Here is a 144,179-nt window from a genome sequence, read left to right on the forward strand (position 1 = left end):
CCCGTCACCACCTGAGATTCTACCAACAACGGTGGTATTGTCAGCAAATTTGTAGATGATATTTGAGCTATGCCTAGCCACACAGTCATGGGCATACAGAGAGTCGAGCAGTGGACTGAGCATACACCCCGGAGGTGCACCAGTATAGATTGTAAACAAGATGTTATCACCAATCCACACAGATTGTGGTTTTCTGGTGAGGAAGTCAATATTGGCAAATGGTGATATTTGCCGATAATATCACCATTTCTGAATGATTCATGGGTGGTGATGATTCAGCATACAGGAGTGAGTTACAAAATCTGGTTGAGAGATGCCATTATAACACCCTCATTTTTAGTATCAACAAAATCAAGGAACCAATTGTTGACTTAGTAAGAGAATTTGAGAGACTACATGCCAGTTCTCATTGGTGTATCGTAGATGGGGAAAGTAAGTAGTTCCAAATTCCAGGTCATTATCATCTTGGATGACCTGTCCTGGGCCCAGCACACATGATGTTGCGTAAATGTCTAAGGCACATACATATAGCTAGGTCGCCTAAGACTTTTGCACAGAACTCTATCTACTAAATGTTTACTAATATTAACAAAAACTTAAGACTCACAGATATTGCTGTTTCAAGGGCAAATTAAGAGAGGATGGAGATGGCTGTCTTTCCATCATGTGCTTCAAAATGAAATCCAAATTAACACATGCAGAAAATGATATAAAAAAGCAGCTCACAGTACTGATTCAAAGATTCAAAGTGCATTTATTACCAAATTATGTATACAGACTACAGCTCTGAGATTCAGCCTCCCACAGGCAGTACTGCGCAAAAGTCTTAGGCACCCTAGCTATATCCATGTGCCTTAGGTTTTTGCCCACTAATGGAGATGCAATAATGAAGAAAGCGTGCCAATGCCTCTATTTCCTTTCAAGCTTAAGGAGATCTGGTACATCACCAAATACACCAACAATCTTCTATAGACACACTGTTGAAATTATCCTGGCTGGTTGCATCATGATTTTGTATGACATTTCAAATGCACAGGAATGTAAAAGGCCACAGAGAGTAGTGGGCACAGCCCAGTTCATCACTGGCACAGTGCTCCCCACCAAAGATGCCATCTACAGGAGATGCTGCTTCAACAAGGCAGCGAGAATCATCAAGGCTGCCCAGCATTTGGGTCATGGATTCTTCTCACACCTATGGTCAGGCAGGAGATGCAGAAGCATGAAAGCTCACACCACCAAGTTGAGGAACAGTTACTCCCCTACAATGATCAGGCTGTTGAACCAAATTGCATCAGTCCTAATCCTACCTCAGCAAAGGAATGTTATTGAGCACCTCTTGCACTACTCTGGATTTGTGTCTGATTATGTTTTTTTTTGCACTAATGACTTGTCGAGTAGATGGAGCTCGTCAGCCTGGGAAGGCAGTCCATCTAAGAGAGGGAAAACTCTGATTTCAAACCTCCGCTGCCTTGCGGCCATACCCACTCATGGGAAAGGCTTCGGGAGTAAACCCTGAGGACAAATCCGGAGCTGGAGTCCCTAAGGCAGTCCCACGTTGCCTTCAACCACATTCTGGCAACTCCTGCGACGACACTGATGCCAAGCTGTATCGGCCCTTGCCCTTCCCTTGGACAACATCAGTGGTATGGAGAGGGGAGACTTGCTGCATGGGCAACTGCCGGACTCCCATACAATCCTGCCCAGGATTTTTGCCCTGGAAACCATTCCAGGCAAAAATCCATGGTCTCATGAGACCAACGGATGCCACCAATGACTTGTCTGGCATTGTATACTTCTGTTCTCTTCTCATATCATTTATGACTAAATTATGCATTACATGTTTAATTTATGTATACTTTATATTGTGTGTGTTGTCTGAATCTACAAGCCTGTGATGCTGCAACAAGCAAGATTTTCATTGTATCTGCACCTCACCATACTTGTGCGCTTGACAATAAAGTTGACCAGACTACCATCCTGTTATCCCGTCAGGCACCTCCTACCCCAATAGGATAGTCTTTAGGTCTGCCATTTTGGCCCCATAAATTACCTCCTAAACAACAGATCTGGGGGGAGCAAGCCATTTTTAATCCTAAGTAACTACACTCTTTTTTGTTTTATCTTGTTCTACCTCAATGCACTGTTGTAATGAATGATCTGCATTTATGGGTTGCAAGACAAGTTTTCCACTCTAGTAGTTAGTAGTTACTGCAGTTACGCCACTGGCATTTGCAGCAATGAAGGTCCTCCATCTCTGTCTGTCCTTGGCCATCTTATTCTATTACATTCCAAGTGTGGTTCAGGGGCCTCATTTCTGCCTCTATGCTGCGGCGCCAAGTTGTCTTTGGTCTCCTGCACTTTTTCCCCTCCCTCGGGGGTCCAATGAAGCTCTGTCTTGATGGTAGAGTCGACCTCTCTTTTCATCGTGTGTCCAATCCATCACCAAAGTTTCTTCATGATGATTGTGCCCATGTCCTCTTGGTGGCTCTGAAAGAGTAGGGCATGGCTGGAGATCTTCTGAAGGCACATGGTGTGGAATGGCAACTGCTTGGCAAAGTTGTTCTCTGTCATTCTGACCCGTACTATAGTGTGAACAGACAGACAGACAGACATGCTGTATTGATCCTGAGGGTAATGGGGTTTCGTTACAGTCACACCAACCAAGAATGGTGTAGAAATATAGCAATATAAAACCATAAATAATTAAATAATAATAGGTAAATTATGCCAAGTGGAAATAAGTCCAGGAGCAGCCTATTGGCTCAGGGTGTCTGACACTCCGAGGGAGGAGTTGTAAAGTTTGATGGCCACAGGCAGGGATGACTTCCTATGACGCTCAGTCTATGACACAGCTCTACTAAAGATTCACCTGTGTGGACACTGTTTTTGGTTGATCCCCGTATGTTACTCACTGATCTGAAGACGTTTCTAGATTTGCTGCATCTGCACTGGATGCTGTCCTTGGTCCCACCATCCTGCCGAGTGATTGCTGCCCAAGTAGGCGAATCTGCCACTGCTGGCCAAGTCGATGCCATGTGTTTGATGGGAGGAGGAGACTCGACCTTGAGGGTTATGGTCTCAGTCTTTCTCTGGCTGACCATGAGTCCAACCTGTCCACCAAAAGTACCCAGGTGCTAAAATTTCTCTTCCACGTGCTGCTCTGTATGTGATAGTAATGGAAGGTCATCCTCAAAGTCAGGGTCTTCTAAAGTGGAGAATAGAGTCCAACTATTGCCTCTCAGCTTATCTTTCACGGTTTGCTTCATGACCCAGTCAATAACCAGGTTAATTAATACTGCAGACATCACACGGCCTTGCCTGACTCCTGTCTCCAAATTTGAGGAAGGACATTCTTGCTATTGAGGGAGCGCAGCGTAGGTTCACAAAGTTAATTCCCGGGATGGCAGGACTGTCATATGTTGAAAGATTGGAGCGACTGGGCTTGTCTACACTGGAACTTAGAAGGATGAGAGGGGATCTGATTGAAACATATAAGATTTTTAAGGGGTTGGACACGCTAGAGGCAGGAACCATGTTCCTGATGTTGGGGGAGTCCAGAACCAGAGGCCACAGTTTAAGAATAAGAGGTAGGCCATTTAGAACAGAGTTGAGGAAAAACTTTTTCACCCAGAGAGTGGTGGATATGTGGAATGCTCTGCCTCAGAAGGCAGTGGAGGCCAATTCGCTGGATGCTTTCAAGAGAGAGTTAGATAGAGCTCTTATAGATAATGGGGTCAAGGGATATGGGGAGAGGGCAGGAACGGGGTACTGATTGTGGATGATCAGCCATGATCACAGTGAATGGTGGTGCTGGCTCGAAGAGCCAAATGGTCTACTCCTGCACCTATTGTCTATTGACTTCAAAGCTCAAATTGGGATCCTCAAATATGCAGGTGAAGTTATCATAAAAACTCTGGATGAGCTGGACAACTTTGGAAGGAATCCTGTATGATCTGAGAGAACTTGCCAGAGGCTCTCCGGGTGGATGCTATCAAAAGCCTTTTCCAGGTGCACAAAATTTATACACATTTGTCTCTGCCACTCTGTGCACTGTCTTGAATGTGATTCTGGAATTGTTGGAGCTAGTGATTTGCCCTTTGGAGATCGATAGGGTGTTTCAGCCCTCTGCAGTCTCTGAGAGGGGTCCTGGGAGGCAGAGGCAGTGTGGGTGAATCTCATGGCGAGCCGACGTGGGACTCCATTTTGCCAATTAAAGCCACGAGGAATCTTGAAACATGGAGGCGAGTGTGAAAGGTGAGGACTAGCTGCCCACCTTTTGACCGCTGGTGGGATCGCTCTGCTACCAAAAGGGAAAGTTCTGCTGCGGGCTCAGAGAATCTTACCCAGGTTTTCTGCATTTTGGATATGGACTTGGACTACAAATTTTTTTTCATCTTATAATTTTTATTTATATTTGTGTTTTTCGCCTGAGTTTTCTTGGTTTCTTTTGTGTTTCGCCTGAGTTTTCTTGGTTTCTTTTGTGTGTGCAGGGGAGGAAGATTATTTGGAGGTCACTGTGCCTGTTCTGTTTATTTTTTGTTTTGTTTTATCTGGGGAGGAGGGATCTGGGGGTTGATGATTGTGCTACTGTTCTTTTCTTTCTTCGTTTCGTGGCTGTCTGTAGAAGAAGACTTTCAGAGTTGTACGATTTGATAACAAATGAACCTTTGAACCTTTGTCTTATTATGCTATGCAGCATGATCTGGTCGACACAGCCACCACTTCTATCAAAGGAGCCACAAAACAAAGAAACCCAATAGAACCCACTTAAAAAAAAAGATAACCAATGAACACCCAATGTGCAGGGAAAAGAAACAAGTTGTGCAAACAATAAAAGTAAGAAATAATGTTCAGAACTGAATTTCATGAAAGTGACTCCACAGTGATGAAGTCAGTCATTACTGCAGATGACTCAGGAGCCCATTAGTTATATTGGCCGCAGCCTCAGTTCAGGACATAGATGAGTAAACCTTGCAGAGTAGCAAGCTGATCTGGCCCTGACACCCTTTCCTTTTCAATCTGGCCCTGCACTTAAATCGTCCAAACCTTGGGTCGTTCCTTGTTCTCGGAGTCAGGCTCTGTCACTTTGATATGCTCTCAGGTCCAGGCCCTGCCATCTCAACTCGACCTGTAACTGATCTTCCCATATCAGCCCAGTGCTTAAATCAATTTAATTTTGGATCTTTCCTCGCTGGGCCTGGGCCCTGCTGCCTTGCCTCTTCTCACCTGGCCTCAGTTTAACCGCACTGAGTCACCTCTAAGACCGCTCCAGCAATGGTCAAATACCGGCTCATTCCCCACTTTCATACCCGGGCCGAGCTGCCTGAATTCAGCCCGTTCACGCCATGCTGCAATCGTCTTGCACCTTTGAGACCTCCGTTCTCACCGCAAAAATGCCAGGTTGTATAGGCGGTTCAATAGCTCAACTCCAGAAGTGACGTTACAAGCCACTGATTGCAGGGACCATATCCAAGAAAATATGTGATTAATAAAGTAATTATTTGCTTTGTTTGCTGCCCTGAAGTCATCGCTGTGCTTCCCCATCTTAAACTATCTTTAACATTGGTACTTGTGACAATTGTAAACCAATCTATTCATTCATGAATTTAGAGATCCCTTAATTCAATACTCATGACTTTCAACAATTGAGAGAATCTTAGCATCTGGCATTGCTGTGTACTGCAGAAAATGCACTGTGGCAAACAGAAGGACACTACAACAGGTAGTTCCAACTCTCCATTGCTTCACAGGTACCCGCCTACCCTTAATCATTGATGTACAAGACATACGGAAAGGTGCCGGAAAAAAGTCGGCAATACACACCATGTTCACTAGACTCAAAAAAAAACAAGCAGTCAGGCTGATGAACACCTCCACCTGTTAACCCATCCCACCACTGCTCAGTCCTGCTAAATCCACATTGGCTGCTCCTCTCCACAGTCCCTCAGCACACTTCATCCCCTTGCACTGCCACGTTATACTTACACTTCACACCTCATACCTTCACTGACACAGTCCCTGTCCTACTGGTCCTACTGTATTTTCATAAGGCCTGCTGCTGCACAGAAGGGTTCCTCTTGCCAGGAGTCACCTTTTCACTTGATCTGACTGGTTTGTCTTGATTAGCCAGGGCATCAAAGGGTACGGGGTGAAGGCAGGGGAGTGGGAATGACTGAAAGAATTGGGTCAGCCCATGATTGAATGGGCTAAATGGCCTACTTCTGCTTCTATATCTTATAGCCTTATGGTCTTAAATGATGCATTTCACTGCATATTTCAGTGTTTTGACCTTTATTCTTTAAACAGTCCTCACACAAAAGGTAAAATTTTTACAGGAGAAAATCTATCGATGCTGGGAATCAAAAGCAAGACACAAAATGCTGGAGGAACTCAGCAGGCCAGGCAGCATCTATGAAGAAGAGTAAACAGTCAATGTTTTGGACTGAGACCTTTCACCAGGACCAGGCCTGCTGAGTTTCTCCAGCATTTTGTGTGTGCTGTAGTGAAAATCAAATATTCCCTCAAAATGATAGCAAAATATAATGGCTTCAACAAAGCACATTGATGTTTCTTGAACCTACAATAGGATCATAAGTGATTAAAGAAAAACTCACCTACATCTTGATGAACTATGTAAGTATTTCGCTATTGATTTATAAAATACATCTTGACAATTTAATTATAAGTAACAAACATGAAACATTTCAGATAAACCTAAAGTAAATGAAACCTAGTTCATTGTAAATCCAAACAAAATGTTTACCAATTCAGTTCATTGGAACCTGCTCAGTTACGTATACAGCAGATTTCAACTTTGAGACAGAATGTACAACCAATAAATAATGTATTGCTTATGTATGGTGCAATAGAGACATCATAGAGGTAATTTAAAGAGACACTTGGATTGGTGTTGCTATCCTTATTTTATTGTTTATTTTGCAAATGTAAGAGATGTATAGTTAATGCTACTTACTGTAATTCACATTTTTTTCTATCATTATATATTGTATTGTACTGCTGAAGCAAAATCAACAAATGTCATGACATATGTGTGGTCATGACATTTGTTGATTTTGCTTCAGCAGTACAATATACCTGTCTGTACACGCTCCTGACTGCTCCTGTGGCTCCTCCCACAGACCCCTGTATAAAGGTGATTGGAGGTACTGCTCCTCCCTCAGTCTCCAGGATGTTGTGTGGTCATTTCTTGCAGCAAATAAAAGCCTGTCGTTTGCCTCCCGTCTCCGAAGGTTATTGATGGTGCATCAATATGCCAGTGAGAGATTAAACCTGATTCTGAATAGATGGGTGTGGAGGATTTTGGCCAACTGGGTCAGGTAAATACCTTTACGAGACTATAGAATTGTGTGTCTGTACTGCTTAATGCTCAGATCAGCAGAGAATCGTGGCACTGCCCTTTAGCCTACGACTGCACACTACAAGGCTACCTCTGGTGCTGCCGTTTACCCTACTGCTATAAACACAAGAAGGAGTGCTACTGCCCAAACTTGGAAATGTTGATTGAACCATACAAGTTAGAATCAACTATAATGAGGATGCATGTACTGATTGTAAGCGGAGTCGTTGTTCTCCATCTCACGTAAATAAAGAGTCTACTAACAAATACCTGGGTCTGAGCCTTGTGTGGAAAAGGCAATTCCCTAACAATGTGTGACCACCAGGAAAAGCAAGGCAGGTAGGCAGACAGTGCTGAATGCCCCTTAACAACAGTCAGGTCAAGTTTATTGTCACTTAACGATATACATGTACACCACCAAATGAGACAACATTTCCCTGGACCAGGATGTACGTATAACACACAACAACTTTGGGAAGTAAGAATTAAAGCTACAAACGACTTATTCATAAATAAACAAAGTAAGGTGCATAAATTAAATATTGTGGGCTACAGAATAAATTAACCAGTGAACTTCAAATGCGATGTGGTGGGGAGTTCAGAGACCCAATGCCCTGAGGGAAGAAGCTGTTCCCCACCATTGACCATCTTTGTCTTTACGCATCCATCCTGCCTGATGGTAGAAAGCGCAATGCACGGGGCATTGAACTCATAAACACTACCTCACTACTTTTTTCTCTTTTTACACAATTTATTTAACTTTCAAAATTACTTACTGTAACATATAACAATTACGGCACGGAAACAGGCCATCTCGGCCCTTCTAGTGCATGCCAAACACTTACTCTCACCTAGTCCCACTGACCCGCACTCAACCCATAACCCTCCATTCCTTTCCTGTCCATATACCTATCCAATTTTTTTTTTTAAATGACAAAATCGAACCTGCCTCTAACACTTCTACTGGAAGCTCGTTCCACACAGCTACCTCTCTCTGAGTAAAGAAGTTCCCCCTCGTGTTACCACTAAACTTTTGCCCCTTAACTCTCAACTCATGTCTTCTTGTTTGAATCTCCCCTACTGTCAATGGAAAAAGCCTATCCATGTCAACTCTATCTATCCCTCTCATAATTTTAAATACCTCTATCAGGTCCCCTCTCAACCTTCTATGCTCCAAAGAATAAAGACCTAACTTGTTCAACCTTTCTCTGTAACTTAGGTGCTGAAACCTAGGTAACATTCTAGTAAATCTCCTCTTTACTGTCTCAACTTTGTTGACATCTTTCCTATAATTGTAATTTTATAAGTTAATATAACTGTAATTTACAGTTATTTTATTATTATGCATTGCATTGTACTGCTGTTTCATAACGAAGAAATTTCATGACCTATATTGGTGATTGTAAACCTGATTCTGAAGCCATGACAGAGGCTACAAAAGGTAGTGCATTTGGCCCCGTACATCACGAGTAAAGCCCTCTCACCCCCAACTATTGAGCACATCGACATGAAACATTACAGTAGAGAAGCAGCATCCATCATCAAAGATCCTCACCACCCAGACCAGGCTCTTTTCTTGCTGCTGCCATCAAGTAGAAGGTACAAGAACTGAGCCTCAGGTTCAAGAACAGTTACTGCCCCTCAACCATCGGGCTCTTGAACAAAAGAGGACAACTACACTCATTCTATTTCTGGTGTTCCCACAACCAATGGTCTCACTTAAAGGACTCTTTATCTTGTTATTTCATGCCCTTGTTATTTGTTGCTATTTATTTACTGTATATTTGCAATTGCAGTTTTTTGGTCATTGATCCTGTTTACAGTTACTGTTCTCTAGAATGCCTGCGGGAAAAGAATGTCAGGGTTGTATGTGGTGACGTGTATATACTTAAACAACACACACAAAATGCTGGTGGAACACAGCGGGCCAGGCAGCATCTATAAGGAGAAGCACTGTCGACATTTTGGGCCAAGGGTCTCGGCCCGAAACGTCGACAGTGCTTCTCCTTATAGATGCTGCCTGGCCTGCTGTGCTCCACCAGTATTTTGTGTGTGTTGTTTGAATTTCCAGCATTTGCAGATTTCCTCGGGTTTGCTCTGTACATACTTAAGTTTTACTCTGAACTTTGATTTGGAGCTTGAGGGGATCTGACATGTCATCAAACACTCCTGTAAATTTCTACAGATGTATACCGTGGAGAGCATTCTAACCGTCTGATATGGAGGGGCCAATGCAAAGGATTGAAAAAAGCTCCAGAAAGTTGCAAATTCAGGAGTAGCTTCTCGCCATCCACATTGAACCTCTCATGAACACAACTTCACTTTTTTTTTGTTCTCTTTTTTGAGAGCGAATTTTAGAACTTAAATTTAATTTATATATTTTGTATAAGCAATTTATAGTTTTAAAACTATAACTTTCCCTGGAAACTTTCCAAGGCGCAAATCCATGATCTACCGAGACTAACAGAGGCCTACACAGAGTTTTTAAAAATTATGTATTACAATGTCCTGCTGCTGGAAACATCAAATTTCACAACATACGCCAGTGAAAATAAATCTGATTTTGATTTAGGTCTGCCCTTGTCTTGTGACTTACTACGCTGTTATCTAAAGCTAACTTTCACGGTATTTACACCCTGTACGTATACTTATTACATTATACATTTGAACGTAAACTTTGCCATGGCCTAAATCTGCTCCCATGTTTTATAGCGTTTGCATTTTCAAAAAAGTATGCAAAACCAGACCCTGATTTTGTATTGATGGGAGACAAATATTAAAGTGACTGATCTGCTGCGATTTTTCCCCCATCTATTTTCCGTTTCAGTTGCAGATTTGAGATATCAACAGAGTTTTAGTTTGTAATTCCACCCCGGATCGCCTCTGCTGCCTTTATTACCCAAAGCCAGCGTCTCAGGAACAGCTGGAGCAAAACTGGACCGATTGCGCCTGCGTGCTGGCGTCCGCCCCCCCCCCCCCCCCCCGCATCCCGACTGTCACTCCCCGCGCATGCGTACTAGTTTCCTGGCGCTGCCTGGCCTAGACTGCGCATGCTCACTGGTGTCCCTGGCCGAGGAAGACGTGAGTAATCTGGGGCTGGAGGGCAGAAGAGGAGAGAGGAGCAAAAGGAGGGCGACGGAGAAAGGGGAAAAGGAAGGGAGAGGGGCTAAAGGGTGAGGTTGAAATTTGTTAACTTAGCAGCGGTAGGGAGGAGAGTTTTGGGATGTGTGTACCTGTGAGTGTCAACGATTTGAGAGTGCATTTTAATATAGAAACATAGAAAATAGGTGCGGGAGTGGGCCATTGCTTGGACTGTGTGTGGGCCTGTCAGAATGTAGGTGTATCTCAGTTTATGTACGTGTTCCTTTTCTGCATTGGTGATTCAGCGTTCATGGTGAGCTTGATGATGCTTGGATTCCTGTATCTTTCAGAATCAGAGTCAGGTTTGTTATCACCAGCATGTGTCGTGAAATTTGTTAACTTAGCAGCAGCGGTTCAATGCAATACATAATATAAAAGAAAAAAAAAAAATAATAATAATAATAATAAATAAAGAAGTAAATCAGTTACAGTAGGTAGGTAGATAGGCCTCCGTTAGTCTCGATAGACCATGGATTTACGCCTTGGAAAGTTTCCAGGGCGCAAGCCTGGGCAAGGTTTTTTTTTATGGAAGACCTGCAGTTGCCCAAGCTGCAAGTCTCCCCTCTCCATACCACCGATGTTGTCCAAGGGAAGGGCATTAGGACCCATACATACCAGACATTGATGCAGTCTGTCAGAATGCTCTCCACCGTACTTCTATAGAAGTTTTTGAGTGTATTTGTTGACATACCAAATCTCTTCAAACTCCTAATGAAGTATAGTCGCTGTTTTGCCTTCTTTATAACTATCGATAGTTGGGACCTCAGAGATCTTGACACCGAGGAACTTGAAACTGCTTACTCTCTCCACTTCTTATCACTCCATGAGGATTGGTATGTGTTCCTTCATCTTACTCTTCCTGAAGTCCACAATCAGTTCTTTCATCTTCCTGACGTTCAGTGTGCATGTTGTCAGTACATCAGTATCCACCTGGTAGTTTGTGGATCAGTGTCAAGTTGTTCACCTCCAAGTGTTTGCACTAGTGTCAGCGCCTGTGAAGGTCTCTGGGTCTAACAGTCTGTGTGGCTCCTTGTCAGTGAATGTCACACACAAAATGCTGGATGAACTCAGCAGGTCAGGAAGCATCAAAGGAAAGGAATAAACGGTCGACATTTCAGGCCAAGACCCATCATCAGGCCTCAATCACAATCATGTTTAATATCACTGGCATTGTAGTGAAAGTCATGTTGCAGCAGCAGTACATTCCAATGCATTATATATAGATTACAATAAGAAGTAGACACACTAACTGTGTAAAAGTTCTTAGACACCCTGGCTGTATATATGTGCCTAAGATTTTTACAAGGTACTGCATATTTAAAAAAAAAGTAAATTAAGTAATTGGTGCAAAAAGAGAGGACTCAGTCAAATTTAGATGCTGCCTGACCTGCTGAGTTCCATCAGAATTTTCTTTGTGTTACTCTGGATTTTCAGCATCTGCACAATCTCTTGTGTTTGTCACTGAATGTATCCAATTCTTTGTTATTATGCATTTACCTGTCAGGATGTATGTCTTTAAGCTGGTAAAGCAGAGTTAAAATATATTGGAAAACTAAAAGCTGGCAATACCCATAGCAGCTCTACTTAGTGGAAAGACAGGTCAGTGTTTTGGGTTAAAACCTAACACTACGGTTTTCAGGTTTTGAAGGATGTTTGTGTTAGTAAGATAAGTGGTTGCTTCCTTTTGCTTTATTGAATTTAAGTACAAGTATAGATTCACACAGCTGCAATTATAAACACCTATTTCGATTGTTTCTAGATCATGATATAGAGGTCTGCTGCCTACTAAGGAAAAAAGTCATTTCAATAGAATGAGCAATGCTGATTTGATTCCTAGTAAGTCGTGTTGACATATGAGAGATTAAACAGATTGAGCTCACATTTTCTTGAGTTTAGAAGAATGAGAGGGGATTATGTTGACATGTAGAAAGTCTTAAAGAGCTTGACAGAGTAGTTGGTGCTTTCTGTGTCCGTATTGTCTAAAACCAGGGAGCATAATCACAGAGGAAAAGTCATTCAGGATTAAGTTGAGGAAAAATGTCTTTTCCCATATGGTGCAAACACGAGGAAAACTGCAGATGCTGGAAATTCAAACAACAACACACACAAAATGCTGGTGGAACACAGCAGGCCAGGCAGGACGAAGGGGCTAGGCCCAAAACGTCAACAGAGCTTCTCCTTATAGATGCTGCCTGGTCTGCTGTGTTCCACCAGCATTTTGGGTGTGTTGTTTCCCATACGGTAGTGAGTACTTGAAATTCTCAACCAAAATAAAAGTTTTGGGACTCAGAACATTGGTGTGTTCGAGAGAGAGATGGATGAATTTAGAGATGTTGAGTGATTATGGAGTTAGTACAGGAAACTGGCATTGACATAAAGGAACTGTCTCCATCAGCACAGATGCACCACAAGGCTGTGTGCTTAGCCAGCTGCTCTACTCACTTTACACTTACGACTGTGCAGTTAAGCACAGCTCCAATGACACATTCAAGTTTGCTGACAGCACCACTGTCGTAGGCCGAATCAAAGGTGGTGACAATTCAGCATATAGGAGGGAGGTTGAAAATCTGGCTAAGTGGTGCGGTAACAACATCCTCTTAATGTCAGCAAGACCAAGGAACTAATTATTGACTTCAGGAGAAGGGAACTGGAGGTCCATGAGGATCAAGGTGAAGAGGGTCAGCAACTTTAAATTCTTCTGTGTTACTGTTTTAGAGGACCGATTCTGGGCCCAGCACATAAGTGCAACTACGAAGAAAGCACGGCATGCAATGTAATAAAGAGAATTACAGAGGGATGAGAGAGGAGCTTGCCCAGGTGGATTAGGGAATGATACTGATGAGGATGACGGCAGAGCAGACGTGGCTGAAGTTTCTGGGAGTAGTTCACAAGGCACAGGATAGATATGTCCCACAGAGGAAGAAGTTCTCAAATGGCAAGGATACGTGACCGTGGCTAACAAAGGAAGTTAAGGACTGCATAAAAGCCAAAGAAAGGGCATATGAGGTAGCAAACGTAAGTGGGAAGTTGGATGATTTGGAAGCATTTAAAGTCCAACAAAAAGCAACTAAAAAAGCTATAAGAAGGGAAAAGATGAAATATCAGTATCAGGTTTATTATCACTGGCATGTGTCATGAAATTTGTTAATTTAGCAGCAGCAGTTCAATGCAATACATAATATAGAGGAAGAAAGAAATATAGTAATAAATAAATCAATTACAGTATGCATATAATAGATTAAAAATCATGCAAAAACAAAAATAATATATATTAAAAAAGTGAGATAGTGTTCATGGGATCAATGTCCATTTAGGAATCAGATGGCAGAAGGGAAAAAGCTGTCCGTGAATTGCTGAATGTGTGCCTTTAGGCTCCTGTACCTCCTACCTGATGGTAACAGTGAGAAAAGGGCATGCCCTGGGTGCTGTCGGTCCTTAATAATGGATGCTGCCTTTCTGAGACACCACTCTTTGAAGGTGTGCTGGGGACTTAGTAGGCTATTCCCAAGATGGAGCCAACTAAATTTACAACCTTCTGCAGCTGCTTTAATTCCTGTGCAGTAGCCTCCCCACCCCCCCCATACCAAACATTGATGCAGCCTGTCAGAATGCTCTCCACAGTGTATCTATAGAAGTTTATGATTGCCTCAAAAAGGAGAGTCTATTATTGATGGCAGACAAGCCAATAATATAAAGCAGGATACCAAAAGTTTTTTTCAGTTATATAAAGAGTAAAAGGGAGGTGAGAGTTGATATTGAACTACTGAGAAATGATGCTGGTAAGGTAGTAACGTGGGACAAAGAAATGGCAGATGAACTGAATGAGTACTTTGCATCTTTCTTCCCTGTGGAAGACACTAGCAGTGTGCCAGAGGTCCATGAGTGTCAGAGAGCAGTAGTGAGTGCCATTGCAAATGAAAAAGTTCGAGGCAAACTCAAAGGTCTTAAGGTGGATGAACTACATCCCAGAGTCCCGAGAGAGGTTGCTGAAGGGATAACAGATGCATTGGTCATGATCTTTCAAGAATCACTTGATTCTGGCATTGCCCCAGAGGACTGGAAGATTGCAAATGTCATTCCACTCTAAGAAGGGGGGAAGGCAAAATAAAGGAAATTATATGTCAGTTAGCCTGATTTCATTGGTTGGGAAAGTGTTGAAGTCTATTATTAAGAATGAGGTTTCGAGGTACTTGGAGACTAATGATAAAATAAGTCAAAGGCAGCAGAGTTTCTGTAAAGGTAAATCTTGCCTGACAAATCTGTTAGGGTTCCTCGAGGAAGTAGCAAGTAGAGTGGACAAAGGAGAGGCAGTGGATGTAATTTATCTGGATTTTCAGAAGGTGTTTGATATGGTGCCACACATGAGGCTACTTAAGATAAAATCCCATGGTGTTACAGGAAAGAATCTGGCATGGATAGAGGAATGGCTGACAGGCAGTGAGTGGGAATAAAAGGGGTCTTTTCTGGTTGACTGCCGGTGACTAGTGGTGTTCTTCAGAGGTCATTATTGGGACCAATACTTTTCACATTGTTAGTGATTTGAGTAATGGAATTGATGGTTTTGTGGCAGAGTTTGCGGATGATACAAAGATAGGTTGAAGGGAGGTAGTGCTGAGGAAACAATGTGGTTGTAGCAGGACTTAGACAAATTGGAAGAATGGGCAAAAAAGTGGCAGATGGACTACAATGTTGGAAAATGTATGATGATGCATTTTGCTAAAAGGAATAATAGTGCTGACTATTATTTAAATGGGGAGAAGATTCAAACATCAGAGCTGCAGAGGGACCTAGGAGTCCTTGTTGTGCAAAACTCCCAGAAGGTGAATTTACAGGTTAGGTCTCTGGTAAAGAAAGCAAATGTAATGTTGGCATTTATTTCAAGGGGAGTAGAATATAAAAACAAGGTGATTAAGCTGAGCATTAATAAGATATTAGTCAAGTCGCACTTGGAATATTGTCAACACACACAAAATTGTTGTACTGAGAGCATCCTGAGCAGCTGCATCACTGTCTGGTTCAGAAATTGCACCATCTTGGATCACGAGACCCTGCAGCGGGCAGTGAGGTCAGCTCAAAAGATCATTGGGTCTCTCCTCGCCGTAACTGACATTTACACTACACGCTGCATCCACAAAGCAAACAGCATCATGAAGGACCTCACGCACCCCTCGTGCAAACTCTTCTCCCTCCTGCCATCTGGGAAAAGGCACCGAAGCATTCGGGCTCTCACGACCAGACTATGTAACAGTTTCTTCCCCCAAGCCATCAGACTCCTCAATACCCAGAGCCTGGACTGACACCAACTTACTGCCCTCTACTGTGCCTATTGTCTTGTTTATTATTTATTGTAATTCCTGCACTGTTTTGTGCACTTTATGCAGTCCTGGGTAGGTCCGTAGTCTAGTTTTTTTTTTGGTGTTGTTTTTACATAGTTCAGTGTAGTTTTTTGTATTGTTTCATGTAGCACCATGGTCCTGAAAAACATCTTGTTTTTACTGTGTACTGTACCAGCAGTTATGGTTGAAATGACAATAAAAAGTGACGACTTGACTTGAAAATGTTGGAAGAACTCAGCAGGCCAGGCAGCATCTATGAAAAAAAAATACAATCAACTGTAATTTTTTCCATAGATGCTGCCTGGCCTGCTGAGCTCCTCCAGTATTTTGTGTGTGTTGCTTGGATTTCCAGCATCTGCAGATTTTCTCTTGTTTGGAATATTGTCAACAGTTTTGGGCCTCATAACTCAGAAAGGGTGTGTTGTCATTGGAGAGAGTCCAGAGGAGGTTCATGAGGATCATTCTGCGAATGAAGGGGTTAACATATGAGCATTTGGGAGCTTTGGGCCTGTATTTATTGGAATTTAGAAGAATGTGAAGGGATCTCATTGAAACCTACTGAATATTGAAAGTACTAGAAAGGGTGGATGTGGAGAGGATTGTTTCCTATGGTGAGGGCTATCCAGAACTAGAGGGCACAGCCTCAGAATTGGAGGCGACCCTTTAGACCAGAGATAAGGAAGAATTTTTTTAACCAGAGAATAGTAAATCTGTGGAATGCTCTGCCAGATCGACCAGGGCACCAAAGGATATGACAAGAAGGCAGGTGTATGAGTTTAGGTGGGATCCACAGCCAGCCATGATGGAATGGTGGAGCAGACTTGATGGGCTGAATGGTCTAATTCTGCTGTTATGTTTTGTGGTCTTATGGTCTTATATGGTGATAAGTTTGTACTTTGGTAATACATTTACTTTGACTTGAATGACTTAATTCTTCATTTATTGGTGGTGGTTTGTTGTTTCACATGTCCTGAGGTACAGTGGAGGAACTTGTCTTGATTACACAGTGCATTGCAGGAGAACAGGGCAAAACCATAACAATGCAAAATCAAGTGTATTAGCTGTAGACAAAGTGCGGTGTAGGTAAACAATAAGGTGCAAGGACATAATGAAGTAGATTGTATACTAAATGACTTGTGTTCTAATGTTGTTAAAGTTAATGCAACAGACAGCTGTATGTATAGTACTAACAATTACCCTTTATTGCTTTTCAGATCCTGGTTAACAACCTGTAAGACTCTAGTTCACAAGCATGGTATTGAATGCAGTGATTTCCAAACTGGTTGGGAAGCGTGTGGTCCTTGCCAGTGCTTCACCACGCAGACGAGAAATTTTGAACAATGTTGTAAGTTGTGGTTTACTGTTACTCAACGTTCACTAGTATACCTTTTATATTCCAAAGTGGGAAAGGGGAAGATTAACCCTAGGATATTATCAAGTTGTTCGCTGAAGCATACAACAGAATACACTCGATATTCACAAGGTTTTCTCCCAGCAGTACATGTGATTAAATAAACTTGAGTCTTGAGATGTGTGGATGTGCTCAAAGGTTCCTGGGAAAAGGTGCACCATTCTCACTGGTTCTTGGGCATCCCTGACTCATGGCTACGTAGAATGTAGAGGAACATTTAGATGATGATGGGAACTTTGCGGTGATGCATACCAAGACCATGGATGAACACACATCCTCAGACTACCATCTGTCCACCACACTGCCATCTGTGGAAGAGCCTACAGCTCCCATATTGGCCTCATTATCAACTTCTGAACCTACGCAACTGGGTCATCCTTAATCCCAAGCGATTTTTGGATTTTACTTAGGGATACGGCACAGTAACACGCCCTTCTGGCCCAATGAGCTCTCGTCGTCCAGTTATACCAACGTAACCAATTAACCTACTAACACACTCGCCTTTGGAATGTGCGAGGAGACCACAGCAGCTGGAGAAAGCCCATGTACTCAAGTAGAGAAGATACAAACATTAAAGACACCGACAGAATTGAACCTGGATTGCTGACACTGTAATAGCATTAGGTTAACCACTTTACCATTGTGGTGCCCTTCTGTGGCCAGATTGCTGAAATAAAATGCAATATTGCTGTCAAGAAAGAGAGGTGTCATGCAATTAATATCATGCTGTTGATCGTACAGAGAGTTTAGATTAAATTGTTTTTTTTTCCCCCAGAACATTTGATTATGTGATTAGCATGGTGTTCTCTGTGTTCAGCTGATTATTACAAATCTGAAGTGATTTTCCTGATGCAGTATTTATATTGAAAAGTCAGTTCCTTTATTTGAGAAGTTAGTCTTTGGAACGTATTTATATTTGGCTTTTCAAACAATCTTTCACAGTGAGTGTAATCTAGGAAAGCTAATGGCATGTTGGCCTTCATAACAAGGGGAGTTGAGTATAGGAGCAAAGAGGTCCTTCTGCAGTTGGACAGGGCCCTGGTGACTCCACACCTGGAGTATTGTGTTCAGTTTTGACAGACAGACATACTTTATTGATCCCGAGGGAAACTGGGTTTCGTTATAGCCGCGCCAACCAAGAATAGTGTAGAAATATAGCAATATAAAGCCATAAATAATTAAATAATAACAAGTTAATCATCTCAAGTGGAAATAAGTCCAGGACCAGCCTATTGGCTCAGGATGTCTGACACTCCAAGGGAGGAGTTGTAAAGTTTGATGGCCACAGGCAGGAATGACTTCCTATGACACTCAGTGTTACATCTCGGTGGAATGAGTCTCTGGCTGAATGTACTCCTGTGCCTAACCAGTACATTATGGAGTGGATGGGAGACATTGTCCAAGATGGCATGCAACTTGGACAGCATCCTCTTTTCAGACACCACCATCGGAGAGTCCAGTTCCACCCCCACAACATCACTGGCCTTACGAATGAGTTTGTTGATTCTGTTGGTGTCTGCTACCCCAGCACACAACAGCAAACATGATAGAATTGGCTACCACAGCCTCGTAGAACATTCTCAGCATCATCCGGCGGATGTTAAAGGACCTCAGTCTCCTCAGGAAATAGAGACGGCTCTGACCCTTCTTGTAGACAGCCTCAGTGTTCTTTGACCAGTCCAGTTTATTGTCAGTTCATATCCCCAGGTATTTGTAAATCTCCACCATGTCCACACTGACCCCTTGGATGGAAACAGGAGTCACCGGTGCCTTAGCCCTCCTCAGGTCCACCACCAGCTCCTTAGTCTTTTTCACATTAAGCTGCAGTTGATTCTGCTGACACCATGTGACAAAGTTTCCCACCATAGCCCTGTACTCAGCCTCATCTCCCTTGCTGATGCATCCAACTATGGCAGAGTCATCAGAAAACTTCTGAAGATGGCAAGACTCTGTGCAGTAGTTGAAGTCCGAGGTGTAGATGGTGAAGAGAAAGGGAGACAGGACAGGGATTGGTCTCCAAATTTGAGGAAGGACATTCTTGGTTTTGAGGGAGTGCAGCATAGGTTCACGAAGTTAATTCCCGGGATGGCGAGACTGTCACATGTTGAAAGATTGGAGTGATTGGGCTTGTATACACTGGAATTTAGAAGGATGAGAGGGGATCTGATTGAAACATGTAAGATTATTATCGTATTGGACACGCTAGAGGCAGGAAACATGTTCCCGATGTTGGGGGAGTCCAGAACCCGAGGCCACAGTTTAAGAATAAGGAGTAGGCCATTTAGAACAGAGCTGAGGAAAAACTTTTTCACCCAGAGAGTTATGGATCTCAGAAGGCAGTGGAGGCCAATTCTCTGGATGCTTTCAAGAAAGAGTTAGAGCACTTAAAGGAAGCAGAGTCAAGGGATATGAGGAGAAGGCAGGAACGGGGTACTGATTGTGGAAGATCAGCCATAATCACATTGAATGGCGGTGCTGGCTTGAAGGGCCAAATGGCCTACTCCTGAATCTATTGTCTATTAAAGCACCCACCTAAAGTTAAAAGATTAGCTTTTTTATCAACTGTACTGTATATCGAAGCATTGAAACATACAGTGAAATGTGTCTCACTGCGTCAGTGTTTAATGCAGTCTGAGGATTGTGCTGGGTAGCCCTCAAGTGTTTTCACATTCCCAGTGCCAACATACTTTGCCCACAATTCACTAACCTAAACCGAATGTCTTTGGCACGTAGGAGGAAACCGGAGCACCTGGAGGTAACCCACACGGTTACGGGGAAAACATACAAACTCCTTGCAGATGCATCACAAATTGAACCTCGATCAGTGATTGTTGGCGTTATAAAATTCAAAGTTCAATGTAAAGTTGTTATCAAAGTCCATATATGTCATCATATATAACCCTGAGATTATTTTTCTTCTGAGTATTCACAGTAAGTACAAGAAACACAATCGAGTCAATGAAAGACAGCCCCAATAGTACAGACAACAACCAATATGCAAAAGACAACAAACTGTGCAAATACGAAACAAGAAAGTAAGAAAACCCAATACAATAATAACACTCTTCTCAGGGGTGATGGCAGAGTTTGTCATCAAAATGTCGGTTATTAATGGATACCTCTACCCGGCTGGAAGTCTGAGAGGAGTTTACTTGTCATTTATGCCGGAGGAGTATGAGATTCTTTTTCAAAATTGTAATAATACATAACTAAGCAATAAATATTGAGAAACTGTGTTTGCTGATGGCAGCACTCGGTACCTTGAGCTCCTGCTTAACCTCTGCCTTTGGTGGTTTGTAAACTGCAGTCAGGATCACAGTGGGGAATGGTTGGCACATAGTCATTAGATATTCCAGGTCGGGAGAACAAGAGCGCGATAAGACCACTATATCTGGGCACCACAAAGAGTCTATCATGAAGAACAGACCCCCTTCTTTTGCCTTCTTCAAATCAGTAATCTTGTCTATCCTATGTATTGAGAAGCCCTCAGGTCTTACTGACGTATCTGACATGTCCAGAGTGAGTCATGTTTCCGTGAAGCACAGAACGCACCAATTCCTTATTTTCCTCTGATATGCAATCTTGCCCTTAGTTTTTCAGTCTTGTTCTCCAGCAACTGTACATTGGCTAACAAGATACTGGGTCAAGGAAGTTTAAACATCATACCCCAGTGTTTTAGTCTGGTTTGGAGTGCTCCTCTCCTCCCTCTCTTTCAGCCATGGCAATGTACCATCATCTGCTTAAAGGTGCTGTCCTGCATGCTTGAAAGTTAAAATCTGCCGAATCCTTCAGAAGATTGTGAATTGGTAACTTGTTAAGATTCAGAAGTACTTACAGGTATTTAAAGGCTGCAGCTTACAATGAGAGTAGTTCAGAAGAAGATTGTTTAGAAGTTTTGTAAGCTGCCTGCAACATGTCAAGTTTCACCAGAGCTATCTTAGATCAACTGATTGTGCTAAGCACCATACTACCGTGTGCCTGATGTACAAGTTTATCAATGTTTTAGAATGCAGAGTACTTCCTATTGCTTTTAAGAAATGCCACTGTTGAACTTCAAGAAGCCCACAGTTGTGGAATAATACACATGGAAAGGTTAAGTTTTGTGTGAATATTGTCAGGTAGTAGTAAAATGTACCTTTGTGCTGGAGATGATATAATGAACAGAAGAATACAGATCCAAATCTGTTGAGAATGAGTCCTAAGAAGATAGAAAAGTTCAAGGAAGTGTAAAACTTGAGAGCAGAGAGGTTACACGAGGAAATCTGCAGAAGCTGGAAATTCAAACAACACACACAAAATGCTGGTGGAACACAGCAGGCCAGGCAGCATCTATAAGGAGAAGCACTGTCAATGGGGCATCGACAGTGTGTGTTGTTGAGCAAGGAGGTTGTAATGGTTACATTAGAATCAGAGAATTAAAGGAATGGTGTCTACTGCATAAATATTTTTTCCTTTATTGTACAGCGTACAGATGCAACCATAAGGAATGCACACCAGCATCTTTTACTGTCTTGCGTATTTAAGGATGTTTGGCTTGCCACTGAACATTCTAACAGGCTTTTTTTTTTTGAAAACTTTTTTTTATTGCGTTTTTAAGTGATTACAGAGTAAAGTATGGAAAAAAAATGTATATAACCCTTCCCCCCTCTCCCCTAACTTCCCTATATATAAAAAAAGAGAAAGAAAGAAAGAAAAAAAAGAAAGAGTGCCTGGTTGTTGGAAGATCTCCACATGCTCCATGGAGTTCATAATAACTTTAGTATATATATTTCTTTCCCCAAGTAACCAATTATTTCATCTTCAGAGCACCTATATATTTAGTCCTGTCTTTTGTAAATAAGGGCACCAAATTTTCAGAAATGTTTCATATTTATCTCTTAAATTATAAGTAATTTTTTCTAATGGAATACAGCCATAAATTTCTTTCTTCCAACAATCTATACTTAAATATGTATCCGATTTCCAAGTAACTGCAATAGCCTTTTTGGCTACTGCCAGTGCAATTTTTATGAATTCTTTCTGATATTTATTTAGTTTGAGTTTCGGTTTTATCCCTTCAATATCACCTAGTAAGAGTAATATTGGATTATGTGGAAGTTGTGTTCCTGTAATTTGTTCCAGTAAAAGTCTTAAATTTGTCCGAAAAGGTTGAATTTTAGAACAAGACCATGTAGAATGTAAAAAAGTACCAGTTTCTTGGTTACATCGGAAACACTGATCAGATAAATTTGGATTTAATTTATTTATTTTTTGTGGTGTAATATATAATTGATGTAGAAAATTATATTGCACTAATCTTAACTGAACATTTATTGTATTTGTCATACTATCAAGACAGTCTTGACCAATTTGTTTCTTCAATTTTAATATTCAAATCACTTTCCCATTTTTGTCTTGACTTATGGACTCCTTGTTTAATTGCCTGTTTTTGAATCAAATTATACATACAAGATGTAAATTTTTTAATCTTTCCTTTTTGAATTAAAATTTCTATTTCATTAGATTTTGGCAATAACATTGTTTGACCTAATTTTTCTCTTAAATAAGCCCTTAGTTGAAAGTAACAAAATAAAGTGTTATTTGATACTTTATATTTATTCTTTAATTAATCAAATGACATTAATATACCTCCTTCAAAACAATCTCCTGTATATCTAATCCCTTTTTGAAACCAATTATATAAAAGTTGATTGTCCATTGTAAAAGGAATAAGTCTATTTTGAATTAAAGATCTCTTTGCTAATAAAGATTTTTTTGTCTCATCATCAACATTTATCTTATTCCATAAGTCAATAAAATGTTTTAATATAGGAGATTCTTTCTTTTCCCATATCCATTTAGATTCCCATTTATATATAAAATCTTCTGGTACATTTTCTCCTATTTTATCTAGTTCTATTCTAATCCATGCCGGTTTATCTTTCTCGAAAAAAGATGCAATAAATCTAAGTTGATTTGCTTTATAATAATTCTTAAAATTTGGAAGTTGTAACCCTCCTAGATCAAATTTCCATGTCAATTTTTCCAACGATATTCTTGACATCTTACCTTTCCAGAGAAACTTCCTCACATATTTGTTTAACTCTTGAAAAAACTTCTGGGGTAATTGTATTGGTAATGATTGAAATAAATATTGTAGTCTAGGGAATATATTCATTTTTATAGTATTTACTCTACCTACTAATGTTATTGGTAATGCCATCCATTTATCAAGATCTTCCTGAATTTTTTTCAAAAGTGGTAATTTATTTAATTTGTATAAGTTTCTTATGTCATTATCAACTCTTATACCTAAATATTTTGCCGGCCATCTGAATTGAGTTATTAATCAACATTGACTATAGTCTCCATTGGTAAGAGGTAAAATTTCACTTTTATTCCAATTTATTTTATAATCTGATATTTTCCCATATTCTTTTAATCTATAAGATAATTTGCGTAATGAATGTAATGGATCTGTTAAATAAAGTAGAACATCATCAGCAAATAAGTTAATCTTGTATTCTTCCTGGTTAACTCTGAAACCCTTAATATCTGGGTCCATTTTAATTAATTCAGCTAATGGCTCTATTGCCAACACAAACAAAGCAGGTGATAATGGACCACCTTGCCTAGTTGATCTTGTTAACTGAAATGATGTTGAAATTTGACCATTTGTCACTACTTTAGCTTTGGGATTAGTATTTAAGGCTTTAATCCATTTTATAAATGATGTTCCTAATCAATATTTTTCCAATACCTTAAATAAAAAATCCCATTCCAATCTATCAAATGCTTTTTCTGCATCTAAAGCAACTGCCACACTCGTTTCCTCCCTCTTTTGCGCTAAATGGATTATACTAAGTAACCGGGTTACATTATCTGCCGATTGTCTATTTTTAATAAATCCTGTTTGATCCATATGCAGTAATTTTGGTAAGCATTTAGATAATCTATTAGATAAGATTTTTGCTATTATTTTATAATCAGTTCAATAAAGAAATAGGACTATATGATGCTGGTTTTAAAAGGTCTCTATCTTTTTTTGGCAACACTATTAAAATAGCTGTTGAAAAAGATTCTGGAAGTTTATGCGTTCTTTCCGCTTGATGTATTAACTCCATAAAAGGAGGAATTAATAAATCTTTAAACTTTTTATAAAATTCAGGTGGAAAACCATCTTCTTCAGGAGATTTATTACTTTGTAGTGATCCCAGAGCTTCTTCAACCTCCTTCAATGTAAAAGGCATACCTAATCCCTTCTGTTCTTCCGTATTTAATTTTGGAAGAGTTAAAAATCTTTCTATCTTGACGTCATCATTTTTTGATTCTGATTTATACAACTCAGAATAAAAATTCTTTAAAGCTTTATTAATTTCTAGAGGCTTATAAGTGATTTTATTTACTTTTGTTCGAATTGCATTTATTGTTTTAGAATTCTGATCTGTTTTTAACTGCCATGCAAGGACCTTATGTGATCTTTCACCTAGTTCATAATATCTCTGTTTAGTTCTCATAATTGCTTTTTCTGTTCGATATGTCTGGAGTGTATTATATTTTAACTTTGTATTAATAAGTTGTCTTCGTTTTTCTTCTGTCATATTTCTTTGAGATTCTTTTTCTAATTTTATAATCTCTTTTTCCAATTGATCTATTTCTATCATATATTCCTTCTTAATTTTAGAGGTATAACTTATTATCTGACCTCTCAAATATGCCTTCTTTGCTTCCCACAATATAAATTTGCCATCAACTGAATGTAAATTTGTATCTAAAAAGAACTGAATCTGCTTTTTCATAAAATCACAAAAATCTTGACGTTTTAGTAGAATTGAATTAAATCTCCATCTATAAATTGATTCCTCTTTACCTATCATTATCATTGTCATTATTAAAGGAGAGTGATCAGACAATATTCTTGCTTTATATTCCACATTTTTCACTCTATCTTGAATATTCGTTGATAATAGGAAAAAATCTATCATTAAGTATGTTTTATGTCTATTTGAATAAAATGAATAATCTCTTTCTTTTGGATTGATTCTTCTCCATATATCAATCAAATTTAAGTCTTTCATCAATGATAGTTAATTTTACTACTTTTGATTTTGTAACAGCCTTTGTTGATCTATCTAAAACTGGATCTAGACAAAAATTAAAATCTCCACCTATTAATATTTTATCATGTGCATTAGCCAAATTCAAAAAGACCTCCTGTATAAATTTTACATCATTTTCATTTGGTGCATAAATATTCATAAGAGTCCATAGTTCTGAAAACATTTGACAATGTATAATTAAATATCTTCCTGCCGAATCAATTAATACATTTTGTATTTTAATTGGTAAATTTTTATTAACCAAAATTGCAACTCCTCTTGCCTTTGAGTTAAATGAAGCTGCAATAACATTTCCAACCCAGTCTCTTTTTAATTTCTGATGCTCTATGTCCGTTAAATGAGTTTCTCGTAAGAAAGCTATATCTATTTTCATTTTTTTAATATGTGTTAAAATTCTTTTTCTTTTACTGGTCCATTGCCCATTAACATTAAAACTTAAAAGTTCAATAAATTAGTCATTGTTTTTAATTATGTTAGTCCAATCTATAATAATGCCTAATCTTTCAACTTTCGTGGTATCCTGGGAAATCTTTTTAGAAGTCTCCATGTTGCTATGTCTGTCCCCACCAATCATCCAGGCAAAAGAATAGAAGAAAAATAGAGTATAAAGAAAAAAACAAAATACCCCCCTACTAATGTTGTGAAAGAAAAAAAACACATTACCCCCCTCTATTGTATGGGTCATGGCAATCGCCATGATTACACACGTGAATCCCGTAGTAACCGATTCAAAGCTCCCCAGCCCCCCTGCAACATAAAAAGTATATATATAAGAAAAGAAAAAAAATACTATTCTCAATTAATATTTCTAAAATTTTACTTTTCTCCCTTGTATCATCCTTAAATGTCCATCAGTTCCATTCGCTATCTCTGTCTTCGTCTTTAACCATTACGTTTAGAAGTCTCTACATTTAATTAGCGAATAGATGGAAGTTTTTGTGCGAACACCTCCGCATCTCGATAATCGGAAAAAAATCTTTTTCCCTCCTCCAAAAAAATTATCAGTGTTGCTGGGTGACGCATTAAAAATTTATAACCTTTTTCCCATAAGATTTTTTAGCTGAATTAAATTCTTTCTTTCTCTTCAAAAGGTTATAACTTATATCAGGATAAAAAAGAACTGGTTTCTCTGCTATCATCAATGGACCCTTTCTTCTTTTGGCACCTTGGGCAGCCGCCCTCAGAATCTTTTCTTTATCCTGGTATCTTAAACATCTTATCAAAATTGATCGCGGATTTTGATCATCTTGAGATCTTGGCCTTAAGGCTCTGTGCAGCCTTTCAATCTCAATTGAAGTTTCTTCTCCCATTTCCAATTTTTCAGGGATCCATTTTTGAAAAAAATTTATTGGGTCTTCTCCTTCAGTATCTTCTTTAAGTCCAACAATTTTAATATTATTGCATCTACTAAAATTTTCAAACTTATCAATTTTTTCCACGTTGTTTTCTTTCTGATGTCCAGGCATTATTATCATCTTCCATTTTCTTCATTCTTTCATCCATATCTTCCACTTTAATTTCCAAATCTGTAATTTTCTTTTCCATTTTTTCCTGTTTCTTTGTCATTTTATCAAACATAGTCTCCATATTTATCATTTTTTCTTTAATTACTTTTTTGTTTACTTTTAATGCATTTAATTTTTCTAATTTATGCATTATTTGCCTCAAAGTCTTTTTTGTATTTTCAGAGGAACTTTCATCTCCATCTTCGTCTGATTTTTCCAGAGAATCTGACTCTCTCTCAGATTCACTTTCACTTTCGGTTTCAGTCGCAGCTGAGATTTGTAGTTCTGGTTGCTCTCGTTTGCGCATGCTCGTTCCTTTACGCTTGCGCAATTCTCGTTGATCTTTTCCTTTAGAAATGGCCGATGCTGCCGCAGTTTCCTTTTCTGTTTCGCCGGTGATGTATTGTACTTGAGTCCGCGGTTCTTCGGTAGAAGTAGGCCTTGATTCTGTTCCAACTTGAGCTGTCTTCGCGGTAGTAGTTTTCTTCATCCTCTGTTTATGAGGCATAGCTTAAAACAATCCGGAGTAGTTTATAAGTAACCTTAAGAAAATATTGACTAACTTTTCTTCACTTAAACATTAATTTATTGATTTTTTTACGGGAGGGCTGGGTTCCAGCGTCTCGATCCTACGTCATTACGTGACATCCCCATTCTAACAGGCTTATACAGATATACTGTTGGAAGTACATTGGATGCATCATGGTCCAGTATGGCAATTCATTCAGCATGGACCTGCTGGGTTGATGGGCCATTTCTGTGCTGTATGACCATGACAATAATAAATGCAGTGAGCATATGAGAAATTTTCTTGCTCATGAAATAAGGTAAATTTTAAACTTGCCAGCACTGAATGCACCTCTAGAAATTGGTTTACAATTATCACAAGTACCGCGATATTTGGTTTTGCATTCCATCTGTACAGATCATTGCAAACATAATTACAACAAGGTGGTATAAAGGGAAAAGCACAATAGAATACAGAATCTAATTACTGTTACAGAGGAAGTGCAGAGCAGGAAGACAAATAAGGTGCAAGGATCAAAATATGATAAATTCAGATAAACTTTTCAAAGTTCAAAGTAAAGTTTTTTTTATTATCAGAATACAATCATGACACCATATAGAACCCTGAGATTATTTTTCTTGCATACTCAGCAAATATAGAACAGTAACTATAAACAAAATCAATGAACATCAAACTGCAAATGCAATTATAAATAAATAGCATTAAATGACGAGCATGAAATAACAAGACAAAGAGTCCTTAAAGTGAGGTGCACCAGAAGTAGAATAAGTGGCCTTATCCCCTTTTCTTCAATCAGTTCCTTGGTCTTATTGACATTGAATGAGAGGTCGTTATTATTACACCACTCAGCCAAATTTTCAGTCTCCCTCCTGATTCATCACCACCTTTAATACAGCCCACAACAGTGGTGTCATCAGCAAACTTGTATGTGGTGTTGGGGCTGTACTTAGCCACAGTCATTGGTGTAAAGTGAGTAGAGCAGGGGGCTAAGTACACATCCCTGCAGAGCTCCTGTGCTGATGGAGATTATGGAGGAGATGTTTTTGCCAATCTAAACTGACTGGGGTCTGCAAGTGAGGAAATCCTGGATCCAGTTGCACAAGGGAATATTGAGGCCCAGGTCTTGGAATTTATTGATTAGTTTTGAGGGGATGATGGTATTGAATGCTGAGCTGTAGTCGATAAAGAGCATCCTGATGTATGCATCTTTGCTCTCCAGATGTTCCAAGGTTGTTTGAACAGCCAATGAGATAGCATCTGCTGTAGAACTGTCGCTTCGGTGGCAAATTGGAACGGACCCAAGTCACCACTGGACAGGAGCTGATATGCTTCAACACCCACCTTGCAAAACATTTCATCACTGTGGTTGTAAGTACCTGTGGGTGAAAGTCATTGAAGCAGGTTACCATGCTCTTCTTGGGCATCTATATGATTGAAACCTGCTTGAAGCAGCTGGGTACCACACAGTGCCAGAACGAGAGGATATCCGTGAGCACATCAGCACAGGTCTTCAGTACTCGCCCAGGTTCTCTGTCTGGACTAGATGCTTTCCTTGGATTTACTCTCCTGAAGATAGCCTGCACGTCATATTTCAGCTTTTGAAAATCTACGTAAGGTCACGGGAAATGCAAGTTAAGGGAAAGGCTAGATCAAAAGGGAAGAAACTTACAGTACTGGGCAAAAATATCATAGGCACATATACATAGCTAGGGTGCCTAAGACTTACATAGTACTGTAGTCATTTTATGTATTGCACTGTACTACTATTGAAAAAACTAATTCATGACATATGTGAGTGATGATAAACTTAATTCTGATATGGGTCTGTATTGTGGACTGAGAGTGGGAAGGGGGCAGGGAGAAGGGATTCATAGTTATGAAAAGGGAAAGGGAAAGAGGAGGGATTGGGAAGCACCAGAAAGGCATTCTGTAATGATCAATAAAGCAATTGTTTGGAATCAAATGATCTTGCCTGGTGTCTCAGGGCTGGGTATGTGCCCACCCGCCCCACTCTAGAGGGTGGTACTCCTTCTCTGCCACCTATCCCACAGCCCTGACCTGGCACTCCACCTTTGCTGTTCCCAAACTACTTTTACAAACTCACTCTTTGCTCCACAGTTGACAATTACAGTACTGTGCATAAGCCTTAGACATCCTTGCTATATATATGTGCCTAAGACTTTTGCACAGTACTGTAATTGATAATGTGGAGAGAATATCAAGGTTGCAAGAGGTCTTTGATCATGCTGGTTGCTTTACCATGACAATGAGAGGAGTGGACAGAATCTATGCAGGGAAGCCCAATTTTCATGATGTGTTGAGCTGTAACCACAACTCTCTGCAGGCTTTTGCAGTCATGGTCAGAGCAGTTGTCCTGTGAAGTAGTGATGCATCCAGAGAAGACGCTTTCTATGGTGCATTGCTAATTATTGATGAGGGTAAATTTCCCTAGCCTTCTGAGGAAGTACAACCATTGGTGAGCTTTCCTTTTTGTGGCATCACTGGTTGGACCATGGCAGATGATGTTCTCTACAAGTAACCCTGACTCCTCAATGAGGACCCACGTGTCTTCTCCCAACTTCGCTTTCCTGAAGTCTACAATCAACTCCTTGGTCTCGCTGAGGTTGAGCACGAGGTTGTTGTTGCAACACCACTCAAGCAGCTGACCATTGCCATCTGAAATTTTGCCAACATCATCAGTGAACTTACTGCTGGCATTTGTGCTACATACACCTAGCCACGTAGTCATGAGAGTAGAGCAGTGGGCTAAGCAGTCTTAATCATAAATAAACTTTTTCTTGTAGCACAACCAGTGTCATTGAAAATTTAATGCTATGGATCTGCTTTATTTGAACTAGCAAGGAGCAGGCATCTATCTGTTACTTGAAATATTTTTAGGATGTGGTACTGAACCATCAGTTTGATATCTTTGGACTGCACCATAAAATAGTGGTTATCAGAACACTATTACAGCCCAGGAAACCGGGTTCAATTCCGCCACCGTCTGTGGGGAGTTTGTACATTCTCCTGCTGACCCTGTGGGTCTTTTCTGGATTTTCCATTTTCTTTCCAAATTCCAAGTCATAAAGGTTGTGGGCATGCTGTGTTGACGCGGGACACATGGCAACACTTGCAGGCTGCCCCCAGCACATCTCCGGACTGTGTTGGTCATTGACACAACACACTTCACTGTATGTTTCAATGTACAGGTTTCCCCTGCTATCCAAAAGTAGAGCATTCCTATGAAACCTTTCATAAGCCGAAATGGCGTAAAATGAAAAAGCAATTACCATTAATTTTTATGGGAAAAATTTTTGAGTGTTCCCAGACCCAAAAAATAACCTACCAAATCATACCAAATAGCACATAAAAACTAAAATAACACTAACATACAGTAAAAGCAGGAATGATATGATAAATACATAGCTATATAAAGTAGAAATAATGTATGTACAGTGTAGTTTCACTTACCAGAATTGGGAAAATTCGGCCAAAGACGGATTTGTAGAAAAAAAATCGGCATGTACACGCATGCACACATACCTGCCTGTGCAAGGCTTCACGGTCATGGAAGGCTTTCTCGGGGTAAACACAAGTTTAAAGCGGGTGCCTTTTTTCGTAAAAGAAGAAATTCTCTTCAGATTTCTTTCGGTTAGCAAAAACAGGTACTAATGTAGGTCTTTCGTAAAAGCAAAGTGACAAAGTGAAGTTTTGAAAAGTGGGGGCACCTGTATACGTGATAAAGAAAGCTAATCTTTATGTTTTGTTTTGACACTAGATGGCAGTAGTGGGCAGTAGTAAATCTCCTTTCTCTCTATCATTACATAGAAACATAGAAAACCTACAGCACAATAAAGGCCCTTCAACCCACAAAGTTGTGCCAAACATGTCCCTACCTTAGAAATTACTAGGCCACCACTGTTGCTGGCAGCCCATTCCATGCACTTACCACTCTCTGAGTAAAAAACTTACCCCTGACATCTCCTCTGTACCTACTCCCCAGCACCTTAAACCCGTGTCCTCTTGTGGCAACCATTTCAGCCCTGGGAAAAAGCCTCTGACTATCCACACTATTACCCTTTGACATTCCACACTATTACCTTTTGAAAGTTGAAATTAGAAGTTCATTTTCCTAGAGAGAGTGCAATGATTGCAAATTATTAACTCCTGTTTCTGAAGACCCCATACTCCAATATTGCTTCAAAAGATTTCAGTGTTGCAATCAACTTCAGGACTAAAAGACAAATTGTCATGCAGAGTAATGTGGAAATAGTGAAGACAATTTAAAATTATAGTGAATTGTGACTTGTTAATATTATTTCAATTTAAAACTATTCACTAATCCATTAACTTTAACATGGATGGGTTCTATTTACCACTTACTGTTTTAGCTCCATTTTGAATTGATAGGACCATAAGATATACGAGCAGTATTAGGCCATTTGACCCATGGAGTCTGTGTCACCATTTCATTATGGCTAATCCATTTCTCACTCAGACTTGATCTGCTTTCTCCCTGAAACCATTCTTGCATTGATTAATCAAGAATCTATCAATCTCTGCCTTAAATATACTCAATGACTTGGTCACCGCAGCTGCCTATGCCCCATCTTCCATTGCTTGTTTTAGTGTTAGCCTTATACAGAAGCGAAAAAGCCTCGCCAGGAATCTTTGCTACCTAACAATCTGCAATGAGTATCTTTATGTTGTTTAAAGAATTAAGCCCTTCAGCATCCTGAGTCTCACCTAATATTTAGATAAATTATTACTAATCTGTGTCTTAACTGCATTGATCTTGATATCCTTGCCAAACAAAATAATTATCTCAGTTTTGAAATGTTCAAACGACTAGCTTAAGAGATGATGGCAAAGTTGGCAGAATATACACGAGTTCAGTGACCATCACCAGTAGCCTGTCATGGTCCAACCATGGTGATGCCACCTCCAAGAAAGCTCTCTAGTGGTTGTACTTCTTCAGAAGGCTAGAGAAATTTGGCATGTCCCCATTGACCCTCCTCAAATTTTATTAATGCAGTATAGAAAGCATTTTATCTGGATGTATCATGGCCTGGTATGGCAACTGCTCTGATTGTGACTGCAAAAAAACTATAGAGTTGTGGTTACAGCTCAGCACATCATGAAAATTAGGCTTCCCGTAGTGGATTCTGTCCACACTAATCATGGCCATGGTAAAGTGGCCAGCATAATCAAGGACCTCTTACAACCCTGACATTCTTTCTTCTCCTCTTTAAAAGAATGATTTACAGGTAACTTCCACTCTTTGTGTCATGACCAGAGATCATCCACTTCTAATTTTAAGGCATTGTTGTGTTCAGATTTTTTTAATCTGTCCTTTAGTTCTCTTAATTACCCACTTTGAAATCCCACATTGAAGAGGATGCGGATCAGAATCAGGTTTATTTTCAAGGAGATAATGTATATTATGAAATTTGTTGTTTTGGGACAGTACAGACTAGTATACAACATGTACTGTAAATTATAATAAGAATTATAGAAAAATAAATCAGTAGTGCAAAAGAGTAAAAATTATGAGGTAGTAGTGATGAATTCACTGTCCATTCAGAAACCTGATGACGGATGGAAAGAATCTTTACCTATGAGGTTGAGTGTGTATCTTCAGGCTCCTGATGGTAGCAATGAGAAGAGGCATGTCCTAGGAGGTGGGGGTTCTTAATCTAGTCTATTTAACTTGTCCACATAATTTGATTTTCTCTAGTGGGCAAGTCAAGGACCAGAGGGCACAGCCTCAATACAGAGATGTCCCTTTAGAACAGGGATGAGGAATTTCTTTAGCCAGTGGTGGTGGAGGCCAAGAGATTGGGTATACTTAAAGAGGAGGTTGATATGTTAGTAAGGGTGTCAAAAGTTATGGGGAGATGGAGGGAGAATGGGGTTGAGAGAAATAATAGATTAGCCATGATGGAGTGGCAGATCTGACTTGATGGGTTAATTCTACTCTTTTGTCTTATGGTGTTAAACCTTTGTCTCCATTAAGATCTTTTTCATATTTATGTTTCCCAAGGTTAGTATATTGTCAAGGTGTAATGAAATTCCTTGATTATGCAAAGTCCAGGACGAAACCATATACTTAATGGTAATGAATACAGCAATGAATTCAAAACATCCAAATGGTGCAAAAAATTGTAGTGTGAGAACAGAATAACAGAAAGATAGCATTCTCAATTGATCCTTTTGTTCCTTACAGGGTCTTAGATTTGAGGTGGTGCCTTCATGGTTTAAGGAGAATCTTGTCAAGTCTGCTTTCAAAACACCCTATGATTATGCAAAAGAAACTGCAAAGCAGAAAGCCCTTGAGGTGGCAACAAGAATGCACTTGGTGAGTATTCATCAGCATTTTAGCATTTCACTTAAATGGTGTAGGAGATGTTCTTAATGGGGTTCTTGAGTTATTTCGTTGGGAAGTTAAGAGATAAATGCTTCCAAATAAACGATAAAGGAACTTCTACTGAAATCACAGAGAAAAAAGTTCAAAACTTTGTAGTACATTTAGTATCAAAGTATGTGAAGATCACCATATCTATTTTCCTATTTATTTCTTGCAGGCATTTACAGTAGTACAAGGTAATCCAATAGCTTCAATGAAAACCTACACACATGCACCCATGCATCCACCCAATAGGCACAAAAAAGCAAACTGCAAATACAACAATAATAAATAAATGTTGCTCTTTCTCAGTGGTTCTCAACCTAGGTTCCATGGACCCCTTGGTTAATGGGTAGGGATCCTTAACCTAAAAAATTTGGGAACCCATGCTCGTCTGATTGAGTGTATTCAGTTAGCTGGCTCTACTCAAAGTGGCCATTTGTTGAAGCATTACTAAGAAAAATGACGAAATGTAAGATAGCAAATCTGTGTGATAAACATCTTAGAAAGAGCAGAATGGCAAGCTAAAAATATTCAAACAATGTCTGAGAACTTCAAAATATAAACTAAATACTTCAGTTAAATATTCATATTTTCCATGGAGTGGCACATTACATTTTGTGTGTATTACTTTGGATTTCCAGCATCCGCAGAATCTCTTGTGTTTTGATATGCTGCTGCACTGCAGAGCTTCTTTGAGGTATCCCTACCCTGAAGAAGTTGAAATATTCTCTCTGATGGAAGTTTAGTGAGATCCTCTCTCATTGCTTCGTCTCCCTGGTCTCTGCTGCTCTCCAACTATTCAATCATGTGCTCCCCCTTCTCATTCCAGCTTCTTTTGCCTTCAGTTTTTGTCTCGATAAAGAGCCTCGACCTGAAACATTTACTCTATACAGTCGGCCCTCCTTATCCGCAGATTCCACATGTGCAAATTTAACCAACCGTGGATCGCGAAAACCCGGAAGTGCTCTTCCAGCACTTGTTGTTCGAGCATGTACAGACTATTTTCTTGTCATTATTCCCTAAACAATGCATAATAACAACCATTTTACATAGCATTTACATTGTATTAGGTATTATAAGTAATCTAGAGATGATTTAAAGTATACAGGAGGATGTGCATGGATTATCGTCCATCCGGATTGAAAAAAATTGGAAGTTCTCTTACTAAGTAAGTTGGAACAGGTACATCTGGTATTATTTAGCATCAGTTAGTCTAACATTTGTCTTGGTATATAGTATATATTTTACTTTTCTATGCGTATAAAACACTTAAGAACGTCTGTTTCAGCGCCAGGCTTGGGCACGTAAGTTCTCGGGACTCCGGACGGATTGCTCCCGAGTGCACTCTCCACCATGCCGGATTGATGTGAGGATCAAAAACCGAAAACCCCAAAACCCAATAATTAAACCACCGTGTTGCTTAGTAATAATTGTAGCTTTCATTGGGGCAGAGCCTTTCTCACTTTATCCTTTAAAATTGTTCCGATCATTGACCGACGTAGCCTAACACTTTTCCAATGACCGATGATGTTTGACCTCTTTCTGATCACTTTATTATTTCCACTTTATTTTCAATTGTGATGGTGATTATTCTCGTGAACAGAAACACTGCGCATTCAGAGCTCTGGCGCCAGGTCAAAATGTCCACCGCACTGAGATAGGTTAAATAAGGTCTGGGGTTCTGCTGGGTCCTAAGGTCCACTGGATTAAGACAGGTTGCTAAGGGACTTGAGCATCCGTGAATTTTGATATCCGCGGGGGGTCCTGGAACCAATTCCCGGCGGATAAGGAGGGTCGACTGTGTTCTTTTCCAGAGATGCTGCCTGACCCTCTAGTATTTTGTGTGTGTTACTCGAATATGAATATGTGCTTTTTAGGTTAAGCCAACATCACTTTGTGACAAATCTTAAATAATCCATATAATTATGTCTATACTTTCTTCAGTGCATATTGCTCTTCAAACTAACAGTGCTGATTTTGGCACCCATTCTGTATTAAACGTAAACCAGTAAGCTACCACAAGCTGCTCAAAAGTGACTAAGTGAAATTTCTTGATTATCAAAAGGACGCAGCATTCTGGAACCAACAAAGCCACAAGATAAAGCAATGAAGTTTCACCTAAGTACAGTTTAAATTTATTTTCTATACCAGTACTTCCAAAATGTTGCTGTTTTTTCCTTCCTCTTGGTTAATGGCTTCTCCTTCAGCTTAGCTGGGAGTGCTTGTGGCCCTATTAATCTTTCTTTTTTTCTGAGCCCTTTTTGCCTTTCCCAGGGAAAGGTTCATCTTGTCTTTGCCTTCCATTTCCCCCAGCCTTTACATTCACCAAAACATCCTCTGGAACAGATCACCCCATCTCTTTCCCTTCTGATAATGCTGATGAAAATTGGTCATAACTCAGGTCCACATTCTGTGTGGATTGGAAATAACATTGATATCTCACTGACAATCAACGCTGCTGCACCTCAGGGATGTGTGCTTAGGCCAATGCTCCACTCTGTGGCTAGGCACAGCTCAAATGTCATCTATAAATTTGCTGATGTAACAACTATTGATGGCAGAATCTCAGATGGAGCTAAGAGGGTGTACAGGAGTGAGATATACCAGCTAGTTGAGTGGTGTTGCAGCATCAACCCTTCACTTAATGTCAGTAAGACCAAAGAACTGATTGTGGACTTCAGAAAGAATAAGACGAGTCCTCATAGAGGGATCAGAAGTGGAAAGAGTGAGCAATTTCAAGATCCTAGGTGTCGATATCTCTGAGGACCTAACCTGGACCCAACATATTGATGCAGCTATAAAGAAGACAAGACGGCGGCTATTTTTCATTTGGAGATTGAGGAGAATTGGTATAACACCAAAGACTGGCAAATTTTTACAGATGTACTATGGAGAGCATTGTAACTGTCTGCATCAATGTCTGGTGTGGGGGGAGGGGTGGCTGCTGCACAGGATTGAAAAAAACTGCGGAGAGTTGTAAAGTTAGTCAGCTCCATCATGGACACTATTCTCCGTAGTACTCAGGACATTTTCAAGGAGCGATGCCTCAAAAAGGTGGCATCCTTTATTAAAGATCGCAATCACTCAGGTCATGCCTTGTTCTTGTTGCTGCTGTTGGCCAGAAAGAACTACAGTCTACAAATCAGTCAATCTGAATAAAATAAGGAAAGTGGAAGTAGACAAACCAATTGTTGTTCTTGCTGTCTGCATGAAGGAGATGGAGATGGTCATTTTGTGAGACTGTCTTTGCAGCACCCTTCCTCTTCCAATTTTGTGAACTCTGATGAACTGATTCTTGCTGTGGGATAATCTGAACAGAGCAATTGAATGTGGACACAAGGAGTTTCAGCTATTAACCTGCTAAACCTGAGACCATTCTCAGATTATTTATTATTTATCACGGCAGGCCTGCTGGAGAAGCAACCTGTAATCTCTTTAGACTTAGTGTCTGGGTCACCTAGTTTGACTTGTTTGAACCAGTTGGAGTTGAAAGAAACAAAGGCATGAGGCTGGTGGTCAGAGACCATAGAACAATGCTGGACTGGAGCCCATATGAAGGTGACCTTGAGCCAATGGAATGGAGGTGCATTAGATGTACTCTTGAGGAACACCATATGAGTCAGGATCTTCAAATACAAGACAGCGATAATTCTCCTGAGACCAACGATCGCGGATGAGAAGGGGCCTATGGACAAGTGAGATTGGGACCACAGGGAATGCCTGGCAGCATAGTCTCCTCTCCCAGGTCTCTTCATTGACTGTTCATGAAGGGTCAGGGAATCCTAGTGGCTGTGCACACATGTAGTTAGCTTGCAAACCCACATGCTTTTTAGTTGAGACAATAAAGGTTACTTGTTGGTACATACGGATACTCTGTGCCTCTCTGATCATTATTGCAAAGGGGTATATCCATCAGGGAGGAGGTGCAGAAGCCTGAAGGCACACACTTGACAATTCAGGAACAGCTTCTTCCACTATGCCATCAGATTTCTGAGTGGACCTTGAACGCATGAGAACTACCTCACTAACTTTTAATTTCTATTTTTGCACTACTTATTTAATTTAACTATTATATCTTACTTTTCCTGATGATTACTCATCAATTTGGATTCAGAATCAGGTTATATATATGTATATAGAAAGTGCCTTGAAAAAGTATTCAGCTCCCACAATTAACTTCCCTCAGGTGCAATATACAGGTATTACCTTAACAACTCATCCAATTTGTTGATGCAGAAAATTGGAGGATCATTTATTTTCAATGAATTCATAAGAATTAATGCCCCCTCTTTCAGTAAGGTCCAACAGTATGGTAGATTTTCAATGGACTAAACCAAAAACGAGCATTCAATGCAAGTCGGGGAAATGATAATAGAGAAGCACAAATCTGAGGAAGGATACAAGTCCATCTCAAAGGCACTGAATATATCTTGAAGCTCAGTGCAGTCCATCATGAAAAAGTGGAATAAGTATGAATCCACAGCCAAACTGCCTAAGTCAGGCCATCCCTCTATACTTTGTCACTGGAGAAGAAGGGCACTTTTAAGAGAGGCAACTGTGGCACCATCCGTTGTTCTGAGTGAGCTGCAGAAGTCTTTGTTTGCAACTGGAGATAAAGTTCATGGCTCCAAAATCTCTTACGGCTTTTGCAGAAAAAGGGTATTTGTGGAAGTGTGGCAAGGAAGAAACTCTGGCTGAAAAAGACATATTCTTGCCTTTAAGGAGTTGGCAAAGTGTCAATTAGAAGATACTGTAAAGATGTGGGAGATGTCTTGTAGTCGGATGAGACTAAGTTGGAACCTTGTGGCCTCAACACAAAGTGGTACATGTGGTGTAAATCTAATACTGTGCATCAGCCAATAACACCATCCCTAGTTTAAAGTATGGTGGAGTAGGTAGCATCATGCTATGGGATGCTTTTCAGCAGCAGGGACTCAAAATTTGGTCAGGATTTATGGAAAGATGAATGCTGCTAAATACAGAATGATCCTGGATAAAAACTTTCTAGTCTCTGCCAGAAAGCTTAAACTGGGGAGGAAGTTAGTCTTTCAGCAGGACAGTGAGACAAAGCACACTACCAGAGCAACTGTGGAGTAGCTTCAAATGAAGAAAATTGAAGTCCTTGGGTGGCTCAGTCAGAGTTCTGACCTTAACCCAATCAAACATCTCTGGCAAGACCTCAAGATTTCTGTCTTTAAGGACATAAGAAATAGGAGCAGGAGTAGGCCATCTGGCCCGTTAAGCCTGGTCGACCATTCAATAAGATCATGGCTGATCTGACCATGGACTCATTTCCACCTACCTGCCTTTTCCCCATAACCCTTAATTCCCCTACTATGCGATAATCTATCCAACCTTGTCTTAAATATATTTACTCAGATAGCCTCCACTGCTTCATTGGGCAGAGATTCACCATTCTTTGCAAAAAGCAGTTCCTCCTCATCTCCATCCTAAATTTACTCCCCTGAATCCTGAAGCTATGTCCCCTAATTCTTGTATCACCTACCAGTAGAAACAACATAAGATGTCCTCTCATCTTTCTGAATTCCAGTGAGTACAGTCCCAGGCGACTCAATCTCTCCTTATAGTCTAAACCTCTCATCTCTGGAATCAACCTGCTGAGTCTCCTTTGCACCACCTCCAAAGCCAGTATATACTTCCTCAAGTATGGAGTCCAGAATTGCATGCAGTACTGCAGATGCAGCCTCACCAGTACTCACCAGTTGCAGCATAACCTCCCTGCTGTCTTATTCAATCCCTCTAGCAATGAAGGAAAATATTCCATTTGCCTTCTTGAGAGCCTGCTGTACCTGTAAACCAACCTTCTGCAGTTCATGTACAAGTGGTCCCAAGTTCTTCTGCACGGCAGCATGCTGCAGTCTTTTACTATTTAAATAATAATCTGATCTCCCATTTTTCCTGACAAAGTAGACGACCTCACATTTACCAGCATTGTACTGCATCTGCCAGACCCTTGCCCGCTCACTTAACCTATCTATATCTCTCTGTAGACTCTCTATTGTCTACACAATTTGCTTTTCCTCTCAATTTAGTGTCATCAGCCAACTTAGATACATTAGACATAGTTCCCTCTTCCTGATCATTAATGTATATCGTGAACAGGTGTGGGGCCAGCACCGACCCCTGCACTGATTGCCAACCAAAGAAACACCCATGTATGACTGCCAATCCCCAACTAACTTGGTACAGCTTGAGTAATTTTGTAAGGAGGAATGGGCAAATCTTGCTCCATCACATTGTACAAAAGACTGCTGGCTGTAATAGCTGTAAAGGTGTTTCAACTAAGTACTGAGCAAAGCGGGATGAATACTTTTGACCTGCTGACATTTCAGTTTTTGAAATTTTAGTATTTCGTACGTTATAATTTTCCCTGTTTTTTGGGGCTCTGCTGTTAAAAAAGGAGCATGTGATTCACAAAAAACATTCTCAGTTAAATTGATCAAAATCTTTGCATACTATTAGGTGGAGGGTGTGGGGAATGATCTTTCAAGGGCTAGCAGCAGCTGTCAGGTCTCTGGCACTGTGATCAACTAAGGCTCAAACAGAAAGGGTACATAAGAGTTGTGATATTATGTTGCCGTTGCATAAATCATTGGCTGCCATTGGAGTACTGTGTACAGTTTTGGTTGCCCTGTTATAGGAAGGATGTGGTTAAACTGGAAAAGTGCACAGAAGATTTATGAAGATGTTGGCAGGACCATGGGCCTGAGTTATAGGGAGAGGTTTGCTTAGGTTAGGTTGGAATGAAAACATAAGGCATAGGAACAAAAATAAACCTTTTGACCTTTCAAGTCTATTCTGCCATTCAATCATGGCTGACTTATTAACCTTCTTAACCATCCATAGACACACAGTGCCTTGTCCCTATTCTCTCACCTTCACCCTATGAACCTTGACACTGTTACTAGTCAAAAGCCTATTAACCTCCACCTTAAATGACTATGCCACCACAGCTGTCTGTGACAATGAATTCCACAGATTCATGACCCTCGGGCTAAAGGAATTCCTCCTCATCTCTGTTCTAAAGGGATGTCCTTCTATTCTGAGATTATGCCCTCTAGTCCTGGACTTTCTCAGTATTTCCATATCCTCTCCACATCCACGCTATCCAGGCCTTACAATATTTGGTATGTTTCAGTGAGATTCCCCACCCCCTCATTCTTCTAAGCTCTAGTAAGTACAGGTCCAGAACTATCAAACATTCCTTGTACATTAACTTTTTCATTCACAGGATCATTCACATTAGTCTCTGGACCCTCTCCAATGGCAGCACATCCTTTCTTAGACATAGGGCCCAAACATGCTCACAATACTCCAGATGTGGTCTGACCAGCGCCTTGTAACATCTCAGCATTAATCTGTGCTTACAGATTCTCGTCCTCTGAAATGAATGCTAACATTACATTTGACTTCCTTGCTACTGTAACACCCTGTGAAAGGTTTCACTGCTAATGCAATGGTCTTTCTGTAGAAGCAGTGCTTGGGTTATGGTTGGAGATGATGGGTACTTTGGAGAGTGCACCGTCTGATGAGGGGAGTGTGTTTTCGTTCTGTGTGGCTGACACCAAAGGGATCTGGGCCTTTTTCTTCGGTGGAGGATGGAGAGAGAAGATGCCAGCATGGAGAGGTCATAGACATCAGAAAGGAGTGGATTGGAGTGGGGCCGAGAGTTGATGAAGCCGGGGGAAATCGATGGAGGACCAATGGAAGGGAAACCGTGAGCTCCAACTTGTGCACATTAGACTGTTTCATTAAAGTGGGCCCATTTCTTTTTGTTTTACTTTACTAACCCTTTAGTCAAATTAAGAGTTATAAAGCTAAATCGTTTAATTGCATATGGTGTACTGTCTGTTATTTTGTGGTACTGATTTGTAACGGGAACACATCATGCAGCATCCACACAAACAAGAGGTTTTGCACCTCAGATTTCACATGTCTGGCAGGGCCAGAGATGGTCTTCCCTAGACTAATGCCGCTGACCGAACCTGACGGTTACACTACTAACTCAGCCTACAAGTTAACCTCGAGGGACACAAACAGCAGAAGGTCTGCAGATGCTGGAAATCTAAAGCAGCACACGCTACTGAAGGAACTCAGCAGGTCAGGCAGCATCCATAGAAAAGAATAAACAATTGACGTACTGGGCCGAGACCCTTCATCAGGACAGGGGGAAAAAAGTCAGAGTAAGAAGGTGGGGGAGGGGAGGAAGAGGTACAGTGTGATTGGTGAAACTGGGAGCGGGGGAAGTACAAAGCTGGGAAGTTAATTAGTGAAAGAGATAAAGGGCTGGAGAAGGGGGAATCTGATTGAAGAGGACAGAACACCATGGAAGAAAGGAAAGGGGGAGGAGCACTAGAGGGAAGTGATGAGCAGGTAAGGAGATATGGTGAGAGGGAGACAGGAATGGGGAATAGTGAAGGAGATGAACAGGGGAGGTGCTATTACCAAAATTTTGAGAAATAGATATTCATGCCATCAGGTTGGAAACTACCCAGACAGAATATAAGGTGTGACTCCTCCAACCTGAGAGTGGCCTCATTGTGGCAGTAGAGGATGCCATGGACTGACATACAATAGTGTTATTTAAGAAGTACTTGGAGGGGTACATGGACTGGGGGACTTGAGGGATATGTGCCTAACATGGGAAATTGGGGCTAGCTGGGTAGGCATCATGGATGACCTGGACTAGTTGGACCAAAGGACCTGTATCAGTGAGATTGCTCTATGACTCTATAATCTGAAACTCTTTCCACATAGCTGCTGCCTGACCTACAAATATCTCCATCATTTTCTGATTCTGGCTAAGATTAGAACACCAACTTCAACTTAACTGCTATCAAGGACATGTATACAGGAAGTTGCCGGAAAGTGGCCAGTGATATTACAAAGGATCCCACCCATCCTGCTTATGGAATGTTTGCCCCAGTCCCGTCAAGTTCAAGTTTAATTGATGTTAACCATACACGAATACCCGTGAATACAGCCAATTGAAGTAGCATTACTCTGGGGCCAAGGTACAAAGCACAGTATCAGCAGTCATACACAACACAAGGCACATCTAGCACATATAAGGTATCATTAAAATATAGTCACACAAAAAAGACATAGTCCAAGACCCAGAATCCATGAGCTTGCAGCAGTTTGCAATCAAATACAATACTGCTTGTTTTCTGCCGAGCAAACATATTGGTTGGGGAGTGGCATCGGTTGCAGCTTGTAGACTGTGCTACCCTGCCTCCGGTGAAGCTCTCTGACTCTGACGTCATCAGGGAAGAGGGTACACAGCATTCACGCCAGGACCATCAGACTCAAAAACTAGCTTTTCCCAAGCCATGAGGTTGAACCACACCTTCACCCATTAACCCACTCCACCACAACAATGTTCATAGAATGGGTCTGTATTGCGTTCTTTAGGCTTACATACTCCCCATTACGCGGCTGGCATGTAGGTGCAGCAATGAAGGTTGTGTTCAGAGATTCCTTCATTGTATCATTAGCTTCCTCTCGGTTTTCACTACTACCAGTCATGCAAGTCCAGGGTGGAGACTCAGGAATGACGTCACACTGAGATGTATAAGGACTCTTTATTGCTGCTTCTGAAACAATTTTGTTTGACCAGTCAGGTTTTTTTTAGCCCTGAGCTGAACCCCTGAATCTGGAACCTACCAAGAGCCAAAGCATAAATCCCTGACTCTAGCAGACATAGAACTCCGGTTCATTGAGGCATGCAAGCCTCCAAACCACGACAAGGCTGTGGTCCTCTTGGAGGCTTATTGTGTGCTTTTGATGCTGTATAGGATCTGGAGTAACAATCATTTTGTTCTTTACGCTAGTGTACTGAAATGTAAAAATAAACAACCTTGAATCTTGAATTGTTCGTCTGGCAATCTGCAATATAGCTTCATTTGTTGGCTTTTGCTGCATCCAAGTACTATTTCTTTAAAAACTGCATCAAAAATCTGTTTATTCCAAAATATGTTTAGTAAAATTTCACTTCCATATTCTTCAATCTTGACCTCTTCAATTTTGTACAGGAAGAAAGGCAGTAAGAGTGTCTCCATTTTATTTTTCCAACAGAAACACTTCAAGACTCCAGACATCGTCATTGGCGCAGACACTGTTGTGGTAAGCTAACATAGAAAACATGGCCTGAAAAATATCTCTGACGAGTAGATAGGTCATTTCAATTCTTATAGTTCCATTCCAAAGTAAATACCCAGCACCAGTATTGGAAGAATTATGATTTAGTTATTGTAATAGAAACAGTTTCTGCATTCCTTTTACTTAAACTGTTTGATGATTATTGAAGGAAAGATACGGATAAGGGTTAATTTTATTTATTTATTTTTCAAATCTTCTGCCAAAGAAATTAAACGATGGATAGATAATAGTATAGTGGTTAGTGCATTGCTTTATAGCGCCAGCTAAGATCAGGGTTTTGACTTCCACACCAAAAGCAGAACTTCCTAGTGGTCCAACATTTTAATTCTGATTCCCATTCCCATTTCATCATGTTGGTCCACGATGAGGCTGCCCTCAACATGGAGGAGCAATACCTTATATTCCATCTAAGTAGTCTCCAACTTGATAGCATGAATATCAATTTCTCCTTCTGGTAAAATACATCCCTACTCCTTCCCTCTTCTATTCCCCATTCTGGCCTGTTACCTCTTCACACCTACCTATCACCTCCCACTGGGTCCCCTTCTCCTTCCTTTTCCCCTATGATCCACTCTCCTTTCCAATCAGATTCCTTCCTTTCCAGCCCTTTACCTTTCCTATACACCTGGCGTCACCTAGCCCCTCCTCCTCCCCCCAGCTTTCTATTCTGGTATCTTCCCCCTTTGTTTCCAGTCCTGAAGAAGTGTCTTGGCCCAAAACATTGACTGTTTGTCCATTTTCATGGATGCTGCTTGATCTGCTGAGTTCCCCAGCGTTTTATATGTGGTGCTTTGGATTTCCAGCATATGCAGAATTTCTTGTGTTTGTAATATAAATGATATTGATTGAATGGAAAAACTCCACCCCCAGTCACTTGTGTTTTCTTTACTGTCTGTAGTCAAATTATAAATATTTTTCTGCATTAGTGTGAAAAAATGAGTCATGAAGCGTCAACTGAACATATCCCTCTACAGCTGCTGCTTGGCCTGCTGAGTTCCTCCAGATACTATGGTAGTGTAGTAACTAGCACAGCACTTTACAGTCCCAGCGATCTGGGTTCAATTCCAGCTGCTCCTGTGAGGAATTTGTACATTTCACATTCTCCCTGTGACTGTGTGGGTTTTCTCTGGGTGCTCTGGTTTTCTCCTACAGTCCAAAGATGTGGTAGGTTAATTAGTCATTGTAAATTGGCCTGTGATTAGGCTAGGATTAAGTCGGGCTTGCTGGGCGGTGAGGCTCGAAGGGCCGGAAGGGCCTGTTGCGTGCTTTATCTTCATAAATAAATAATTTTCTCTCTCTCCAGATTCCAGTTTCTGCAGTCACTTGATTTGTGAATGTGATCTTTCTCAGACTTTATAATTAGTTTGATTGGAGATATGATTTCAATCTTTATATTCACTTTTTTCAGTGTATTCATGGTGAAATTCTCGAGAAACCCAAAAATAAGCAAGTTGCATACAACATGCTATCGAAGTAAGTTTCTTTTCTGCTTGAAGAGAGGAGATTAATTTGTATTTCTTTGACATTGATGTATCTCAAGGTGATTTATATGTGCAAACATGGCAGGCCAAATGAGGTGAAAAAAATAACCAGACAGGCGATAAAACAAGTTTTTTGTTGCTTTTGATTTCCAGATAGATTAAAGTTAGCCAAACAAAAAGTCAGTATATTTTTGTAACTATTACATATGCGCAGAACAAGAATGGCAACAAGGTTGTATGATAAAACAATTCTTACTGAAGCATGTTAGGAACAGTAGATGCAGCGACAAAACTGGGCCCAATGAGACAAAAGCATATGCAGATGGAGGGAGCCCTCCACACATAGGAGGCCAAATCGATTCACTGCATGGTCAAACTGCCATAAGCACATTTGCCACATACTCACAATCGTTTTGAAAGGGTTTGTCAATTGTAGTGGAGATTATAAAGGAGCAGATAAAGAGAGAACAAAATTCTAAAATGAATCAGAATAAATGGCTGCCGGTGTAGGTTGGCAAAGAGGTGGATTTCAGTTGAAGAGATTGGTTGATCTGGAAAGGGTTTTAACAAGGTGATGAGAGATTGATGAGGGTAGGGCAGTGGATGTTGTCTATATGGATTTTAATAAGACCCTGATGGGAGTCTAATCCAGAAGATTAAAGTTTGTGGGTTCTATGGTGAATTGGCTGTTTGGATTTAGAATTATGATTATGTTGCAACTTTATAAAGCTCTGGTTCGACCACATCTGGAGTATTGCATACTATTCTGGTTGTCCCGTGAGAGGAAGGATGTGGAGGCTTTGAAGAGGGTACAGAAGAGGTTTACCAGGATGCCGCCTGGTGTAGAGGGCATGTGCTATCACGAGAGGCTGGATAAACTTGGGTTGTTTTCCCTGGAGCACCAGAGGCTGAGTGGAGATCTGATAGATGTTTACAAGATTATGAGAGGCATCGATGGAGTGGAAGGTGAGTATCTGTTTTGCAGGGTTGAAATGTCTAATGCCAGAGAGAATGCAATGAAGGTGAGAGGGGGAATATTCAAGGGGGGTGTGAGGGATAAGGTTTTTACTTGGAGAGTAGTGGTTGAGTGGAATGCGCTGCCTGGTATGGTGGTAGAGGCAAATACTTTAAGGGCTTTTAAAAGATGTTTGAAATGCACATGGATGTAAGGAAGATGGAAGGATATGGACATGGTGTAGGTACGAGGGAATAGTGGTTGGGTGTTTTTGATTAGCTTTTTAGCTGGTTTGACACAACATTGTGGGCTGAATGGTCTGTTCCTGTGCTGCACTGTTCTATGATTTATGAGTGAGCTGCTTTTGAGAATGTTAGAGACTGCCCAGCAAGACTTGGGTTTGATCATGCCTTTATCTACAAAGGTTTGGTTGAGGCCTTCATTAACAGATGAATTCAAAGATTTGAAGTACATTTATTATCAAAGTATGTATAAATTATACAACCTTGAGATTTGTCTGCTTTGGGGTGAGAAAGGATTTTTCAATGGTGTAATTTGATGTGTATGGATACACAATATGCAAAACAAGCTTTTCTCTGTAGCTTGGTATATGTGACAGTAATAATAAAGCACATCCAATTGGACTATCTTTTGATTGGATGTAGATTTAAAAGCTCAGATGTGACTTAACTAGAGTGACGAATTATCAACCTGAAATAGTGACCAGAATGGATCATATAAGTATGCCGTATGTAATTTTAGAAAGATCTTAAAAATGTTGGCTTTGTCTTTCCCAATGATTAAAGGAAAGATCATTGATCAACCTTAATTACCATATACATTTACATGGATAAGGTATTTGCTGTGCTGTGGTGGCCACATACAACTTTTTGGGCTGGCATGGTAGCCTATTGGTTAGCACAACAATACATGGTACAGTAGACCTGAGTTTAATTCTTACCATTGCCTTTAAGGAGTTTGTACATTCTCCCCATGACTGTGTGGGCTTCCTCTAGGTGCTTTGGTTTCCACCCACAATCCAAAGATGTACTGATTGGTAGGTTAATTGGTCATTGTAAATTGTCCTGTTATTAGGCTAGGATTAAATTGGGGATTGTGGGTGGTGTGGCTCGAGAGGCTGTATCTCAATTTAAAAAAAACGACAAAGTAATTATAAAGAATTATATAAAAATAAAGTTAGAGGTTAAAGTACAGATAAAGAATAAAATGTTCATAAATACCAGCATGCATTTACAAGGTAAACAACATTATACAAATGGATTATAGTGTAGCGACTCAAGCTACGTCCACACTAGACTGGCTAAATCCATAACTGAAGCTTTTTCACTTCGTTTTGACCCTCTGTTCACACTGAAATGGCGTTTTCCTCCCCTGAAAACGGAGCTTTTCTAAATCGTACTCCAGAGTGTGTAAATTTGAAAACGCCACTTGGTCAGGAGTAATGTGGATGGGGTAACCGGAGATTTCTAGGAACGCTGTCATGACGTGCCGGAACAGATGGCGACAACTCATTATTTTCCTGAACACAACCCCCCCCCACACAACCTAACCATTTCAGAGCAGACAGCAACGAGACTGAAGCCAGAAGAGTTTGAAATGTACTCACCAAATACTTTGACCCATAACTGACTGAATAAATAAGTATACTCACTTTGCCCTGTTTTCTGTCCTTGCTCGTATGAAACATGGTTTATCTATTTATGCAAGTACTTCTCTGACAGTAGATCTGTTACAGCCTAATATAACATTGTGTGGAAATACAAGATAACACTGATACAGACATGTTTTAGACATTTAACAAGGTGCTTTATCAATGCAACAGAGTTAGTTTTTCAATATTCATCATCATCCGGGTCATACTGTCTGTGAACTCCCTGTCGGTTGCCTCCATATGCTCCATTATTTGTTTTTTTATCGGTTTTAAGTCCTCCTGCGCGAGAGCCAACAGCTATCTGTCATTTGGCAATTTCCTTTTAAGTTTTTCTAGTCTGTAACTGGACAAACGCGCACTTTCACTGCGAGATTCGACACCAAACATGTGGCTTGTTTTCTGTAGATGTGTCTTGCACATGCCCAGTAAGAAGACATCGCCCAAATACCCGTTTTAATGTGGACAGGGGTATTTTCAACAATGCCTGGTGTGGACGCCTATCGTTTTTATGCGAAACTGGCATTTTCAAAATTATCCGTTCTAGTGTGGACGTAGCCTGAGGTAATAAATAGAGGGGGGTGGGGAGGCTAACTAGAACTGTGTAGGGGAAGAAACTTTTAAGATGGTGTGAAGGTTTAATTTTAACAGTCCTATAGTGCTTTCCAGAAGGGAGCTTTTGGAAAAGGGAGTTTGCAGAATGGGAGGTGCAATGATTTTTCCTGCCCGTTTCTTTGTCTGGGATATGTACAAGAAGTTGCAGCGGATTGAAGATTGGATCTGCAACATTAAAAATACATGACAGCAGAAGCAGCAGGGACTGAAGGTGGAAAGGAAGGCATGGTGTTTTCAGGAAGCATGTGGAACCTTTTGCCAGGGTAATATGTGCGGAAAGGAGAATAGGATAGATCCGTTAAATTTTGGAGGTGAGTACTCGATGAAAGTAAAGATGATTGTAGAAGAGCTCCATTTTGAAATGGACATTGTTGATGGATAGTGGAAAAGGGGAATTAAAGTTTTTGGGATGCTTGACTATGTCAAACTATAAAGATTAGATATGGAAACGTACTACTGGTTTGTAAGGTATAAAACTCTGGTTGTACAAAATATGGAAATTATTTACTAGCTTTTGTATTTGCTGTATTTTTCTTAGACTCAACAATAATGAACATAGTGTTTTCACGGGGGTTGCAATTGTCCAATGTGTCTGCAAAATAGGTAAGGTTTTATTTTTGTTTTCTGAATATTTTTCTGTTTTTTTAAAAATAAATTCTTTGATAATAACACTTCAGGTGCATACATTGAATTGTAGTTAATTTGTATCTTTAATATACCTACCCATACTTGTCTGCATAGCTGAATTAAATCAATAATTAGTTAGATTTACAGAAGCTTATTCAGTTGGTTAATTTTCACTTCATTTTCTGACATTGCTCCACAAATAAGCCTGATACGACAACCTAACTAATCTATTGTTCTGTCTAGCAAAGTTTCTGAGTGAAGTAACAGAAGTATTCAAATCTCAGTCAATCTTTTCTACTTCTGTTCATAATAGCCATGCCATTTTTGTCATCTGAATCTATTAATGAGTACTAAATATATGTTTATATAACTTTATATTCTTTGTAACCAGTGCTTGAATCCAATAGTGCAAGCACAGATTCTTTTTCTCTGAAATAAAATCAGGGTATATTTCATTTCAGTTTTTATTTAGATCAGAGAGAATTTGTATTATTTTATGTTAGAACCATAGATGGTCATGCCTTTGTCCCCCATCATTTTAACTGCTTGAATGGACTGCATTCTGACAAAGAATAACAAATCATGTTGATGTGATCGTTCCTCCTAATCTAATCTATTAGCATTGTATTAATCTTGTGAATTTATGTTAAACTGTTCCAAGGAAAGTATACACTCAGCATCCATTTTATAAGGTACGTCTTTCTAGTACTGGGTAGAATTGGCCTTTTCCCCAGAACAGCCTGAATTCCTCATGGTAAAGTACAACATGGCACTTAATGATGCTTAATTGCTATTAAAGAACAAATGTGTGCCAAGGAAACATTCCGTACACCATTACACCATCACTACCAACCAGAACCATTGTCACAAGGCAGGATGGGTCCATGGATTCATGTTGTTTGTCCCAATTTCTGCGCCTACCATCTGCGGGTCACAGCAGAAATTGAGATTTGTCAGATTAGGCAATGTCATATTTTTTTCCAGTCTTCAGTTGCCCAGTTTTGCTGAGCCTGTGCTCACTGAAGTTTCAGTTTTCCATTCTTCGCTGACAGGAATGGAACATGATGTGGACTTCTGCTGCTCCTGTAGCCCGTCTACTTAAAAATTCGATGTCCTAGGCATTCAGAGATGATGTCCTGCACACCACAGTTGTAATGCTATTGTCACCTTTCTGTTAGCCTGAATCAGTTTGGCCATTCTCTTCCGACTTCTCCCGCACAAAGGCATTTTCCCCCACAAAACTGCCACTCACTGGAATTTTTTTAACACTATTTTCTGTAAACTATAGGCTGTTGTGTGCAAAAATCCCAGGTGATCAGCAGTTTCTAAGATACTCAAGCCACCCCTGCTGGCACCAATAATCATTCCATGATCAAAGTCACTTAAATCACATTTCTTCCCCATTCTGATGTTTGGTCTGAACAACAACTGAACCTCCTGACCATATCTGCATACTTTTATGTGTTGAGTTGCTGCCACATGATTGATTAAATATTTGCATTAACAAGCAAGTGTACCTAATATAGTGGTATATTTACTAGTTCACTCTGCACTGTCAGGTACAATATTTCAAATGATGTCGACCTCAGGAATGTATAACTAAAACATCCATTCTGTCCTATTCACAAAGTACACTGCAGATGCTGTGGTCAAAGCAACACGTACAGCATGCTTTAGGAACTCAGCAGGGCGAGCAGCATCCATGTAAATGACCAGTCAATGTTTCAGTCCTGACAGAGGGTCTCGGCCCAAAGCATTGACTGCTCATTTCCATGGATATTGCTCGACCTGCTGAGTTCCTCCAGCATGTTGTATGTGTTGCATTCTGTCCTATTTGTTTCTGATTCCCCTTGAGCTCAAGCCCCCAGTAATCTGGTCTCCTCTAACTCTAGTCTCTGGATCATCCACAGATACATTTGCTACATCAGCAGCAACTATGCCTTCAGTTACCAAAGTCTTACACTCTGGAATTCTCTTTAAACCTTGTCACCTCCCTACCCCTTTCTCCTCATTTAAGATATTTTATAAAATGTTTCTCTTTGATTTGTGTTTTGGTAATCTGCCCAATTGGGACAAGTCGGGACCAGTACATTTGACCTAATTAAGCAGCTGTCCCAATTAGATGAAGCTTTATGGATATTAAAAAGCTATATATAAAAAAGCAAACTACCTTGTAACAAATTATATATTTACAGTAAATGAAATACAGAACAAATGAGAACACTACCAATGCTACTACAGTACTATAATTCCTAATAGTTATCGACAGAGGAATTCATCTGGAGTTACTGACATTTTCTTTTGATTGACTATAAATGAACAAAATTAGCACAGACACCTAGTGCAGGTGATAGGCGACCTTCATACAATGCTTTTGAGGATTGCATCTTGCAAATCTTCATTTTCATTGTAACATTCAACATGACTGTCAATACCTTCAAATTCTTCATACTTCACAACTTGTTGAAATAGTGAAATCATTTCATTTTCAATCCTGGCCACTTCTGGCATCTCCAAGCCCAAATGCTTGAATCCATATTGAGCAAAACAGTTTTGAATTATCTTATTGCTTATTTCACACCAGCTATCAAAACGCAGCTATAAAGTAGTTTCACAGTACATTTATTATCAAAGTATGTATGCAGTATAAACACTTAGGTTCGTCATCCCACAGACAGGCATGAAACAGAAAACTATGGAACCTGTTCAAAGAAAAAACATCAAACCCCAACACATATAAAAAAGAACAGGTCATGCAAAGGGCAAAAAAATAGAGTGAGAAATGCACAATATTAAACATCAAACCAGAAAGTCATTGAAATATTTTAGGAATGTTCAGATTAGTTCAGTTGAATTTAACACTGTTGTTTGTTGACTGCAGGCTACATAGCCAATCCGGCCCAACCAAAATTGCACAAAATAGCAATACAAAAAGTGACCAGAAACCAGAAACACATCATAACACAGACCTACAAAGATCAATCTACAAACCATATTGATTAAACCTTACCCAAGACCTCATGCTCCGGCAGCATTGGCCGAGAAGGAAAGATAGAGACTGACAGGTCAAATGCAGGCACCTTCTTCCGGGAACAGCGAGAGATTGAGACCAAACACATGCAGGCACCTTCTTCTGGCAGCAGAGTTTGAGAGGGATAGTGAGACTGGTCAAACGCAGGCAAATGGTGCTAAACACCCGCTCGCCTCTTGTTCTTGTCCTCATTGATTTCAGTCTTCCTCAATGATTTAACTGGCGATTCCAGTGAGAATAGAATTGATCATAAGCTCATACACTGTCTCCAGGCTTCTTGGCCTCCAGTCTGTCCACTTTGCTTGAAACCTCATTGAACTTCCTCGGCAACAATAAAGCACCGGATTATATGAACATAAGAAATAGGAGCAGGAGTAGACCATCTGGCCCATCAAGCCTGCCCCGCCATTCAGTAAGATCATGGCTGATCTGTCCGTAAACTCAGCTCCATCTACTTGCCTTCTCCCCATAACTCCTAATTCCCTTACATTGTAAAAACCTATCTAACTGTTTCTTAAATAAATTTAGTGAGGAAGCCTCAACTGCTTCCCTGGGCAGAGATTTCCACAGATTCACCACTCTCTGGGAAAAAGAGTTTCTACTCATCTCCGTCCTAAATCTTCTCCCCTGAATCTTGAGGCAATGTTCTAGTCTCACCTACCAATGGAAACAACTTTCCTACTTTGATCTTATCTATCCCTTTCAAAATTTTGTATGTTTCTGTAAGATCCCTCTCATTCTTCTGAATTCCAGAGAGTATAGTTCCAGGCGACTCAATCTCTCCCCATAGGTTTACCACTTCATTCCTTGAATCAATCTGGTTAAACCTCTGCACTGCCTCCAAAGGCAGTATATCCTTCCTCAAGTTTGGCGACCAGAACTGCACACACTACTCCAGGTGCGGCCTCACCAGTACCCTGTATAGTTGCAGCATGACCTTCCTGCTCTTGAATTCAAACCCTCTTGCAATTGTTACGAACCCTGTAACTGGGTCACTTACCAGCAAAGATGGAGAGGTTTGTTGAAGTCTGATGGTACTATTTTTAACAGTATTTATTAGTAAAAATACACAAAAATATTATCAATGCAAATATACAGATAATATACGTCGTCAATACTAAATCTAAAAGTGCGGGTCTAATAATAATAAGAAATAGCCCTATCGTTGTCTAGGGGATAATGTATTGTCCGATGGAAATATAAAGTTCACTCAGTTCATGCAGGCTGTAGCCTTTGGGGACCGCTGGGTTTGCAATGGTTGGAGAGAGAGATAGTTTTGGGAGAAAAACTTGCCGGCTTTCCTTTTATGATATCGATCCGTCGGAATCTCGTTGGAGTGGCCGTTCACTTGTGGCCTCTCCTTTAGCTAAAGCCTTTCTTCCGTGATGAGGTCGCCAATCCCAGGCAAGGGAAGGACGCACACGAGCCCCCCCACCGGCTGTCGCTATTAAACACTGTCACTGGATTTCCAGCATTTCTCCTGGTGTGTCTAAAGGGGTTGTTCCCCAGACCCTCTTTTATCCTTACGGGGTCTCAGATGTCAATCAGGTTGGGATGATGCAATCCTTCAACCAGCCCACTCTGGTCGTCCCCTGTGGGGCTTCAATGAATAGTACAGTACTCAATACACAATTCCATCTCCAAGAGACAATAGCCGTTATCAATGGTTTTGTTTCGCTGAGGCCAGGACACATTCCAAACCTTGTGGATTCTGCGTGTCTCTCTCTCATTTCCTGGGTCCCAGACCTGAATTAATAGCGATCGTGGGATTCTCAAAAAGGAGGGGGCGACTTTGTACCCTTCGGCCCCTCAGAGTCGTGGCACATTCGTAACACAATGAAGGCCAACATTCAGTTTGCCTTCTTAATAGCCTGTTGTATCAGGAAGCCAAAGTTTTGTGATTCATGCACAAGCACTCCCAAGTCCCTCTGCACAAAAGCATGCTGCAGTCTTTCACCATTTAAATAATAACCTGATCTTCTATTATTCATAGAAACATGAAAAACCTACAGCACAACACAGGCCCTTCGGCCCACGAAGTTGTACAGAACATGTCCCTACTTTAGAATTTACTTGATTTCCCCATAGTCCTTTATTTTTCTAAGCTCCCTATACCTATCCAAAAGTCTCTTAAAAGACCCTATCGTATCCGTCTCCACCATCGTTGCCAGCAGCTCATTCCACGCACTCACCACTCTCTGAGTAAAAGACTTACCCGTGACATCTCCTCTGTACCTTCTCCCCAGCACCTTAAACCTGTGTCAATAGACAATAGACAGTAGGTGCAGGAGTAGGCCATTCGGCCCTTCTAGCCAGCACCGTCATTCACTGTGATCGTGGCTGATCATACACGATCAGTACCCCATCCCATTCCTGCCCTCTCCCCATATCCCTTGACCCCTCTATCTATAAGAGCTCTATCTAACTCTCTCTTGAATGCATCCAGAGACTTGGCCTCCACTGCCTTCTGGGGAAGAGCATTCCACATATCCACCACTCTCTGGGTAAAACAGTTTTTCCGTATCTCTGTTCTAAATGGCCTACCCCTTATTCTTAAACTGTAGCCTCTAGTTCTGGACTCACCCATCAGCGGGAACATGCTTCCTGCCTCCAGCGTGTCCAATCCCTTAATAATTTTATATGTTTCAATCAGATCCCCTCTCATCCTTCTAAATTCCAGTGTGTACAAGCTCATTCACTCCAATCTTTCAACATATGACAGTCCCACCATTCTGGGAATTAACCTTGTGAACCTACGCTGCACTCCCTCAATAGCAAGAATGGCCTTCCTCAAATTTGGAGACCAAAACTGCACACAATACTCCAGGTGGGGTCTCACCAGGGCCCTGTACAGCTCCAGAAGGACCTCTTTACTCTTATACTCAATTCCTCTTGTTATAAAAGCCAGCATGCCATTAGCTTTCTTCACCGCCTGCTGTATCTGCATGCTTGCTTTCATTGACTGACGTACAAGAACACCTAGATCTCGTTGTACTTCCCTTTTTCCTAACTTGACTCCATTTAGATAGTAATCTGCCTTCCTGTTCTTGCCACCAAAGTGGATAAACTCACATTTATCCACATTAAGCTGCATCTGCCATACATTTGCCCACTCACCCAACCTGTCCAAGACACCTTGCATTCTCATAACATGCTCCTGACATTTCACACTGCCACCCAGCTTTGTGTCATTGGCAAATTTGCTAATGTTACTTTTAATCCCTTCATCTAAATCATTAATGTATATTGTAAACAGCTGTGGTCCCAGCACCAAACCTTGCGGTACCTCACTGGTCACAGCCTGCCATTCTGAAAGGGACCCGTTAATCGCTCTTTGTTTCCTGTCAGCCAACCAGTTTTCAATCCATGTCATTCAATCTGTGTCCTCTTGTTGCCAACCATTTTAGCCCTGGGAAAAAGCCTCTGACTATCAACATGATCAATGCCTCTCATATTCTTATAAACCTCTATCAGTTCACCTGTCATCCTCCAGCACTCCAAGGAGAAAAGGCCAAGTTCACACAACATATTCTCATAAGGCATGCTCCCCAATCCAGGCAACATCCTTGTAAATCTCCTCTGCGCCCTTTTTATGGCTTCCACATCCTTCCTGTAATGAGGTGACCAGAAGTGAACACAGTACTCCAAATGGACACATACAAACAAGCTGGATGAACTCAGCATGTCGGGCAGCATCCGTTGAAATGCGCGATCAACGTTTCGGGCCGAGACCCTTCGTCAGGACTGACAAGGGATCTTAGCCTGAAACATTGACTGCTTATTTCAATGGATGCTGCCCGACCTGCTGAGTTCATCCTGCTTGTTTGTAAGTGCTGATTTGACCACAGCATCTCCAGTGTACTTTGTGTGTACTCCAAGTGGGATCTGATCAGGATCCTATATAGCTGCAACATTATCTTTCGGATCCTAAATTCAATTCCATGATTGATGAAGGCCAATACACCATATGCCTTCTTAACCACAGAGTCAACCACAGAGCTGCTTTTTGCGTCCTATGGACATGGACCCCAAGATCCCTCTGATCCCCCACACTGAGAAGAATTTTACCATTGCAGACAGACATACTTTATTGATCCCGAGGGAAATTGGGTTTTGTTACAGCCGCACCAACCAAGAATAGTGAAGAAATATAGCAATATAAAACCATAAATAATTAAATAGTAATAAGTTAATCATGCCCAGTGGAAATAAGTCCAGGACCAGCCTATTGGCTCAGGGTGTCTGACACTCCTAGGGAGGAGTTGTAAAGTTCGATGGCCACAGGTAGGAATGACTTCCTATGACGCTCAGTGTTACATCTCAGTGGAATGGGTCTCTGGCTGAATGTACTCCTGTGCCTAACCAGTACATTTGGGAGTGGATGGGAGGTAGAATACTATATTCTGCCATCATATTTGACCTACCAAAATGAACCACTTCACACTTATCTGGGTTGAACTCCATCTGCCACTTCTCAGCCCAGTTTTGTATCTAATCAATGTCCCGTTGTTACCTCAGCCCTTCACACTATCCACAACACCTCCAACCTTTGTGTCATCAGCAAATTTACTAACCCGTCCCTCCACTTCCTCATCCAGTTCATTTATAAAAATCACAAAGGGTAAGGGTCCCAGAACAGATCCCTGAGGCACTCCACTGGTGACGGACCTCCGTGCAGATTATGACCTGTCTACAACCACTTTTTGCCTTCTGTGGACAAGCCAGTTCTGGATCCACAAAGCAATGTCCCCTTGGATCCCATGCCTTCTTAATTTCTCAATAAGCCTTGCATGGAGTACGTTATCAAATGCCTTGCTGAAATCCATTACATCTACTGCTCTTCCTTCATCAATGTGTTTAGTCACATCCTCAAAAAATTCAGTCAGGCTCGTAAGGTATGACCTGTCTTCGACAAAGCCATGCTGAGTATTCCTAATCATATTATACCTCTCCAAATGTTCATAGATCCTGCCTCTCAGGATCTTCTCCATCAACTTACCAACCACTGAGGTAAGACTCACTGGTCTATAATTTCCTGGGCTATCTCTACTCCCTTTCTTGAATAAAGGAACAACATCCGCAACCCTCCAACCCTCCGGAACCTCTCCCATCCCCATCGATGATGCAACGATCATCGCCAGAGGCTCAGCAATCTCCTCCCTCACCTCCCACAGTAGCCTGGGGTACATTTCATCTGGTCCTGGCGACTTATCCAACTTGATGCTTTCCAAAAGCTCCAGCACATCCTCTTTCTTAATACCTACATACTCAAGCTTTTCAGTCTGCTGCAAGTCATCACTAAAGTCACCAAGATCCTTTTCCATAGTGAATACTGAGGTAAAGTATTCATTGGTTCCATACATACTTTCCCACTGTCACACTTGATTGGTCCTATTCTTTCACGTCTTATCCTCTTCACATACTTGTAGACTGCCTTGGTGTTATCCTTAATCCTGCCTGCCAAGGCCTTCTCATGGCCCCTTCTGGCTCTCCTAATTTCCTTCTTAAGCTCCTTCCTATTAGCCTTATAATCTTCTAGATCCCTAACATTAGCTAGCTCTCTGAACCTTTTGTAAGCTTTTCTTTTCTTCTTGACTAGGCTTATTACAGCCTTTGCACGCCATAGTTCCTGTACCCTACCAGAGCTTCTCTGTCTCACTGGAACGTACCTATGCAGAATTCCACACAAATATCCCCGAACATTTGCCACATTTCTTTCATACGTTGGAAGGAACCATTCCTTCCTAAGTGGGTGATCTCGCATATACCAATGTTGTATTCCATCTGCCAGCTCTTGGCCCATTCACTTAACCTATCTGTATCTCTCTGCAGACTCTCCACATCCTCTGTACAATTTGCTTTTCCACTCAGTTTAGTGTCAGCAGCAAATTTTGCTGCGCTACACTCAGTCCCCTCGTCCAAATCATCAATGTAATGGTAAACAGCTGTGGGCCCAGCAGCGATCCCTGCAGCACCCCACTCACCACAGACTGCCAACTGGAGAAACACCTATTTATACCAAGTCTTTGCCTTCTATCGATTAACCAATCCACTATCCATGCCAATACACTTCCTCCGACTCCATGCATCCGTATCTTATATATAAGTCTCTAGTGCAGCACCTTATTGAACGCCTTCTGGAAATCCAAGTATAGATTCCCCTCTATCCACTGCACTCACTATGTCCTCAAAGAAGTCCAGTAAGTTTGTCAATTAGGACCTGCCTTTCTGAATCCATGCTGCATCTGTCTAATGGAAACACTCCTTTCTAAATGTTTCGCTATTTCTTGATTGCTCAATTGGCCCAAAAACACACCATCAAAATATAGATCTCAGTTTCCAACAGGAGCAGAATGATACTCTGAAGAAGAAGTAAAAGTAATTTCATGAATTATCTGAAGGATGTTGCCTTTGGTCGTGTTGTTCGCTGCCACCATTTTCTTCATTTAACTTCAATTGATCAGTAACAAAAATCACTACACTTTGATCAAAAACCTATGTTCTGACACTGTTTAAAAATTGTTCACTCTAAGCACAGTGCCTAATGGTCATAAAAGTGGATGCAACTGACACTAGTTCAAAACTGTTCCGCAACAGGCTCCTGTCCCAGTAAAACACATATTGTCCCAAATAAACTATGGGAATCCCAGCTATTGTCTCGATAAAACAGTTAACCGATTAATTGATGACTCGATTAATCGAAATGCACTGTATCACCATAACAGACTGAGCATCAGTTTTATTTTGTTTGTTAATGCATTGAAGGTGATTTACCATTTTAAGGGATTACATAATTAGATTATAAGGATTATGATCAGAATTGGCCATTTGACTCACTGAGTCTGCTCCACGTTCAATCATGGACTAATTATTTTTTCCCTGTCAACCCCTTTCTCTCGCTTTCTCCCTCATACTCTTTGACAACCTTGTTAATTGTGAAACAATTTGAGGCCTGGAAGTATTTAAGTGAAAGTATTAACAGCTAGTTCCACCAAACCAACAGCTCATGATGAGGTTAGGATTTGAACCCACGCGCACAAAGCACAATGGATCACCAGTCCATAGCCTTAATCTCTTGACCATCTTCTCTTTTGGATATTGTTGCTGAAAGGCAATTATCCCTTTATACTTTTGTACTTGGTATTGGTTTATTCTAGGGTTTGGCATAATCTCCAGTGATAGTGGCCCCTGCAGTATGTTACATATTAGATTTACGAAACTATATATTACTTCCCAAGTTATTACAGAACAAACAGCTATTATAATTCACAGCACAGAAACAGGCTGAATGGGCTAATTCTGCTCCTCTGTTTTATGGTACATAAGCTAACATTATTGTTCTAGGAAACCAGCTGGAGACCAATGTTACTGTTTTTTATGAAGAAACAAAGGTGAAGTTTTCGGAAGTGTCGGAGGAACTTCTTTGGGAATACATACACAGCGGTGAGCCAATGTAGGTGCAGCACAAGTATATGACCAGAATTAGTGTACTGTACAGTACATTATTCCAGTGATTTTATTTCCATTCTAGGGCAAAAGATAATGTATTTCCGATAATTTTGATGCCTTGTAACTGCAAATTCCATGGGATTAATCCAAGTAACTGCTTACATGGTCAATAACCATGGATAAAATTCTTGGAAAGAGCTACTGAAAATTTCTCAGCAGTTCACATTGAATATCATTTGTCATCTGCTTACATATCCAAAATAAACATAGTAATGGATTTGGACTTTCACACAATGTGTTCAAACCCAACGCTGCAGAAGCTTTTTGGATTTAAAGAGTCATAGAAAACTACAGCACAGAAACAAGTCCTTTGGCTCATCTCGCCCATGTGGGGCCATTTAAACTGCCTAGTCCCATCGACTTGCACTGGACCATGGCATTCCATACCCTTCCTATCCATGTACTTTTCTACACTTCTGTTAAAAGTTGAAATTGAAATCGCATCCACCACTTGAAGTGGCAGCTCATTCCACACCCTCTAAATGAAGAAGTGTTCCTTATGTTCCCTTTAAATGTTTCAGCTTTCACCCTTAACCCATGACCTCTAGTTGTAGCCTTACCCAAACTCAGTGGAAAAAGTCTGCTTACATGTACCCTATCTAAATCCCTCATAATTTTGTATGCCTCGATCAAATCACCCCTGAAACTTCTATGTTCTAAGGGATCATGTCCTAATCTATTCGATCTTTCTTTTTAACTCAGGTCTTCCAGTTCTAGCAACATCCTTGTAAGTTTTCTCTGTACTCTTTCAATCTTATTTGCATCTTTCTTATAGGTAGGTGACACAATACTCCAAATTAGGCCTCACCAACATCTTACATAACTTCAACACAACATTCCAACATTTGTACTCAATACATTGATTTATGAAGTCCAATGTGTAAAAAGCTTTCTTTACAACCCTACCACTTTCAATTAATTCACAGATCCCCTTGTTTTACTGCACTCTTCAATGCCCTACCATTCACTGTAAGACTTACAGTGGTTGGTCCTCCCAAAGTGCAACACCTCACACTTGTCAGCATTAAATTCCATCTGCCATTTCTCAGCTAATTTTTCAAGCTGGTCCAGATCCTGCTGCAAGCTTTGATAGTCTTCATCACTGTTCACTACACCCCAGATCTTGGTGTCATCTACATATTTGCTGATCCAGTTAACCACATTATCGATATAGATGACAATAAACAACAGACCCAGCACTGATCCCTGCAGCCCTCCACTAGTGACAAGCCTCCTGTCAAAGATGCAACCACCTACTGCCACTCTGTAGCTTCTCCCACAAAGCCAATGTCTAATCCAATTTACCACCTCATCTTGAATGCCAAGTGAGAACCTTCTTGACCATCCTTCCCTGCGGGACCTTGTCAGATACCTTACTGAAGACCTGCAGACAATCTCCACTGCCTTGCCTTTATCAACTTTTCAGGCAGCTTCCTTGAAAAACTCTGATTGGTTAGACATGACCTACCATGCACAAGGCCACACTGACTATGCCCTTGTCTTTCCAAATACTCATATATCCGATCCCTTACAATACCTACCATTATCCGTCCGAATGTTGATGTCATGTTCACCAGCTTATGATTTCCTGGCTTATTGTTAGTGTCTTTCTTAAACAAAATTAGCTGTCCTCCAATTCTCCAGTACCTCACTTGTTACTCAGGATGATCTAAATAAGTCTGCTAGGGGCCCTGCAGTTTCTGTACTTCCCTCAAGCAGAGTCCGAGAGAACACCTAGTCAGGCCTTGGGGATTTCTCCAGCCTAATTTGCCTCTAGACAGCAAACACCTCCTCTTTTGCAATCTGTATAGGGTCTATGAAGTTGATGCCTGTTTGCCTCACTTCTATAGACTCTGTACCTGTCTCCTGAGTAAATATGGATGCAATAAATCCATTTAAGATAACTCCCACTTCTTTTGATTCCATACATAGGTTACCATCCTGATTTTCCAGAGGAAAAATTTTGTCCCTTGCAATCCTTTTGCTCGTAACAAATCTGTAGAAGCCTTGGGATTCTCTTTCACCTTGTCTACTAGAGCAATCTCAAGCTTTTTTTTAGTCCTCCTAATTTCCTTCTTAAATGTTCTCTTGCATTTCTTATACTTCTCAAGTACCTTATTTGTTCCTACTTGCATATACTGTACCAGCTGTGCACCTCCTTTTTTCTCTTAACCAGGTCTTCAATATCTCTCAAAAACCAAGAACTCCTAAACAGGTTCCCTAAACCTGTTACCTTTGTCTTTTATTCTCTTTTATTCTGACAAGAACACACAAACCCTGCACTCTTAAAATTTCACTTTTGAATGCCCCCTATTTTCCAAGTACACCTTTGCCAGAAAACAACCTGTCCCAATCCACACTTGTCATGTCCTATCCGATACCATCAAAATTGGCCTTTTCCCAAAATAAAAAGTATGTTGTATTACAACTGTGGATAATAGCCAGAGTTGTAAGAGAACATAGAACAGGCAGCTCAGGAACAGGCCCTTTGGCCTACAATGATGAGCCAAACGAATTAAAATTAGTAATTAAATGGCCAACATATTTAATCCCTTCTTTCTATACAAAGTCCACATCCTTCCATTTCCCTCAAATGAATGTGACTATCTGAATGTCTCTTAAAAGTTTCTAATCTATGTGACTCTACCACCGCCTCAGGTAGTGAATTCCCGGCACCTTCACCTTTAACAATTCATAGACACGCCAGTGTGATTGTAGTACTGAAGTTTTTGATTAGGTCCAAGAGGATTTGTATTGTATTTTGGCTTTGACTTCTCTTGGTATCTGTGGTTGTGGCATCTTGCCTTTAGAATACTGTTTCCTTTTTGTGATGTATATATCCTGTGCCTTCTGAATCGCTTACCGAATTTTCAGTCATTGCTGCTCTGCTGTCATCCCTGCCAGTGTTCTTTCCAATCATTTCTGGCCAACTCTCTCATGCCTCTGTAGTTCCCTTCACTCCACTATAATACTGCTACATCTGTCTTTAGCTTCACCTTCTCAAATTTCAGGCTAAATTCAATCATATTAGATCACTTTCCCCTAAGGGTTTTTTTGTCTTAAGCTCTGTAATCAATTCTGGTTCACTGCACAACACCCAATCCAGAATAGTTGATCCTTTAGTGGGCTGAACCATGATCAGCTCGAAAAAGCCATCTAATAGGTATTCTAGAAATTCCCCCTCTTGGAATCCAGCACCAACCTGATTTTCCCAATCTACCTGCATATTGAAATCTCCTATGACAGTTGTAACATTGCCTCTTTGGCATGCATTTTCTATCTCACATTGTAATTTCTAGACCACATCCTTACTGTTGTTTGGGGGTCTGTATACAACTCCCAACAGGATCTTTTTACCCTTGCAGTTCCTTAGCTCTATCTATAATGATTCAACATCTTCCAACTGTATGTCTTCTCTTTCTAAGGATTGGATTTTTTTTACCAACAGAGCAACACCACCTCCTTCTACCTTCTTGCCTGGTCTTTTGATACAATATGTGTCTTTGGACATTAAGCTCCCAGCTATAATCTTTCAGCCATGATTCAGTGATGCCTACGACATCATATATGCCGATCTGCAACCGTGCTACAAGTTCATCTACCTTATTCCTTACACTGCACTCACTCAAATATAACACCTTCAGTCCTGTATTCACCCTTTTCGATTTTGACTGCCTTTTGTGTTGCAACTCATCCCGTTGACTGCAATTTTGCCCTATCAATAGCCTTTCCACACTACACATTGCCTCTGTTTGTAAACCAGCTACCTCATCTTCAGCACTATTATCCATCTCTCCTACAATATTTCTTCCATTGAAATATATGCAGCACATGACACTTAGTTGCACCATACTCAATCTCTTGATTCCTAACTTTAAGGGCTTACCAACATCTGCCTCCACAACTTCTAGCACTCTGGTTCCCATCCCCCTGCAACCGTAGTTTAAACCCCACCATGCAGCATTAACAAACCTGCCCACAAGGATATTAGTCCCCCTCCAGTTCAGCTGCAAACAGTCCCTTCGGTACAGATCCCACCTTATCTGGGAGAGCTTAATGATCCAAAAATCTGTGCCCTCCCTCCTTCCTACATCAAATGCTTAGGCATGTATGATGGTGAATCATTGATTATATTACCTTAGAGGAATTCAACAGTGGTAACTAGCTTGACACCCAGTAGGATCATAGAACATTACAGCATATTAGAGGCCATTCAGCCTACAATGTTGTGCCTACCTCTTAACCTACACTGAGATTAATCTAACCCTTCTAAGAGTTTCTGCCCCTAACCACTCTGTCTCTACCAAAACCCTTGGTAGGGTGTTCCATCCACCCACCACTCTTTGTAAAGGAACATACCTCTGACATCCCTCATATACTTTTGTCTAATCCCCTTAAACTGATGCTGTTTGGTAACCACTCAAAGTCTGGCTATCCACTTAATCTCTGCCTATTAGCATCTTGTACACCTCTATCAAGTTGCCTCTCATCTTCTTTTGCTCTAAAGAGATAAGTTTTAGCTCACTGAACTTATCCTCCTAAGACATGCTCTCTAATCCAGGCAGCATCCTGGTAAATCTCCTCTGCACCTTTTGCATCTCTCTTCTACATCCTTCCTATAATATGGTGACCAGAACTGAACATAATATTCCAATGCAGTCTAACCAGGGTTTTATAGAGCTGCAATATTGCCTTGTGGCTCTTGAACTGAATCCCTGTCTATGGCTAACACACCACATGCCTTCTTAACAACCCTATTAATTTGCGCAGAAAATTTGAATGATCTATGTATGTGGAACCCAAGGTCCCTCTGTCCTCCATACTTGCTAAGAATCATGCCAATTCATTTATTTATTTAGAGATGCAGCATGGAACAGGCCTTTCTGGATCAAAGAGCCATATCACCCAGCAACCCACCTACTTAACCCTAGCCTAATCACAGGGTAATTTGCAATGACCAGTTAACTGATTAACAAGTATGTCTATAGAATGTGGGAGGAATCCAGAGCACCTGGAGGAAACCCACATGCTCACAGGAAGGACATACAACTTCTTTCAGACAGCGTCAGAATTGAACTCGGAACTCTGATTGTATTTACCCTGTATTCTGCCTTTGAATTCGATTTTCCAAAGTGGATCACTTCACACTTGTCCAGATTGGACTCCATCTGCTGCTTCTCAGATGTGAATGTTGTCTGTGTCCCGTTGCAACCTATGCCAACCTTCCTCACTATTCACAGTTAGTTACTAATTGGGAATATTTACCTGCCAAGTAATTAAGAAAATGCTGGAAGAGCTTCTTAGGTAAGGCAGAATCCGTGGAGGGAAATTCACCGTCGACATTGTGGGTTGAGCCCCCTTCACAGTCATGATTTATCTCAACCAGAATTGTCCACTTCCCTTCACAGATGCTACCTGACCATATGAGTTCATCCATCATTTTGTTTAGTGCTCCAGTTTCTAGCATCTTCGGCCACATGAATCTCCAAACTTATGTGTGAGCCTCCAACAGTGCTTACAGGACTGATTCCACATTAATGAATAATGTTCATTCTGTTGGTGTAAAATGACCAAAATTCTATTAATCTCTGAAAATGGTGGATGATCAGCAGATCTGGCTACATTTATGGAAAGAGAAGAGCAAGTGCTTCAGATTGATGACCCTTTATATCACAGTTTGTTCTAATTTTTGCTTCTATTAATATAAAAGCTATGTCTTCTCTTTGGAAATTTGCTCCCTGCATTTATAGATTTCCTTTTTAAGTACGAGGGGTGATTGATAAGTTTGTGGCCTAAGGTAGATGGAGTCAATTTTAGAAATCCTAGCACATTTATTTTTCAACATAGTCCCATCCTACATTTACACACTTAGTCCAGCGGTCGTGGAGCATACGGATCCCTTCTTTGTAAAAGTCGGCATCTTGGACCTCCAGAAGTGGTCCACAGCAGGGATGATTGATAAGTTTGTGGCCTAAGGTAAAAGGAGATATTAACTTCAAACTTTATGCATTATCACTCAGAGTAGAACTGCATGTGTATGTAACGAGAGCTGTATAGCTCATCTCCTTCTACCTTAGGCCACAAACTTATCAATCACCCCTGCTGTGGACACTTATGGAGGTCCAAGACGCCGACTTCTACAAAGAAGGGATCCGTATGCTCCACAACCGCTGGACTAAGTGTGTAAATGTTGCGGGGGGGGGGGGGGGCTACATTGAAAAATAAATGTGCTAGGTTTTCTAAAGTTAACTCCTTCTACCTTGGGCCACAAACTTATCAATCACCCCTCGTATATTCATTTTGTTTTGTCTTAAAAAGAGGCTCTTTCAGAGCTTGACACTTAGTTTCACTTGTTTAACCTACAGTTAGATATCTTATTTTAAATTTGGTTGATTATAAATCTGTTTTTCTAAACCATATCATTAAGCAAAATATGTACTCTCCACATGTTTCCTACAATTAAAAAATATATATTTTTGTTCTGTTAACAGTGGGGTGGTATATTTGAGCATCAAAATTCCTCCTCCTATCAGACATTGAAACCTAGTTTCACTTGTTTAGACTTGTGGTTAGATCTGTCACTTTAAATTTATTTCATTGTAAATTGTAGGTCTGTCTACTTTCCGGGTTAACAGTACGGTAGTGATTTTGAGATAGCATTTTGATCAGTTTGAAAGGGAATCCGATATCATTTAATGTACCATTTCATCCCATGTTCAATCTTCCTGTCCTGTTTTACCTATTTTCCCCTGTATTCAATTGATTCAGCCTCATTGCTTCTGATTAATTCTACGCAGTCAATTGCATTACCACTATTTTACTTCTGTTTTAAGGGACAAGGCAGGTGGCTATGGAATTCAAGCACTTGGAGGAATGTTAGTGGAATATGTTCATGGGGACTTTTTGAACGTGGTGGGATTTCCCCTAAATCACTTTTGCAAGAAGCTGGATGAAATCTATAGTTCACTAGAAAGCAAGTGTATTGCAAGCAACACCAAGCCTAGTGATCTGGAGAGTGAATCTGTCAACCACAACAAGAACGTAGTTGCAGAAATGAGTCTGAAATCTGATCAAGCTGCACCGATGGAAGAGGCACTAAAAGGTTCGGATTCAATTCTACCAAACGTTACTCCAAAGCCTCAAGAGCTAGTGGAAGTGCATCTTGGTTTTCTAAGGACAACTACCCACATTGAGATGACCGAGTGCCTCCATAAAGTTGCAGACCTAGTGGATGGTTTCAAAGCATCAAAGGTGCAGAAATTAAACCGTGAATGGATTTTATTTTGACTGCATTGAAGCAATTTGACTTGACCTCATTGCTTAATGCATTATTCATGTGCAAAAAAAGTTCTTGAGTTGAATTAGAGCTTTCAATTTTTAAGTCCAAGTTTTTGGTAAATTCATTGAGTCATACAGCACAGAAACAATCCATCTGGTCCATGCCAACCAAGATTACCATCTAAGCTCATCACATTTGCCCGATCTGGCCCATATCCATTTACATTTTATTATTGTACCTGAATCAACCCCTTCCTCTGGCAGCTCACTCCATATATTCACCCACTGGTTGAAAAGACTTGCCCCTCAGGCTCCCATTACATGTCTGCCCTTTCACCCTAAACGTATGCCTTCTACTTCTTGATTCCCTGACTCTGGGAAAAAAGACTGTCTATTCACACTACCTATGCCCCTCATTATTTTATAGACTTCTATGAGATCAGTGGTGGGGTGGAGATTCGTCTGTACCAAATGAGGTGTAAGGTGCTCCTTCCCTCCACTAACCTACAGGTCACCCTTGGGCAAGGTGTAGCATCTGCTTAGCGTGCCCCGATCAGATTCATGGAACCTATACAAGCAGGTGGTGGATGGTCATATGAGCAGCTGCTGCACATCTGCACATCTGTCACTGCAGCGACAGCTGATGCCAGGCTGACAATCTTTGAAGAGTATTGATATTGGCTGGAGTCACCCATCTTGTAAAGATTCTGCCCAGAAGAAGGCAATGGCAAACCACTTCTGCAGAAAAATTTGCCGAGAACAATCATGGTGAATAAACAATGTCATACAGCATAGCACACAATGATGATAAGGTCAAATTGATTCCTTGTTTTAGATATAAATGCCATGAAAATGAGCTAACTTCAGCAGCCACAAAATACAGTAGAAACTTGATAAATGAAAGCAAATATAAACTTACTAACATTGGTTAATTTATACAACAAAATAAACAAAATATCTTTGTACAGGTTAAGGCAAGGAACAAAATATATAGTCATATAGTCCAAGGTAATGTGAGGGTTAGTCAGCTAACCCTTTGCTTTTGACCAATGGTTTCACTTCTACGTACATTTAAAATAAAACTACAGAGTGTGACTGCACGCACTATATGTGAACACCAGTACTACCTAGAGCAACACATGCAAAATACTGGAGGAGTGCAGCAGGCAGCTTTTATGGAGAGGAATAAACAGTTTTCAGGCCAAGATCCTTATCAGGACTGGAAAGGAAGGGGGAAGAGGCCAGAATAAGAATATTGAAGGGGTGGGGAAGGAGTACAGGCTGGAAGGTGATTGGTGAAGCCAAATGAGAGGTAAATTAGGGAGGTGGAGGGGGGGATAAAGTGAGAAGCTGGGAGGTGATTGGTAGAAGAGGCAAAGGGCTGAAGAAGATGGAATCTGATAGGAGGGGAGCATGGTCTATGAGAGAAAGGGAAGGAGCAGAGGCAATAGAGGATGGTAAGGAGACGAGAAGGAGTAAGAAGGAAACCAGAATGGGGAATGAAAAAGGGAGAGTGGGGTTACCAGAAGTTGGAGAAACTGATGTTCATGTACAACGTAGACCTTGATCTGACAGACTTGCCCCTGCCCACCATGAAGAGAGTTTTGTTCACACATGGGGCATTGTCAACTTCATGGTTTGTGGGGAGGCTTTCAACAGTTGTTGCAGTGACAAAATTCACATTCAACATCAAGAGGAAATCTATTGTCAAAAGTGAATGAGCGAAATGTTCATTCGACAGTTTAGCACATTAGGTCTGTTGTTGCTTTTTATGTTCAGCATCAGGTTTATTATCACTGACTTCCATAATGCAATATTTCTTATTTAGTAAAATTGCACAGGGCATAAAAGTATAAATTACAAATAAATAAGTAGTCCCCAAAAAAAAGAAATATGGGGTAAATATTTCACCCCTTGTTTAAATAGCATTGGGCCACAGTTATTTATGTTAGCATTGAAATTAATTTTCAGTCTTTCATTAACTGTTGGAAGTTTGTAAGCTTAAAATTCCATTTGTTAAACTTGTGAAGCATTTTAAATGGGACCATTCTAAATACAGCCTTCTCAAGTGATGTAATATTGTTTTCAGAGTAATACACACAAAATGATGACTTAGCAGGCCATGAAGAATCTACGGAGAGGAATAAACAGCCCTCTGGCATTTTGTGTGTGTTACTCTGGATTTCCAGCATCTGCAGCATCTCTTGTGTTGATACTGTACCTTTTTTTTAATCGTATGTAGTTGTATTTAGGTTTCTCACATATTCTTCTGTTTTTTTACAGTATTAACTTTTACCTGATGATGACTGCTGTGGTTTTACCCTGCAGGTCTTATTCACAGCGACCAAACTGAAGGTATTTGATATACTGAGTTTACAGGGAAACTTAGAAGCTTCAGACATTGCTCAGAGATTAAAGACAGCAGTGGATGCAACAGAGCGTCTCTTAGATGCCTGTGTATCACTTGGCTTACTAGATAAAACACCAGGAACATCACCATGTGAGTTTTCAAATAATCATGCTTCTGTTGATTGGGTTCTGTGTAAAGTTTGTCTTTATTTGTCTTTGATTTTTAATCCACCTATCTCGTGTGGATATTTGTATCTTTGAAACAAAATGGAGATGTAGGAAGTCCTTTGCAAAACACTCTTCCTTAGCATGCTTTAATAGTATAATATTGTAAACACAATGAGCACTTTGCTGGACAATGAATCTTGCTTTTTTGGTTCAAATTATGGTCTTTCTCGTACAGTTCTTTTATAATTTATATATAATGATGTATTTCTTCTACATGATGCACCTCTAATGTTATGTGCCTGTACTGTTGCTATTCTAATTGCTCTTGTGTGTACTTGTGCATATGATAAAAGAAATTAACATTAACAATACTCCTAATTTTTGGTCACCTACCTAGAGGAACGATGTAAATAAGGTTGAAAGAGTCGAGAGAAAATTTACAAGGATGTTGCGTGGACTGGAGTACCTGAATTACAAGGGTAGACAGAATAGGTTAGGACTTTATTCCTTGGGACGTAGAAGTCTGAGGGAAGATTTGACAGAGATATACAAGATTGAGGGATAAATGCAAGCAGACTTTTTCTACTGTGGTTGGGTGGGACTACAACTAGAGGTCATGGATTAAAGGTGAAAGGTGAAAAGTTTAGGTGAACATGAGGAGAATTTCTTTACGCAGAGGTTTGTGATCGTGTGGAATGAGCTGGCAGCGCAAGTCGTGCATGCGAGCTCGATTTCAACTTTTAAGAGAAGTTTGGATAGGTGCATGGATGGTAGGGGTAAGGAGGGCTACAGGTTTGGCATAGACTAGATGGGCCGAAGGGCCTGTTTCTGTGCTGTAATTTTCTATGATTCTGTGACTCTATAGACCAGAAACAGAGAAAACTGGGGAGAGGAAAGCTAGCAAAATTTTACTTGCTGGAGAAAGATTCATTGATGTCTGTTGGTCCTGTAAGTAATGTAATGCATTTTATGTGGAAACTTCGACTGTTCCATCTCAATTTTTACTTTTCTATTGGCAAAATTCATGGGAAGAGCAATTAAAATTGTGAAATGAACTGTATTCTTATGTCTTTAGCACATGTTCTCATGTATATCAATTTTCTCAATGAAAATCAGTTGATGGGATGAGTTCACATTGGAATATTAAAGCTACTATCTATAGGAGCAGCATAATTCAACCAATTACAGCATCTGAAAGGAATCATTCATTGTAGTAATGATACAGATTTATGTATATTTTTCATGTTCTCCCTGTGACCCTGCACATTCTCTCCAGGTTTTCTTGTTTACTCTTCCTTCCCAAAGTTGTACAGTTGTGTTAGAAAGCTTGTGAACTCTGTGGAATTGACTCTAGTTCTGCATAAATATGACCTAAAATGTGATCAGATCTTCACTTAAGTCCTAAAACTAGATAAAGAGAACCCAATTAAATAAACAACACAAAAACATTATAATTTTTCATTTAAGTATTGAGAAAAATGATACTTGGAAAATTATCAAAGGGGAATGCCTTCTATAAAAACTATTTGCAATCAGGTGTTCCAATCAATGAGATGAGATTGGAGGTGTGGGTTGTAGAGGTGCCTTGCCTTATTAAAAAAAGACACACCAGTCAGAAGAAACTGTTCTTCTCAAGAAAGATCTGTTTGTGTGCACTATCACTCAATCAAAAAACTTACAGAGGACCTGAGAAGAAGAATTTTAGAGATGCATAAAGCTAGAAAAGGCTTCAAAAACATTTCTAAAGACCTTAATATTCATCAGTCCACAGTAGAGAAATTGTCTAGCAATGGAGGAAACTTAATATTGTTGCTACTCTTCCTTGGAGTGGGCATCCTGCAAAGATCACACTAAGAGCACAATATGCAATGCTGAAGGAGTTGAAGAAGAACCCAAGGTTATGTGTCCACAATAAGAAAAAAACAGAACAAGAATGGTGTTCATGGAAGGACTCCATGGAGAAAACCACTGTTCTTCAGAAAAACATTGCTGCACATCTCAAGTTTGTAAAAGACCACCTAGATGTTCTGGGACAATATTCTGTGGACAGATGACAAAAGTTGAACTTTTTAGCAGAAATATTGCAATGTTTGGAGAAAAAACGTCACTGCATACCAACATCAAAACTTCATCCCAATTATGAAGCATGGTGGAAGGAGCATCATGGTCTCAGGCTGCTTTGCTGCTTCAGTGACTGGACAGCTTGCAATCGTTGAGAGAACAATGAATTCCAAATTGTATCAAGACATTTTACCGGAGAATGTCATGTTAGCAGTCTGTCACCTGAAGCTTAATAGAAGTTGGATAATGCAACAAGACCATGATTTGAAAGACAAGAATAAATTAACACAGAATGGTTTAAAAAGAAGAAAATTTGTGTTTTTGTAAGGCTGAATCAAACTCCTACCCTAAGTCCTATTTATAGAAATGTTGTGGAAGGACCTTAAGCAAGCAGTTCATGCAAGGAAGCCTAGCAACATCTCAGAGTTGAAGCAGTTCTGTAAGGAGAAATGGCAAAAATGCCTCCAAGGTGATGTGCAGGACTGACTAACAGTTACTAGAAACATTTGGTTGAAGTTATTGCTGTACACACCAGTTCTTGAAAGCAAAGGTTCACGTACTTTCTCCAACAAATACATGTAATATTGGATCATTTTTCTCAATAAGTAAACGAACAAGTATAATGTTTTATGTTATTTATTTAATTTGGTTCCCTATCTAGTTTTAGTACTTACATGAAGATCTGATCACATTTTAGGTAATATTTATGCAGAAATAGAGAAAATTCTACAGGGTTCACAAACTTAATAGCACCACTGTATGGGTTGGTAGATTAAATGGCCACTCTACATTTCCCTTTATCCTTATTACCCGTTATGCTGCAGTTAACATAACACGTCCTCCATCTCTGTCTGTCCTTGGCCTTCAAAAGCCATTTTGGTCTTGATCTTGGCAGTGTTCAGGGCTTCCTTCATTCTTACAGTAGCTTCCTCTCTGTTTTCATTACTGTCACTCATCCAAGTCCCATGTGGAGACTCAGGAATATCGTCACACAAATATAGAAGGATTCTTTATTATTGTTTTTGTACAATTTTGCATTCAGTATTGTTAGTCCTGAGCAGAACCCCTGAATCTAGAGAACTGGCAGACTCTACCCTTTGACCTTGGGTGACCATACCAGTAGTCGAGGTAGAAGGCCCTGCCTGACTCCAGCCAATGTAGCTGTCCGGGTCATTGAGGCATGCAAGCCTCCAAACCCAACAACAAGGTTGTGGTCCCCTTGGAGGACATTGCCCCTAGTGTGCAGGTAACTAGTAGAATTTGAGGCAAGTTGAAGAAAATATGGGAAGTGGCAATGATGTAGGATGGTTAAAGTGGATGGTTGATGGTTAATGTGGAGTTGCTGGGCCAAAGGGCCTGTTTCTATTCTGTATCTCGTTATGACTTCTAGATAGTCTTGTGGTTACCAAATCCTTGGACCAGACCATTTAGGCAAATCAACAAAAAGGAGTTGAAAATTCTACACAGAAGCATCAGAGGTCTGGGTCAAAACTAACTCACTGGTACCGTGAGTCAGCAGTTCTATTAGTTGCAGTACTGTGTTGAGAAAATAAAAATAAAAATAAACAACTTAAAGTTGCCTAAATTTCTTTTAGATATTAAGAAAATGAAGTTAACTGTTGAAGTGCAGGGGGGAAATTGCATTGCTTTTATAAATTTCATTCTAGCGTCTTCAGATTGCTACTCATTAATATAAAAATTAAAGAATTTATCATTTGTGTCTTCACAGTAACCACAATATTTAAAGGCATTTGATGCTTAAGCTTGATAATGCTTTTGATTAATTTTCACATTTCCATGCATCATAATTGGACCACTGCTGATATTTGTGACCTCCTCTATTGTCCACACATTTTAATTCCATGTCCCATTCCCATTCTGATGTGTCTATCCATGGCCTCCTCTACTGTCAAAATGAATCCAAACTCAGGTTGGAGGAACACCACATATACCGGCTGGGTAGCCTCCAACCTGATGGCATGAACATTGACTTCTCTAACTTCCGTTAATGCCCCTCCTTCCCATCTTACCCCATCCCTGACATAGTTAGTTGTTTGCCTGTTCTCCATCTCCCTCTGGTGCTTCCCCCCCACCTCCTTTCTTTCTCCTGAGGCCTCCCGTCCCATGATCTTTTCCCTTCTCCAGCTCTGTATCACTTTCGCCAATCACCTTTCCAGCTCCTAGCTTCATCCCACCCCCTCTGGTCTACTCCTATCATTTTGCATTTTCCCCTCCCCCCTCTGCTTTCAAATCTCTTACTGTCTTTCCTTTCGGTTAGTCCTGAAGAAGGATCTTGGCCCGAAACGTCGACAGCGCTTCTCCCTATAGATGCTGCCTGGCCTGCTGTGTTCTACCAGCATTTTGTGTGTGTTGTTGTTTGAATTTCCAGCATCTGCAGATTTCCTCGTGTGCCTGTTTTTTTCTCTCAGTTCTCACATTTTTTGATTTCTTTTCGGTTGAGAAAGAGGCTGTTCAGCTCTTTGAGTCTGTACCTACCTTGAAAGCAATCTCTTTCACCCCATTTTATTTCTTTGGGACCTATTCTCCACCTTGGGCCTACCCACTCCCTATTATTTTCTCATCCACACTTGGAGTAGGTTACAGTCCCGATGAAGGCTCTTGGCCCAAAATGTCAAATTTTTATTCCTCACCACAGATGCTGTCTGACCTGATAAGCTTCTTCAGCATTTTGTTTGTGTTACAGTACATCACAGTAGCCAATTAAGTGCCAGCCATCATATTTTTTAGAATGTGTGGAGTATTTGAACACATGTACAGTTGTAGGGAGAAGTTACAAAAGTCCAGACAAAAGTCCAGAGTTGCTATTTCTAGTCAAAGACCCTTAGTCAGAATTGTTCTGAAGGCCCTTTTCCAATGAAAGGCCTTTCACCTGAAACATTAACTCTTGCTCTTCCAACAGATGTAGGCTGACTTGCTGAGTATTTCCAGCATTTTCTGTTTTCATCATATATTTTTTACAACATCTGCAATTTTCTATTCACATCTAAACTTCAGCATCCAAGTCAGGTTGCTGAAACGGAGGCAGTAACACTGCTGTCCAGAATCAGAATTAGACTTAAAATCACCGGCATACGTCATGAGGTTTGACTTTGACTTTACAGCAACGGTATAATGCGATACATAGTAATAGAAAAAAACTGTGAATTACAGTAGATATATGTGTGTAACCTGTAATGGTTAAATTAAATAAGTAGTGCAAAAAATTGAAATAAAAAGGTAGTGAGGTAGTGTTCATGGGTTCAATGTCCATTCAGAAAGAGGATGGCAGAGAGGAAGTAGCTGTTCCTGAATTATTGTGTATGCCTCCAGGCTTCTGTACCTCCTTCCTGATGGTGACAATGAAGACAGGGCATGACCTGCATGATGGGGTCCATAATAGTATTTCTCAGATATCACTTCAGGTTTAAAAATTACCTTTGCAATCAATGATTTACTGAAAGAGTTCTCAAAATTGCACGTACCAGTTGTCTGTTAATCTGAAAGAAGTTTTGAATATTTCCTTGGAAATATTCAAAACTGATTACAGTAAGCCATTAATTTCTTAGTGGTCTGTATTTAAAAAAAAGCTGTGGGGTATTTTAAAGTTTTGGTACCTTGAAAAACAAAATAACCTGCTTCTGTATTCTCTAAATTTGCTTTTGCAGTGTATAAGAACTCAAAATTTGCCAACACGTTCCTGGTATCAGGCGCTGCAAATTCCATGAGTGACTATATTCTTTATAATAATGACTACATTTGGCCACTTTTCAGTCATCTGGATACAGCCATTAAAGAGGGACCAAGTCAGTGCCAATCAGCTCCTGGAGGAAAGGCTGAATACTTATTTCAGGTAAAGTATCTTGTTTGTTCAGAACTGACTTTCCATGTGTGATTGGGCACATGTTTCCACCATCATCAATATTGTACTGTTCAGAAATCACTCTTGGCGGGTGAGTCATTGTTAACAAACTGTTGATTATTACCACTGATTTAACTCTGAAGGTTTGTCTGGCACAAGTAGCATAGTGGTTAAAAATGTATTGCTTTAAAGCTCCAGTGACTAGGGTTCAGTTCCCATCACTGTCTGTAAAGAGGTCGTAGCTCCCTACAACCACATGGGTTTCCTCCCACATTCCAAAGACGTATGAGTCAGTAGGTGAATTGGTTACATGGATATAATGTGGCAGCAGGGGCTTCAGGGTCGGAGCAGCATGTTACTGTTCCTCTAAATAAACAAAAAACTTGAGTTTGTTGCTAGTGATCATTTGGCATGCAGCCAGTGTAGATTTTGTTGTTGTTAAGATGAAATAGCTGGTAGCATTGCTTATCTCACTACATTATAAACTTAAAAGAGCTTTATAATTGTGAGTTTGCAGTTTGCATTGAGGTAGTGGATTCTTTAAAGAGGTGACTTAGTAAGCACTGAATAAGTATTGTAGGTCTCTAAATGCTTTCTTTCAGGTAAGGTTATAACTAGGGACTTGTCTGAAGCACAAGGAGATTATTTTTTTCCCAATGCTGTGAATTATTATGATCACACTGCTGCCTGAAATGTTTATGGAAGTAAAGTTAATATTAGTGAAACCCCTTTTTACCAGGCTTCTCCAGAGATGTGGCTTGTTACCTTTGGCTGACAGCCACCGGATATAGCAATGAGAAATCCTCCTCTCTCAGACTCCATTCGTCTTGGGTCAATATGACATGGGTTCCACCAAACCCGGGCAGGAAGTTGGGATGTCTCACCCACCTGAACTCCAATCTGTCTGCACTCTATGTAGCTACTGCCCCCATGCAATCACCCATCAGCAAGCAAGAAATATCAGACCATATACTGCATACATTATAAAGAAAGTAGTTTTATGAAAGTTAACTTAATCAAGCCATTATTAAAGAAAAAAGGGAAAAAAAGAAAAAAAAACAAAAGGGCCCACCATAATTAAAACAGTCAAATGTATACAAGGTTGGAGCACAAATCTTGCAAAAGCTGATGTATCATGGTGCCAAGTCCTATTCACTGATCACCAGTAGGATTTCCCCTTTTTGACTCCATCGAATCACGCATTCCCATTAGATCAAATTCTATGGCCGGTTTTATTGAGCTGCTTCTTTCTCCATCTCAGAATGAAAAGACCTCGACCCACCCCAGTGTCCATCACAAAAACCTGCCCGCCCAGCGTTATCTAGAACCTTCTCCCAATTCCACCATCCTGATTGGATGACACTACATTCCAAAGTATGAACATCACAATCCCTTATTTTTTACGGTAACCCAGACACTGCCAGCAGAACACACTGCTTCTACAGAAAACCATTAAATGAAGCAGCCTACAACATTAGCAGTAAAATCTTAATCAGGGTGTTACATTAGCTTTCAAAATAATATTGTAAGAGTAATTTGGAAGGAAGTGTGGTTGCACATCTATGGGATAAACCAGGGCTATGGTATTAATTGAATAATTCTATGATCTGATTAATTCTGATTAGGGAAATAGTGCCCCTCCTCCTTCCCCTTCTCCTATCAGATTCTTTCCTCTCCAGCCTTTTACCTTTGCCACCCACCTGGCTTCATCTTAACACCTTCCAACTATTCTCCTTCCTGTTCCTCCCACCTTTTTCTTCTGGTGCCTTCCTCCTTTCCTTCCAGTCCTGAAGAAGGGTCTCTGCCCAAAATGTTGATCACTTGTTCATTTCCACAGATGCTTCCTGACCTGCTGAGTTCCTCCAGCAGTTCTTGTGTGTTGCTCTAGATCTCCAGCACCTGCAGAATTTCTTGTTTATATGATTGCAGAAGTCTGACTGGTCAGTGGTGACACGTGTACCTCTTGGCTCAGAATCAGTGATGGAGAAAGCCGTTATAACGTGATTGTTCACTTAAATACAAAATTTTCCTAGATTTCAAGTTTGTGTTCAAAGTAAAATATTTAGTATTCCACCTACCTAAAATTAAAACTTGTGTGTATTGTGTGCAATGAGGAGATGTAATTTTAACATGATTGGAGGAAAAATATAGGGGGGGGAATGTCAGAGGTAAATTTTTTTTACAGAATGGTGGGTGCATGGAATGCCCTACCAGTGGTGGTGGTAGAGGCAGATACACTCAGAAAATTTAGTAGGCAGGCACATGGATGGTAGGAACATGGACGGCTACGTAGGAGTAAGGAGTTAGATTAATCTCTAGAGTAGGTTATAAGATCAGCACAAAATGGTAGGCTGAAGAGTCTGCACTGTGCTATAATGCTCTATGTTCTATCATTTCATTTTGAAGAATTAACTAAGTTGATGATAAAGACCACTTGGCATGTAATCAATGTAGATTTAGGTCATTGTTAAGAGGAAATAGTAGATTGCTTATCTCATTACATTGTAAACTTAAATGAGCTTTATAACTACTGTGAATTTGGAGTTTGCACTTGGGTAATGGATTCTTTAAAAGTGGTTACTTTTTCCCTTCTATTAAGGCCACCATTTTCAGTATGAATCTGAAAATCAGTTCAAGGAAACTTTGGCAGCTTTAAACCTGTCTTTTCCTCAGTAGAGGTGTTGTAGTGCCTCTGATGGTGAGAGGCTATAGTACAGAATGCCTTGTTTTTAAGGGCCAGTTTAGTATTTAAACACATGACAAATTTTAATGTGATATGCATAAATGTATGGATTTAAGATGAAGAGAAAATTATGCAGCCTAGCTAGATACATCACAGCTTGGTATGGAAGAAATTCCAAAGAGTTGTGAATGTAGCCCAGTCTATTACAAAAACTGGGTTCTTCTTCGTAACTGTATACACTTCCCACTGCGTCAGACAAAACAGGTAACATAAGACCCTTCCCACCCTGATCAATTCTGCCCCTTCCTCCCAAACCCTTTATGTCAGACAAGAGATATAAAAGCTTGGCAAGTCATGCCACTAACCTTCTGACCTGCTGTTATAAGAGTGGAACTCTTAATCTCACATACTATGCAATCGTGATCCTCTGCCTACCAGCCAATGCACTTACTCAGTAGCTGTAGCACGATGTTCTGCATTCTGTTACTGCTTTCCTTTTATATTACCCTGATGTACTTATGTTTGGGTCGATGTCTCTGCAGGGTATGCAAAATACAGTTTTCCACTCTTATCTTGATGTACATTCAGTGACCACTTCATTAGCTACACCCATACACCTGCTCTTTAATGCAAATATGTAATCTGCATGTGGCACAACTCAATGCGTAAAAGCATGTTGACATGGACAAGAGGTTCAGTTGTTGTTCAGACCAAACATCAGAATGGAGAAGAAATATGAGCTAAGTGATTTTGAACATGGCATGATTGTTAGTACTGGACAGGGTGATTCGAGTATCTCAGAAACACAGCAGTCTCTAGAGTTAACAGAGAATGGAGGTAAAAATTTTAAAAATCTAGTAGTGAGTGGCAGTTCTGTGGATGAAAACACCTTGTTAGAGAGAAAGGTCAGAGGAAAATGGCCAGACTGGTTCAAGCTGACGGAAAGTGACAGTACCTCAAGTTACCACATTTTACAACAGTGATGTGCAGAAGAGCATTTTTAAATGCATAACATGTCGAACCTTGAAGTGGTAGGGTTACAGCAGCAGAAGTCCACACTGGGCTCCACTTCTGTACATAATAATGTAGCCACTGAGTGTATGTGACAATGATAAACCATTTCTTCCAGCAGTTTTTTTCAGTCTTGGTTCCTACAGAAAGTGCCAGGTTGTGTATGTTTACCAGTTGAATTTTTTTTCTATTGTCACTTAACCATTTGGCTAATTATTTGTTTTATTTCTTATTTTAAAGTGCTACATTAACATCTAATTTTCCATTGACAGAATTCAGAACAAATGTTGTCTCTGATGTCGGCAATTAACAATGTTGTCAAAGTTGTTGGGAAGGACATTGTCAGGGCATTTGATCTTTCATCATTTAAAACTGCTTGTGACTTAGGAGGTATGACATTTAAAAAAAATATAATGATGTACCTTCATGAAAAATTAATAAATTTTTGTCCCACTCCTAAGAATGTTGTTGTAGACTAGTCTTGGAGAGAGCTTAACTAAGAAAAATAATTGAAAAGAAAGAAAATCAACAATAAACCTGAAGAGTATGTAGCAGTTTGGAATAATTCAGGAAAGTATCACCAAGAAATTGATAAAGAAAATAGAATGTAAGGTGAAACTTTTTATACTGATATTTAATTGTGTACCTTAATAAATTGAGTAGGTAGATTTTTGTCTCCCTCCAAGAATTCTGTTTTAGACCGGTCTTGGCACTTACCAAAGAAATAATTGTAATAGTAGAGCTAGTTCTATCTGAGCTTCATTCTATGATGTAATTTTTGTAAGTCATGTAGAAGCTAACAAAGTCAACATATCCATAATTTAAAGACGATTAGAGCTATTTTTATTTTGATTTGTGGCTTGCTGCATTATGTTCTGAGAATTTGTTCATTTATTTATAGTCAATTACTTCTAGTATCATATGTTCATGCCTTAAAATTTCTTTAATGTATTGAAGACTTGCAGATTCATTGCCATCTTCTTTGCATTGATTAGAGGCCTGAGCGTGGGTTGAAGACTAAGTACCAGAGAAGATAGAAACTAAGTGAGGGGTGAGGGGTGGACAGGCATGGTCAAGTTGGGCTGAAGGGTCTGATTCCACTCTGTATAACTCTTTGGCTCTATGGGAGGAATCAGCAACTCCTGAAGGCTACGCAGAGAGAAGAGAGTATGATTCGAAGAAGTAATGCCAGCTAAGCAAAACTGGCCATATTAGCTGTCGTGGAGAAATTCAATTTTAACCAACTCGTACAGAATTGTGCTAGAACCCATGTTGAAAGACTGATTTTCTACATAAATCTAGGTGAACTTTTAGATAGCGAAGAGGTATATCGTAGCTATTTTTGTCTGTAATTTTGATCAAAGTTTTTCTATTGCAGAAACTACTGGAGCTTTGGCCTATGAAATGGCAAATGCATATCAAGATATGGTACTCACGGTCTTTCATTCAACAAAGTTGTTGGAAAAACTTAAACCTTTCCAGCAAGAAAATCAAAGCTCAAATCGAATTTCTTTCAAAGCAGGTCAGTAAGAATATTACCTGCTTGCTTTCTTCCCATTTTTGTTTCAAGTGCTTTTCTAACTTGATTCTAGATCATCAAGGACATATATAGAAGGGAGCCAGAAAAAGGCCAGCAATATCATGAAGGATCACACACACATGGACTGTTTGTCCTACCTGCATCAGGGAAGGTGCTGCACAGCATCCACAGCAGGACCACCAGGCTCAAAAATAGTTACTTCCACCAAGCTGTCAGGCTGACCAACACATCACCCCACCACCACTACTTTACCATTTCCTCTCAGTCACCTTATGTACAGATACTCTTGTATCTAGTGTTGCTTTATGCACAATCAGTCTGTAGCGCTGACACCCATAGCCATGAAGTGCTTTGAGAGACTTGTGCTCTCACACATTAAGGCTATAATCCCACATGATCTGGACAAACACCAGTTTGCCTACCGGGCAAACCATTCCACAGAGGATGCAATCACAACAGCCCTCCATATTGTTCTGACTCACTTAGAGGAACCAAACACTTATGTGAGGATGTTATTTATGGACTTCAGTTCTGCATTTAACACAGTCATCAAACTGAACACTCTTGGCCTTGGTTCCTCCTTGTGCTCATGGGTCATGGACTTTCTCACAGACCGACCACAGCAAGTCAGAGTTGGTAAGCATACCTCCACCACCCTCATCTTAAAAACAGGCACCCGTCAGGGCTGTGTGCTGAGCCCTATGCTCTACACATTCTTCACACATGACTGCACCCCCATCTACACCTCCAACTCCATAATTAAATTTGTGGACGATACCACAGTGGTTGGCCTGATCTCAGACGAGGATGAAAAACAGCCTACAGGCTCGAGGTGGATCATCTGACAGAGTGGTGTAAGAACAACGACCTGTTCCTTAACACTTCTAAAACAAAAGAGATGATCATTGACTTCAGGAGATCGAAGGACAGAGTACACCCCCTCTCCATATACATGGAGAGGCAGTGGAGAGTGTGGAACACCTAAAGTTCCTTGGAGTTATGTTGTCAAAACAGCTGACATGGACCACCAACACCTCACTGACATGGACCACCAACACCTCGCTGACATGGACCACCAACACCTCGCTGACATGGATCACCAACACCTCGCTGACATGGACCACCAACACCTCGCTGACATGGACCACCAACACCTCGCTGACATGGACCACCAACACCTCGCTGACATGGACCACCGACACCTCGCTGACATGGACCACCGACACCTCGCTGACATGGACCACCGACACCTCGCTGACATGGACCACCGACACCTCGCTGACATGGACCACCGACACCTCGCTGACATGGACCACCGACACCTCGCTGACATGGACCACCGACACCTCGCTGACATGGACCACCGACACCTCGCTGACATGGACCACCGACACCTCGCTGACATGGACCACCGACACCTCGCTGACATGGACCACCAACACCTCACTGTTTGTAAAAAAGGCACAACAAATACTCTTCTTCCTCAGAAAGTTGAAACAGGCCAAACTCCCACAAAAGCTGTTGCTTAACTTCAACAGAAGCACAATTGAAACCATCCTGACCAACAGTGCCACAGTGTGGTGTGCCAGCTGCACAGCCGCTGAGTGACAAGACCTGCATCGCGTGGTGAAGGCAGCCCAGCGAATTGTCAGGATGGAGCTCCCAGGACTGGACATCATCTATTCCAGCAGACTCAGGAGGAAAGCAATCAGTATAACCAGAGACACCACACACCCCAGCCACTCCCTGTTTGACCCACTGCCGTCCAGCAAGAGGTTCAGGACACTAAAAGCCAGAACAAATCGACTGAGGAACAGCTTCTACCCCAGAGCTGTGGCTTCCATCACACCACACCCACAGAACAATGACTGAAACTGTGAGCACACACGTGCACACACAAGGACTCAAATACTTGCACTAATGGCACTTTGTGCATTACTGTGATATCCTGGTGCTGCTGCAACTTATTTTCTGCTACAACTTATTTTCTGCTACTTATCTATTTAATACTGTTTTTCTATTACTGTCTTGTCTTTATCTACCACTTTGTTTGATTGCCTGAGAGGAAGCCAAACAGAGTTTCATTGTACCTGTGTATAATGACAATAAAGATCATTCAATTCAATTCAATTCAATTCTATGTACTGTATATAAGCTAATGTTATGTATTTTTATTGTGTTCTGTATGCTTATTGTGTTTTTTATACGTTCCTTCTGATCTAGAGTAACAATGATTTTGTTCTCCTTTACACTTGTCTACTGTAGAGTAACAGTAAACTAGCTTGAATCTTGAGTAAGCATGATTGAATAGCGCAACAGCCTTATTGGGCTAAATGGCCAATTCTGCTCTTGTATCTTATGGTTTTCATAAGTTGATTCTGTCACCCAATTGGATTACCAAATAGAATCCTGAAGTAACATTTTACACTCTGAATTGCAATTCCAGTTATAGACCAAGACTTGTACAGTAGTGCAAAGAGGAAGACTTTTGATTTAGCATCGTGATTACCACTACACTTCACAGTACCCGCAACCTTAATTCAGTTCCCGTCACTGTCTGTAAGGAGGTCTACATTCTCCCTGTGAGTGTGTGGGTTTCCGCTGAGTGCGCAGGTTCCTCCCGCTGCCCAGAGTTGTTCCGGTTGGTAGGTTGAGTGGTCGTTGTAAATTGTCCGGTGATTAGGCTATGGTTAAGTCAGGGGTTGCTGGCTAGCACAGCTCAAAGGGCTGAAAAGGTCTGTTTTGCGCTGTATCTGAGTAAATAAAATATAAAAATAATGTTGCTGATCTGTCATTTGCCTTTTACTGATATTGATTGGGAAGGGAATATCGAGTACAGTCCTTGCTCTTTGAAATAGTGCCTCAGAGTCCACTGAGCTCACCTGAGAGAATTAAAAAGATGGCAACCCAAATATACTTTAGCGGAGTGCTGTGGAAGTTGTGGCAGGGCAAGGGTTAAACCAATAGTGTGAAGAGCCAAGCTTTCCTTTGCACAGCAGGGGAGCTGGAACCATGTGGCTCGACTTGGGTGGGAGCGGGATGGGAGAAGGCACAGAAGGATGAATGGCGATCGAATTCTTGAAGTGTAAATGCAAGACATCCTGCAGATGCTGCAAATCTTCATAAGGAACTTTGATGCTAATTAATAATTAGTTATCCTAAGATTTACACTATACTATTTTTCTCTGTTGTCAGCAAGTGAAAGGAATTCTGAATAGTTTGAGATTTGCTCATTTACTTTTGAAGATTTCAAAGCACTCTCATCCACTTCCAATTAAAGTCCTTGTCAAGATGCACCAGACACTTCACCTTAGGTCACCTTAGAACAGCAAAATTTTTGTCTGGCTTTCCATCTTAACGAATGTGACACAGACTTGTCAAGTGTAACAGGAGATAGAACGACCATGCAATTTTAACCCTAAATCAAACAAGAGAAAGCTTGCAATGTCTCATTATGGAGCACAACAGCACAGAAATGGACCCTTTGGCCCATCCAATTCATACCAAACTATTATTTTGCCTAGTTCAATCTGGACTATACACCTCTCATCCATGTACTTATCCAAATTTCTCTTAATGTTGAAATCAAGCCCACATCCATCACTTCTGCTGGCAGCTCACTCCACACACTCAATACCCTTTGAGTGATAAAGTTCTCCCTCAGGTTCCCTTTAAATATTTCACCTTTAGACCATAAAACTTAGAAGCACAATTGGGCTTTCAGCCCATCGAGTCTGCTCTGTCATTCCATTGTGGTTGATTTATTATCTGTCTCAACCTCATTCTTACACCCTCTCCCCATATCCTTTGATGCCCTGATTAATCAAGAACCTTTCAATCTCCACGTTAAATGTACGCAATGACTTGGCCTGCATAGCCATCTGTGGCAATGAATTCCACAGATTCACCACCCTCTGGTAAGGAAATATTTCCTCATATCTATTCTAAATGGACCTCCCTCAGTTCTAAAGCTATGCCCTCTAGTCCCAGATTCCCCAACTAAAGGAAACGTTCTTTCTACATCCACTCTGTTTAGGCCTTTCAATATTCAATAGGTTTCAATGTGATGCCTCCTCATTCTTCTAAACTCCATTGAGTACGGGCCAAGAGCTCTCAAATGCTTCTCATTTGTTAACCCTTTCATTCCTGGGGTCAGTCTCGTGAGCCTCATTTAAAGCTTTTCCAATGCAGCACATTTTTACTTAGATAAATTTAAAACAGAGATGCGGAGAAATTTCTTTAGCCAGAAGGTTGTGAGTTTGTGGAATTTGTTACCACAGGCAGCTGTGGAGGCCAGGTTGTTGGGTTTATTTAATGCAGAGATTGATAAGTTCTTGATTGGACATGGCATCAAAGGGAGATGGCAGGAGACTGGATGAAATGGCAGAGCAGACTCAATGGGCTAAATGGACTAATTCTGGTCCTATGTCTTATGGTCATACTTCACCAACATAGCCATTTGTTTTGCATCCTTTCAACAGATGCTGCCTGACCTGCTGAGTTCATCGAGCATGTTGATTTGACATGTTGATTTGACCACAGCGTCAGCAGTGTACTTTGTGTTTAGCAATTTGTTTTGTTTCGTATTGTTAGATTTGGCACAACACTCAATTAGTGTTTGTGGGGAGAAAGATAGGTGAGATTCAATGTACAGGCATGTACATTGTTTTAATGTAAAACAAGCACAAAATATTGTGGATGTTAGAAATCTGAAATAAAACGGGGAATATTAGAAATGCACCATTGCTCAGACAAGACTTTAATATTTCTTCTTGTTTTCTCTGTTCTGATCAAAAGGAGACATCTTCACAGATGACATACCTGAAGCTGAACTTTACATTCTTGTAAATGTTCTTCATTTCTGGAAAGAAGACAAGATTAATCTCCTATTAAGCAAACTCTCTCAGATGTGCAAACCAGGTAATACAGTGTTTCAGCATCTCTTCTATATTGAAAGTTGTCTTTATTCTTCTTTTATCAGCTCCACACCTGTGCTATTCTCCACTCAAGGTCTACTATCTTAGAAGATAGCGCAGATTCATCATATCACCAAAAACTTTGACAAACTTCTATAGTTGCACAGGGAATAGTATCCTAACTAGTTACATCATGACCTGGTATGGAAACACCAACTCCAGTGAACAGAAAGTGGTAGATACGGCCCAGTCTATCACAGGAAACACCCTCCTTACCACTGAAAAAGATTACATGGAATGCTGCCACAAGAAAGCAGTATCCATCATCAAAGACCATCATCTACGCTATGCCCTCTTCTCGCTGCTACTATTGAGCAGGATGTACAGAAGCCTTAGGTCCCACACCACCAGGTTCAGGAACAGTTATTACGCTACAACCGTCAGGTTCTTGAACCAGCGTGGATAACTTCACTCACTACAACTCTGAAATGATTCTGACTCACTTTTAAGGACTTTTAAACAACTTGTTCTCAGTATTATTTTTATTCACACAGTTTGGTTTCTTTTGCACATTGGTTGTTTGGCATTCTGCAGCCTGGTATGAAAACACCAATGCCCTTGGATGGAAAATCCTTCAAAAAGTAGTGGATGCAGCCCAGTCCCTCGTGGGTAAAGCCCTCCCCACCACTGGGTACATCTGAACAGAGCATTGTCACAGGAAAGCAGCATCCATCATCAGGAACCCCCACCATCCACATCATGCTCTCTTTTCATTTCTGCCACCTGGAAGAAGGTACAGGATCCTCAGGACTCAGATCACCAGGTTCAGGAACAGTTATTTATCCTCAACCACCAGGCTGTTGAATTAAAGAAGATAACTTTAACTAACATTGAGGCTGTGTACAAGACAGACCAGAGTCACCTTTACTTCCTGCGGAGACTGAGGTCCTTTTGAGTATGCAGGCCTCCCTTCAACATGTTCTTCCAGTCTGTTGTCGCTGGTACAATCTTCTATGTGGTGGTGTGCTGGGGCAATGGCATCAGCACGGGTGATGCCAACAGGCTCAATAAACTGATCAGAAAGGCTGGCTTGTTATGGGAGTCCAACTAGACGCGCTGAAGGCTGCAGTAGAACAAAGAACCCTACAGAAAATCCTGGCATTTCTGGGCAATGTTTCGCACCCTGCACATCCAAATCTGCAATAGTTTCCCAAGTACCAGTAGAACAGCATGTTTACCTTAAGGTGGTTCTGTTGCACTGTGCTGTGGAGCAGCTTAACTTTCTGTACCTTGGGTGGACTTAACAAGCAGGCATCATAATCTTGATAGAGATGGGTACCTAATGGGGAAAATATTAAAAGCAGACTAGTAAAAGAACAAGCAATACACACAAAATGCTGGTGGAATGCAGCAGGCCAGGCAGCATCTATAGGAAGAGGCACAGTCGACATTTCGGGCCGAGACCCTTCATCAGGACTAACTGAATGAAGAGATAGTAAGAGATTTGAAAGTGGGAGGGGGAGATCTGAAATGATAGGAGAAGACAGGAGGGGGAGGGATGAAACTAAGAGCTGGAAAGTTGATTGGCAAAAGGGATACACAGCTGGAGAAGGGAGAGGATCATGGGATGGGAGGCCTAGGGAGAAAGAAAGGGGAAGGGGATCACCAGAGGGAGATGGAGAGCAGGCAAGGAGTGATTGTGAGAGAGAAAAGAAGAAGAAAAAAAAGGGGGAAAGATAATAAATACATAAGGGATGGGGTAATTAGGGGAGGGGGCATTAACAGAAGTTAGAGAAATCAATGTTCATGCCATCAGGTTGGATGCTACCCAGACGGAATATAAGGTGTTGTTCTTCCAACCTGAGTGTGGCTTCATCTTGACACTAGAGGAGGCCATGGATAGACATATCAGAATGGGAATGGGACATGGAATAAAAATGTGTGGCCACTAGGAGATTCTGCTTTCTCTGGTGGACAGAGTGTAGGCATTCAGCGAAACAGTCTCCCAGTCTGCGTCGGGTCTCACCAATATATAGAGAGCCACACCGGGAGCACCAGACGCAGTATATCACACCAGCCGACTCACAGGTGAAGTGTTGCCTCACCTGGAAGGACTGCCTGGGGCCCTGAATGGTGGTGAGGGAGGAAGTGTAAGGGCAGGTGCAGCACTTGTTCCACTTACAAGGTAAGTGCCAGGAGGGACATCAGTGGGAAGGGGGACAAACAGACAAGGGAGTTGTGATCCCTGCGGAAAGCAGAAAGGTGGGGGAGTGAAAGTAGTGCTTGGTGGTGGGTTCCCATTGGAGTTGGCGGAAGAACAAAGTTATCAGTGAGTGCAAGAAATGGAACTGGTAATGGAATTTAAAAGCAATTGTTAATGTTGAGCTTAACTTTTTTAAAAGAGGCTTGAAAGCAATTGTCAGCAAATAATCTGATGGACACAGTCTGGTGTGAAAAATGGTAAAAGTGCTTTATACAAAACTGAATGTATTAGTCCTATTTTTGTGGCTCAGTCCGAGTATTGCTTTCTGCAAAAATGAGTTTTCCTTTACCATATGGTTGCTATCTGAGAATTCTTCAATACTACTAACTGCTTAGTCAGCCAAGAAATCTCTGGGAATAGGGAGCATTGTTGCTACAAAACTAGTGTGCAAGCCTTTCTCAGGGCCAGAGGTGAGCATGGTTGACTGAGCTGGGGAGTTCAAAAGATCAAAGGGGTGGAGGAATGGAAAAAAATTAGAAATAGAAAAAATACAGAAAGGAGAAAAATAATAAGTGTGAGAATGAATTAGGAATCAAATTAATACTTGGACTATTTTGATTTGATATAATTCATCAAATTAAAGTTCTGAACGTATGAAAATGTAGAAGACATCAGTTTTAAATTTATAACCAGGGAGTACTTTTCCTCTTAAAACTTATTTACAATCATGTAATTCTGAAAGAGTTATGATTTTGACTATGTTTTTAAGCTCTCTTTTGTTACTGCAGATTGTGGAAGGTAGACCATTCAGTAAATATTTTAAGGTTACGGCAGGAGCTAGATTGGTTGGGAAAGTTGGCCAAAGAATGCTAGATGGAATTTAACACACACATTTCACACATGTCTGCTCTTATCCCAAACTCCCGCCATCCTCCCAGGAATAGGGTTCCTCTTTTCCTCAACTACCACCCCGCCAGCCTATGTGTCCAGCACATAATTCTCCGAAGCTTCCTCCATCTCCAACGGGATCCCACCATCACGCACATCCCCCCCCCCTTCTGCTTTCTGTAGTGATCGCTCCCTACGCGACTCCCTTGTCAATTTGCCCCTCCCCACTGATCTCCCTCCTGCAAGTGGAACAAGTGCCACACCTGCCCCTGCACCACCCCTCCTCACTATCATTCAAGGCTCCTAAAGGCCCTTCCAGGTGAGGCAATGTTTCACCTGTGAGTCTGTTGGGGTCATCAGCAGGACTAGGTTTCCAGCATCTGCAGATTTTCGCTTGTTCTAGATGGAAGATAACTTGGACACGGGCAAAATGAGGCATCTTCAGAAGTTAAGCCGAGACAATGCCACACACAGTGAATGACAGGGTCTTGGGAATGTTACAGAACAGAGAAACATTGGGGTTCAAGCACACATTTCTCAAAGTGGTGACACACATAGACAGGGTGGTGAAGAATGCTTGCCTTCGTCAGTCAGGGCACTGAGTACAACAGTGTAGGGATATCAGATTACATCTGTACAAGATGTTGGTTAGACCAAACTTTGAGTATTATGTGCAGTTTTTGTCACTATTCTGTGGAAAAGGTATGATTGAACTGCAGAGTGTGCCGAAATATTTCACAAGGATATCGTGGAACTGGAGGACTTGATTTATCAGGTCAGACTTGGACTGTTTTCCCTGGAGCGAATGAGGCTAAAGGAATGACCTTATAGAGGTTTATAAAATCATGAGAGGCATTAATAGGGTTAATGGTCAGATACCTTCTCTCAGGGTAAGGTAGGCTAAAATTACCTGGCATAGATTTAAGGTGAGAAGGGAAACATTTGAAGAGGGCCACAGGGGTTAGTGGGTACATTGGAATCAGCAGCCAGAGAAAGTGGTAGAGGCAGGTACAATTACATTTATAGACATTTGAATATATTCTTGACCAGGAAGAGTTTTGAGTGATGTACAGACAAATGGAACTAGCTCAGATTGGGAAAGATGAGTTGATATTTCTCTTTCCAGGTCGTTTAATTAGAAAACTGTTCAATTAAAACCTACCATTCCTGTTCCAAGCACAGACCTAACTACTTTTTTTTTACCAATGTTAACACCTATTTATCTGAAATCCTTCTCATACTTCTGTACCAGAGAAAATGCAATTTTTCTTTTTTTCCTTTGCCTAACTGATTGTATTATACTTTTTTTTCTAGGCCATAGTTAGATTTTATTGATTGATTATTAACACAATCTTCTCTGGATTTCCAGGATGCAGCCTTCTCCTTACGGAGCTTGTGCTGTACGATCGGAGGACCAAACCGTGCAGTGGTCTCCTGCAGTCCCTCAGTATGATGATGCAGAGCGACGGGAAGGAGAGGAGTGGGTCAGAGTACAGGAAACTCTTGCACAAACATGGCTTCGCAAACGTTCAGATCAAACACACAGGAATCCTTCTGGATGCCATTTTTTGCAAAAAGCAGTAGATTTTTATCTATGTGTTGCAGAAGCTCTTCAGAGTTGGCCTTTAATTATGTTCGCCTCTGATACCCAATGGGGAAGGACTATAATATTCAATCAACTTAGTTAATGTGTTTTCAAAATTGCACATTTTGTAATATCAATTCCTTATTAAATAATCGTTTAAACTTTATTTTTTTCTCATGTTTCCATATGTAACACAGATGGAGGTCATACAATCTTATCAATCTCATTCTTCCAATTATTTACCATCATCTCCCAACAATTCTCCTACAACCCACCTACACCAGCAGTAATTACAGTTGCTCGTGAAATTCGCAGGTCATCTGAGATGTGAGAGGCAACACGTAGAAACAGCAGAAGAGATCAGGGCATAGCCCTGTCTTTGGAGCAATGAAGCAGCTACACACCAGGTGCCATTGCAACATTGAATTGTATACCTAAAATTTTACGCATGAGTTTTGTATTGAAAGTTTTGCCAGTGATGGGAAGCTGTACGAAACACTGCTCTGACCTTTGAACTCAGTTCTTCATTCAGAGTTTAATTGCTTTAGGAGAGCAACCAGAATAATCAAGGACCCTTCCATTCTGGTCATTCTGTCCTCTCTCCTGTCCTGCAGGGCAGAAGATAAAAAAGTGGAAGAGCATGTATCACCAGGCTCAAGAGGAACTTCTATCCCATCGTTATCAGATTCTCTAACAAACCTCTCATAAATGAAAAGATGAATTCTTTATCTCCCAGTCATCCTTGTTGTGGTCCTTGTACTTTGCCTGCACTGACCTTATGTGAAACTACAGCACTATATTCTGTGGTTCTGCTTTTTCCTTCTATCTACCTCATTAGGAGTTTGATCAGATTTGATATTTCAAAGACAAGCAAATTTCTACAAATGTACTGTGGAGAACAATCTTACTTGTTGCATCACCATCTGGTATGGAGGTGCCAATGCACAGGATTGAAGAAAATGCTGTAGAGGGTTACAAACTCCCCCACCATAGGAAACATCCTCTCCACATTCACTCCATGTAGGCCCTTCAGTATTCAATAGGTTTCAGTGATATCCCCCCCTCCCATTCTGCTAAATCCCAGCGAATAAAGACCTAGAACCATCAAAAATTCTTCATATTACGAGCCATTCAATCCTGGAATCATTCTTGTGATCTTGTTTTGAACCCTCTTCAGTTTCAGCACATCCTTCCTTAAATAAGAAACCCAAAGCTGCTCACAATACTCCAAGGGAGGTCTTACCAGTGCTTTATAAAGCCTCAACGTTACATACAAGAGAAAATCTGCAGATGCTGGAAATCCGAGCAACACGCACAAAATGCTGGAGAGATGCAGCAGGACAGACAGTATCTATGGAAAAAAGTATAGCCGTCATTTCAGCCTGCTGAGTCCCTGCAGCATTTTGAGTGTTTTCCTCAACATTACATCCTTGCTCTTGTATTTTAGTCCTTTTGAAATGAATGTAAACATTGTACTTACCATTGTCACCACTGCAATCTGCAAGTTAACGTTTAGGGAATCTTGCACGAGAACTCCCAAGACCCTCTGCACCTCAAATTTTTATGTTTTCTCTCCGTTTAGAAAATAGTCATAGAAAACATAGAACATAGAAAACCTACAGCACAATACAACCTTTCAGCCCACAAAGTTGTGCCAAACATGTCCCTAGCTTAAACATTACTAGGCTTACCTATCGTCCTCTATTTTACTAAGCTCCATGTACCTATCTAAAAGTCTCTTAAAAGACCCTATCGTATGCCCCCACCAGCGTTGCCGGCAGCCCATTCCATGCACTCAACACTCTCTGAGTAAAAAAAAACTTAACCCTGACATCTCCTCTGTACCTACTTCCCAGCACCTTATACCTGTGTCCTCTTGTGGCAACCATTTCAACCCTGGGACAAAGCCTCTTGACTATCCACACGATCAATGCATCTCATCATCTTATGCATATAAAAGTCTGTGCTTTTATTCCTTTAACCATAGTGCGTGACCATATACTTCCCAACATTGTATTCCATTTGCCACTTTGTCCATTCTCGCAATCTTTCTTAAGTCCTTCAGCAGCCGCCCTGCTTCTTCAACACTACCTGTGCCTCCACCTATCTTCGTATTGTCTACAAACTTGACCACAAAGCCATCAATTCCGTCATCTAAATCATTGACATGCAATGTAAAAAGAAATCCCAACACCAACCCCTGTGGATCACCACTAGTCACTGGCAGCCAGTCAGAAAAGGCACCCTTTATTCCCACTCTTTTCCTCCTGCAAATCTGCCACTGCTTTATCCATGTAGAATCCTTCCTGTAATACTACAGGGTCTTATCTTGCTAAGCAGTCTCATGTATGGCACCTTGTCAAAGGCCTTCTGAAAATCCAAGTATACACCAAATCTCCTTTGTCTATCCTGCTTGTTATTTCCTCAAAGAATACCAAAAGATTTGTCAGGCAAGATTTTCCCTCAAGGGAATCATGTTGACTTTGGCTTTTTGTTATGTGCCTTCAAGTACTCCAAAACCACATCCTTAACAATTGATTCTAACATCTTCCCAGCCATTGAGGTCAGGCTAACAAGCCTATATTTTCCTTTCTTCTGCCTTCCTCCTTTCTGGAAAATTTGCAATTTTCCAATCCTCTGGAACCACAACAGAACCTTGTGATTCTGGAAAGTTCATTACTAATATGTCTACAATCTTAATCTACCTCATTCAGAACCATGGTGTATAGTCCATCTAGTCTAGCTGACTTATCTGTCTTCAGACCTTTCCCAAGCACCTTCTCCCAAGTAATCACAAACACACTCACTTCTGTCCCCTAACACTCAAACTTCCACCATACTGCTAGTGTCTTCCACAGTGAAGACCGATGCCAAATACTTATTCAGTTAATCTGCCATTTCCTTGTCCCCTATTACTACCTCTCCAATGAGCATTTGTCAGTGGTTCAATATCTTCTCACCTCTCTTTTTACAATTTATATATCTGAAAAAAAAAGTTTGGTATCCTCTTTTTTTGGCTAGCTTCCCTTCATATTTCATCTTTCCCTGCCTAATGGCATTTCAGTTTCCCAATCCGCTAACTTCCCACTAATTTTTGCCCTATTAAATGCCCTCTCTTCCTTTAGTTTGGTGTTGACTTCCCTTGTCAGCCACGTTATGTTATTATGCTTGGAGAAATCTTTTTTGTGATGTATCTATCCTGCACCTTCTGAATTGCTCCCAGAAACTGCAGTCATTGCCGTTCTGCCGTCATCCCTGCTAGTGTCCCTTTCCAATCAACTTCAGCCAGCTCCTCTGTCATGCGTCTATTTCCATGGCCTTCTGTCCCTCTCACCAATCAAATTCCTAGCTTTTTGCTTCATCCCACCCCCTCCAAGTTTCACCTATCACCTTGTGTTTCTCTCTCCTCCCTCCACCTTTTAAGTCTACTCCTCAGCTTTTTTCCCCAGTGCTGCCGAAGGGTTTTGGCATGAAATGTTGACTGCACACTTTTCTGCTGAGTTCCTCCAGCATTTTGTGTGTGTGCTCAGATTTTCTCTTGATCATGCCTGTATAGTGACCTTTACAATATTGATACATCTGACTTCAGCTTCTGTCTCTCAAATTTCAGGGTGAATTTGACCATATTATGACCACTTACCCCTAAGGGTTCCTTTACCTTAAGCTCCGTAATCAAATCTAGTTCATTACACAATACCTAATCTAGAATAGCTGGTCCCCTAGTGGGCTCAACCACATGTTGCTCTAAAAAGCCATTTCACAAGCATTCTAGAAAATCCCTCTTTCGGAATCCAGCACTAAGCTGATTTTACCAATCTACCTGCATATTGAAATCTCCCATGACAATTGTAACATTGCTCTTTTGACGTGCCTTTTCTATCCTCCACTGTAGTTTGTAGCTCACATGCTGGCTACTATTCAGAGGCCTGTTTATAACTCAGGTCAGGGTCTTTTTATCTTTCTTGTTCTTAACTCCTCACGTGGATCCTACATCTTCCAATTCAATGTGTCCTCTTTCTAATGATTTAATTTCATTTTTTAACCAACAAAGCCATGCCACCCCCTCTGCCTACCTACCTGTCCTTTCAATGCAATGTGTAGCCTCGGATGTTAAGCTTCCAACTATAATCTTTCAGTCACATCTCAGGGATGCTCACAGTGTTATACCTGTCAATCTCTAACTGAACTCAAAGGTCATCTATCTTATTCTGCAGTATATACTGTGTGCATTCAAATATAACCCCTTCAGTGCTGTGGCCCTACTGAAGGCAAGCGACTACTTACTGGTAGATAACAAAACAAGGAATACAACTAAATACTTTATTACTAACAATTTTTCTGTTAAAAAAATGGTAAATGATCACTGCAAACAATGAAGAGGAATGAAAGCAAGGCTAAGTCGAGGGTTGCAGTGTGTGGGGGATGAGGTCGAGGCATACTCTAGGTAAGCAGAGGGGAGAACAGCTAGGGTGGAGGAGAGGCAGATTTGAGGCCCATCCACCCAAACTGATAAGTGAGGTTTGCTCGATCAGGCAGATTTGGAAAGGTTGTGTATGAGCCGAAACATGGCAGGGGGCTCCAGGTCCAGAGCATATCAATGCGACGGGCTGGGGCTTAGAGTGGGGAACGACCTGATATTTGGACGATTTAAAAGCCAGATGGATTGAAATGGCATGTCGGACCAGAGGCAATGGTCAAGCTGGTTCTGCTAACTGCCCCATGACGTTTGCTCTTCTTGGCACTGCACTGAAAATGAGGATGCAGCTTGCTCCAGCTGCTCTGGGCTTCATGTTTGAGGACCCACTTTTGTTCTGAATGCCATTTGCGTACTTTTACTGTTTGCACAATTTGTTTGTTTTAACTCTGCACCTTGGGTGTTTGTTGGTTTTTTTTATGGGTTCTTTTGGGATTCTTTGTCCTGTTAGGAGATGAATCTTAAGAATGTACAGTCGGCCCTCCTTATCTGTGGGTTCCGCATGTGCAGATACAACCAACTGCAGATCAGTAAAGCCCGGAAGTTGACCATTGTTCACCTCGTGTCTCGTTCGTTCGCTACTTGTGTTGTGAACGAGAGGAAGGAGTTTAAGGCTAGTAAGGGATAGCTGGCTAGCTACGTAAAGTGCTACAGCCTCAAGAACTTAAAGATCACGGGAGAATCGGGATCGGCTGATGACGAGGTGGCATCAGCATTCCCAGAAGAGCTACGATGGTTGCGTCCGTACTGAACATGTACAGACATTTTTTTCTTGTCATTATTCCCTAAACAATGCAGTATAACAACTATTTACATAGCATTAACAGTGTATTTCGTATTATAAGTAATCTAGAGCTGATTTAAAGTATACGGGAGGATGTGTATGCAAATACTACACCATTGTATATAAGGGACTTGAGCAATTGCATTTTTTGGTATCCGCGGGGCGTCCTGGAACCAATCCTCCACGGATAAGGAAGGCCGACTGTATAATGTACTTTGAACTTTTTGATTTTGCCCCATTTTACAATGCAACTGATCTCACTGACTGCAATTTTGCCCTATCATCTGCCTGTCCTTCCTGACACTGTCACTGTACACTACCTTTGCTTGTCAACCAACACACCTATTCTCAGCTCTGTCACTCTATCTCCCACAGCCCTGCCAAAATAGTTTAAATTTTACCCAACAGCTCTAGCAAATCTGCCCACAAGGATATTGCCGAGCTCAGGCGTAACCTGTCCCTTTTGTAAAGGTCATACCTTCCCCAGAAGAGATACCTGTGATCCAGAAATCTGGAACCCTGCCCCTGCATCAGTTTCTCAGACACACATTCATCTGCCAAATCATTCTATTCTTACTCACCCTGTCAAGTGGCACTGACAGGAATCCAGGTATTACTATCTAGGAAGTCCTGCTTCTCAGCTTTCTACCTAGCTTCCTAAAGTGTCTCTTAAGGACCACCTCGCTTTTCCTAACTATGCTACTGGTGCCAATATGTACAAAGGCTTATGGCTGCTCACCTTCCCTCTCTGGAATGTTGTGGACCCGATGTAAGACAACCATGATCCTGGCACTTAGGAGGCAACATACCATCCGCTTGTGTCTATCGCGTCGTCAATCTCATGTCTACCCTTCTGAGCCACAGTGCCAGAGTTGCAGTCACTGTGCTCCCTCCCACCGGCAGGTCGGCCCCCTCAACCGTACCTGAAACAGTATACTTATTATTGAGGGGTACGGCCACAGGCTGGCTACCCATCTCTCTTTCCTCTCTTGGCCGTCACCCATTTACCTGCCTTCTGCAACTCAGGTGTGACCTGCTTCCTGTAGCTCCTATCTATCATCTCAGTTTCCCATGTGAGCAGAAGGTGCATCTCTAGTTCCTTAACACATTCTCTGAAGGGCTGGCTTGGTGCACCCGATGCAGATGTGGTTAATCTCCCAAAGTTCCCACATCTTACACAAAGAACACAACACAGCCCCTGGAGCCATCCTTCCTGCTCTAACTATGCCCTAACGGATGAAGAATGAAGAAGATACTTACCAGATACTTACCTCGCCCAAGCCTACTCTCACTGATGCCTGATAAGCAAAGCTTCCCCATGCTTAACACTGGTCCACTCACATAATTACTGTTACAACATTGGCTGCTCCACTTGTCTCTGCTTTATTTTTATTTGCCCTTACTAATGAATTGTGACTATGCCACCAAAAATAGCCAAAATCACTTGAAAGCTCCTTTTTTAAAAAAAAATCTTTCCCCAACCTGCATGAGGCCTCCTGCTCTGATCCAGTTGTCTGTGCCACTGATAAAAGCTAAAATCCTGCTAAAGTTCCTTTTTAAAAATCCATGCTCCCCAGCCTATGTGAGGCCTCCAGTACTAACTTGACTGTGACTGTGCCACTAAAAAACTTTTCTGTGCCTTCTCAGAGAGGGAGATCAATGAACCTTTAAAAGTGGAGTGATTCACGATGACCGAGGCCACCCAGCTCCACTTTCATCATGACTGATCCATTTTCCATCACCCCCAACCTCCCGACTTCTCCCCGTACCCCTTCATGCCCTGACCAGTCAAGAGTCTACCAATTTCTCCACTGAATATATCCAATGACTTGGCCTCTACTGCCACCTGTGGCAATAAATTCCACAGATTTACCACCCTTTGGCTGAGGAAATTCTTCCTTCGTTCTAAAAGAACATCCCTCTATTCTGGGGTTGTTCTCTCTGGTCCTAGACTCTATAGAAAACATCATCTCCACATCCACTCTACCGATGTCTCTCAACATTTGATAGGTTTTAAATGAGGGGCCCCTCATTCTTCTAAATTCCAGCGAGTACAGGCCCAGAGCCATCAAACACTCATAAAATGATGAGCCTTTCATTCCAGGAATCATTTTTGTAACCTTCCTTTGAATCTTCTTCCTGTTTGGTAAATGATCTATGCTTTAATTCCTTCTACCAGAGTGCATGACTATACAATTCCTGACACTGAATTACATCTACCATTTTTTTTCCCGTTTTCTTAACTTGTCTATGTCCCTCTGCAGCATCCCTGTTTCCTCAATACTACCTGCCCCTCCACCCATCTTATTATCATTCACAAACTTGGTCACAAAGCCATCAATTCTTACTGATATCTTTTCAGTAGGTAGGTGACCAGAACTGTGAACACTAATTTCTTTGAAATCATTTCTTGTAATACAGCTGTAAAGTTACAGGGGAACTCAGTGGATCTCTTGTGCCTTCATTTCTTCAAACGCATGGGTTTTTAATGTGCTTTTTCCTTCCACAGGATGCTGTCTGTTTTTGTGCTCTGTGTTCATTAACCTATCCGCTTGTCTGCCAGGATATCTACAGATAACAACCATAATTTTTGAAATCTACTCTCATGTCAAACATTGTCTCTCTGTTACCCCGCTAGAATTTTTAAACCATCAAGCCTGCTCCCAAAAGCAATGCTTGAGTGTGGGTGAGAGGAGGTAATAAAGCATGCATGATATGAGGATTTAATGACATCCCAAGAGATGTGGAACACTGCTGTGATACACCGATAGTACGGTAACCCATAACCCTGCTGGGACCGAACTGAAATGTTGGAACAAGTGACAGCGGATAATTTGATTTTTCTTCCCCACACTCCTTGTCCATATTAAGTATTTCTCTTTCTTAAATAAAAGTAAATGAAACATTGTTGACAGGATATTTGTAAGAGTCTTTGCACAAGAAATGTGTTAACACAGCAACTGTCAATGCCTTCATACACAAAATGGAGCTAATGGGCTTGTCTTTACCCGAGAGACCATTTGAAACCAAGACGCTAGCAAATTGATGGCTTATGTTCAAAGATTTGTCTTGTGTTTTGCAATGTCCGTGTTGCTACCAGAATCATCTACTCTTATCTTAATACTTACAAAGGGTCTTTCATGTGACACTTGGTCAATTTGTGTGAATACTGTCACACATTTACAAATTGCGCAGGAGAGACATCCTGCTTCATATGCCTTCTAGTGAGGTTCAACCTGATTTATGTCAAAGATATGACATAGCTTCAAGTTTCAGGGGAGTACATCTATGACGAAGATAAGGGGGAGCTGCTTTTTCCTGAGAGTATTGAATCTGTGGAATTCTCTGCCCAGGGAAGTAGTAGAAGCTACCTCATTAAATATATTTGAGACACAGTTTTTTTGCACAGTAGGGGAATTAAGGGTTATAATGGAAAAGCAGGTAGATGGAGCTGAGTCCACAGCCAGAGCAGCCAATATCTTCGTGAATGGCGGAGCAGACTTGAGGGCCAGATAAAGTCATAGAGCACAGAAACAGGCCCTTCTGTCTGTCTAGTCCATGCCAAACTTATTCTGTCTAGTCCCATCAACCTGCACCTGTTCCACAGCCCTGCGCACATCTCCCATCCATGTTCCTATCCAAACTTCTCTCAAACATTGAAATCGAATGTGCGTCCACCACTTACGCTGGCTGGTTGTTCTACACTCTCACCACCCTCACATGTTCTGTTGGCATTTCACCTTTCACCCTTTGAGCTGTGACATCTAATTCTGATCTCACATGATCTCAGTGGTGTATTCCTACTCCTGTTTCTTATGTTCTTATATTGAGATGAAAGCTTTATCATTGTAGTATAGTCTGCACACGATATAACGGTATTGATAGATACTTTATTGATTCCAAAGGAAATTATAGTGTCAAAGAAGTTTTACAAGTGCACAGATGGACAGTAAACCAGTATTAGAAGAGAAGTAAGGAAGAATACAAAAAAATGACCACAAACAATCTACAGAAGGGATCATCACTTTCCTATCACTATAAATCACATCACTATACATCACATCACTATAGGTAGACTCATTATAGAGCCTGATGGCCAAGAGTAAGAATGACCTCATATAGCGCTCTTTGGAGCAGCGCAGTTGTCTTAGTCTTTTACTAAAATTGTTCTGTTCAGTCAAGGTAGCATGCAGAGGGTGAGAAACATTGTTCAGAATTGTCAGGATCTTCTGTAGGGTTCTTTGTTCTGCCACAGCTTCCAGTATGTCCACTTTGATCCCAATAACAGAGCCAGCCTTTCTAAGCATATTTTTGAGCCTTTTGGTATTGCCTGTGTTGATGCCATGCCCCAGCACACCACAGCATAGAAAATTGTTCTGGCGATTATAGACTGGTAGAACATGGGAAGGAGAGCCCTGCATATTCCAAAGGACCTCAGTTTTCTCAGGAAGTAGAGGTGACTCTGGCCCTTCTTGTACACAACCTCTATGTTGGTGCTCCACTCAAGTCTGTCATTCAGGTACACCCCCAGGTACTTCCAGATCCTCTCCATCAATAGTAGCATGGAGCCGTGCACTCTTAGTCTTCTTAAAGTCCATCACTATCCCCTTTGTCTTACTACTGTCGAGCTGCAGATGATTCAGCTTGCACCGTTTGACAAAGTCCTCCACCAGGGCCCTAAATTCATCTTCCCATCCTCCCTTTATGCAGCCAACTATTGCTAAGTCATCAGAGAACTTCTGCAGGTGACATGACTCAGTGATGTATCTAAAGTCCGAGGTATACAGAGTAAACAGGAAGGGAGCCAGTACAGGAGAGGGGCCCCAGTGCTGCCTATAGCCATGTCTGACACACAGCTCTGTGGTCTGCAAGTCAGATAGTCCATTATCCATGATACATTGGAAGTGATGACCTGCATTGTACAGAGCTTTTCTCCCAGCAATGAGAGCTGTATGATATTGAAGGCACTTGAGAAATCAAAAAGCATGATCCTCACAGTGCTGCTCTGTGTATCCAAATAGGAGCAGACTCTGTTCAGCAGATAGGTGACAGCATCATCAACTCCAACTTGCTCCTGGTAGGCAAACTGCAGGAGATCGAGGGCTGATCTGACTAGAGGTCAGAGGTGAGCCAGGACCAGCCTCCCTAGGATTGGGACAATAGCAGTTGGTGTGTGGAGGTGTGGATGGTAGGTGAGGGCAAGGATGGGATGTAGAGAGTGGTAGCCTGTGTTGTACATCCATGGTTTGAACTGGAGGGGGCAAGAGGGAGCATGGGTGTACTGCAGAGGGCAATTGTCAAACCTTCTGGAGAATTGGTTTAACTCCTTATCAGAGGAGTCAAGTTTTTTTTACCCAATGCTGTTGATTGTCTTATTTTCTGCACCATTTTTATTCATCTGTTCCCTTATCTGCAAACAACTTTAAGCAGGATACCTTACTGAAGCAATAGTTATTGCTGGAATTCACTATCTTATCTTGTTACCTTGGACTCCATTTGTGGCTTCGAAAGGAGGCAGGGGTGTAATTAGGTTCATGGTGACAGTGAAGGAAGCTTTTGAGGATTATATACATATATATAAAATTGGGATCCATGCATTTCTGTTAAGGGCAGCACCCTTAATTGTCCATGAGAAGGTGGTGATAAGCTACCATACACTGCTGCAGTGCTCCACTGATCTGTTGGAAGAGACTTTGGTGATTTAATTCCACTGAAAAAGGAAGGAGGTGCCTGATAAAGTGGTCACTGAGTGTACAGTATCTCTGTTGTCTTCTGCTGCTATAGATCATCCACTTCAAGTTTTGATCTGTTGTGCATTGAGAAATATTCTTTTTCACACCATTATTGTAATGTGTGGTTATGTGAATTACTGTCACCTTCCTGTTAGCTCAAACCAGTCTGGCCATTCTCCTCTGATCTCTCAATAACAAGGTGTTTCCACCACTGACTATATTTCTTTCCACACAATGCGCTGTAATTTCTAGACACTGTTGTGCATGAAAATCCCAGGAAATCAGTAGTTTCAGAGACACTCAAACCACCCTGCCTGGAACTAACAATCATCCCACACTGAATGTCACTTAGATCACATTTTTTCCACTTTGTAATATTTGGTCTGAAGCATTGAATCACTTGGTCATGCCTGCATTCTTTTATGCATTGAATTGCACGGCCCATGACTGGCTGATTAGGTATTTGTACAAATGAGCAGATATACAGGAGTATCTCACAAACTTGCCACTAAGTGTACTTCTAAATTCGAGTGGTGTGTAACTTGGAAGGTGTGGTGGGGGGGGGGGGGAGGCTTTGCATGCTAGAGCTTGGAGATAGTCATCCTTTGCATCTATTCTTTTTCCCTTTTTCAAAAAAAGTTCTATCAGTTTAAAGTAAATGTATTATCAAAATACCCAAATGTCACCATATACTATCTGTTTTTCTTTTGGGCATGATGCACCATCAATAACTCGCTCTGAGACTTCAAGGCGAGATATCGGCTTTTATTGACTGGAAGAAGGAACCAGCAGCGAGTGATCATCATACTACATCCTGGAGACTGACAGGCCGAGGATCAGACCTCGATCGCCTTTATACCGGGGCCTGTGGGAGGAGCCACAGGAGCAGTCAGCAGGGGGCGTGTCCAGACAGGCACACGTAGTTCACCACAGGGCATTCACAGTAGAACAAAGGAATACAACAGAATCATTGAAAAGCTACACACAGACCAACAACCAAAATGCAAAAGAGGACAAACTGTGCAAAACAAGAAAAATGAACAATAATAATATATAAATAATACTGGGAACATGAGTTGTAGAGTCCTTAGGTTGTGGAATTAGTTCAGCGTTGAGGTGAGTTAAGTTATCCACGCTGTTTCAGGAGCTTGATGTTTGAAAGGTAAAAACTGTTCATGAACCTGGTGGTGTCAAACTGAAGGCTCCTATACTTCTTTCTTTATGACAACAGCGAGAGGAAAGCATGGCCTAGATGGTGGGGGCCCTTGATGATGTGGCAGTGCTCCTTGTAGAGGTGCTCAAGTGTGTGTGGGTTTTCCTGCATTGTCTGGGCTGTATCCTAAAGGCTGTAAATCAAAGGTAGTTTATTCAATATGTTACGTATTCAGGCAACAAGAAATATATGAGTTAGGCAAGGGTTTATATAACAAATAACACGTTTATTAAACACTGAAAACAAACCGCCCCAAAAGTAAACAAACACTAACGTAACCGGAAATCAGCTGCTGTGCGGCAGCTCAAACAGTTCTTAAAGTGATGTTGCAAAAACAGTTCTTTAAAGTAGTATTGCCAAAAGTTCAAAAATGCTCACAGTCCATTTAAAAGGAGAGACTTTATAAGACGATTTAAATTCTCTTTCACATCATTTAGCTTTAATCCCCGACGTCGAACTTTTCCCACGAAGAATTTACGAAACAAAACGAAACGGCTTAAAGGCACTGACCTTTCCTTTATCACACTGTCCTCAATCTTTTCTGCTATCCCGCAGAGATTAACATGAAAACAGTCAACAAATTCCTTCCGAATAAGGATCAAACAAGGTCGAACCCGTTTCACCGTCGAAAATCCATTCTCCTTGATCTTTAACTCCCAAACTCCGATCTTCACTCTCCACTGATTCTCAACTAGCAGTATTGTAAAGAAACTGCTGGCAATGACCTTTTAAACTTTAGGCATTAGATAAAAACTTCATCCTTTAACTAAACTGCGTCATCACATTAAATCACGCAGTGGCATGAAGTCAACATGGCAAATCCAGCCACGAACTGCCCCTCCTCACAGGGTGGGGTCTTCCTTTTATACCCTGTAAAAAAGGACCTGTCACATGATCTCTACTGGTGGGAAAATGACATCACCACCATCACAAGACCAATACCTCAAGTCCAGTATAGCTTCAACCCCAGTCAAGTGAGAAGGGTACCACTGTCATGTGTCACGAGTACGTAACAAATGATTACAGTATAATATTATTTACAGTTTCAAATTATAATATGGACATTGTCCAAAGCACACTAGATCCAGAGATGCCTACCAGTCGCATACTCCTCTTCCAGGGACACCTGGGCAAGAACATATTGTTGGAAAGAAGGCAGGCGGTTGGCTTCTGCAGAAAATTCAGTTGCCCACAGACTGCACTTGTGAACGGCCACCTTGACCAGACCAAGACATAGGAGCAGAATTAGCCCGTTTGGACCATTGGGTCGCTCCACCACTCAATCATGGATGATCTTTTTTCCCCTCCTCATCCCCACTCCCCAGCCTTCTCCCCGTGACCTTGGATGTCATGTTCAATCAAGAACCTATCAATCTCTGCCTTAAATACACCTAACAACCTGGCATCTGCAACTGCCTGTGATAATAATATTCCACAAATTCACCACACTCCGGCAAAATAAATTTCTCTGTATCCCTCTTTTAAATAGATGCTCCTCTATCCTGAGGCTGTGCCCTCTTGATTCCCCACCGTGGGAAACATCCTTTCCACATTTACTCTGTCTAGGCCTTTCAACATTCGAAATGTTTCAATGAAATCCTGCTTCATCCTTCTAACCTCCAGCAAGTACGGACTCAGAGCTATCAAACGTTCCTTGTATGATAAGCCTTTCATTTCTAGACTCAACCTTGAGAACCGCCTCTGGACCCTCTCCAATGCCAGCACATCTTTTCTTAGATGAGGAGCCCATAACTGTTAACAATTCTCAAGGTGAGGCCTCACGAGTGCCTTATAAAGCCCCAGCATTGCATCCCTGCTCTTTTATTCTAGACCTGTTGAAATGAATGCTAACATTGCACTTGACTTCCTCACCACCGACTCTACCTTTAAGTTAAACTTAAGGGTGTTCTGCATAAGGACTCCCAACTCCCTTTCCATCTCAGGTTTTTGGATTTTCTCCCCATTTAAAAAACAGTCTATCCTATGTGTAATCCCCTCAAAGAATTCCAACAGGTTCGTCTGGCAAGGCTTTCCCTTAAGGAAGCCATGCTGACTTTGTCCTATCATGTCATGTGTCGCCAAGTACCCCACAACGTCATCCTTAACAATTGACTCCAACATTTTCCTAACCATTGAGGTTAGGCTAACTGATCTATTATTTCCTTTCTGCTCCCTTCCTCCTTTCTTAAAGAGTGGAGTAACATTTGCAATTTTCCAGTCCTCTGGAACCATGCCAGAGTCCAATGATTCTTGAAAGATCGTTACTAATACCTCCACAATCTCTACTTCTACCTTTTTCAGAACCCAAGGGTCTTTCAGCTTTTTGATCACATTCTCCCTTGTAATAGTAACTACACTTAATTCTTTTCCCTTACACGTGGCACACTGCTAGTATCTTCCACAGTGAAGACTGATGCAAAATACTCATTTAGTTCATCTGCCATCTCTTTAACCCTCGTTATTATTTCTTCAGCCTCATTTTCTAGCAGTCCTATATCCACTCTCATCTCTTGTTTTTTTTTACCTTCTTGAAGAAGCTTTTACTATCCACTTTGGTATTGTTTGCTAGCTTGCTTTCATATTTCATCTCTTCCCTCCTGATGATTCTTTTAGCTGCTCTGTAGGTTTTTAAAAGCTTCACAATCCTTATTATTGCTTTCTTTTCATGCCCTCTCTTTTGCTGACAGCCACCTAGCTTGCCCAGGAAACAGCTGAATCTATACCGCAATGACCACTCCAACTACTATCAGCAAGGGTCCAAAAAGCAATGGTTCTCCAATGCAGCCTAAAGATGGCAAGTGGCCATTCTAGCCTTCCACCGGCCATTTGCTCCTAGAAAAACTTGACAAAACAACCCCCAACCACACTCAATCCGGGGGCCACTTATATTCCTAGCCTCAAGATGAGCATCAGGTGCTTATGATTAAGCCCAACTGAAACAAAGGACAGCCAGAGGACCCGGAGTCCGGAGTCCGCAGACCGGACCGTGAACCGGAATGCGGAATTCTGACTGGAACATGACACTACCTTAAACTCTCTCTATTCTGGTTCATTACCTAACGCCCAGTCCAGTATAGCTGATCCCCTAGTAGGCTCAATGACAAACTGCTCTAAAAAGCCATATGGCAGGCATTCAACAAACTCACTCTTGTGACCTTCACCAACCTGATTTTCCCAATTCACCTGCATGTTGGAATCTCCCATGGCTATCATAATGTTGCCCTTTTGACTCACCTTTCATATTTCCCTTTGTAATCTGTGGTTCGCATCCCAGCTACTTTTGGGAGGTCTGTATACAACTGCCATCAGAGTCCTTTTACCCTTGCAATTTCTTCTCTCAATCCACAAAGATTCAACATCTTCCTATGTCAGATCTTTCTACTGATGTGATGCCATCTTTTACCAGCAGAGCCACACCACCCCCTCTGCCTACCCTATCCTTCTGATACAAGGTGTAATCTTGGACATTCAGCTCCCAACTACAACCATCCTTCAGCCATGATTCAGTGATGGCCACAACACTATACCCAAGAATCTGTACTAGTGAAACTAGATCATCCGCTTTATTTCTTATGCTCACTGTATTGAGGTATAACACTTTGAGTACTGTATTTGCTACCCTTTTTGATTCTGCATCCTGAATGCACTGATACTCACCCTGCTGGCTGCAATTTTGTCCTATCATCTGCCTGCCATTCCTGACAGTCTGACTGCATGCTACCATCCTATCCTGAGTCCCTTCACTCCAGTTCCCACCCACCTGCCAAATTAGATTAAACCCTCCCCAACACCTCTAACAAACCTGCCCACAAGAATATTGGTCCCCCTTGGATTCAGGTGAAACCCATCACTTTTGAACAGGTCACACCTCTGCAGAAGAGATCCTGAAGCCCTGACCCCTGCACCAGCTTCTCAGCCACACATTAATCTGCTAAATCATCCTGTTTCCACCCTCACTGGTGCGTGGAACAGGCAGCAATCCAGAAATTACTACCCCTGGAAGTCCCACTTCTCAGCCTTCTACCTAACTCTCTAAAATCTCTTTTCAAGACCTCTTTGTTTTTATTTCCATTGTCATTAGTACCAATATGTACCACAACATCTGGCTGCTCTCCCTCCCTCTCCAAAATGCTGTGGATGCATTCCAAGACATCCCTGACCCTGGCACTGGGGGACAACATGCCATTTGGGTGTCCTGTGCACATCTGAGGAACAGGAGCAAATCAACCAGAAGATCCCATGAACAGCCTGCCTCCTCCATACCAGGTCAACAAAGGTCACAAAGCCCTGACCTTTTTGGTGGTAGGTGTGATGGACTTGGGAAAAGCTCTCAGAGCGATCCAGGTGAATAACTGAGAAGGATATTGTAGAAAGCACACACCACATCTGCTGTGCCTTTTTCATCAAGCAGCCAGTATGTACACAATTTATGAGATCCTCGATGAAGTTTATGCTGAGGAACTTAAAGCTGTCCACCCTCTCAACCCCAGATCCATTGATGTCAACAGGGGTTAGCCTGTCTCCATTCCTCCTATAGTCCACAACTAGCTCCTTTGTTTTTGCGACATTGAGGGAGAGGTTGTTTTCTTGACAGGGTGATGACTTCTCTGTGGGCTGCCTTGTTATTATTTGAGATTAGGCCAATCAGTGTGTTATTCAGCAAATTTAATTAGCAGATTTGAGCTGTGGGCGGCGACACAGTCATGGATATATAGAGAGTAAAGGAGCAGGGTTAGGACACAGCCCTGAGGGGCATCTTTGCTGAGGGTCAGGGGGCAGAGGTCAGGGAGCCCACTCTTACCACCTGCCGGCAATCTGACAGGAAGTCAAGGATTCAACTGCACAAGGGTTCTTTAAGGGTTGTCCCAAATAAATGGTTGCTCTGATTAACCTATGGTCCAATTAAACAGAATCCACCATATTTAAAGCAGAAGTTGATAGGTGCTTGACTAGTAAGGTTACTATATCAAAGCAGGAGAATGGGGCTGAGAGGGATAATAAAACAGCCATGATTGCATGCCAGAGCGGACTCAATGGGCCAATTGTCCTAATTCTGCTCCTACATCTTACATTCTTGTGGTCTTTGTTAGTTTGGCACAACAGTGCATGAGCTGAGGGATGTCTATCTGCATATGACTGTAATCTACTCTAAAACATAACAAGGCATTTTGCCATTTTGGTGAGTGGATGTCTGTGTTGCAACTGTACTGGAACAGCTTGGCTGGAAACATAGTTACCTCTGGAGTGCAGATGTTCAGTCCCGTAACTGGAACAATGTCGGCTCTCATGTCCTTTCCTCTCTCCATTTCTCACAGTCAGTCCTTGATGTTGTTTGGAGTGGATCAGGTTAGTGTGGGCAGGTTTCTGTATTAGTGGGAAATTCAGATGGAAATCCCTGAATTGCACTAAAGAAATTTAGTTCTGTTGTTTCTGCACCCAGTGGCCCTGTGCTGTGCATTCTAAACAAGCATAGTCATCGGTTTGGCACTCTGGATGAAATTCACAGGCAGCAGCAACTGAGAGAGCTCATTGTAAAATGAACCAAAGGGAATAGGATTACAACATTCTGTTTTACAAAACTGGAAAACTGATGTTAAGACAGAAATGCTGGGAACATTCAGCAGGTCAAACAGCATTTCTGGACGGAATAAATAGTTAAGATTAATTTAAAAACTTTAATTTAATAGAGTTGTTAAATTAAAATTCTCAATAACAATTTTTAAAAGGGAGTTGGACAGGTAAATGAATAGGAAAGGTTTGGAAGGCTGTGGACCAAACTCTGGCAGATGCGTCTAACGTAAGTGGGCATCATGGTCAGCATAGACCAGATGGGCTGAAGGGCCTGGTTCCTTGCTGTATGACTCCATAACTCTCTCAAAGATTCTTCACCAGAACTCATTTCGGAATTTGAATGAAATTGGGATTGACTGTGAGCCTGTGGCTCTCTCAAAGATTCTGTACCATTCAAAACATGAACGAAATTGGAATTGGTGAGATCTGCAGTTAATTTTGGGTGACAGTGGTGCAGTTGCTGAAGCCAGATTCAGTCCTGACCAGCAGTGCTGTTGACGTGGGGTTTGCCACATGAGTTCCCTCCAGGTGTTCCAGTTTCCTCCAGATGTTCTGCTCTCCTCCTTCAGTCTAATGGTGTGCAGGGTTGGTATGCTAATTGTCCACTGCAAGTTACCCCTTAGTGTGTTTGGTAGAATGTGAGACGAATTGGAGAGAACAATATAAGATTAGCAGATATCTGTGCTTGTTAGCCAGCATGGACTCAGTAAACTGAAGGATCTGTTCTATATTATACGACTGAATAATCGGTGATGCAGGAGCCCGAGGAGCAAACACCAGAAGATTCTTCAAAGTGATGCAAGTGCTGAAGACGCCATAGAACATAGAACGTTACTGCATAATACAGGCCCTTCAGCCCAAGGTGCTGTGGTGACCTTTAAAACTACTCTGACATCAATCTAACTCTTCCCTCAAACATAGCTCTCCATTTTTCTATCACCCATGTGTCTATTTAAAATTTCTTAAATGTCCCAAATGTATCTGCACTTACCACCACCCCTGGCAGGATGTTCCATGTAGACACCAATCTCTGTGTAAAAAAAAACTTACCCTAACATCCCTCCTATACTTTCCTCCAATCACCTGAAAATTATATCCTCTCGTATTTGCTACTACCACCCTGGGCATAAGTCTATGGCTATCCACTTGATGATCTATACCTCTTATCATCTTGTACACCTCTGTCAAATCATCTCTCATTCTCCTTCATTCCGAAAAGAAAAGCCCCATCCCACTCAACCTATCCTCTTAAGGTAATTGAGACAGTATCCTGGGAAATCTCCTCTGAACCCTCTCTAAAGCTTCAACATCCTTCCTATAATGAGGTGTCCAGAACTGAACACAATACTTCAAGTGCGGTCTAACTAGTTTTATAGAGCCGCAACATAGCTCTTGATCTCAATCCTTGATAAATGAAAGCCAACACACCATATGTCTTTTCAACATCCCTGCCAGCTTGTGTTGCAACTTTGAGGGATTTATGGGATTAGACTTCAAGATTTCTCTATTTCTCCATACTGATATGGATCCTGCAATGAACCCTGTGTTCTGCCTTCAAACTGAATCTTTCAAAGTGAACAAAGTCCTGCCACTTCTCAACCCAGCTCTGCATCTTGCCTAGTCAACCTTCTACGCTATTCACAACTCCACCAACCTCCAGGTTATCTACAAACTTATGAACACACCCTTCCACTTCCTCATCCAAGTCACAAAGAACAGGGGTCCCAGTACAGAGCCCTTCAGAATAGCACTGGTCATGGACCTCCAGATAGAAAATGCTCCACTTAAAACCACCCTACACTGTCAGTGACCCAATAGCTTAAATTGTTTGTGTCAGTCCTAAACCCGCAATGGGGTACTCCTGTGTTGCAATGCGTCCTTCTGCAATTACCAGTAAAATACCCACAGACACCCAAGTTACTGCACCTACTTCTGCTTTTCTAGTATTTACTCAGTTACTGTGAGCTTGTGACTTGGGGCACCCATAAATGTTAACAACAGTCACTCAGATCTTAGCCAATTTATGCCAAAAATGTTGCAATATTTACGCGGAACACCTAAGCCGGCTGGTGGATGCCCACCAATCCCACAAGTGAACTGTCTAGACATTTGATTCACGTGAACTGTTTATAAGATTCAATGTTCACAGTAAATGTATTATCAAAGTACGTACATATCACCATATACAACCCTGAGATTCATTTTCTTGTAGGCATACTCAATAAATCTATAAATACTAACCACAACTGAATCAATGAAATTTTGCCCAACCTCAGTGTTCAACCAGAGTGCAGAAGACAACAAACTGTGCAAAAGCAAATAATAATAATAACAATAATAATAAATTATCAATAAGTACACTAATCATGCATAATGTGAAGAAGGGATTTTAAGAAGTAGGTGATATTAGGAGCATATTTAAGCCATTTGGCCTATTGAGTCTGCTCTGCTATTTCAACAAGGCTGATACAATTTTCCACTCAGCCCCAATCTTCTGCCTCCCCCCCACAAATCCCTTCAAGCCCTAACTAATCAAGAAGCTGTCAATCTCTGCCTTAAATATACATAAACACTTAGCTTCCACCGGTGCCTGCGACAAAGAATTCCACAGATTCACCACTCTCTGTCTAAAGGATTTCCTTCTGATCTCCATTCTAAAAGGAAACCCCTGTATTTTGAGGCATTGTCCTCTGGTCTTAGACTCTCCAACCATTGAAAACATTCTCCTCACATCCATTCTATCAAGGCCTTTCACCATTCGATAGGTTTCAATGAGGTCACCCCTCATTCCTCTAAACTCTAGTGAATACAGATAGGCACAGAGCCATCAAGTGCTTTTCATATGTCAGCCATTTGATCCTGGAATCATTTTTGTGAACCTCCTTTGAACCCTCTCAAGTTTCAGCACATCCATAAGGGGCCCAAAATGCTCACAGTACTCCAAGTAAGGCTACACCAGTGTTTTTTAAAGCCTCAACATTACATCCTTGCTTTTATATTAACATAGAAACATAGAAAACCTACTGCGCAATACAGGCCTTTCGGCCCACATTGCTGTGTCAAACATGTACTCACTTCATACATTACCTTGGGTTACCCATAGTCCTCTAAGTTTCAAAGCTCCATGTACCTATCCAGGAGTCTCTTAAAAGACCCTATTGTATCCAGCTTCACCACCGTCGTTGGCAGCCCATTCCACACACTCACCACTCTCTGCATAAAAAACTTACCCCTGACATCTCCTCTGTCCCTACTTCCAAGCACCTTAAAACTGTGTCCTCTCATGTTAAACATTTCAGCCCTGGGAAAGAGCCTCTGACAATCCGCACGATCGATGCTGCTTATCATCTTATACACCTCTATCAGGGTAACTCAGGGAAGCAATCCTGAGATTACAGCCCATGGGGACCTGTCCTTTAACTTCACACCTAACTCCCTGAATTCCCAATACAGAACCTTCTCACTCATTCTGCCTATGTCATTGGTACCTACGTGGACCACGACTTTGGCTGTTCACCCTCCCACATAAGAATGGTGAGTACTCAATCCGAGATATCCTGGACCCTGGCACCTGGGAGGCAACATACCATCTGGGAATTTCATTCCCATCCACAGAATCTCCTTCCATTCCCTGAACTAATGAATCCCCTATCACCACAGCATGCCTTCTCTCTCCCTTTCCTTTCTGAGTCATAGAGCCAGATTCAGGAGACCCGACCACTGACTTTCCTCTATTAAGACATTCTCCCCCCAACAGTATCCAAAGTTATAAACCTGTTATTGAGGGGGATGGCCACAGGGTTACTCTGCACTGGCTTCTTAAACCCTTTCCCCTTCCTGATTGCCATCTAGTCTCCTGTGTCCTGCACCTTGGGCATAACTACCTCTATTTGTCCTATCTGTCACCCTCTCACCTTCCCGAATGATCTGGAGTTCATCCCGTTCCAGCTCCAGCTGCTTAATGCAGATTGTTAGAAGCTGCAGCTGGATGCACTTCTTGCAGATGTAGCTGTCAGGGACACTGGAGGTCCCTCTGCCTTCCCACATTCTGCAAGAGGAACATTCCACTATCCTTTTAGGCATTTCTGCGTCCCAGCTGAGCAGATATAAAGAAGGGAAGGAATAAAAAACTTAATTGTTTGCTTTTCTTTCCTTTGCTTTCTCTGACTGAAGCCTCTAAGAGCTAAAGCCTAAAGATTACAACTCTGACTCTGTCCACTCAGATGATGGCTGCTGCACTTGTCCTTGTCTTCCTTTAATTTGCTCTTGCATAATGCAGGTTAGATGAATAGCATAATCTTAAGTAATTCTGCAGATGATGGAAATCCAGAGCAGCACACACAATATGCTGAAGGAACTCAATAGGTCAGGCAGCATCTTATGGAAAAGAATAAGCAGATGATCTTCCACCTTGGTAGTTTCCATCCTGTCAAGATGAAATCAATTTCTCTAGTAACCAATTGCCTTTGTCCATTCCCACTTTAGTTACTGATCCTGAAGACTTTCAACAATCTATGTCTCCCCTCCCACACACTTCCACTGGATTTCCTCCCCACCTGCTTCCCTTCATTCCATGGTTCACTGATCTTTCCTATCAAATTCCATCTTCTTCAGCCCTTGGTCCCTTACACCAGGACAATGGGGGGGGGGATTGCTGGGAAAGGGGAGTGCCCCTGATAGAGTAAGACCATGGTGACCAGGGGGATAAGCTGTAAACAAGGTTACCCTGTTCATTTGTGAATGAGAACAGGTAGAGAGTGAAAACATTGACAGAAGAATGTAGGAGCTGGGGACGTGTCTGGAAGGTCAGCCTGAGAATTCCAAGAAGAAAACATCTTAAAAAAGATGAAAAACAATGAAGAGGTTGAGCCAACATCACAGATAGATGAGTGAGACGGTATTGTATATGGTAGCATAAACCCAATGGTCACTTTATTAGGCACACACTATACCTAATAAAGGGGTCACTTATGTTTGTGCTGCTGTAGCTCATTCACTTCAAGAATTGATGTATTGTGTATTCAGAGTTGCTCTTCTGTATCACCATTGTTGTAATGTGTGGTTATTTGAGTTACTGTCAACTTACTCTCAGCTTGAGCCATTCTGGCCATTCTCCTCTGACCACTTTCATTTATAAGGCACTGTTTTCACAGAGCTGCCATTCACTGGATTTCCTTTTTGTTTGCACACCTTTCTCTGTAAACGTTAGTCCAGAGGCTGTTGAGCATGAAAATCCTAAGAAATCGGCAGTTTCTAAGATACTCAATCTACCCCATCTGGCACCAACAATTTCATGGTCAAAGTCACTTAGATCACATTTCTTCCCCATTCTGATGTTTGGTTTGAACAGCAACTGAGCCTCTTGATGATAACTGCATGCTTTTATGCATTGAGTTGCTGCCAAATGATTGGTTGATTAGCTATTTGCATTAACAACCATTTGTATAGGTGTACCCAATAAAGTGCCCACTGAGTGTACACATACCTTGATAATAAATTTACTTGAACTTTGAACTTCTAAGAAAAGAAATGTAATGTCTCTAAAGGGCACATAATCAATATATGCCAATTCCATCCTTTCACTGCTTGGGAAGGTTGTAATGAGAAGACAGAACTGGGGTATGTTTTCCTTAAAATTTGTTTCTTGATCAGTCATTGACAGGAAGTTTGATAAATACAAAGGAAGGAACAGATAAGGAAGGAACAGTTGTAAAATTAGTCAGCTCCATCATGGGGATTAGCCTCCATACTAAACAAAAAGTACACTGCAGATGCTGTGGTCAAATCAACACGTACAAACAAGCTGGATGAACTCAGTAGGTCGGGCAGCGTCCGTTGAAGTGAGCAGTCAACGTTTCAGGCCGAGACCCTTCATCAGGTCTCAAGAAGGAGGGGGCAGGGGCCCTATAAAGAAGGTTGGGGGAGGGGGAAGGTGCCAGGTGAAAAACCAATCAGAGGAAAGATCAAGGGGTGGGGTAAGGGAAGTAGGGAGGGGATAGGCAGGAAAGGTGCAGAAGGAATGCAAGGGGAAAGCACTATGTTTAGTAGAAGAGGGCAGAATCATGAGAGAGGTGATAGGCAGCTGGAAGAGGAGGCAGAGTGAAAGTGGGTTGGGGGAAGGGAGGGGGAGGGAATTACCGGAAGTTGGAGAATTCAATGTTGATACCAAGGGGCTGGAGACTACCCAGACGGTATATGATGTGTTGCTCCTCTGACCTGAGTTATCTTCAAGGAGTGGTGACTCAGGAAGCCAGCATCCATCATTAAGGACCCCTACCACCCAGGACATGCTCTCTTCTCACTGTGACCATCAGGAAGGAGGTACAGAAATCTGAGGGAACACACTTAGTGATTCAGGAACAGCTTCTTCCCCTTTGCCATCCGATTTCTGAATGGGCATTGAAACCATGAACACTACCTCAGTACACGCCTAGGTAGCCTGCTTCCTGCCGGCATGAACATCCAACTCACTGAACTCCGTTGATACCCCTGCCCCCCACCCTTACCCCCATCCCTATCTATTATTTTACTCTGGTTCTCTTTCTCTCTCTTTTTCCCCCCCTCACTATAATCTCCCCCCAGCCCTACCTTTCTTTCTCTTTTATTTCCCATAATTCTCCACCTTCCCCCTAGCCCATTTCCCTCCAGCCTATCACTTCCTAGCTCTCTACTTCATCCCTCCCCCCACTTCTTATCCCCCCTCCACCATCCCATGTTACTTCACTCCTGTTGAAGGGTTTCAACCCGAAACATCGTCACTACCTCCTCCCATAGATGCTGTCTGGCCTGCTGAGTTCTGCCAGCATTTTGTGTTTTTTATTAACACTGCCTCAGTAGTTTTTTGGTTCTGTTTTTGCATTACTTATTTAATGTAAATATTTTATATACTGCACACACACACACACATATATATATCTGTAATTCATGTATTTTTCAATATTGTCATGTATTGTATTGTACTGCACAAAGTTGACAAATTCCATGACATATGCTGGTGATATTAAACCTGATTCTGATTCTGATATAAGAACAACAACAGCAGCCGTAGTGGACTGATATAAATAATTATTAATTTTTGGGAGATTATAGCTGGCATGTGCACCATTTGATAGCTCTATATTCAATTCCTTTCTGCACAGCAGGGTGTGAAGAAAGTATGACTTTGCTCTTAGAAGTTGCAGGGCAGTACTGAGGATTCAAGTTCAGCATTACTTTATGGGAATTCTGAAGGCTATGACCACATCCCCCAAAAAATACCGTAAAATATCAATACAAGTCCAGATGTTGGCTGCAATGTTGCAATGTTATTGTAAGCAACTATGGTTCAGCTGCTTTCTGCAGCAATTAACCTTATTCACACAGATGTTGTGGGCACTGCTGATTATTTACATGTGTTTCCAATTCCTGTTAGTTAAGTGATTCACAGGGGCAACATTTGTACATCTGGAATCGCAAATAATTCAAACTGATAATCTGTTTCCCAAACAAGTGGTCTTACATTGAACATAGAAACCTTAAGAGTCTTAGAGAAGTTCAGCACAGATACAGGTCATTCGATCAAATAAGTCCACATCAACCAGAGTGCCTGCACAAATCCCAGCTTCCTGTGTTTGGCCCATACTCCTCAAAGCCTCACCCATTCCAATATTTTTTAAATAATACTGTCCTACCTTCCTCAATCACTGTCTCTGGCAGTTAATTCCATATACTCCCCACCCTCTATATAAAATAGTTGCCCCCTCAGATTCCTTTTAAATCTTTCCCCTCTTGCACTAAACTTGTGGCCCTTAGCTTTGATCTGGGGAAAAGATTTTACAGCCCACCTCATTAATGTCTCTCATAATTTATGAATTTCTGTAAGGTCATTTCCCATTCTCTTATGTTCCAAGGAATAAAATCTTAGTCCAGCCAATCTCTCCTTATAACCTCAAACCCTCTAGTCCCAGAAAAAAGTATTTTCTGCCTTCTTTCCATTTTAATAGCTTTTCCTACAACAAGGTGACCAAAACTATACATAGAGTACAGTTTGCTCTGATTATTGTATAATTTTTAATTCCAGACATCTAATTAACTGAACTTAAATTTTTCATTTACAGACTTGAGAACAACTATAACCTTTTATTTGTTTACTCTAATGGTTCTCCGGAGGAGGGAAGGTCTGGGTTTTATATTTGTTATGAACAGTTTGCAAGAAGAGACTGGTTTATCAATCCTGTTTGTCCATTCCTTGTGGTGGGAGCATGGGAACACTGTCTTGCTCTTTACCCCACACAGTGAATGGACTTCTCAGGAGATTCAGAAAACATGCTACAGAATGATGAACACCTTAGCGTCATAGAGAACTATAGCACAGAAACAGGCCCTTCAGTCCATCTAGTCCATGGCAAAACCATTTACACTGTCTACTCCCATTGACCTGCGGTAAGACCATAGCCCTACTATCCATGTACCTATCCAAACTTCTCTTAAATATAGAAATCGAGCTTGCATACACCACTTGCACTGACAGCTCATTCCACACTCTCACGACCCTCTGAGTGTAGAATTTTCCCCTCATGTTCCCCTTAACCTTCTCACCTTCACCCTTAAGTCATGATCTCTGGTTGTTGTGTCACACAACCTCAGTGGAAAAAGCTTCCTTGCATTTACCTTATCTATACTCCTCATAATTTTGTATCCCACTATCAAATCTCCTCTCAATCTTCTATGGTCTAAATAATACAGTCCTAACTTATTCAAACTTTACTTATAACTCAGGTCTTCCAGACCCGGCAAATTCCTTGTAAATTTTCTCTGCACCCTTTCAACCTTCTTTATATCTTTCTTGTAGGCATCAGACCAAAACTGCACACAATATTCCAAATTAGACCTCACCAACATCTTACCCAATTTCAACATAACATCTCCTGTACTCAATATATTGATTTAAGAAGTCCAGTATGCCAAAAGCTTTCTTTATGACCCTATCTACCTGTGACACCACTTCCAATAAATTATGGACCTGTATTTCTAGATCCCTCTGTTCTACCACACACCTCAGTGTCCTACCATTCACTGTGAATGACCTAACCTGGTTGGTCCTACCAAAGTGCAAAACGTCATACTTCTCTGCATTAAATTCTATCAGCCATTTTTCAGTCCACTTTCCCAGCTGGTGCAGATCACTCTGCAAGCCATGATGACCTTCTTCATTGTCCACTACACCCCCAATTTTGGTGTCATCTGCAAATTGCTGATTCAGTTAACCATCTTGAATGAAGGATGCAGTTCGGAAAAATTTGAAACTAAATTTACTGGAATAACCCGGCTGCCCAAAAATAGCATATGGAGAGGAAGTTAACCACCTCCTAATACCCAATGTCTTTCCATCATCCACAAGTCAGGAGCTGCTGTGGAACAATCCCATTTGCTTGAATGAGTGTATCTCCAACAGCACTCAGGAAGTTTGACACGATCCAGGGAATCACACTACGGGTGATCATCCAAAATGCTGGAGGATCTCAGCAGGTCAGGCAGCAGCTATGGAGTGGAATATACCATTGACACTTTGGGCTGAGAGTCTGAACTATTCATGAGTCCTGATGAAGGGTCCTGGTCTGAAACATCGACTGTTTATTCAAAGATCAAAATAAATTTATTATTTAAGTACATGCATGTCTCTGAGATTCATTTTCTTGTGTACATACTCGATAAATCCATAATAAAATAATAACAATTACAGAAAACCACTCCCAAATAGGGTATTCAACTTGTGTGCAAAAGACAACAAACTGCAAATGCAAAAAAAGACTAAGCAATTAATATCAAGAACATGGGAGGAAGAGTCCTTGAAAGTGAGAACATAATTTATGGGAACATTTCAATGATGGAGCAAGTGAAAATAAGTAAAGTTAGTTTCATCATGCCCTTTAGTTCAAGAGCATGATGGTTAAGGTGTAGTGACTGTTCCTGAGCCTGGTGGTGACAGTCCTGAGGCTCTTATACCTTCTTCCTGATGGCAGCAGCGAGAAGAGAGCCTGACCTGGGTGGTGCCTGACCTGATTTGCAGTATCTGCAGAATCTCTTTTGCTTACGATTTGCTGGGTGATGCCCTACCTGTCCAGTTTGTTCACCATATGAGCATTTATACCTTCAGTCAATGGCTTGAGTGAATGGCAGATATGCAAAGCAGGGCATCTACTCTTACATGCACCTCTGACGCCAGATCCTGAACTCGCTGTGCCACCAAGGAGGATGAGGGCAGAAAATGCAAGGGGACATCACAACCTACAGGCTTCCAGAGGAGTTGCACACCATCCTGACTCAACAGGCTGGTCTATTTCTTGCAAATTCAGATTCAGGTTCATGTATGTCGAAACATACAGTGCAAGGCATCATTTACATCAGTGATCAACACAACCAAGGGTGTGCTGGGGGTAGCCTGCGAGCGTCGCCACACATCCCAGTGCCAACAGAGCATGCACAAGATGATCAACACACCAACACAAGCAGCACCAACAGAGCAAAGCAAGGCAAGAACAGCGAAACCAGCCCGTTTCCCTCCCCCTTACACACAGACGCATGCCTTCAATGCCAGGACAGGCTGCCCCAGGCCTCCACTCCTTGGGTCCAGTCTCTCAAACTTTCAGACGTCGAGGCTCCAGTCTCTGGCCTGGGATCGTCCTCTTCCTCTGGACTCATCGACTTCAGTCTTTGAACTTTTGGGATTTCTCTTTCTGACATCACTGTGGGGATGCCCAGAAGTACTGCTGCAATCATAAGATGGGCACCATCCCCACCTTTGCAAAGGGGTGTAGGACCAGATCCAGGATCCGGACTGTGACTGGGGCTGTGGCATGTGCCCAGAAGTGAGACTGGAGGACTGAACTTCAGCACTCAAGAACATGAGTAGGTCTGCTGTTGGAGCTGGAGCCCAGAGTACTATGCCCCACTCCCTGTGAACGTAAAGTTCAAGTTTAATTGTCATTCATACCGTCAAACAGCGTTACTCTGGGGCCAAGGTACAAAACCCAGTACTGACAGTCCCACACAGCACAAAGCACGCACGGCACATGTAAGATAGCAAGCCCGTACAGTACAGTCATGCAAAATAAAATATAGTTCAAGGCCTGCATGCATGAATGTCGCAGAAGTCTGCAGTCCGAACACAGCACAGCTTGTCTTCTGCTGAGTGAACACTGGGGGCAGCACTGACTCGGTTTGATGCAACAACACAGCGCTTCCAGTGGAGTTCTCCTAGGTGGCTTTAAGCAGGCAACACTGTGGATTGAAGCCTAGTCCTTGGTATGACCACAAAAACTCCCCTGCTGTCCGCCAATAAATCAGACTTCCAACATTCCACACTAACAATATCTAACAGCGTCTAAGTTATTACAATATTGTGCCAATGGAAAAATGAATTGACGCAAGTGTTTGTTTGAGTGTTTATTGGAGTGACATCCAATAGTCCAGAAAATCAGCTGGTCCAAAACTAATAAAGCCCCAATGATAGTGGATTATTTGGAGCTTTACAAGAAATTTACTTGATAAGAAATTATAGGAATATGGAATTGAAGTAGCTGGAAAGTTTCAGCTCTACTGAAATATCATTGAAGTCAACGATTGAAGTAGACAAAATTATGAGGGGTATAGACAGGGTACATGCAAGCAGGCTTTTCCCACTGAGCTTGGGTGAGATTAGAACTAGAGGTTATGGGCTAAGGACAAAGGTGAAATGTTTAAGGGAAACATGAGGGGTAACTTTTTCACCCAAAGGGCGGTCAGAGTGTGGAATGAGCTGCCAGTGGAAGTGGTGGATGTGTGTTTGATTGTAACACTTAAGAGAAGTTGGATATGTGCATAGATGGAAGGGTAATGAATGGCTATGGTCCAGGTGCAGTTCGATAGGACTATCTTTTGGCACAGACTGGATAAGCCAAAAAGCCTGTTTCTGTGCTTTAGTGCTCTACGACTATGACTCAAAAGACTGCAGGTGCTGGAATCTGGGGCAACAAACAATTTGCTGGAGGAACTCAGTAGACTGAGCAGCATCTGTGGGAGGAAAGGAATTATCCTGCAGGGTTTCAATATGAAATATGCATCAGCCATGATGAAGAAACCTTCAACTCTCTATTCCCCGCCATAGGTGTTCTCTGACTTGCTATGTTCCTCCAGCGTTTTGCTTGTGTGTTGCTGAATATCTCCAGAATTTGCAGAATCTTTGGTGTTTATGTGTTGAGATTCAGTGAAGCATGTGATGAAACACCAGAAGCCAGCATGGTTTCCTGAAAGGAAGATCCTGACTGAATAACCTACTGCAATTCTTTGAGGAAGTTACAAGCAGGATAAACAAAGGAGATGCAGTAGACGTAGTGTACTTGGATTTTCAGAAGACCTGTGACAAGGTGCCACACATAAGACTGCTTAGCAAGATAAGAGCCCATGGAATTACAGGGTAGTTACCAGCGTGGGTGGAGCATTGGCTGGTCAGCAGAATACAGAGAGTAGGAATAAAGGGATCCTATTCTGGCTGGCTTCCGGTTACCAGTGGAGTTCCACAGGGGTCGGTGTTGAGATTGTTACATTTTATGATGTACGTCAATGATTTGGACTGTAGTATTTAGGTATTTGTGGCTAAATTTGCCGATGATACAAAGATAGGTCGAGGAGCAGGTAGTTTTGAGGAAACAGAGAGTCTGCAGAGAGACTTAGATAGTTTAGGGGAATGGGCAAAGCAGTGGCAAATGAAATACAATGTTGGAAAATGTATGGTCATGCACTTTGGTGGAAGAAATAAACGGGAAGACTATTATTTAGATGGGACAGAATTCAAATAGCAGAGATGCAAAGAGACTTGGGAGTCCTTGTGCAAGATACCCTAAAGGTTGAGTCAGTTGTGAAGAAGGCAAATACATTGTTGGCATTCATTCCTAGAGGTACAGAATATAAGAGCCGGGATGTGATGTTGAGGCTCTATAAGGCACTCGTGAGACTGCACGTGGAGTGCTGCGTGCAGTTTTGGGCTCCTTATTTTAGAAAGGATATACTGACATTGGAGAGAGTTCAGAGAAAATTCACATGAATGATTCTAGGAATGAGAGGAACATCTAGCGGCTCTTGGGCTATATTCCCTGGAGTTCAGGAGAATGAGGGGGGGACCTCATAGAAACATTACGAATGTTAAATTATTTCCCACGGTGGAGGGTTCTAGAACAAGAGGGCATGACTTCAGGACTGAAGGACATCCTTTCAGAACTGAGATGCAGAGAAATTACTTTCGTCAGAGGGTGGTAAATCTGTGGAATTTGTTGCCACAAGTGGCTGTGGAGGCCAAATCATTGGGTATATTTAAGGCAGAGATAGATAGGTTCTTGATTAGCCAGGGCATCAAGTGGTATGGGGTGAAAACAGGGGGTTGGGGATGACTGGATGAAGTGGATCAGTCCACGATTAAATGGTGAAGAAGACTCGATGGGCCGAATGGCCTACTTCTGCTCCTAAATTTTATGGTCTTATGGTCTTAACATACCAGACAATAAGTTTGCCTAACCCCTATAATGAGATTTACCTCATAGCTTCAAACAATCCTCATTAACTCTTCAGTTTTGCATCTTTAACAAACTACACCATGTGGAGAATATTACCTGCTCTATGATCCAGACTGGGGATTGATACAATGAATTCTTCTCTGATTCAAGGACTCGGAGTCTTATTTTGCAATTGATGGTCTATAAAATTATTGTTCCCAATTATCTTGTCAGGCAACATTTTGTATTTTCCTTTGATGCCATCAAGGCATTGCTTTGTGCTTTATAAATACAGATTTTATCCATATGTGTATGTTTCTTTATCCCTTCAAATTCTTGCTGACACAATTTCACAATTAGCTTAAGCATTGCTTCTTTAATTATAACAGAGTCTGTATATGTTTTTGCAGTTTATCAGGCTGTCCCCTTAACAGAATATAATTTTTGGTAACATCTTTATCTGTATATTCTGTGCTTGGGGTCAGAACATTACGTTGTGTTGACAATAGTTTCACTTTCTCACGTTGATACTGACCAGTATCAACTTGATACTGTTGAACAGTTTGTCTTTATTCTATGCTTCCCATCATCTGTCTTTCTTTCTCTCTCTTTCTCTCTCCCCCTCTTTCTCTCTTTCTCTTGCACATGGTCACTCTTGCTTTCTATTACATATACTAACTCTTTTCTCTCCCTCTCTCACTACCATTACTACACACTCATGCACATTAACTCCCCCAATACCTCACTCTCCTACACACAGATATTCTTTCCCCCACATTCACATTTCGAAGTAAATTTATCATCAAATTACAGATACATCACCAGTACTCATACTACCAGGTTCAAGAATGCTTCTACCCCTCAGGCTCTCGAATAAAAGGGAATAACTACAGTCACTTGCCCCATCATTGAACTGTTCCCACAACCAATTATCTCACTTTAAGGACTCTTTACATTATTATCTCATGTTCCCATTATTTATTGCTATTTACTTATATTTGCATTTGCACTGTTGGTTGTCTTCTGCACTCTAGTTGATCTTTCATTGATCCTGTTGTAGTTACAATTCTATATATTTGCTGAGTATGCCCCAAGAAAAATGAATCTCAGGATTGAGTGTGGTTACGTATGTGTACACAGATAACAAATTTACTTTGAGCTTTGAACAGTCCTTCCAGGCACGTTCAATAAACCTATAGAATAATAACCAAGCAGAATCAGTAAGAGACTACACCAACTGGACATTCAGCCAGTATGCAATACACAACATAGACCAATACAGCACAGTACAGGCCCTTCGGCCCACAATGCTGTGCCGACCATTAAACCCTGCCTCCCATATAACCCTCCACCTTAAATTCCTCCATATACCTGTCTAGTAGTCTCTTAAATTTCACTAGTGTATCTGCCTCCACCACTGACTCAGGCAGTGCATTCCACGTACCAACCACTCTCTGAGTGAAAAACCCTCCTCTAATATCCCCCTTGAACTTACCACCCCTTACCTTAAAGCCATGTCCTCTTGTACTGAGCAGTGGTGCCCTGGGGAAGAGGCACTGGCTGTCCACTCTATCTATTCCTCTTAATATCTTGTATACCTCTATCATGTCTCCTCTCATCCTCCTTCTCTTCCTATACAACAAACTATGCATTACAAAACAAAGAAATAATAATAGTAAATAAATTAGCAATAAATATTGAGAACATGAGATGAAGAGTCCTTGAAAGTGAGTCCATAGGTTGTGGGAACATTTCAATGAGGGGGCAAGTGAAGTTATCCCCTTTAGTTCAAGGGCCCAATGACTGAGGGGTAATAACTGTTCCTGAACCTGGTGGTGTGAGTCCCAAGGCTCCTGTACCTTCCTCCTGATGCTGCAGTGAGATGGGAGCATGCCCTGGGGGGTGGGGGGGGGGGGTCACTAATGATGGATGCTGCTTTCCTGCTCATGTAGATGTGCTCATTGGTGGGGAGGGCTTTACCCAGGATGGACTTGGCTGCATCCACTACGAGTTGTAAGATTTTCCATTCAAGGACAGTGGTGTATCCATACCAGGCTGTAATGCAGCCAGTCAGTATTCTCTCCACTACACTTCTTATAGAAGTTTCTGATCCCATTTCTCCTGTTTCTCTCCTGTTTAGCTGTCTCCACCTTTTACATATACTGCCTTTCTTTTCATTCTCCCTCTCTCACGCACACATGCACACACACAGACTCGCTCTCACACACAAACTCCCTCCTTCCTTCTCTCTCTCTCTCTCTCTCCCCCTCTCTCGCTCTCTCTCTTTCAAGCCAGCAGAGTATCTATCTAGAAGCTATTGGAATGCTTAACCTCTCTCTGACTGTGAACCACCACCTATCGCAGGGGTTCCCAACCTTTTTGATACCGTGAACCAACACCATTATGCAAGGAGTATTGGACCCCAAGTTAGCATCCCCTGTCCTATAGGTCCCTTTCCAAGTTGCAGTCTCTCCTGACAGGAAGCATATCCCCAATCCTTTATCTCTGGGGCCCTGGATTCAGAAACCAGTACCCAACAGTGCAGTGGGTGGACCTTCAGCAGGAGGGCTGCAGGTTGTCACGGAGACTCACACCAACTTTACAATGGCATTGAGCAATGGACAGTAATATCTGTCCTTGACAATGATGTCCATGTTCCAAATCTAGAAGAAACTGAAAAAGATAGTCTATGACTTTGTGACTCGATAGCCTCTTTAAGCCACCTCTTTTCCAAAGTGAGTAACTGGGGCCTAGTCAACCTATGATCATAGCTACTGTTCTCCACTCTTTAAGTCAGCTGTCAATCCCCTCTGTCTGCTTTCCAATGCAATCACATCTTTTAAAAATTATTTGAATGCAAAAATAGCTTTTATTATTTTTGGATTTATCTCCCACGGTTATCAATGGTTTTGTTTATCACAATATAAAGCAGACACTGTGAACGATTCCCATACATGAGGAATTGTTCATGTGGCTGGAGGAATAAAATATGAACTGAAATGGCCACTAAGGGTTTTGAAAACATAATACAGTGTATTCTGGGAAATGAATCTCAATGGTTAATTATTCTTTCCACCGAAGTCGGAAGTTCAGACAAGATAGCAGCCTTACATCATAAAGATGAACATTGTATTGATCTCCCAACTGACCTGGTTGAAGCCCTTGTTATTTATTTGTTTGCCTGTACTGCACTTTCTCCGTGGCAGCTCTTCTATATTCTGTATTCTGAGGTACAGAGGAGAGCAATCTGACTGGCTGCAGCATAGCGTGCTGTGGAGTTTGAAACACGAAGGTTTGCAAGAGGTTGCGTAGAGCCCAGCCAGATCCATCACGGGCACAAACCTTCCCACAATCACCCTTGCCTCTAGAACAGGGTTCTCAACCCTTTTTTATGACATGGCCCTCTACCACTAACTGAGTGTTCTGTGGGACCCAAGTTGGGAACCCTTGTCTAGAAGGTGTCATCCATTACTGAAGAACTCACCATCTGGGACATGAACTCTGCTAGTTACCACCATCAGGGAGGAGATGCAGGAGCCTGAAGAGCGATACTTGACAATTCAGAAATAACTTCCTCCCCTCCACCATCAGATTTCTGAACAATCCATGAACCCAACAACAATGCAACCTTGCCATTCCCTTCTTTTGAAGCACTTGTATGTTTTTGTAATTTACAGCAAATTTTGCATCTTTTCATTCAATTTGTGCCACAGTATAACAAATTTCACATCATATGTATAAGTCTGCAATAATGAATTTGATTCTGACTCTGGTTCTGTTTTCATTTTACTGCCTTGATATACTAACTTTTAGAAACATAGAAAACCTAAAGCACAATACAGGCCCTTCGGCCTGCCCACATGTCCCTGCCTTAGAAATTACTAGGCTTAACCATAGCCCTCTATTTTTCTGAGCTCCATGTACTTGTCCAAAAGTCTTAAAAGATCCTATTTTATCGGCCTCCACCACCACTGCCGGCAGCCCATTCCACACACTCTCCGCTCTCTGCGTAAAAAACTTACCCCTGACATTCCCTCTGTACTTACTCCCCAGCACCTTAAACCTGTGTCCTCTCATTCTAGCCACTTCAGCCCTTGGAGAAAGCCTCTGACTATTCACATGATCAATGCCTCTCATCATCTTATACACCTTTCATCCTCTGTTGCTCAAAGGAGAAAAGGCCGAGTTCACTCAACCTGTTTTCATAAGGCACGCTCCCCAATCCAGGCAACATCCTTGTAAATCTACTCTGCACCTTTTTTATGGTTTCCACATCGTTCCTGTAGTGAGGTGACCGGAAATGAGCACAGTACTCCAAGTGGGGTCTGACCAGGGTCCTATATGGCTGTAACATTACCTCTCGGCTCTTGAACTCAATCCCACGATTGATGAAGGCCAATACACCATATGCCTTCTTAACCACAGAGTCAACATACACAGTTGCTTTGAGCGTCCTATGGACTTGTACCCCAAGATCCCTCTGATCCTCCACACTGCCAAGAGTCTTACCATTAATACCATATTCTGTCATCTTACTTGACCTACCAGAATGAACCACCTCACATTTATCTGGGTTGAACTCCATCTGCCACTTCTCAGCCCAGTTTTGCATCCTACCAATGTCCCGCTGTAACCTCTGACAGCCCTCCACACTATCCACAACTGTCATGGTCCTGGCCTGCATTTCCCACCGTTTCCCTTTCCTCTATAACTGGTCCTTAATCCCCACACTTGATTCCCAATCTTTCCCAATTCCTCTCAATCACCAGCACCTGGTTTCCATTAGCCACCAGAGGATAAGACCCCGATGGCTCCAGTCAGCCCTTGCCAGATTGTTGGTTGACTCTCAGAAAGAGAGGAACCTTGCTCCAAGTCTTCAACCCTGTATCTCTTTGTGAATGAAGCCTCCCTAGTCCTGACTCAGCCTGATCTCGATTCTGCGCTCGCTACGGAGATTCTGCCTCCTGATCCTGCATCTGTGTCAGAGTCCTACACTTCGGTTTGTTCTTCCTGCCACGTCCTTGTAACAACACCCCCAACTTTTGTGTCATCAGCAAACTTACTAACCCATCCCTCCACTTCCTCATCCAGTGATCCAGTTTGCTGTGATCTGACTGACTTGTATGCGAAGAACAGCTTTTCACTGTTTATCTTAGAACGTGTGCCTTACACCAGGACGCTGCTGGCCTAGAGAGGATTGATTGAGTGAGCTCCGCTTTCCTCTCTGGCAGCAGGAGGATGCAAGGTAACTTGATAGAGGTGTGCAAGATGATAAGAGGCACAGATTGAGTGGACCACCGGAGACTTCTTCCCAGGGCTGAAATGATTAATACAAGGGGAAAAAATTTTAACGTGATTGGAGGAAAGTGTGAGGGGGGTGAGTAATGTCTGAGGCAAGTTGTTTTTTTTTACACAAAGAGGTAAAAAAAAATGGTTGTGCACGGTAGAGGTAGGAGTATTTAAGTAAATCTTAGATAGACAAATAGATGATTGAAAAATGGTAGCAGATGTAGAAAGGAAGGGTTAAATTGATCTTGGAGTAAGTTAAAATGCTGGCATGGCATGATGGCTGATCATGGCCTGCACTATGCTGTAAAGTTCTACAGTCTATGTGTCAATAACTAATGTTATCAATGATACACATATTAAATCTCCCATGCCTCACCTTAATCCTAAACCCACTTAGTTTTTGATACCCTATCATGGGAAAATGATTCTGAATATTTATTGTTTCTATGCTTCTGATAGTTGTATGTATATCCCTCTATCATGGCACTCCTTAGCTCCTTTAGCTGGGACGGTATGGTATTATAGCAGTCAGTGTAACACAATTACCATGCTAGTGTGACCCGGGTTCCATTCCCATTGCTGACCATGAGGAGTTATTACATTCTCCCGTGATTGCTTGGGTATTTATTTACCCGTTTAACGATACAGCCTGGAGTCAGCCCTTCAAGTGGCACTGGCCAATAATGTTCAGATTGACCCTAGCCTAATCATGGGACAGTTTACAATGAATAATTAGCCTACCAACTGGACGGCTTTGGACTGTGGGGGGAAACTGGAGCACGTGCGGAAAGTCCTTGCATTCTATGGGGAGTTCGTACAGACTACATGCAGAACAGTGCAAGAATTGAACTCCCATGCCCCAAGCTGTAATATCATCATGCTACTGTGGCTGCATCGATTTCCTCCCATACCCCAAAGACGTATGGGACATTGGAGTAACAGGGTGGTGTGGGTATGTTGAGCTGGAAGGGCCTGTCACCAGGGTAGGTAAATAAAATATTAACATTCTTTCCTTCCAGGGAAGACAAGCCCAGCCTGTTCCAGCTCTCCACATGATTCCTCTTTCACCAGAACCATTCAGCTTATGTGCCCAAAATATTAACCAGGTTTCACTCTCTACAGATGCTGAGTAACCTACTGGACATTTACTGTTTTCAATTTACTGCATTCCTCATTAAATATAAAAAAAACAATGGAAGAGGAGGAAAGGAAAATATAAACCTGCAGATTTCAGAAGTCCACGTGGCATGTGTCATCACCGAAGCAAAAGCAAGGGGGACAGGGAAACACGGAGAAAGGAAGGGAATCATTACAGAAGAGAGTGGGAAGTGCAGTCCAGAACACTGGAACATAACATTGGTGGTTAGTCTAGTCTGCTGAAGGCCTGGAGATCTGCCCTGTGGTTGGAGGACTGTCTGTGTGGGTGCATTGGTGGCTGGATGGGTTCATGTGAGCAAGAGAGCTTGTCTTGCTGTTGGTCCTTTGTTGCTTGTTGTGCGCTGTTTTGAGGTGTTCTCTGTTGTTCTGCCAAGCATCATGTTGGCATGAGATGTAAGAAAAAACTTGTGGGTTTCCCACAGCACATCATTAGGTGCGTCGGTTATAATGGAAATGATGCATTTCACTGTAAGTTTTCATGCAGAAGTAATAAATAAACCTGAATCTGATCTGGGAAAATGGGCTGAAATTAGCTGACGGAATTTAATGCAGTAAAGTGTGAGGTGTTGGACGCCCCAGGGTAAGACTTACATAGTCTCCTTGGGTTCTGTTGCTTGTTAATGTAAATGATGCATGTGAACATATGAACACTACCTCGCTATTCCTCTTCACACGATGTATTATTAATTTCATGTAATTTTATGGGGTATGTCTGTGATAATTAATCTGATTCTGACCCTGAGGTGGCTGCAATGGCCAGGGTTTGAAGGTCCTTTATCTGCACTCCACCACTTAATGAATTACCAGAATAGCTTCATTGACTAAGTTTCTCAGTACCCAAGTTCAAACAGAAGAACTAATATTGTATTCCTAGGAGGCTGAGGGGAAGTTGGATGCAATTTCTAAGAACATGACTGTGCTAAGATACATTTGCAAGGATAAGAAAGGTGAACTACGTGAAAGAGTTCTTATGATCTGAATTCACTCTTTATAAGATTATAACAGAACTAAATAGGTCAGAAGCAGATTAGTGCTTGAGAAAATAACCATAGAGCTATGGGGGGGGGGAGGGGGAGAAATATAAGAATGGGACTAACTAGTTTACAGTACTCAGATAAGGCATTTGCTGGGTCATAACAGCACAAAATGATTCTTTAATGGTAGGAGTAATCTACTGTCTTACCAGTGCTTCCATTGGGTGTCTGAAGCTCAAAAGTGTGGCATCCATCATTAACGACCCTCACCATCCAAGGCTCATATCCGAAGGTTAATGTTTAAAGACTTGCTTTATTCGTCACATGTACGCAGTGAACTGCACAATTTTGTCGATTCAAGCCAGCGAGGGTTATACTGGGGGCAACCACAAGTGTTGCCATGCTTCCAGTGCCAGTTTAGCATGCCCGCAACTTACTGATCCTTTCCTTGTAGAAGATGGGAGGAAACTGGGGAACCCCCGAGGAAACCGACACTGTCACGGGAAGAACATACGCAGTCCTTGTAGGCTACCGTGCGAATTGAACGCCCATCTTATAGCTGGTGCTGTAAGGCAATTGCATCGACCGCTACACTGCCCTGTATTACCATCAGGGAGGAGGTAAAGGAGCTGGAAGATGTACACTTAACATTTCAGGAAGAACATTTCCCCTCCACCCAGCCATCTGATTTCTGAATGGTCCATGAACATCTTCTCACTAATTTGCTCTCTATTTTGCACTATTAATCTATTTGTTTTATTCATTTATTATTTTTTTATCTAGAGATACAGCATGGTAACAGACCCTTCCAGCCTAATGAACTCGTGCCATCCAATTAAACACGTAGCTAACTTGTACTCTATGAATGTGAGAGGAAACCAGAGTGCCCAAAGGAAACCCACATGGTTACAGAGGGAGCATACAAACTCCTTACAGACAATGGTGGGAATTGAACCTGGGTTGCTAATGCCTTAATAGCATTATAACCATCTAACAATTACAGCACAGAACCAGGCCATCTTGGCCCTTCTAGTCCATGCCTAATGCTTACTCTCTATGCTAACCATTACATACTATTTCTCTTTATATTTTCCTTATTGTTACTTTTAGTAATTTTTTAAATGTATTGCAATGTACTGCTGCCCCAAAACAAAAAAAAATTACAACGTACATTGGTGATAATAAACCTGATTTTAATTCTGATCCTGATGTGGCCATGGACATCACTGGTTCCTCAGCCTGGCCATAGCTACAAACACTGAAGATCAGACACACAAGGTTGAAGTCAGTCTTGGGCCAAACTAAGAACCCTTCAGCAAATGAATGAACGATCCTTCCTGGCATCAATTTGCCAGCTAAAATTGTAGGGCTCCTATCTCTCTCTGTGCCTTGCTGCTGACTCATGTAGGAATTCAGAATATTTTCCACAAAGTAATGCATGTAGTAAGATAAGAAACATCCGGAAGCTTTGAAAACATTTTCATCCTCGAGAAAATAACAAGGAAAAATAAGGAGGTATAATCAGAATCGGGTTTAATATTATCAGCATCATTGTGAAACTTGCTGTTTTGCAGCAGCAGCACATTATAATACATGATAAAAACTGTAAATTACAATAAGAAATATGTTTATATATTATATGGGGCAGCAGAGTAGTGTGGTAGTTAGCACAATGCTTTAAAATACCAGCGACCCAGGTTCAATTCCTGCTGCTGTCTATGAGGAGATTGTATGTTCTCCCTCTGACAGCATGTTTCCTCCAAATAGCCCAAATTTGTACTGGATAGCAAGTTAATTAACCATTGTAAACTATCCAATGATTGGGCTAGGGGTAAATAGGTGGGTAGCTGGGTGGCGTGGCTTAAAGGGCTAGAAGGGCCTGTGCTGTATCTCAGTAAAATAAAATCAAACGTGTAGTGTAAGAAGGGAGCTAAAAGGAACAGTGAAATAGCAGACATCGGCTCATTTTCCATATTGAAATTTCATCACTGAGGGGTAAAACCTTTCCTAAAACATTGAGTCTGTGTCTTCAGACTCCTGTAGCTCCTGCTTAACGGTAACAATAAGAACAGGGCATGTCCTGAGTGCTGAAGGTCCTTAAAGATGGATATTGCCTTTTAGAGGCATGACCTTCTGAAGATGTCCTCGCCTGTTCTTCAATTATTCAAGGTTTAATTGTCCAAGGTTTCTGAACCTGCCTTCTCATCAACATCCTTTTGGACTCACATCTCTAAGACCTGAATCCTCACACTCCTCACCAGCCCTATCTCTAGCTCTCATAACTGAGCAGTGAATAGACATGATTCCTTACTTTCCTCTCTAGACCTCCCTCTTTCCACCTCAGGAGATTCAGATATATTTATTTATCATATGTACATTGAAACATGCACTTAAATACATCATTTGTATCGACAAGTAACACAACACAGGATTTGTGCGTGGAAGGTCATGTTTGACAAATCTTATTGAATTTTTTGAAGAGGTTACTAGGAAAGTTAACGAGGGTAAAGCAGTAGATGTTGTCTATATGGACTTCAGTAAGGCCTTTTACAGGGTTCCGCATGGAAGGTTAGTTAGGAAGGTTCAATCTTTAGGTGTTGATATTGAAGTAGTAAAATGGATTCAACAATGGCTGGATGGGAGATGCCAGAGAGTAGTGGTGGATAACAGTTTGTCAGGTTGGAGGCCGGTGACTAGTGGTATGTCTCAGGGATCTGGAATGGGTTCAATGTTGTTTGTCATATACATTAATGATCTAGATGATGGGGTGGTAAATTGGATTAGTAAGTATGCAGATGAGATGAAGATAGCTGGCATTGTGGATAATAAAGTAGGTTTTCAAAGCTTGCAGAGAGATTTAGGCCAGTTAGAAGAGTGGGCTGAAAGATGGCAGATGGAGTTTAATGCTGTTAAGTGGGAGGTGCTACATTTTGGTAGGAATAATCAAAATAAGGCATGCATGGTAAATGGTAGGGCATTGAGGAATGCAGTAGAACAGGGTGATCTAGGAATAATGGTGCATAGTTCCCTGAAGGTGGAATCTCACGTGGATAGGGTGGTGAAGAAAGCTTTTGGTATGCTGGCCTTTATAAATCAGACCATTGAATATAGGAGTTGGGATGTAATGTTAAAATTGTACAAGGCATTGGTAAGGCCAAATTTGGAACATTGTATACAGTTCTGGTCACTGAATTATAGGAAAGATGTCAACAAAATAGAGAGAGTACAGAGGAGATTTACTAGAATGTTACCTGGGTATCAGCACCCAAGTTACAGAAAAAGGTTGAACAAGTTAGGTCTTTTTTTTTTGGAGCGTAGAAGGTTGAGGGGGGACTTGATAGAGGTATTTAAAATTATGAGGGGGATAGATAGAGTTGATGTGGATAGGCTTTTTCCATTGAGAGTAGGGAAGATTCAAACAAGAGGACATGAGTTGAGAGTTAGGGGGCAAAGGTTTAGGGGTAACACGAGGGGGAACTTCTTTACTCAGAGAGGTAGCTGTGTGGAACGAGCTTCCAGTAGAAGTGGCAGAGGCAGGTTCGATATTGTCATTTGAAGTAAAATTGGATAGGTAGATGGACAGGAAAGGAATGGAGTATTGTGAGCTGAGTGCAGGTCGGTGGGACTAGGTGAGAATAAGCATTCGGCACGGACTAGATGGGCTGAGATGGCCTGTTTCTGTGCTGTAATTGTTATATGGTTATATGGCTATAACCTAAGGAGGTACCATGGACTATGCAAGTCTTACACTAGGGTGTCTAACACCTCACACTTTCCTGCATTAAATTCTGTCTGCCAGTTTCAGCCCATTTCTCTAGCTGGTCCAGATCAGATTCAGATTTATTTATCACTTGTGCATGGAAGCTTACAGTGAAACGCATCATTTCCTTTAACAATCAACACGTCTAATGATGAGCTGGGTGCAGCCTGCAAGTGCTGCTTCTCATCTGGCACCAACATAGCATGCCTGCAATGTTTGGCAGAACAACTGAGAGAACACAACAAAACAGAGCACAGCAAGCACCATGAGAACAACAGCAAGGCAGGCCCCTTTTCTCTCTTGAACCCATCCAACCACCAATACACCCACACTGACAGTCCTCCAACTACAGGGCAGACCTGCAGGCCTCCAGCAGTCTGGACTAACCACCAACATCCTTTCTCCTGGTTCCTTCATCCCCCTCACATTTGCTTTGATGGTGACACATCCCAAATAGACTCCTGAAATCTGCATGTTTAGAATTTTTCTTTTATATTTAGTGAGTAACGCAGTAAACTGAAAACAGAAGACGCACAGTGTCTGTGGAGAGTTAAATCTAGTTAACATTTTCGATCCATAAGCTGAATGGTTCAGATGAGAGAGGAATTCAGAATCATGTTGAATTTAAACACAAAATGCTTCCAGAACTCAGCAGGTCAGACAGCATCTATGGGTGGAGGTAGTGACGACATTTCGGGCCAAAACCCTTCATCAGGAGTGAAGTGACATGGGATGGTCGAGGGGGGATAAGAAGTGGGGGGAGGGATGAAGAGAGAGAAAGACAACCAGATTCAAATTATAGATAGGGATGGGGTAAGGGTGGGGCAGGGTTATCAACGAAGGTTCTCTTTCTCTCTCTTTTCCCCCTCACTATAATCTCCCCCCAGCCCTACCTTTCTTTCTCTTTTATTTCCCATAATTCTCCACCTTCCTCCTAGCCCATTTCCCTCCAGCCTATCACTTCCCAGCTCTCTACTTCATCCCTCCCCCCACTTCTTATCCCCCCTCGACTATCCCATGTTACTTCACTCCTGATGAAGGGTTTCGGCCCGAAATGTCGTCACTACCTCCTCCCATAGATGCTGTCTGGCCTGCTGAGTTCTGCCAGCATTTTGTGTTTTTATTTATTTCCAGTATCTGCAGGTTCACTCGTCGTGTTTAATTTAATTGGCATTTGTCATGAAACTTGCTGTTATGCAGCAGCAGTACATTGCAATATGTAACAGTGAATTACAGCAAATATTTATCTACATATTAAAAAGATTAAATTAAATAACAGTGCATAAAAGGAAAAAAATGGGAGTGACAGGATGGGCTAGGTGAGTTGTACCAGGAAGGAAAGAGCTTTCTTTATTTCACATACTTTGAGATACAGCATGGCGACAGGGTGATTGACTCTTCCAGCCCAACAAGCCCACTCTGCCCAATTACCGTCATGCGATTAATTAGCCTGCTCTCCTAAATATCCTTGAATGTGGGAGGAAACTGGAGCACCCGGAGTGAGCCCAGGTAATCACAGGGACAAGGTACAAGGTCCTCACAGACAGTGGCAGGAATGGAATGGAACCGACTGCTACAATATCAGGCCGTCCCAGCTAAAGGAACTAAGAAGTGATGTGATAGAGAAATATACGTACAACTAATAGAAGTATAGATATGGTAAATATTCAGAATAATTTTCCCATGATAGGGTATCAAAAATAAGGGGGTTTAGGATTAAGGTGAGATATGGGAGATTTAATATGTATCATTGATAACATTAGTTATTATCACATAGATGTACAGCATTACAGCATAGTGCAGGCCATGATCAGCCATGATGTCCTGCCAGCCTTTTAGTCTACTGTCAACTAACCCTTCCTTTCTATATATCCCTCCATTTTTCAATCATCTATTTGCCTATCTAAGGTTTTCTTAAATGCCCCGACCACCACTCTCTATGTGTTTATAAAAACAAACTTGCCTCTGACATTACCCCCCACCCCGTACTTTCCTACAGTCGCGTTAGCATTTTGACCCCTTGTATTAGTCATTTCAGCCCTGCGAAGAAGTCTCTGGTGGTCCACTCAATCTGTGCCTCTTATCATCTTGCACACCTCTATCAAGTTACCCCGCATCCTCCTGCTGCCAGAGAGGAAAGCGGAGCTCACTCAATCGATCCTCTCTAGGCCAGGCAGCGTCCTAGTGTAAGGCGCACGGTCTAAGATACAAACAGTGAAAAGCTTCTGTTCGCATACCAGTCAGCCAGATCATGGTAAATGTAAGTACATCAAGACAATAAAATGCAAACAGAACCAGAATCAGATTCATTATTGCTGACGTTTACATATGATGTGAAATTTGTTATACTGCCGCACAAATACAATGAAAAGATGTAAAATTTGCAGTAAATTACAGAAATGTACAAGTACTTCAAAAGAAGGGAATGGTAAGGTTGCATTGTTGGGTTCATGGATTGTTCAGAAATCTGATGGTGGAGGGGAGGAAGCTATTTCTGAATTGTCAAGTATCGCTCTTCAGGCTCCTGCATCTCCTCCCTGATGGTGGTAACTAGCAGAGTTCATGTCCCAGATGGTGAGTTCTTCAGTAATGGATGACACCTTCTAGACAATGGTTCCCAACTTGGGTCCCACAGAACACTCAGTTAGTGGTAGAGGGCCATGTCATAAAAAAGGGTTGAGAACCCTGTTCTAGAGGCAAGGGTGATTGTGGGAAGGTTTGTGCCCGTGATGGAGCTGGCTGAGCTCTACACAACCTCTTGCAAACCTTCGTGTTTCAAACTCCACAGCACGCTATGCTGCAGCCAGTCAGATTGCTCTCCTCTGTATCTCAGAATACAGAATATAGAAGAGCTGCCACGGAGAAAGTGCAGTACAGGCAAACAAATAAACAACAAGGGCTTCAACCAGGTCAGTTGGGAGATCAATACAATGTTCATCTTTTTGATGTAAGGCTGCTATCTTGTCTGAACTTCCGACTTCGGTGGAAGGAATAACTAACCGTTGAGATTCATTTCCCAGAATACACTGTATTATGTTTTCAAAACCCTTGGTGGCCAATTCAGTTCATATTTTATTCCTCCAGCCACATGAACAATTCCTCATGTATGGGAATCATTCACAGTGTCTGCTTTATATTGCAACAAACAAAACCATTGAATACTGTGGGAGATAGATCCAAAACTAATAGAAACAATTTTTATGTTTAAGTAATTGTTAAAAGATGTGATTACATTAGAAAGCAGACTGACAGGATTGACAGCAGACTTTTAGTGGAAAACAGTAGCTATGATTATAGGTTGACTAGGCTCCAGTTATTCACTTTGGAACAGAAGTGGCTTAAAGGAGGGTATAGAGTCACAAAGTTTTGTTTTTTAAATTTCTTTTAGTTTTGGAATGTGGACATAATTTTCATGGATTCCTTTTACTGTCCATTGTTCATTGTCCTTGCAAAGTGGGTGGTGAGTTTCCCTCAAGAAAATCTGCAGTCCTTCTGCTGAAGGTCCGCACACATCACCGTTGGGTACTTGTTTCGGCATCTAGGGCCCCAGAGATGGAGGAATGCAGATATACTTCTTAGTCAGGAAAGCTTGCAACTTGGAGGGGGATCTGTCAGCGGTGTTGTCAGAGCCAGAGAGAGGTTGAGCATTCCAGCAGCTTCTGGATGGCTACGCTGCTAGTTTGATGGAGATGGAGATGGATTTAGAAATTTCTATAGATGTGTAGTGGAGAATATGTGGAATGGTATATAAGCACCAATGCTTTTGAATGGAAAACCCTGCAAATGTTAGTGCATTTGGCCCAGTCCATCACCGTTAAGCCCTCCATACCTATAAGAAGATCTACATGAGGCGTTGTCACAGGAAAGTGGCATCCATCATCAGGGACCCCCACCACACAGGTCATGCTCTCCCATCAGGAAGAAGGTACAAGAGTGTCAGGATTCACACCAGCCAGTACAGGAATGTTTATTACCCCTCAAACATCAGGCTCTTGAACCCCAAAGTAGATGACTTCACTTCCCTGTCACTGATCTTTCTCTTCATCCCATGTTCTCAATATTTATTGCTTATTTATTTATTATTATTTCTTTCTTTTTGTATTTGCACAGTTTGTTGTATTTTGCACACTGGTTGAAGATCAAATTTGGTACAATCTTCCATTGATTCTGCAATTGTTATTATCCAACGGATTTATTGAGTGTGCCCACAAAAAATCAATCTCTGGATTGTATATGTACTTTGATAATAAACTTACTTTGAACAAGAGTAGTGTCATTGGCTAATTCATAGATGGCATTTGATGTGTACCTTGGGACAATCATGGGTGTAGAGAGAGTTGTGCATTGGGCTAAGCATCTAATTACATTTATGGACATTAGTCTCATAACTGTTTTTAACAAATGATTGTGCGGAGCCTCCTGGTGAGAGTATATTATCTGTGACCCTCTCCAGAGAAGCTAGTTAAATAATGCAACGTGTGAAGGGGACAAGAAAGAGTTATAAAGAGTTAAGTGAGAGTCAAGTAGAGAAAAAATGTAATGTCAGAAAATGTAAAATTATCCACTTTGATTTATAAAAAAAACTAAAAAGGAGCGTATAATCTGAAATGTAGAGAAGTCAGAATTTTTCACAAAAGACCAGCACAGCCAGTATCTAGGGTAATCCATTAGATCATTCATTGGCAAAGATGGGGAAATTATTTTTCAGTAAAGTTTGGTTTCGATGAAATCAACAGCTGGAGTACTATGAACACTATAGACTTACTGAGGAAGTATTTTAATGTGTTGGAAGCAGTTCAGATGATTTAAATAATAATAATACTTGGAATGGGTGGGTTGTCTTTCTGAGGAAAAGTTGGTCAGGCTTGGCTTGTATCTGGGGGAGTTTAGAAAAGTGAAAGGGAATCTAACTAATACATGACATTTATATTTGATAATCTAGAACAAATATTTCCAAATAAGGAATTATCCATTGAAGACAGAGATAAATGAATTTTAATCTTTCAGAAACTGGTGATCTATTCACTATCTCATATACAGTGAAAAACTAGAAAGATCCATCCAGACAGATATTTCTATATACCAAAATAGTAAAAAGGTAAGCAGAATGCAAAATAATAATGTTGCAAACATAGAGAATGTGGAAAGCAAGTGGACAAATAAAGAACAAGGGCCATGCCAAGTTAAATTGAGAAATGAAGAGTTTGTCTTTATCGTAGAAGAGGTCCTTTCAAGTAGAAGCTGTCCTTGATGCCGATGATGTGTGTTTTGATGTTTTTAATATATTCTACCCTTGGAGAGAAGGGAGAGGAGAGAATGATCAGTGTGGGAGGGATCTCACTTTCTTAAGGCAGAGGGAAATGTAGGTTGAGGTGGTTTGCTTGATGCTCTGTCTGAAACTCTTTGCAATTTCTTGTGGCCTCAGGCAGAGCAGTTGCCGTACCAAGCTATGGTGCCCCTGGATAGGATGCTTTCGATGGTGCAACTGTGAAAATGGTTGAAGAGTCAATAGAGCTCTCTTCCTCAAAGGACAGGAAAGTGGACTTTTTCAATATTTTTAAGGCACATAGATACCCATTATCAAAATGCAGGCCAGCAGAAACTCCAGTTATCTGAGCTTGTGTATCCAAACACTCTTGAAGGGTGGAATATCCCAATTCTTCTCCTATGCCTTATGATCTTATGGTCTTAAGTTTCACATTCACACTTCTAGAAAGAAAATCTTCTTTGGAAGTTTGAGTTTCATCCTCAAGCTTCTAGAATATTAAATGGACTAGCCAGAGACATTGAGAAACACATGAACTGGGCTAAATAGTGAACAATGAGTGTGAATATACAGTACTGTGCAAAACTCTTAGGCACGTACAGTGCCTATAAAAAGCATTCACCACCCCCTCCCCCGGGAAGTTTTCATGTTTTATTGTTTTACTACATTGAATCATAATACATTTAATTTGGCTTTCTTGACATTGATCAACAGAAGTGACTCTCTTGTGTCAAAGTGAAAACAAAAATTCTACAAATTGGTCCAGGATTTATTCAGATTATTAAACAATAAAGCATGAAAACTTCCAAAGGGGGTGACTGCTTTTTATAGCACTATATATAGCTAGGTGGCCTAGCACAGTATTGCACTAATTTTATGTTTTGCACTGTATTGCTGCTACAGAAAAAAAAAACAAATTTCATGACATAGGAGTGATGATAAACCTAATTCTGATATGGATCCCTATTAAGGACTGAGAGTGGGAAAGGGGCAGGGAGAGGGGAATCATGATTGGGAAAAGGGTTAGGCAGCGGAAAGGATCAGAGAGGTAATCTGTAATGATCAATAAACCAATTATTTGGAACCAAATGACCTTGCCTGGTATCTCAGGGCTGGGTGTGATTGCATCTGTGCCTCCCCTTCCCCGGCAATCCTTCTCTGCCAGCTGTCCAGCACCCCTCCTGCAACACTCTACCTTTGCTGTTCTTGCCTTTCCCATTCTCTGCTACCACCACATTTACAAACTCACTCTCTGCTCCACATTGACAGGTAGAGTACTGTGTTGGAAGGACTCAGTGGGACAGAGAGAGTCTACAAAAAGGAATGAACTTCCAGGCTGGCTCTTCATCAGGACTTCCGATGAACGTTTACGCCAATGCATAGATGCTAACTAGCCTGTTGAATTTTGTGTATATTGCTCTGGCGATGAGGGGGTGCTACTTTTCCAAAGAGTAGCAAATCTGTGGAATTCTCTGACCAAGGAAGCTGTTGAAGCTACTTCTTTAACTATATTTAAGACAGAGTTAGATAGATTCGGGTACAGTCAGGTAATTATGGGTTATGGAGAAGACATGGGTAGGTGGAGCTGAGTCTGTGGCTAGATCAGCCATGATTTTATTTAATAGTGCAGCAGTCTTTATGGTTGGAATGGCTAACTCCTGCTCCTAACGCTTATATTCTCATTGTTATGTTTTATAACTCCAAAAACTAATCAAAAGAGAAACATGGGGACCCAGGGTAACTTGCCTACTTAGTTTTACTTTTGTAAGGAACTCACATAAGACATGGTGGTGTAATGATGTAAGCCATTCACGTACTCATATAATCAATGAATTACATTAAAAAATGCTTAATCAAACAATTTATTTACTGAAATATTGAATTCACTACACTCCACCCTGATTAACCTTAAACTCCAACTCAATGCATTTCAACTCAGATCTGTAACATTTTGCTCTCCAGTCATGAATATATGTATAAAATACAGTATACTATATTATAGCTACTATATAGACTTCCACAGCATACTAGATTTTCAATTGTCCCATTCAACCTAAAGATTTTATTGCCCTGAAGGATTTCTTACTCTTGGGGCATAACAAGGGGAAGGGTGTCACTTGGCTTGACAGGTGAGACTTGTGGCTGTAAAACAATGTCAGGTTCCGGGGCCACCTCTGTGCTGGTTGTAGGAGTTGACTCTGGGACAGCAGGAAGTGGTTCTGACAGCTCCGGACACCTTTCTTCTCTAACAATTGACTCTGCTCTCCCCAAATGATCGATGTGTCATCTCCAGATGACATCAGATGTAATCTCCACTGTGCAGGAGTGTGGTCCAGTTCTGCCCTTAATCTTTCCCAGTACCTAATTTTGATTATCTACTTAGCCCCTCACCAAGACAGCTGGTCCAGGAGGGAAACATTAATCCTGCTCATTTGAGGAGACCTCAATTTGTCCTAAATTCTCCATCTGAGATTGGGATTGAGGAGATCCAAGTGTGAGCGCAAGGGACAACACATCAAGAAGTTTTGGTTGTGGAGTGTGCTGCATTGCAAATTGCAAGGAGAAAACTGATGAGTTTCTGATTCAGTGTGAGTATAGTCTTTTCTGCTGACTTTGCTCGCAGTGCATTCTTTAGACTAACTTTCCGCCAGCCCATCTGTAGCTGAGTGGTACAGTGCAGGTGTAATATATCTCATTCCACTCATCTTTAGGAATTGCTGGAACTGTTTCCACAACAAACCATGGACCATTGTCATTGACTAAGTGCTCTGGAACACCTGTCCCTGAGAAGAGGCTTCCCAAAACATCAACAGTGTGTGAAGCTATAGTGGAGCAGAGCCCATCTCTGCATTCATGCTACTGTTGTTAATGGAACACACTTCTATGAATTGAAAATGGATCCCAGTGGCTGATGACTGATAATGACAGTAAACTCCCTCCCATACAGGTACTGGTTTAAATGTTTTACACCCCAAACCAGATTCAAGGCCGCTCTGTCAATCTGTGCAAAATATTTCTCTGCTATGATAAGGGGGCATGATGCCAAGAATGTGGGGCATTCACCTCCATCACTCATAACATGTGACACGACTGTACTTATACCATAAGACAAGGCATCACGGGCAAGCTTCACTGGACAATGTGGATCATAATGTGTGAGTACCAGTCACCAGTTCACTTACCTTTTTGAAAGCCTCCTCACATTGATTTAACCATTGCCATTTCTTCCTGATCTGCAGCAATGAGTTCAAGGGATGGAGCACAGTAGTAGGTTTGCCAGGAACCTATTATAATAATTGAATTCTAAAAAAGGACCAAGACTCTGACACGTCCTTTGGCCTTGGGGCATCCACTACTGCTTGAATTTTCTCAGCACACTTAAGTAAATCTTGTGCATTGATGGTATGAATGCAGAAAGTGATGTTTAATTTAAGGTGTTCACACTTGTATTATGCTCTGAGCCCATAATCTTCTAATCCTTTTAGCACTTTTGAGATTTTGGAGATAGTCCTTGTCATTCTCACCAGTAACAATGTCATCCAGGTAACACGGAGTGCCTGGGCAGCCTTGCAGTATCTGGTCCGTAGCTTTCTGCCAGAATGCAGGTGAAGATGCTACTCCAAAAAGAAGCCTATTATAGTCAAAAAGCCTTTCGTGAATGTTTTTGTGGAGAAATGTCTTTGTCTCTTCTTCCATCTCTATCTGTAAGCAGGCCTCAGCTAATTCCACTTGGCTGAACTGTTTCCCTCCTCTATCCTCAGCAGGGGGTACTGATTTACTTTTAGTACTGGGTTGATGGTGACCTTAAAATCACCAGAGATTCTGACAGACCCATTCTTCTTGGCTACTGGGACAACTGGTGTTGCCCATGGGCTCCCCTCAATCTTGGAAAGAATTCCCTCTGGCTCCATGCAATCTAGCTCACTGCCTATTTTATAACTGATTCTATAAGGAACTGGATGGGCCCTGTAAAACTTTGGTGTGTCATTTTCATTTAATACTATTTTACCCTTGATATGTCTGTGCTTTCCAGTGCCATCCTTGAACACTGTTGCGGCGTCATCCACTACCTTTCCTAATTTCCTTTCAGTTGACTCGATTGCAGGAGACGTGGCATGCAAAGGGTGGATCTCCAATCAAAATATAGTTGTCTCAGCCAATTGTGGGTTCACAATGCTGGCACTCTTGCTTTTACCATATACAAGCCCAATGTGGCATGTTTGTTGTTCTGTTTCGCTACTACGAATATCAGCCTCACAAGAGTAATATTTTCTCCAGTATAAGTTCTTATTTGGATATCTGCAGGCTTCAGTGCAGTATCTTTGAAATCCCTCTCAAACTCATTTTGTTGAATAATTGAAACAGCCGAGCCAGTGTCGAATTCTATTTTAATTTATTTGCTGTTCACTTCTGGTAAAGCCATATTCTGGTATCACCTAAGTTTTTGCATTATAAGTCTTAAGGCGACTCAATCCATGTCACTTTCATCATTATCAGATTTTTCATCTGCAGTATGCAGATTAGAGCTCTTTATGAAACTACAACCGGACTTTTCATTTTCTCTCCTTCTCGTGCAGTCCTTTATTTTTGTCTCCCAACCTTCACTTTGTATGTGACCTACTTTGTTGCATTTTCTGTAAGTTTTGCCTTTAAACCTGGATTGGTCTGTTGTACGTGAGCTCCCGCCACAACAGTAACCCAATTTGTTCAGCCAGGCAGGTGTCTGTTTTAGACATTGCAATTCTTTTTGCACTCACTTTCATTCCTGACTGCAATTCACTTGCGTCTGTCTTGGCTCGAAACATTAGCCATTGATTGCTATCCACAGACACTGTCTGACCCGCTGAGTTTCTCCGGCACTTTGTGTGTGAGATGAAGGTTTTACTGCTGGGTTCAAGAACTGAATGGTTGAATAAAAGTAGCTATTTGTGAACCTTTCAGTCATCACTCCATATTGCTTGTTTTCTGGAGTGGAAGACAAAACTGCCGGAAGAGCTCAGCATGTCAAGCAGCCTCAGTGGAAGCAAAAGCATGGTTGACATGATGAAGGATCTTGACCCACAACATCGGCCACTCCTTTCCCTCCACAGAAGCTGCTCGGCCTGCTGCATTCTTCCAGCTGTTTGTTTTTGCTCTGGATTCCATCTACAGCAGTCTACCTGTTTCTTCCCCTCTGCCTTTTTAAAATATATTGTGCCCTGAAATATTCAGTGCCCAGTCTGCCATCTCTTGAAGCATGTTTCAGTCATCTAATTCTAATGCCAGATTATCTTTAATACTTCCAGCTCACCAACCCCCATCACCACATTTAATGGGTTACTGACATGCAGTGTAAACAGGCTGTTGTGTTGCTTGTAATTCCTTTTAAGCTACATCCACGCTACACCAGATAAATCTGTAACCGAAGCTTTTTCTCTTTGTTTTTACCCTCAGTCCACACTAAAACGGCATTTTCGTCCCCCAAAACTGGAGCTTTTCAGAAACGCTCTCTAGAGTGTGTATTTTTGAAAGCACTGATTCGGCAGATCAGTGTGGATGGGGTAACTGGAGAAATCTGAAAACGTTGTCAGACGGCAGCGTGTCATTTCATTGTTTTCTTGAATGCAACCTAACAATTTCAGAACAGACAGCAATGAGACTGACGCCAGAAGAATTAGAAATGTACTCACCAAATACTTTGACCCATAACTTACTAAATAAATAAGTATACTCACTATGCCCTGTTTTCTGTCCTTGCTTGTATGAAGGTGGTTTACCTATTTATGCAAGTAGTTCTCTGACAATAGATGTGTAACAGCCTAATGTAACTTTTATGGAAGTACAAGATAATACTGATGCAGACATGTTTTACACATTTTACAAGGTGCTTTATTAATGCAACAGAGTTAGTCAGTTTTTTCAATGTCCATCAACAGCCGTGTCAATCTGTCCGTGAAACCCCTGTCAGTCGCCTCCATATGCTCCAGTCTTTGTTTTGTGACTTTTAAATCCTCCTGTGTGAGAGCCAACAGCTGCCCATCGTTTAAGTTTTTCTAGTCTGTAACTGTGCAAACACG

General features: G+C 41.4%; 1 protein-coding gene across 7 annotated transcripts; it reads left to right on the top strand.

Annotated features, from left to right (window-relative positions):
• Positions 1 to 10,391: 10,391 nt before the first annotated feature.
• On the top strand, positions 10,392 to 90,563 carry asmtl (acetylserotonin O-methyltransferase-like). Of its 7 annotated transcripts, none has more exons than XM_059963789.1 (14): positions 10,392 to 10,438; positions 17,049 to 17,179; positions 33,605 to 33,736; positions 43,886 to 43,933; positions 45,378 to 45,442; positions 49,228 to 49,292; positions 59,692 to 59,800; positions 66,690 to 67,107; positions 69,463 to 69,634; positions 75,378 to 75,562; positions 79,538 to 79,655; positions 80,644 to 80,787; positions 85,603 to 85,725; positions 90,182 to 90,563. In XM_059963789.1, the coding sequence occupies exons 2-14, from the start codon at positions 17,087 to 17,089 to the stop codon at positions 90,394 to 90,396; spliced, it is 1,887 nt and encodes a 628-aa protein (XP_059819772.1). In that variant the 5' UTR covers positions 10,392 to 10,438; positions 17,049 to 17,086; the 3' UTR covers positions 90,397 to 90,563. The 7 variants fall into 7 exon arrangements, with proteins under 7 accessions (XP_059819772.1, XP_059819773.1, XP_059819774.1 ...); XM_059963790.1 differs by having other exon boundaries at positions 10,426 to 10,530; XM_059963791.1 differs by lacking the exon at positions 10,392 to 10,438 and adding an exon at positions 10,537 to 10,800.
• Positions 90,564 to 144,179: the final 53,616 nt, after the last annotated feature.

Source organism: Hypanus sabinus, chromosome 3 (assembly GCF_030144855.1).
Source record: "Hypanus sabinus isolate sHypSab1 chromosome 3, sHypSab1.hap1, whole genome shotgun sequence".
Classification (NCBI taxonomy): domain Eukaryota; kingdom Metazoa; phylum Chordata; class Chondrichthyes; order Myliobatiformes; family Dasyatidae; genus Hypanus; species Hypanus sabinus.

What these genes read in the sequence shown, in the direction of transcription:
- asmtl (XM_059963789.1), top strand. Translation starts at nt 17,087, where the DNA reads ATGGTATTGAATGCAGTGATTTCCAAACTGGTTGGGAAGCGTGTGGTC. An exon ending in AACACCAGGAACATCACCAT is followed by an intron (nt 69,635 to 75,377) that starts GTGAGTTTTCAA and finishes TTGCTTTTGCAG; the next exon opens with TGTATAAGAACTCAAAATTT. An exon ending in AGGCTGAATACTTATTTCAG is followed by an intron (nt 75,563 to 79,537) that starts GTAAAGTATCTT and finishes TTCCATTGACAG; the next exon opens with AATTCAGAACAAATGTTGTC.